Here is a 142,752-nt window from a genome sequence, read left to right on the forward strand (position 1 = left end):
ACCAATCTGGAGTGTTAGGAGCTGGGTGTAACCTCGTTCCGGGGTGAGTTCAAACCTGCTCGCGATTGGCAGGTGTGGACGCACCCGGCGAAGGCCAGGCCAGAAGGCGCGTGACCTTGGGGGGGCGGGAGCTTTGCTGCCGGCTGGTTTGGGCAGGGGTGGGAGAGGGAAGGCAGAACGCAGACCCAACCTGAAGGAGCAGCCGCAAAGCCCGGTGCCCGGCCCCGGAGGAAGCCAGGCCTGGGGTCGGGGTGGGTGGGCTGGAAGAGGGTCCCTGGCGCAGGGAGCAAAGGCAGCTGTTTGCTGCTCCTTGAGCCCGGCCGCATCAGAGCCACAGGCCTTGGTCCTCATTGGAAATAAATGAGGTTGCACCAAATACCCGACTAGCCCCAAGTTCTCCTCCCGACTGGAACTAGCTGCAAAGAGGGGCACCAGGAGCAAGCTTCCCACGAAGGGGGAGCTGAGCCCCCTGGCCCGGGCGCTGACCCGCTGCTCTCCCATGCTGGCATCCTGCCCCCGTCTTCCCCACCCAGCCGCTTCCCACTGGCGGGACCTGTGCGGATCACGCTCCAGATGGCAGCTGGCTGGGAGCTTCCCCCTCCCCCGTGCCAGGCATGTCTTGCTTGTGTCTGCTGGGTTCTGTGCACGGGAGCCAGAGGCAGAGATGGCCGGTTCCCCGGCTGCTGCTCGGGGCGGGGGGGTGGGGAGACAAAATGGGATGCTTGACAGAGCAAAGTCACCACGACACCCCATTCAAGCCACCCGGAGAAGGGGCAGGGGGCAGTGTCGGGCGTGGGGGGAGCGTCCTGCTGCCCCGACCCTATGGACCAGCTCCTGTAATGGGGTGGAGGGGGGACCCTGCTGCCCCCTGCTGGGGGAGTCAGGGATCTCCCACCGCGAGGCACGGGTCTGGACTCTGCTGCGGAACAGGACTTCGGCGTGAGTCTGGGGTCTCAGCCACACCCGGCCCTGGAGCTAGAGGAGTGGGATGCAGCCAGGCACCCACCTTAGCACTCCCCTTCCGTCGCCGCAAGCAGGGGCCGGTGGGACGCCCAGCACGGTGGCCGGGCCTGGGGTGGGTCCTGCTGGATCTAAGTGTTGCATCCCAATCACTGCATGAGGGGGTCCCAGGTTTACCCCCTGCAATTCGTACCGCCTTGGGTTACGATCCTGCTCCGAGCAGGGGCTGGCGGAGCCGGGCGTGGATGCGGGAGCAGCTGATTGGGGCAGACGCTCACCCCGGAGCAGCGCTAGCCGGGGCTGTGATGCCCCTAAAGACGCTGAGATGTAAAAGCCAAGAGGTTACCGGCCAATAAAAATCCCTTGAACCCCGAACCCCGACGGCCTGGTCTAATTCCTTCCCCCTTCCCCTTCTTCAGCTTCAGCAGGAAAGAGGCGTCTTCCTCACTTCCTCTCCTAAACTGCTGTTTGCCTGGGACAGCGTGGCTGCACTCTAGCCCAGAAGTGGCTGCATTCCAGCGTGGGGGGAACGTGATCCCGCCTCAAAGGTTTCAGGCTGAAAAGCAGGACATCAATGTTTATGAAGCTTTAGAAAATCTTAACCCACCACGGGACTGGACACAGCCTTGGGGCATTGGCCCTAGCCACAGCCCCCCCAAGAATCTCCTCTGCAGAGGTCGGGAGGCCAGGGTAGACCGCCACAGAGTGGCTAGTGAAGGGGGAGGGGCATGGTGAGTCCTGGGCCAGCTGGCAACGTGGCACTCAGTGGGAGAACAGCCCTCCCCCGGCAGCGAGCATATGGGGGCCGGAGGGCGCTGGGCTCGCTGAGCCAGGCAGTTCTGCAAGGCCACGCTGCACAGCTCAGCGGAACCCGGCAGCGAAAGCAGAATCTGCGGCTGCTGACAGGCTGGACCAAGGGTTGGGGCAGGAAATCGCCGGCCAGCCTCTGAGGCCAGCTTCCACATCTGGAGCTTGCAACTGTGTAAAGGCAGCAAATGCTCTGGCAGGCAGCGTGGTCTAGTAGGCACGGCCGTGGCCTAGCAGCCAGGACAGCTAGGGTCGGCCTAGCTCAGCTACTGACCTTAAGCACATCAGGGCCCCGCTCTGTGCCTCGGTTTCCCCTCCTACCCGTTAGCTATTTAGCTTGGAAGCTCCTTGAGCATGGCCTGTCTTTCCCTTTGTGTCTGTGCAGCACCTGGCCCAGCGGGGCCCTGAGCTCAGGTTCTTCCTCACGTCCTGTCCCATACTGTGGTGCCGCACAGCTGCGGAACAGCTGCCACGTCACGCCCCAGAGGTGGCTGCATTTCACCGGTCGCTACGGGTCAGATTTCTTTCTAACGCGCTCAGCGCCCCGCCGCTCCCTGCTGGGTGCTGAGCTGCTTTGGAACAGTGGGACGCTTCATTTGGGTCCCTCGGCAGGGGCTTGTTCTGAGCTCAAGGAAGCAAGGGGCTTGTTCCCAGGCGGCTTGGCAGCCAGCGTCAAGGACTTGACAAGCCACGGCCCGTGAGAGTCAGGGATTCTCAGGGCCAGGCATGGCCCCGCTGGGGAGCAGAGCTCGTCTAGCAGGCTGGAAGCTTAACGCATATTTCTGCAGCCAGCACTGGTGATTCATCCCCTGCTGTTTGTTACTGGCTAGGCCAGGAATCTGGGGCGGGCTCCTCCTCCCCCGCCAGGGGTTTCGTGGGTGTAGCCAGTGAAGCCAGGCTGGGGACTGAGCAATGCTTGGAATGTACCTCAAGTCCCTGGGGCATAGGTGTAGTATGCTGGATGGAGTGGGGTCTAGTGGTTAGAGCAGGGAGGCTGGGAATCAGGAATCCTGGGTTCTCGTCTGGCTCGAGGAGGGGACTGGTTTCTAGTGGTTGGCAAAGGTGGGGCTGGGTGTCAGGACGCCTAGGTCCCATTCCCATTTCTGAGCTGGGACGAGGAGTCAGGACTCCTGGATTGTGCTTTCATCTCTTACCCTGGCTGGTTGCATGACCTCGAGCAATTTTCACCTGCCTGTGCCTCAGTTTCCCCCTCTCTAAAATGGGGCTAATGATCCTGCCCCACAGCACAGGGGAATTATGAGGGGCTCATATATTCCTGGGGTAGGTGAGAGCAGAGCCAGGCCCAAGCCACATGCCAGAGGAGGACTGGGGGACTGAATGATTGAGATAACGGCTCCCTGCCTGTCTCTGTAACACCAGAGCTTCTCCCAGTGAATTACACCCAGCCGCCCCACCCCCTCCAGCATGATCGCCGCCTGATAGAAGAGGAAACTGAGAGCAGAAGCTAAAGCTCTAAAAAAAAAAAAAAAAAAAAAAAAAAAAAGCTTTAAAGCGAAACCAAAAAACCCCGTGGGGCTGACATGCTGTTGACTGCTAGCTAGCGTAGTGTTCGCTCTGCTTGTATGCTACACCCCCTCCCCACCCTGCCTGTGGCTGGGCTAAAAGACACCTCTGGCCGCCTATATCCGGCTGGTGCCTCTTGTCTTGTCCTGAGACGGGAAGCTCTTTGGGCCAGGGGGCTGGCTCTTTGCTCTGGGTTTGTACAGCACCTGGCGCAGGGTCCGTGACTCAGGCTCCCAGCCCCGGTGCTAATACAAACCGTAAGATGGAAATCAGCCCGGAAGGCAGCGGCGGAGCTGGGGTTGGAACCCCGGAGTCCTGTGCTGATAGTGACCAGATCTGCACCTTCTGGGCAGGAAGTTTCTGGGACAACCCAGAGAGCTGCCCTGCCTCTTGCTTTGCAATGTGGTTATCGCGGCCCAGAAGCTGACTCAGTGCTCTGGTGTTTATGGGGGTGGGGAGTGGAAAGGGAAAGGGGGGGGCTGCATTCCTTTGCAGCCCGGGGACCCCCTGCGGCTCCCGGGCATTCCAGAGCGAGCCCGTACCTGCCGCTGGCAACAATGGCTGACGCGGGCTGCGGGCCCCCCAGCGAGCTGGGTGCGGGCCAGGACCGGAAGTGTGCGGGCAGACGAGAGCTCGCTCCCAGCTCTGCTCACCCGCCCCCCCCTGCCCATGTGAAATGCGCCAGCTCAGCTAGCGAGTGGCAAAGTACGGTGACCTTCAAACGCAGCAAGGTCTAGCGATGAGAACGGGGGGTGGCGGGAGTGGGACTGGGAGTCAGGACTCCTGGTTTCAGAGTAGCAGCCGTGTTAGTCTGTATCCGCAAAAATAACAGGAGTACTTGTGGCACCTTCTTTTTCCAGCTCAGGGGCGGGAGGGAGGGTGTCTATGGTTACACCAGGAGACTGGCAGTTCGGGACTCCTGGGTTCCCCTTCCGATACCGACTCGCTGCGTGACCTTGGGCAAGTCCTGCCCTCTCTGTGCCTCAGGCTCTCCATGGGATGACTGATCCTGGGGCCGGCCCCCGGGGCGGCTTGTGAGGCTTAATCCCTTCGTGTCAGCAGAGCCGAGTGAGCCCCTCGGGCCGACGTCCCCACCCAGGGGCTGACACAAGCTAGCAATGCCCGTGTGACATGACGCGTGCCGAGGCTACTAAAAATAGCCCGAAGAGAACCCGCTGGGCCATGACAGCTCTTCCTGCCTGCGCATTGGCCTGTGTCCGGCTCCGTGGCTGGGAGACACGCCGGCCGTGTGGCTGCGTGACGTCAGGCCGTGCGGGGCTCCCCCACCTCGCCCCAGCGCCCGGCAGGCTCCATGAGCTGAGCTGGACGCCCCAGCCTCGGCTGTCTTGCGCTACACCGGGGGTCCCCCCCAGCCTGTCCCCCTGGTGTCCTCCCCTCCCCCAGCGCCCCCACCCAATCTCCTTCCCTCGCCTCCCCCTCTCTCTCCCAGCCGCCTCATCTTCAGTCCCACCCCCTCCTAACCCCCACCCCCTTCACCTCTCTCTCTCCACCTCTTCTCCTTCCAATCCTTGCAGCCCCTGCCCCGCCGTCCTCTCAGTCACCCCCCCTGGGACTACCCCAGTGGAACGGCCAGGTCCTGCATCGCCTTGGCCAGCATCTGCCCAGGTTCAGTGCCACAGGGCTCCTAGCAGCACCCAACAGCACTTTGGGGAGATTCTCAGCTCTTGCTCCCTTAGCGTTCGACCGCGTAGGCCTGGACGGAAGATTGGGATCCCGGCGCCCGCGGCCCCCCCCCAAACGCTGGGGAATTTTGCAGCTGGATCGCGACCCGAGTTTTGCAGCTGGGACACGTTTCCCAGCTCCCTGCAAGAGGGGGAATTCGCCTCGCACCTACACCGAGGCGGCAGAATTACCGGTGTCATTTCTTTTCACAACGGATCAGCCCTGACTCTCGCTAACACAAGTGCAACGGCACTTTGCTGGTGCACTTGCACTGGTGTCGCGTCCGTTCGTAGCCGTGCAATGAGTTTGCGTTGGTGTGACTGAGAGGAGAAGTTGGACCCGGGTTAGTAACTGCAATGCCCCAGGATGGAATAATGTCCCGGGTACAGAGAGCTCAGAATTTCCTCTGGACTGTTTGCAACTTGAGCTGGGAGTCGCTTTGCTCTCTGGCTTTGCAAACATCCCCCGCCTAGTGCTTTATGACAGAGCTCTCCCACTCCCTCGGTATTTACCGGGATGGGTGTTGCAGCCTTCCAAAGCATTTGCAGCCATGTGAGACCAAAAGCCCCCTGAGCTTGGTAAAATGCAGCTAGGCTTCTAGGAGAGGCGGGGTTAAAAGGGACCCTGCAGACAGAACTGCTCTGCCCTACGCTTCCCCCTCTCCTCAGCCGTGCAGGGCTAGCCCAGCTCTGGGAGGGGAACCGGGTCTAGTCTGGCTAGTGAGTGGTCCACAGCATCGGTGATTAAGGCCTAGATCTTCAAACGCAGTTTAGGCATCTAACTCCCATTGGAGGTTTGGTGCCTAAATACCTTTGGGGATTTGGGCCTAAGACCCAGCTCCACCCCCATGCCTGGGCTGCACAGGGGTAGTTGAGAGTAGACATTGAAAACCCTGGGGGTCAGAGGGCTGAAGAAAGGGGTGGTGTTTTGCCACCAGCCACATTTAAGTGCAGGCCGGCAGGCGGCGACTGCCTGGCTGTCCATGCCTCAGTATCTCCACTACACAAGAGGGACAATCACACTGGAGTGCGAGGGTTAATTAGCAAACCGTCTGCAAACTGGTTCAGCGGGAAGCCGTGTGCATTGTCACTTGGAAGATTATGGCAACAACAGGGGTTCTCTGGTCCCCAAACGCCCCTACATTCCCAGCACCTAAAGGAGAATCCCCAGGTGCTGTCAGCAGTATAGAGCCTATGGTACACAGTTGAGAAGGTCTCATTGCATCCAATAGAGGGCAGTGCCGTGTGTGTGTGTGTGTGTGTGTGTGTGTGCACGCATGTGCATGTACACACACACACACACTGTAGCCAATTGGTTGCATTATTAGCATGTGGTGCAGGCAGCACCAGGCGGCTGCAAGGATGTTGACTAGAGACGGGGGAGGATAGGGAAGGGCAGTGACTGGCTCAGAGCCCTCCACTGCCCAGGCCCCAGCTGCCCTGCAGCCAGCCTCATGAGGGCTCCTTCCCCACCCTTCCGGCTGGAGTCAGAGAGGGGCGGGGATTGTGGCTGCCTTCCTGGCTGTTGGGTGTAGCTCCCTGACCTCGCCCCAGGCCAGGTTCAGGGGTCAGCTCTCTGCCACGTGTGCGATTGACGTGCATGAGCAAGTGCTCATTGACCAATATCCCCCTTCCCCAACCCCCCCCCCAAGCTGGGTGTACGTGAGGTTTCACACACTCCTTCAATGCACCAAACCCGTCAGGGCCATGAGGGGTCCCAAGCACATGGGGGCAAGCGGGGGTAACATGCACCGTGCATGCTCCCCGCCACACACACACACACACACACACACACCATTTTCCCGCAGTCCTGCAGCCCTGCACACACCCCTCTGCTGCATTCTGCAGCTCCCAGACCTGGGGTCCCACACCACCCCGCCGACGCCCCTCGGTGCTGACTGTCATTCATCCCCCATGGCTATTCCAGCCTGGAGCTCCATGCACGCAGCCCTCCAGTCCTCCTCCCCCACGCTGCTCCTTGCTCCTCCGGTTCAACCCACCCCCCCTGCTATTTCAGCCCTGGGCTCCCCACATACAGCTCGTCTGCTGCCCTCCAAGCCCCTGCCCCTGGCCCTGCTGTTCAGGCCTGACCCTTGTCTGAGCACAGCTGGGGAACTGTCTCTGGGCCAGCGTCTAACAGGAGCTGGACTGAGAACGACCAAAACTCGTGTCACGTGTGACGTAAGCCATGGGGTGACAGGCCTGCAGGGGTGGAGGCCAGTGGAATTAGACAGGCTGAGGCATTCTCTGCTCTCATTGGACCTAGAGCCTGCCGTGAGGGCCATCAGCGAATCACAAATCCTTGTCTGTGCCCCCATTGAGCTCACCCAGCCTGCCCCCAAGCCCCTGATCCCTTCCATGGGGGACCCCGCTGGCTGCAAAGGCGTTCGCTACACCAGGGATCCATTTGGCCCTCCGCCTATTTCCCGCTGACACCACCAGCAGCAGGAGCATTTTAATTCCACGCCGGGCCCGGTTCTGGTGCATCTGGTTACATATAAACAGGCGCTACAAAAGGCCTTTTGTCCGGCCTCCTCCCCCGCCATACAGGCCTCCCTTGTTTCAGTTTCCACTGCTAATTTCAGCCGGGGCAGAACTGCTGTGTCCTTGCACGGAGCTCCGCCCTGCAGCCGCGGCGTCCCCCGCCAATGTTTCCAAGGGCCGCTCCTGTATTTAACGCCCGCTAGGGGAACTGGGGTTAGCAGGATAGAAAGGCAGGGCCGAACGAGTGGCAACGTGGTCTGGCTAGTGGTTAGAGCAGGGGATAAGGACTCAGGACTCCTGGTTTCTATTTGTAGCTTTGCCACTGACTCATGGCATGACTGAGCCTCCCGCCTCGCTTGGTGCCTCGGTTTCCCCAGCTGCAGACTAGAGATAAGTACACCACAGCGAGTGGCGTGGGGCATTTTGAGATCCCCAGCCGACAGGCTGTAGCACTCTTTGGGGGACACAGACTCCTGTTTACCGGAGGAGCCAGAGTGGCTTTGTAAGCGAGTCCCAGCATGACCTAGTGGCTTGAGCATCGGACTGGGAGCCAGGAGCTGTGGTTGCTATTCCCAGCTCTGTCGCTCACCTTGGACAAGGACTTTCCCCTCTCCGTGCCTCAGTTTCCCTTCCCGGTTTAGGTTGCTTAGTGCAGGGACGGTTTCTCTGTGCCCACACAGCAGCTGGGGGTCTGATCTCAGCTGGGCCTCTCGGCGCGACCGTAATAATCAATGCAGCTGAAGCTGCTGCAAAATATTGACCCCTGACAGCAGCTCGATACACAGAGTGCCCCAAGGACGTGACTTTTTACGGCGCTTGTGATTTTTAAGCCTGATCTGCCGTCGCAATGTCTGCGTGAGTGGGGGGCTGGGGCGACTGCTGACGGACAGTGCGAGAGGATGGACGGAGTGTGGGAGCCACGCGGAGGAAAGCGGGAGAGACAGGGCAGCCGGGCGAGAAACAGCCACAGGTGGTCAAATGGCGGCTGATCCCCGGCACCGGCCTCTGGGGGATTTACTCCTGGTTTACACCAGGCTGAGGGGAGAGTCAGGCCCAGGGGAATCTCTCTGCCTAGCAGGGCACAGAGCAGCTCCCCTCCCCCCACGCGATGCAGGAACTGGCTTCCTGGAAGCCAGCTCATGTGATTTCCCCCCCTGATGCTATTACCAGCGCTGTTGCTGGGCAGAGCAAACTGCCTAGTAGGCGTGTGTGTGCGTGTGTGTGTGTGCACAAGCGTGTCTGTGTATGTTCGAAATGGGCCAATCAGAGCGGAAGCAGGCCCGGCCGCTCCCCGGTCGCTGCAGAGCAACACCCTGTGCCTGTGGGATCTTCCCTTTGCACTGGGACTGAGAGGGGAGTGGGGGCTAGTGGTTAGAGCAGGACGGGGGCTGGAAGTCAGGACTCCTGGGTTCTGTCTCTAGTTCTGGGAGGGCAGTGGTATCTAGTGGTTAGCACAGGGGAGGCTGGAAATCAGGACTCCTGGGTTCTGTTCCGAGATCTGAGAGAGGGGGGTAGGGTGACCAGACAGCAAATGTGAAAAAATCGGGACAGGGGGTGGGGGGTAATAGGAGCCTATATAAGAAAAAGCCCCAAATATCGGTACTGTCCCTATAAAATCGGGACATCTGGTCACCCTAGAGGAGGGGGGTCTAGCAGGTTATCTCAGAGGAAACTGGGAGTCAGGACTCCTGGGTCCTCTCCCCAGCTTCGGTTTTCTCCCTGGAAAAAGCACATTGGACGCGCCTGGTTAATCTGGTGCGATGGCCTCTGATGGGTATTGCAGCTAAAGACAGCCTCTGGGGCAACACTTGCATTGATTCAATACACAATGTGATCCTAGCTGGCCCTCATGCGGGATGAACCTCCCAATGGACCGTTCACCAGGACGAGCCCTCAGGGAGAGCCAAACGCCGGTGCCAAGGCATGACCGGGGGAGCGTCGTGTGGCCCAGACGAGCTGCGCTTTTGGCTCAGATGCCCGGGAGCACACAAGTCCGCTAGTGTCAGAGCGTGTGTAGGGGGCGAACGAGAGTGCACAGGGATGTGTGCCTCTTAGTGCCCATGGCCACGTGGGTCCGTATGAGTGCACCGGGATTGTGAGTGCAAGTGTCTGGGCGCACAAGTGAGTGGGAACAGGGTGGGCGTGTCGGGGAGCGTGTTGCTGGGCTGAGCAAACTGCCTAGTAGGCGTGTGCGTGCGTGCGTGTATGTGTGTGTGGGGGGGCGATGCATGCCTGAAATGACATGTGAGGATGTAAGTCTCATCTGAGAGCATGTGGGAGTGCATCTTCACAACTGTGTGTGTGTGTGTGTGTGCACGCACGCGTGTGTGGAAAACTGTACATCAAGTACCCCCTTGGGAAAATATGCTGCTGATTCCTGCAGAAAAGTCCCGAGTCGCCGTGGGAAAGGCGCTAGATACCGCAGGGACTGATGGAATTGCTGCTGTAAATAACCTTTCTAAATATAGCTGGGAGGGAGGTTCTCAGTGCCATATCCCACGATCCCGGGGTAATATATTAATAGCTGAGCATGCCGTGTTGCATTTCGTTATCATTCGATGCCCCCACGGAGGGGGACGAGCCCTTTCACGCATTTTCACCTATCTCGGTTGTGTGATCGCTGGAGGAGCTTCTATAAGCAGCTGGGTGAGCCATCCCTGTGCAGTGGAATGGTGCACTGTATCAGCTGTTCTGCTCCGCCCCAGAGGTGGTTGCATTTCAACGCTGGATGAACAATCCCTGTGCGGTGTCATTGTGCAATGTATCAGCTGCTCTGCTCCATCCCAGAGGGGGTTGCATTTCAGTGACAGGTGAAGTGACTCCTATACGTTGCTTGTAATCACAGCTTCATCAAGGCCAGAAGGGACCATTAGATCCTCAAGTCTGAGCTCCCGGCCCAGAGAATTTCACCCATTTACCGCTGTATTGCATCCAGTATCCTGCAACGGGCAGGGAAAGGGGACTCCTAACACGCTTTATGATGGCAAGTTGCAGCAGGGCCACGCGAGAGATGACGTTGCGTGATGAGTTTCTAAGAAATGGCCCCCCTAGGGTTTCAGAGAACCCGGAATCGGCTCTTGCCTGTGGTCACTTCCTTCTTCCCCAGCTACACATGACTCGCAAGCGCTAGCCGCAGCATTCTCGCTGCCAGTGCTTTCCAGCCCATTTCACACTCATGCAAATGACGGCACAAGAGGTTGGGTAAGGGAGATGCATGTCCCCGGTTTTCAGATGAGGCATAAAGTCAGAGTGTTGGCCACCTAGTCATCGTAAATCCCATGGTATCTTCCACAGCCCGGGTAAATTCCAATCTGGGTAATTACCCTTTAGCCTCCTTAAATTCCCCTCTGCGGTTTCAACTGGCTAAGGTTCATGTCTCTGCCTCCGCTAACCTTTTGTGGGGCGTTGCTGTGAATTGTTAGAAAGCTGCCTGCATTCCGCCCCAGAGGTGGCCGCATTTCCACGTTGGGTGAGCGAGTGCTGTGCGGTGTCGCGGTGCACTGTATCAGCTGCTCTGCTCCCCCCGAGAGTGGCTTCATTTCAACAATATGTTTCTCAACTTGGCTTTGGCATGTTTGGCTACTAATAAATAACCCTTAGCGCTTTTACAGAGCTTTTCATCCATCGGGCTCAACGTGCTTTGCAGAGGCGGGTCAGGGTCATGCCCCTCATTTTGCAGACAGAGGAAACTGAGGCACAAAGAGGGTAGAGGTGACTTGCCCAGGGTTGCACAGCCAGTCAGTGGCAGAGCTGGGAAAAGACCCAGCAGTTCTGACACCCAGCCATTGCCTCGCGAAAAGAAATAATCAACAGTTAATGATGCTGAGATGTTCTCGCTTGCAAAGCCCAGCCAGACATCAAGCCTTTACCAGATGCTCAAAATTAACTTTGCTTGCGGCTGGTGGGACAGTCCCCTGTATAGAAACCTCAGCGAAGCAAAAAGTACCGGGGGAAATACATCTGCAGGAGTCCCGGGCTGCAGAACCACTAGAGGCTGCCTTCGTGTCCTACCGCCTAGCTCTTCGGATACCACCCGTGCAGCTGCCCTTCCAGCCATGGGCTGCTGTTGCCATGGGGACAGACAGCTGCAAGATCCTCTCCCACTGTCCCGGGTGGAAGACCTCAGCTGTCTGGGATTAGCACCCGCAGGACATAAGGGGAAACAGGCCCAAAGTGGTACAAGCCATAGCCCCGGAGGGCTCTCAAATGGCAGCATTGATGCGGCTTAAAGCTGCAATAGGCTCATCGAGACAGGACGGGGGAACTAGAGGGGGATCTCATTTAGGAAGCTATGAGCTGGCAAAACAGGATGGACCATCCCATCTCCAATGGCAGCCAGAGATGGATGCACGACCCACCCACTGACGCTTGCACTGTGCAATACAATGGTACTAGGAGGAATTCCTTCCTGACCCCCCTGCTGGATGTCACCTTATGCCCTGAAGCATGAGGATTACCAGGCCTTCAAATCTCTGTCAGCATTGGTGCCAGTCTTTGCTCAGACCAACATCTAATTTACTAAATAATTCACATTGGTAACAGACACAACCGAAGTTAAACCAACGCGAAGGTCAGCGGCTAAAAACACCAGGGGCCAGGAGGCTGCCGAAAGGCGGGCGTCTCTCAGAGGCAGTTTTGTCTAGTGGTTAGAGGACAAGTAGCTGTCAGGATTCCTGGGTTCTATTCCCAGCTCTGCTTGAACAAAAACAAGTCGCTTTACAGATTTTTTTAGGCCAGAAAGAACCATTCAAGCACCTAGTCTGACCTCCTGTATAACAGGCCAGAGACTTCGCCCAGCATCTCCTGGGTGAAATTGAATCCAATATTTTGTGCTTGGCTGAAATAGAGAGGCCTCCAGTCTGGATTTGAAGACATCAAGACATGGCAAACCCCTTGGCAGTTTGTTCCAATGGTTACTCACCCTCGTTTTTCTTTCCAGTGCGCCGTGATCTGGCTCCAGCGTCTGATGAGTGTAACCCTCGGTGAGCGGAACCGGTCCCACGCAACCTGAGTTCTGAATGAGCCCAGCCTGCCCTGTGCACCCACAGCACAAACTCAGCCGGCGGGTTGTCCTGCAGCTGCCCCAGGAGGAGGAATGAATGGGGCGGCGCTCATTGAAGTGCCTTTCTTTGACACCCCCCCCCCCCCCCGGCAGACACCAGATGGGTGATCTCCCTGCATCACAGGGATGGCACCTCGGATCTGGTGGGGGGGGATTGGGGGTGGAGGGGCTCAGCTCAGCCTCGGGCGTTTTGTACACAGAGGGCTTCAGATAAGTGTGGTATGTGTGAACCAGCTCTGGTAAAACCAGATCTGCCCCAAATCCAACCCAAGCTGTTTTCCAAGCTCAGTCGCTAATGATGCCCTGCCAGCCCCCTTCCCCTGAGCTGGGATCTAAAGAGTGCAGATGGGAGAGGGGCCCTGGGCATCCGCCCAGCTCCGAATCCTAGGGAAGGAGCAGAAAGCCGCTCAATGGGATACTGTTCAGCACTGAAGAGGGGGCGATACAGCAGGGGCTGCAGCTGTGTAAATTCCCCTTTATTCCCAGCTTGTTCAGTGCACGTCAGCCCCGCACTGCAGCTGCCCCGCTGTTCCGTAGCCCGGGATTGCTCTGCTAATGCACCTCACGTCCAACCCCCAGCCCCCCTGGCGAATCCAGTCCCGATCGCTCCACTCACATCTCTGCCCACGGCTTCATCAGGCCTGGGCTTCCCTCAGCCCTGCCAATGCATCTCGGTCCAGGCTTCCAGCGCTCCTTCCCTGCTATGCCAGCCCAGAGCCTCCGCTGCTCCTCAGTCCTCGGCTACAGCACTGCAGGGCCTATGCTGAGCTCCAACTGCTGGGTGTTAGCCCAGGGCCCTGTCACGCATTTATCCCATAGCACCTCTGGGCCTGTCTGCAGCACCCCTTGGGCCAGAGGCACGGACTCTGTGGGTGCTCTGGGGCTCGAGCACCCACGGAAAAAAAATAGGAGGTGCTCAGTAGGCACCAGTCACAGCTGTTGGGTGGGCCGACAATCAGCTGTTCAGCAGCTGGTGGGTGGCGGAAGGGGAGGGGGGTCTGGAGAGGAGCCAGCAGCGGGCTGGGGGAGGGGTAAGAAGAGGCGGAGCGAGGGCAGGGCCTTGGGGGAAGGGGCAGAGTGAGGGCGGGGCCTCAAGGCGGAGTCGGGGTGGAGCACCCACAGGGCAAACCAAAATCAGTGCCTACGCCTCAGGGGACCCTGGGAAAGGGGCTTCCAATCCCATTGGACATTGTGGTGCGTGTGTGAGGCCAATAAACTCCCCCTGTGCATTCAGCTGAGACCCGGCAAACTCGACACAGGCGCTAGAATCTAGCGCCAGGCTGGGGACGCTGACACCCCACAGCGCATTCAGCCCAGGGCCGGAAGTTTGCTCTGACTTGTAAAGAAGGTAGCCATTAGTTCGGATTCAGAGGCCAGTTCCATCAAGCTCCCATGGAACAACTCCAGTAAAAATCTCAGGCACCATCTGGAAGCAGGCACTGTTAGCCTGCGGTTCAGCTCGGATGGTGTTAAAAAAGCAACATTCTTGAGCTCACGTTTCAATAGCACTTTGAAGGCTCCCCCCCCAAAGGGCTTCTCAAGCTGTGTATTCAAACAGTACCAGGGTAATGCACCCACCTCTGGGGTGGAGGGGAGCAGCCAACTAGCACACAGCCGGGGAGAGAGCAGAAATCATGGACAACAGATGGAAAGCACTAGGGAACTTTAATATTGATTTAAATCTGACAGGTCTGCAGCTGCTAAGATTTCTCCGAAAGGGCATCTCTAGAGAGCATGTCCCCACAAAGACAGTACGGTCTAGTCTAGTGGATAGGGCAGGAGACCCTGGGTTAAATGCTGCTGGGTAATCTTGGGTGAGCGCCTGTCCTCTCTTTGTGCCTCCGTTTCCCCATCTTTAAAATGGGTCTAATGATACTGACCTCCTTAGGGATATACTGATGAACGGTGCCATATTAGGGCTAGGTACTGTTGTATGGTGTATTGCCCTGGGAAGATCTGTAGATCTTTGAGCCTACAGAGCCAGGGAGTGTCTGCATCTAAGCCATGGCCTCCACGGTGAAGGGCTCCTCTCTAGTTTCTTTAGTGCGCATTACACTGCAGCCTGGCCCTCCTAACCTAGGCCCATAATAGTGTGAGCCATGTAGCGCCGTGCTCTGTAATCACATCTTCCGGGGTCAACAGCCCAGGAACTGCCGAGCCCAGCGGGGCTCTAAGACCCTTTCTGCTGGCTCGAGCTGAGCAGAGCGTTGTTTTATTCATGGCCCTGCTGTGGTGTCACCGAGGCAGACGGAAACACGCTGAGCTGCCAAGGGGAAAAGCTTAGTCAAGCGCTAAAGAACGCAGGCTGCAGCCCGCCCGGCATGGGGCTCCAGCCTGCGTGGTTTGGGGGTCCCAGGGCCTAACGGAGCTCGTGGGAACAGGTCCGGAATGGGCTCTGCGGCTGGCATGGTCAGCTCCACCGGCCACAAGCAACCCTAGAGAGAGGGGGGCACATTTCTCCAGCTCTATTAAACTGGCTCGCAAGCTTCAGGAGCAGCAGACGGCTCTTGGGGTTAGCAATGGGGCAGAGATTTTGTTTCCCTGGTGGTTGGATCAGAGCGTGGCCCATCTGGCTCTGTAGCCTGCCTCTGAGAGTGGCTGTGTGCCGGCTGCTTGGGCAGGGATGGGGGAGGACACCCCTTAATGGGCAATGCTAGAATTGAATGGCCCCTGGCGAGTGATTGAGAGTCTTACAGCCTATATGTGATTCCTCCAGAGCTGAGGGGGAAGTAGGGTCTAGTGGTTAGAGCAAAAGGCTAGCTAGCCATCAGCTTTGGGCAAGTGGCCTGCTTGCTGTGCCTCAGTTTCCCCATCGACACAAGGGAGCTAATAACCCCTGTCTACAAAGTGGTTTAAGGTCCTCAGGTGCCATAGAAGGGCTGTGTAGAAAGATGGGCTAAGACAGCTGGGGACTCAGACATCTGGGATCTATTCCCATCTCCGCCAGTGACCGTGGGCCAGTCATTTCCCTTTGTTGTGCCTCAGTTTCTCCTCCTTCCCTTTCTCCACCTGTCTCGCACTCCGTGGCTGTGCGATGCCTAGCACAATGGAACCTCTAAGCACGTCCGTGAGAATCGGCGGAGGACGCACACATAGAATCATAGACTTTAAGGTCAGAAGGGACCATTATGATCGTCTAGTCTGACCTCCTGCACAACGCAGGCCACAGAATCTCACCCACCCATCCACTCCTGTATCAAACCCCTAACCTATGTCTGAGCTATTGAAGTCCTCAAATCGTGGTTTAAAGACCTCAAGGTGCAGAGAATTCTCCAGCAAGTGACCCATGCCCCACGCTGCAGAGGAAGGTGAAAAAACTCCCAATGCCTCTGCCAATCTGCCCTGGAGGAAAATTCCTTCCTGACCCGAAATATGGTGATCAGCTAAACCCTGAGCATGTGGGCAAACCTCACCAGCCAGACACCCAGGAAAGAATCTGTAGTAACTCAGATCCCACCCCATCTAACATCCCATCACAGGCCATTGGGCATATTTACTGTTAATAGTCAAAGATCAATTAATTGCCAAAATAAGGCTATCCCATCATACCATCCCCTCCATAAACTTATCAAGCTCAGTCTTGAAGCCAGATATGTCTTTTGCCCCCACTGTTCCCCTTGGAAGGCTATTCCAGAACTTCACTCCTCTGATGGTTAGAAACCTTCATCTAATTTCAAGTCTAAACTTCCTGATGGCCAGTTTATATCCATTTGTTCTTGTGTCTGCATTGGTACTGAGCTTAAATAATTCCTCTCCCTCCCTGGTACGCTGGGGCCATGTGTATAATGGGGCAAAATGTGCTTAATTCTGTCCTTAAAAACCCCTCTGAGCATATGGTTTCCTCTACTCTTTGCCTGGCCACCACTGCCGGTAACAACCAAAATATTTGTGTTCTGTGGAAACTCTTGTTTCTAACCCAGTTTGGCTTAGTCATGGGCCTCGTGAAAAGGTCAGCCTCCCCCGGCCGCCCTGAGGTGAAATACACCCGCTGGCGTTCAACGTTCCATCTGCATGTCAGGGGGCCAGATGACTAACGGGGAAACCAGATGCAAAGCAAAGCCGCTTCCCTAGCGACGGCGGGGAAAATACAGGTCTGGCATACGCTCGGCAAGCCCGCTGATCGGCCCCTTGGCTGCGTAACCCCGAGGAGGCCTGGAAGCTTACGGATGCCACCCAGCAATGCCAGGGGTTTGATTGTGCGTGGGATGAGCCCACCTGCGTCCTCCCCCCAGGGGTTCCCAGCGTCATGCCTCAAAAGGTGAAGCCCAACCCCCAGGAGGTCGCTGGTGAGAAAAGCATTCAAAGCTGGGCATGTGAGAATCAGCTGATCCATCCAAGATGCTTATCTGACTCCACAGGCACCCCCGAGATCCCTGGAAATATCCGTGGGATCACAGGGTGACTCAATGATACCCCCCAAGATATTCATCCAGTTCCATTGGTTCTTTCAAGAGACTCACTCTGCCCCCACGACGCTCATCTGACCCACATCTGATCCCAGCAATAACCCCCAGATGCCCATCATAGAATCATAGAATATCAGGGTTGGAAGGAACCTCAGGAGGTATCTAGTCCAACCCCCTGCTCAAAGCAGGACCAATCCCCAACTAAATCATCCCAGCCAGGGCTTTGTCAAGCCGGGCCTTAAAAACCTTGAAGGAAGAAGATTCCACCACCTCCACCAGCCAGTCTCACCAGTCCCCATCTGAGCCCAGCGTTAACCCTCAACCTTGTGTTAATGTTCAGGAAACTGACCAGTTTCCCCTTGAACCATGGTGACATGGAGCCTGCTGAGGCCTTGCTGGGGCTGAGACTGCCACCCTCCCCCACCCTTTATATTCAGCACCAGGCAGCTTCCATCCAAGGATCCCAAAGCCAGGTCGGTATCACGACCCCCATTTTCCAGAGGGCGAAACTGAGACGCAGAGAGGGGAGCTGACGTGCCTGAGCTCACACGGTGCGGGGAATCCAGGCCTTTTGGTGTGAGCCTTATTCAGAAGACCACTTTCCCTCCCCCCCAGATTAAACTGGGATGGGGGACCAGTAATGTCCAGGCACCCCCATGCTGCAGGAGAGAGCGGCTAGCAGGGAGACTGGCGGGGACGGGGGAATTTTTGGCTCCTATTGAAACAAGCCACATAAGGGATGATCTAGCAGATTTCCTCTTCCCCAAACACCCACCTCAGGAGGAGGACATCCTCCCAGCTCCCATGGATCATGCCCTGGGATGTGTGGAGCCCAGACAGGGGCGGCTCCAGGCACCAGCGCAGCAAGCACGTGCCTGGGGCGGGAAGCCGCGGGGGGCGACCTGCAGGTCGCTGTGAGGCCGGCAGTCAGGCGGCCTTTGGTGGCATGCCTGCGGGAGGTCCGCCGGTCCCATGGTTTCGGCAGCGGCTGCGGGACCGGCAGATCACCCGCAGAAACGCCGCCAAATCCGCGCGACCGTGGACCGCCCGCAGGCACGCCGCCGAAGGCCGCCTGACTGCCGTGCTTGGGGCGGCAAAAAACATAGAGCCGCCCCTGAGCTCAGACCTGGGTTCTTGACGCTTCAAACTGCATGACCCCCGCCCCCCAAGGGAGCAAACCGCACGGGAAATTTCACCGTGTCTACTGCAGATGCATGGAGGGCCGGGAGTCAAACCCGTAACTAAAGAGACCACTGTCCAGCCTGCTGACCAGTAGCGTCTCGTTGCTGCCTTGTGCTTCCCCAGCTGCCTGTCTCCTGTCCTAGGGTATGTCTGCCCTGCACGTGAGCGCAGCGCGTGTACACGCAGCCAAGCTACTGTTCATCTAGCTACTTGGGGTCCCACCTGCAGTAGCTCAGACCTCACCAGGGGCTGGACAAGTCTGTCCGGCACCCGAGCTAGCTAGATTCAAGGCTCCATCTCTCGTGAGGCCTAAGTGACTGCCCCATCCCCTTCCGGCACGCTCCGGGGTCTGCTTCCATTTCCTGCCCCTCCCCTCACCCAGCCGCTGTCACCCACTTCTCCTCCCTGGGCAGGAATAACGCCCTTTGCCCTCCGCAGGGACTCAGCCAGTTTGCAGAAGGCGTGGGAGGGCCCAGCCCTGTGCAGAAGCCCAGCTCAAGGCTGTTAAGCACCCCAGGGTTTCTGGGTGGTGCCCAGGCCTCGCATGGGGGTCTGCAGCTGCCAGCCTGCCCCGCTCCCCCAACCCCGCCACCCTAGCAGCTGCAGGGTGCCTAATGAAAACTGCTCCTCGATACAAGAGCAGCTGCAACAGGGACTCGGAGAGGCAGCTCAGAACAAGGGGCAGCGCATCTTGTCTCTAAGCAACCCAGGGTCCCCCCGTACCCCATGCGGCTTTGATAGCAGGGCGCAGGGTGCGTTTAACTGGGTCAGAAGGCAGGAGAGCCCCAGGACACAGGGGCTGAGGGCCTTGGGCTGGGATTACCCCTGTGATAACTGGCAGCAGGGGCTGCGTCCCAGTGGGAGAATCACAGAGAGATCACTCAGCCATGGAGCTGGGACAAGGGTGTGTTGCTATGAATGGGTGCGGTGTGTTCCGGTCTGTGCCTGTCAAGGGGTGTGTGTGTTTGTGCTGGAAGGAGGTTGTGTGTGCGTGTGAGGGGGGCGTGTTAGGCTTGGGGGGAGGTGCTGTGTGTAGCAGGAAGCTGTGGGGGTGGGGGTTGTGTGCGTGTATGTACAGGGGGGTTGTGTGGGCTGTGTGTAGGGGGCTTGTGTGTGGTATACAGAGGGGGTTGTGTATGCAGAGGGTTGTATGTAGGGAGTTGTGGGGGGGTGGGCTGTGTGGTACACAGAGGGGGTTGTGTGGATTTTGTATGCAGGATGTGTGTGTATAGCGGGTTGTGTGATGTATAGCGGGGGTTGGGTCTGCATGGGGGCTGTGTGTAGGGAGGCTGTGTGTGCGGGAGAGGTTTGTGTGGTATACAGAGGGGGTTGTGTGGATTTTGTATGCAGGGTGTGTGTGTGTAGCGGGTTGTGTGGTATATAGCGGGGGTTGGGTCTGCATGGGGGCTGTGTGTAGGGAGGCTGTGTGTGCGGGAGAGGTTTGTGTGGTATACAGAGGGGGTTGTGTGGATTTTGTATGCAGGGGGTGTGTGTGTAGCGGGTTGTGTGGTATATAGCGGGGGTTGGGTCTGCATGGGGGCTGTGTGTAGGGAGGCTGTGTGTGCGGGAGAGGTTTGTGTGGTATACAGAGGGGGTTGTGTGGATTTTGTATGCAGGGTGTGTGTGTGTAGCGGGTTGTGTGGTGTATAGCGGGGGTTGGGTCTGCATGGGGGCTGTGTGTAGGGAGGCTGTGTGTGCGGGAGGGGTTTGTGTGGTATACAGGGGGGTTGCATGGGTTGTACGTGGGGGAAGAAGCAGTGTGACGGGGGTTGTGTGTGTGTGATTGTGTTTTCAGGGAGCGGGGTGTTCTGTGAGTGTGTGTGTGTGTGTGCAGTGCCTAGCCCATCGGGGCCCCGCTCCTGGTGCGTGTAATCTATATCCAGCTGGGAGAGCCAGACTTCTGTGTCCATGTGCAGCTGAGATGGTGCAGGCTGGATCCCCCAGAGATGGGCTCGGGGGGGGGGGGGGGGACTGACTCCCCCCCAAGCTGCAGGTGGCTCCAGCCGGCTGGGCTCTGGCCCCTTTGCCCACACCCAGCGGGGGGCAGGAGGTGCGATGAGCGGAGAACGTGTGACTCTCTCCTGTCCCTGCAAAGTGCTGAGTGGAGGTGCACGTGGCGCAGGGATGGGGAAAGCAGGAGATCCCATGATGCTGAGCTCACATGCAGAGGGAGCATGCGGCACCCACGGGCTGTGTGTGAGGGGGATTAGCTGCCTCCCAGGTCGAGCCTCACCCTGCGCAAGTGGGGAGGGGGATGGGATCGCTCCACTTGCCGGCCGGACAGCTCAGGATTTCCAGGGCGAAGCAGATTTTCCTTGAGCCCCTGAGTTCTGCAGCTTGGAAGGAACAAGGCGGGATGGGCTAATTCACTTGCTGTCAATTGGCCGGGGAAGTGGGAGCCAGGCTGCCCGTCGCAAAGGGGCAAACAAAAGGGGCAGCTGTCGCCTCCCAGGACGGGTTGCTGCTGTTTGGGAACAGATGGCAGGCCAGGCCTGCAGCACCAGCTGCCACCCAGACGCAGCTGGCTCTCAAGCACTGCATTGTTCTCGGTTCTGTTTGACGTTTACCTGCCGGCCCAGGCCCGAGTTGCTTTCTTGTCCCCTTTGATCTCCTCCCCCAGGCTGTTCATTTGCCAACCCCCTTCTTTTCCCTGTGCGGGGATCAGATGAACCTTCTCAAAGGTGATGGGGCTGGGCTGGGGAGAAAGGGGCTGGAACCGGAAATCGCACCAGGGAGGGGAATTCCAGCCCGAGAGAGCAGGAAGGAAGCCCAGTGAGATCAATTCAGCTCATCCCCTTCCTGGATGCGCTTCCACGGCCGCCTTACCCCATGTGGGCTTTGGGCTCCAGATCCCTGGGTTCTGTCTCTGATCTAGGGCATGTCATTTCTAGTGCTCTGTGCCTCAGTTTCCCCACCTGTAAAACAGGGCTTGGTGCTACTTCCCCTGCGTCGCGAAATACTTTCAGACCAATGGATGAAAAGACCTAGGTTCTGCCAGCCCTTGGGAGGGACAAATGTCCAATTGGAAATCATCGGGGCCTTGCTCCAGCGCTGGCTGTGGCTTTGTTCTGCGCCACGGGGAGCCAAGCCCCTTTGAATGTGAGCTAGTCTCAGCCACTCGCGTCTGACGCACAGTCCTGTCTCTAGCCCACCCCCGCTCTGCTCATGGGGAAGCGATAAGCTGCAGTTTTATCTCTCCTGGTCCTTTGCTGTTCCAGGAAGCGGGCCCTGATCTCTTGTGCATGCTCGTCTTCTGCCCGGGGCCCCAGTTAGCTCTGTGCCCTCTTTCCTTCAGATTTCTTAGTAAAACCGAAACGTCTCACTTTATTCTTAGCAAGAGGCTTCTGAATTCTGAGAAAGCAGGTTCAGCTGGGCGGGCCCCGAGCATGCTTAAAGTGAAACTGACTCAGCTGTAGACACAAGGCGGATGATCAGCTACCTCTGCACCTTCCCCTAGAGGTGGCCACGTTGTACTAGGTCCTGTAGGCACACAGTGAGGGCCAGTCCCCGCCCCAAAGAGCTCACAATCTCGTTACCCCATTTTGCACCTGGGAACTGAGGCCCAGAGAAATTAGCTGATTTACCCACAGTGGCAGAGCCAGGACTAGCACACAAATCTCCTGAGTTCCAGCCCAGTGCCTTACCCACAAGCCCATAGAAATTGCTGGTTCAGCCCCATCGTCCATCGAGCTCAGTATCCTGTCTCTGACCCTGCGTAGCACCAGATGCTTCAGAAGAAGGTGCAAGAAACTTCTCATCAGGCAGATGAGGAATAATCTGCCTCCCAGATTAGGTTTCCTCCTGGTCCCTTTAGTTCGATTGGTTAGACCCTGAAGCATGAGGTTTAATATCTCTACCAAAACGTACTTTAGCATTAACTATTCCAACTCGTTTGTCCTTCCTCGGCAGCTAACCCAGTTCCCTCGGTGAAGCTCCCCTGACACTGACCTAGAGTACCCAGAGCTGCCCAGTTCTCAGCTACGTGGCGAGAAACGGGGTCTGCGTTTGGAGCAGGAGAGATGACCATCCAGCGCTAAAGCCTGGGAATTTGCTGCAGTAGACATATCTGCGGCGTCAGGCCAAGGACAAAACAGTGGAACATCCCCCGGATGGTCCATGGAGCGGACTCAGGGCCCCAAACGTGTTTTCTGGCCTCCGATTTCTCCAAGCCCCTGGGCTTGCTTTTGTTTGTTGACTCAGGCCTGGTCTACACCATGAAGTGAGATCAATCTAACTACATCGGCTGTGAAAAATTTCATGCGATGCACTTAAGCCGTAGATGCTGCCAGATCAACAGCAGAACTCCAGGGAGGTGGGTTAACTACAGCAAGGGAAGAACCCCGCCTGGCACTGCAGTGACTCTCCATGCTACCACCTTATCGCAGCGTTTCTAGTTTCAGGGACCTCCTTGGAACTTCAGGCCACCGCGGGAGGGAGAGGAGGATGTTCTCGGGAATGCATGGGCAGCGCGGGAGGAATGCCTTGTCCGAGCTCGGACTAGAACCCAGATGTCTTGTGTCCTAGTCTGCCACACAACAGGCAGAAGCCATTCAAGCCTCCATACCTTAGCCCTGCCCAGGAGGGGTGAACTAGAACAGGAGCTCTGCGTCCCATTCAACCTGGAGCCTCTCCTCTAAGATCACCAGCCAGGGACCCTGTTGGTATGGTCGTTGCCTAGATTTTGTGACCAGGCCGAGAGCCTTTGGCACATTGCACAGACGTTGTCAAACACCAGCAGCTGGTACCGACTGACCGTGTGGAACCCATGCCTGAAATGATTCAAATGGTTCCTACTGGCCTTTGAGTCTATGAAAGTGACCGGGTGTTATGCTCATACGAAGCACACAGGATCTTTATAGAGGAAGGTAAATACACAGCATTTATTGAGAATACCACAGTTAGAATATGCTTTCAGTCACACACACATAGTCCTGCAGTGATGTTTATAGTTACCAGTCCAGAGTCTGGATCAATCTAGTGGCCAGCCAGATTGGTTGCAGAGGGGAGTGGGGCTCTATCGGTCATGATCCGATGCTCCTGGAGTGTGGCAAGACGAACCCAAAGTCCCATGGCCAATCACCCTGTTCTTATAGGGTTTTTTCTCTGTTGAAGCCTATGGATTTTGCTGTGTCAGTTTGTGACCAGTTACTTCTTAATTGGTGTAAACATTCCAATACACCTCCGAGAGGGTCATCCTGTCCTTTGTTCCGATTTAATCAATTGTCCTTAGGGGTGCCAACCTTTACCTCAGGGTCGTCAATCTGCCCTTCATTATGGATGCGCGTTGATGATTCTTTGATGTCCTTTAAGTCTCTTCACTCCTTCTTCCTTGACTCTGGCTATAACAATGGCCTTCACACCTTATCTTTTCCTGATGCATGCATTCCTCATTCACACAAACAGATTGAGAATACAAACAGTAGTATTTTATATCGAGCAAAAAGGCATTGCAAATTAAACTTTGCTAAGTTTTACAATCAATAACCAAGACAATTTACATTGAGACCCAGGTCTTCAATGTTCCTCTAATCTACTTAACATAGACACAATAGAGAATCCTGTCTCTTACTTTCTAAACCTTAAAACAAAGAAATGTATATTTAACTAGAGGCCTACTTTGTAATACATATAGGAAACCATGGTAGACATTATAACTTATCCTAAAACAAAAGGGTGACCACAATCAGTCAGAAGGATTGTTCTGGTTTGTCATTCCTTTCTGCTATTCAAAAAGGGTGGCTGACAGGATGAAATCAAATCATACATTAATTCTCATAGTACATTATAAAATCCAGCTCCTACACGGGGACTTCTTTTATTGCACCTTGAAGGGCAACCGAAATAGCCACCCTCAGCCAGGCCAGCCTCTCGGCTTGGAGCTCAGATGTATCCAGCCCTCGCCCGTTTGCAAAATGGGGCCAGGCGTGCAATGTGGAATCAGGGGGGCAAGCCCCCAGTGGCATAAATGGGTCTAGCTCCATGGGAGTCAATGGGGCCAGATGCCCAGCGGGTGTAAACTGGGGCAGCTCCATTGACTTTGAGGGAGGTCTATCATTTGGGGGGAGCTGTCCTGGGGCATTTTCAAGGGGAATATGTTGTGTAAAATACTGTCTGTTTGGTAAACAAAATGTGATAGCCAGAGGAACTCAACCTGAAATGCTCAAAGTCACCTCTGCTCCCTGGGGGAAGTAGGAAATGACCCTGGTTTAAAAGCAACCCAGGCTGTTCAGTGCATTAATTACACTCGAGAAAAGAATTAAAATGGGAGCCATCCACATTCCAGCCCTGGCTGGGACCCAGGCATGAATTCATCCTGATGGAATGCCTCCCACGCTCGCTTCTATGTCCATCCTTGAACACTCTGGCCCGAACTCTTTGGCCTTAGACTCTGCACTTGGGGCAGGGATAGGGGTGGAGAGAGAAGGCACCACTTCCTGCATCAGGCAGCCATGCAGGGTACATAGGGTACATCCACACAGCCGCTGGGACGAGTGACGCCCAGCTCGGGTAGATGAGCTTGCACTAGCTGTGCTCAATCTAGCAAAAGCGGTGTAGCTGCTGCAGGAGGCGAACCACCCCAGGACATGCTTCGGGGGTCAGGCGGGGGAGTAGTCAGGTGGCTGGCCCATGCCACGCTGCTGTTTTTAGGCACTAGCTCAAGCTAGCACGTGCATGTCTACCTGAGATAGGAATTACACCTCCCAGCAGCTGTGTGGAAGTATCCATACGCTCTACTCTATTCTATTGGCCACCCAGAAGCACAGAGTAGCCACAGTGCAGCGTGCACTGGCCCGGCGCCCTATGCTGAGGGACTGGGAGCAGGGCTGGTGCAGCGATAGATCAGCTAGGGAGGCCCCCTGCCCTGAGTGGACTCCAGGGGGCTATTTACACCCATTTCAAGGCAGCTTTATGCAGCCAAGGTGGCATGAAACATCCTCAGGGCAACTCACGCCAGTTTTACATCAATGTAACTCCAGGAGTCATGCAAACGTGAACCAGTGCAAACTTGTTGGGGGACAGAATGCCTCCCCCTCATCTCGAGCGATGATTTCTCCTTCTTGGAAGGATTCCCTTTGTTGTTGTTGCAAGGTCCTGGGATCTCTTATTACAGTACGAGCCAAGGCAATGATCTCATCGGAAAGCAATGGTGTTAACAGATGGGCAGCATTCAAGTGTTTGTTCCCAGGATGGAAAGTTAAAAGAGGCGGTGTAACTTAGAGAGGCTCCCTTGCAAAGATCCCATATAAGTCAGCTTTGTCCACTGGACTAGGTGTAAAGCCCTTTGGCAGCGCTGAAGAGCATCCATCGCAGAAGCTTTGCATGAACCCCATTAGTCCTGGGGCAGCTTTCATGGCTTCCTCAATCCTTCCTCTTTCTACTGAGACTTCCAAGAAAGGGAGGTTGCTGGCCAACGTGCCGGGGATTTCTGGGACCCTAGCATCTGCTCACTGGCAAGAGAACAGAGCAAAGGGACTTTCTAAGAACGCGCTTCACAAATGGAGCTTTGAAAGGCGAACAGAATGTCCCGCCTGGAGCCGGCGGGCTGGCAAAAGGCAAAGGGACTTGAAAAACAGATGCCAATCCAACAGTCAGGCCCAAGATATGAAGTGTGAACATTGCGCACAACCAGCTGTTGGGGTGGGTTGGCTCATGACTTTATCTGCTCAGCTAGTGCTAAAGATCTGTAAATGGGGATCACAGGCCTGCCGCACAGGGGTGAGAAGAAATACTTTGAACATTTTTAATTGTTCAGATACTACAGTAATGTGATAAGTATCTAAAATATCCACAGTAGAAGGATGGACAGCAAGCACTTCGATAAAGTACCTTTCCTTTGAGGACCACTTCTGAGAAGAAAACTGATGTGAGTTCGTCTAAGAAAAGACTCAAAGCAGAGCACTTTAGAAGAGGAGGTTGAGGCTGTGCGTGGAGATTCAGGAGATCTGGTTCTCTATAGCCTCGTCTACACTACCACTTACAGTGCTGAAACTTTCTTCGCTTAGGGGTGCGAAAAAAAACACCCCCCTGAGCGATGCAAGTTTCAGCACTGGAAAGTGGCAGTGCAGACAGTGCTACTCCCCCCGCTGGGAGCTATTCCCCCCGCTGGGAGCTATTCCCCTCGCGGAGGTGGTTTTATTACAGCACTGCTCTCCCAGCGCTGGAGCCGCGACTCCACAGGCACGTTCGGCAGCGCTCGAACATCGGCTGTGTAGACATCCCTGTGGTTTGTGATCTCAATCATGTCACTTTCTCCTATCTCTAAAATGGGGATAATACGTCGATACCTGATCGGGAGTTAGGAGACGTTCAGATATTATGGTGATGGATGGGAGCTATTTAATTGAGCCTAACGGGAAGGTGAATATAACCACCTACAAGGACTTGGAGTAGCCTCCCAAGAGAAATAACGGGAGACTTGTTGTTTGGGGCATTTAAAACTGAATAGACTCTAGGAAAGAAACCAGGAAAATGGTGCTGGTGGGGTTCTGGAAATTGCTGGATTAGATCCCATAACAGGTTGTTTCCATCTCGAATTTCTATGAAAGCCCTAGGCTGTCTATTTTTGTCACAGCACCATCCTGCTACCTGCGGAAGCATGCATGCCAAGAGACATTTGCACAACGGTTGCTCTGCAACACCAAAAAATTTCAGGCATGATTTGCACATTGCTCTTTGCACGGTATTTGAGAAAAACTTCTTCAGCTTGCATCCATTAAAGGAAACGGGCCTAGCCTCATGCCACAGGATGAAGTAAGCTCTTTAGCAAGAATGCAAAAAAACACATTGCGGAGTGTTCAGTGTGTTATACTTTGGTACAGTGTAACTTTGGTCTATGGAGCCAAGCTATGGGATTTTAGTTGGGAGCAGCAGTGAATAGCTGGCAAAGACAGTTGACCACTGCAGTCCTCTGTTTATGGCGTCTGTCTGTCACTATAGAAACTATTACATCATGCCCCGAGCATTATAATTGGGAGATTGAAAAGTACATGTGTTAGCTTGAGAACTCGCAATGTTTCGCCCCAAACCAGTAGTACAAAAGCACTGCTAGACAAGGGCCCAATGAGAACACTAAATTAATCCTCCATTCGTGCTGAGGTTTCTATGTTTGCAGTGCCATAAAGTATGTTTCTCGCCATAGCAGGTGGCAAGAGCTTGACCTTTAAACATCACTTCTGATTACCATTTTGCTCCTTTCCCCACTTCAATCCTGACCTGAAAGTTGTAGTCAAGGCCCACCTCCTCAAAAGGTATTCAGACTCCTAACTTCCGAGCCTTAATACCTTTGAGGGCTGGGCCCAGTGGCCTAACAACCATTTGTGACAGAAACTAATTCTTTGTAAAGGTACAACGCAATCCCCTCCCTCCTTGCCCTTCAAAGGGTATGAAGCATTTATGTCTGAGCAACAACTGACATCAGCCTGTGTGTGGTGGATGCAAGATGGTAAGAATGACTTGATTTTAAAAGGTCCAAAGACACAATGCGGGCAGACCTTTTTGGTATTCCAGCCACATACCAACTCCCCATGGTGCACAGTAAATCCCTCTGCCAAGGGTGTTAAATGCAGAGAAATGTCAATGGGGTACAGACTGAAAATAATGGTTACCCCATAGGGATTTGGGGAAGAGTGGGGAAGTTTGGAAGGTGAGTTTTGAACTATCCCCGAAGTGGCAGGCTGCTATTGCAGTAGCAGTTTGAGGACACTGCAGTCACTTTTAATTCTGTTATTAGCATCCGGTGACTATATTCAATAGTCTAGTTTTTGACTGAGTTGCAAAGCTTCCTGAAGGGGGGGAGGGGTTGGACAGCCCGCTGTGATGTCCAAATCCCAGAGCCAGCGTTGAAAATCTCAGCCACAGTTTCTAATAAAAGAAAGTGAGCTGAGATTGGCTGGTGGGCCACAAATGCCATCATTGGTGGGGGAGTAAGGGATTCAAATAGTCCAGGGAATCTTTATTAAAAAGAGAGAGAGAGAAAGGGTTAGGAATGGGGGATGAAAGAGATGTTCAAGATGATAGAGCAGGCATTCATAACATGTTCCTACTATTTTATTTTGTTACCAGGATCTACTTTTCATAGTAGGATATATTGCATAAGCAAGGCCCAAGCTTCTTTTTAAATGAAATATACAAGAAGCCATGCTATATCAATCAGCCCCTCTATAGTGTGCATTAGATAGGTCCGTATGGAACCACAGGGACCTCAATAAGGCCTCTAGGTACCACAAAAATAATGCTACTGCTGCATGTCTTCAGCCTTGGGTTTGATGGACACTCCTGTGTCTTAGTGCTGTGATAACTGAATAGCTAACAGGGCAAGGAGGGCTTCTTAGCTGATCAGTTCAGTTGGTTCCAGGCACTGCTGGATCATTCTCAGAAAGGACAAATGCAGGCACTGACCTCGTTCAAAAATTGGAGGAAACTCTTGTTTAGAACATGAGCCTTTATTAACTAACTGCTTCAGAGAGAGAAAAATAAAGTATGGAGTGTGATTACTGGCACATTTTCTGCTCTCTGAAAGCCCTTATTTGAAAGGGAAAGGAAGTTGCCACCCTTTTACCAAAGCCGAGATAGTCTGTGGTGAATAGATAGCCTTCACAGTATAGACATGGTTACCAGGAAGCAAGACAGCTTTGACGCACTTTACACCCACTACCTAGAAACAGAGCAGCCAAATAGCGAAGGGGAAACCACTCTACAAAGTCCGTATTTGCATATTTCCATAGCAAAGCCCCACCTTTGCATGAAGCCACCGGACTATGGGAAGGGGTTGTATAGAGAACATTCCTAAAAGCAGCTTAAAAGGAAGACACAGCCAAACACTTCCAGACTCACCACCATATACTAAAACTGCCAACTTTCTTCCAGTGGCAGAGGCCCAGATTCTCCAAGGTACTGAGGTCCCTAACTTCCATTGATTCCTATGGAAGTTGGAGCCCAAATACCTTTGAGGATTGGGTCAGAGTGACTAGCTGCTGTTGTAGAAGGTGGCCATCTGCCTCATTGTTACATGAAAGCTGACAGACTGTTCATTCAAAGTGGGGGTGGGGAGAAGGGAGGTGCATGATCTAATTGCACTAAGCATTTTCTAGTTTAATCATGACAAGGTTTGCATTTTTAACAAAGCTGCCAAGAATTCTGCCACCCCTCACCTCCCAAGCAAGGGCTGAAGGCATAGAAGCAGCAGGGAGAAGAAGACCCCATCAGTTAGGATCACGACCATCCCACTCTACACACGATACAGCTTTTGCCTTTTCAGACAGGCCTATGAAACAGCTATTTGCCAGGGTGCCAAGTACCCTGCCTCCCCAATAAGCAATTTGTCATTATCACCAGTATACACAGAGCCAGCCTAAAGCTCTTTTGAGGGTGAGCAAGCATGATTCTTGGGTACACAGCACACTTCACTCATACATACCCTGCACCCCACTCTCCTGTAATCTCATACAGCTGTTTGCATCTTTCAATGCCAGCACTTATACTGAAGAACCCCTCTGCCCCCTATCACTATACCCTTAAAAGCAGTCCTACCTACCACCCTCAGCTTGACTCTGGGTAGGTCAAAAGGTGGCAGCTCTAGCACATATCCCATTGTCGAGAGGAACCTTTGGTAAGGTAACACGTCCGCATGATTGAACGAATTGCTTCTGCAGCAAGATGCATCAGGCCAGTTGCCCTCATGTTGCAATCCCCTCATGGAGGAGAGAAGCTGCCACGGAGAGGTACTTGTTTCGAAAGAAGCTTGTATGGGACAGTCAATCCTGGGCATCTGCTCCAGGCAGGAACAATACTTGAATACCAATTGATGTTTTCTTGCCTTGGGCAAGAAAGTAGGCTATATGTACAGCTAGAACTACACTGTTAGTTTACACAGTGGCTGTAATTAATAGTAAACCCTTACTAGGTTATAAAAAGCATGTGTGATTGAAATACAGATATAAATATATTTGCATGATTTATTTTAGGAGGGAACAGTCTACAGAAAAGCAGGCAGGCATAATTGCAGAATAGTTGGAGTCTAATACACCCTTGAAAAGCTACGCCCGTTTGGTGAAGGCTGTTGCACTTCTGGGGGCTGGGAGGAGGGGGAAGAAAAGGAACAAGTATTTCAGTTGTACACATTGTCTGGACCCTGCCTGAACGTCAGGGCAGGGCTAAAGCGACTAACCCAATCCAAGCTTAAACAAAAACTCTAAAGATTAAAGGCTATTTGTGAAATGTTACTGCAACTGTTGAATTAGCCTCTCCCTGTGTGGTTGAGCCTGAGTGCAGCTGTTAGCACTTTTTATGTAGCCCTGTGTGATGTTTAGCTGAACTCTTGTATGCGACTCTTGAAGAGGTAAATTGAGCTGCTCAGTGAAGAAAGAGTTCCCCCTTCTCCTTTTAAAGATAGTTGTGATTGCTGAACTCGTTGAGATTTAAAGTGGTGGAGATGAATGTGAGTGTTTCCTTACTAACACACAATTCTGGGTCAACATGATCATGGAGCAAGGGTTCTCACAACTTTTGTACTATGGACAGGATGTTAGGGATTTGTCTTGACACCTCCTCATTCACAGCTGGAAACTAGTGCTAAGACAGCTAGAGCAGCTGCTTACAGGGAGTACCAGAAAAGCTATAATGCTTTGTCATCTGTGTGACTTGATGCAACAGCTGGCTGCAAGTAGAAATAGCACTATGGTAATAGGTAGCTCCAAGCCCTGTGCAAGGGCTATGAGCTACCCCAGGCCCATAGAACACTTTGGGCATGTACAGTATATTCATTCATACTATAACTGAAGACTTCTGCTACCACTGTAGCAGTAGGCTGGAAATTACATGCACATTACGGAGAAAGAAGTTCACTACAGTCAAAGCATACACTTGGCCACAAAATACTGTTATGGGGTGCTACTGCCTTAACTTCTAGGCAGAGGAACAGCAGCAAGATTTAATTGTGCAGAAGTGAACAAAAACCACTTTGACAAGAGTAGGATGCTCATTTATTATGTAAACAAGCAAGCCTGACACTAGCACCATGTTTAAAGTCTAGGCTTTGTTTTACATTAGCTTCCACTTCAACCCTAATTCAGTCTGAACAAGATTTTATACAGTGAAGACTAATATACCTAATTTTGCTGAAAACCAAAAATTTAATGTGAAACTATTGTGCATACAGAGAGGGAATCAACTGGCTCATAGTTCAAAAAAATTAATACCAGATTACTCCCTGCAAGCCTGTCCAGAGTGAATGCTTAGAACTAGCTACTGAAGGATTGAATTGAGTATGTCAAATTAATGGATTCACGGTGCTAACTGCAGATTCAATCCAATGTAGCAGTTTTATTTAGTTTGAGAAAATGCTTACATTCAAAATTAGCTTAGTTTTGAATCAAGACTAAAAAAGTAGGTCAAAATAAAACGTGACTAGGAAATAGCCAACAGTGGCTTCCAGAACACTCACCCATCCATTAAAGAGTCAGGAATAACCCAAAGATTAAAACAAAATAATAAAAAAAACTTGCGCTGTTGCCAGCACGTCCTGGGGAACACAGTCAGATGGCTGATCTTTGCCAAAGAAGCCTAGCAGTTTTACTAGAGTACATGAGGAAGAGACACTTTGTGGAAATCGGGTAAAAAGAGAAGCAAAAAATAAAATGCTGTGTGCAATGGGCTGAAGTATAGTATTTCAATAAAGTGATCTGGACTCACTCAAGCCATCTTTCTCAAGAGATCATCTCTGTAAAAATGTACATATTTTACAGTTTTATAGACATTTACAAAGTTCTCTGTACAGCCTCCCCACCCCCTGGGAAGTTTTTACATACTTACAACTGCACTCCCTCTCTTTATAGCTGCATGTGTTCTTTGGGAGTCATAACAGAGGGGGCAAATAATGGTCTAAGGAGCTCTACTGGTAGCCTGTTAAAGTTGACTAGCTACAGTAAGGTCAGGCTTCTCAGCTTTCAAGAGGACTGTACCCCTTTTTACTGCTGATGGAATGTAGGCATATTTCAGCAAAAGTCCCACTCAGCTGGTACATCTGGTTATAGCCAGAATAAACCTTTTTGCACTTCTAACTCAAGACACAAGCCACAAACTTAAGAGACTTAGTGGGTCCACAGGACCCTAGTCCACATTTCCAATGAGCTATGATCACAACTCAGAGCTAAGGAAATGAAACTCATTCCACATACAGCCATCATACCAAAACTAATAAAAGCCTCTAGGTAGTCCGGAGTAAGAGCCGCTGGTGCTTTTGTTGACTTGCAGAATAGGAGCTGTTCCCCTTAGTGACAAGACTGCACTTGAAAACAGTACTTCGCATCCTTTCACAGGGCTCTTCAAGGAAGTAGTATTACTTGCTTCATTTTCTGTTCTCGTTAGCAAAAAAATCCTCTTGTTGGTACTCTCAGTCAGACTGCACCACGCTATCCCTTTCTGGGGGGGAAGTCACTCAAGGAGATTCCCAGATGTTATTCTCTTTGTTCCTGTGAAGTACAGTGTACTAGGTATTCTTTCACAGCAGGAAGTGTGCAGTTCACTAACTCCAGATGCAAAGGAGAGCTAGTCCACCTGGCATTTAGGTCATTTATATCACTCCATGGCTCATCGCATCATGTAAGCCAAGCTTGCTCCCAGTCCAGCAAAGCCTGCAAAAGCCACCAGAACATTCCTGATGCTACCTTCTAGATCCTCTACACGGAAGAATTCAACAAATCCCTCCTGGAAAAAAGAAGTGAATTATTAATGTCTAACAGCCATTTTTTTTTGGGGGGGGGGGGGAGAAGAGGGGCTCACAATGCAGTTTGCCTTTATGAAGTTCTCATAACAGTAGCATCCCTGCACACAAATAGGGACTAATCACTATGACAAACTTGTACCAAATACAGAAGCAATTCAGTACATTCTACCTGATTAAGGGAACCTGTCTAGTGGGTTGAGTGTGGAATTTGGATCTAATTGCAGCACACTCATGGCATGACAGAACAAGTCAATTCACCTTTGCACCTTCCGTTTCCTATCTTTAATTTGGAGATAATGTCCACAGGGCTTTCAGATATATGGATGAAAGTGCTCTAAGTGCAGAGTAACATCATAAAGCACCATATGTCTTTATTACACCAATTAAGTGATTCATAATCTGCTTGCACTGCTCCAACCAGTAGTTTTAACTGGACTGGTAAATCACCCTGTATACCTTAGGCATGTACAAGCATGGCTGACACTTGGTGACACCTAGAGAGAGGTAAATATTATTAGACTGATGGACAACTTCATTAACCACATTCAGTCCCTGCAATCTCTCACTTACCCAGCCTCTTTGGTTAACTAGCCAATCTCGTTTGCCTGTGACAAGCACATCTGTGATGATCCCTGCTAGTGTGTTGATGCAATTCTCCTGGTTTATGCTCTTCAGGTGTTTTGCAACAAAGGCACCAAAAGAGATGAGTGTCACAATTCTACCCCAGTTTGTTACTCCATCACTGAAAACATGGGTTGCAACGGCAGTCACTGACTTCAGATCCTCCTCATTCTTGATGTCTAGCTTCCGAAGCATCCCTGAAGTAAAAGATTAGCAGAAAAACACACTGAGACTACAAAAGTAACTCACTAAGTAACTGCAAACACTATACAATAGGTAGTATAAACACCAACAAAAATATCTTCCTTAAAGTCTAGACAAATACTGTATATCCTTCCTCCCAAGTGGAATAGAGGAAGATGGGAAAGCCATTATCTCCAGGCATGCAGGCATTAAGTTTGGAAGCTTTAGTACACAATTATATTAGCATGAGCGATTTTAGTTTGTTAAATCCTTTTTGAGACAGGAACCTAAAATGAAAGTGCTGTGACACTGCACTTAAGCTTTGGGGAAAACCTCTGTATTAGCCAAATCACAGTACCTCCTCCTCACTGGATAGAGAATGACAGAACACCCAAGAACAACAAAACCAGGTTCTTTTCAGCCTGTCTTTTGGACACTCCTTGAACAGGCTAGGTGAGTTAGAACAATTATGAAACGGTCACTCCTTATTAAAAGGAAGCCCAACCATTCTGACCCCATGGCCCCCTTGATGAATTAACATACATCAGACATCTGAAACTACTTTCTTGTTATAGTTAAAATTTACAGGATTCTCCTCCAATATTTGTTCCCTATTCAGCACCAGGCGCTAAAAGATTAGTTATCCAAAAATACTGTTTATCCCAGCAATATACTCAAACTCATGAAAGAGGTAATTTATTCAGGTGGCTTAATGCCAACTGTAAAGGCTAATGAATTCCATTCCCCAAGGAACTAAACCCATTGAAAGTCCTTATCTTCTTTGATCTAAGTAAAATACTTAAAAAAATAAAAAAAAAGTAAAAAAACATATGGAAAGTCTACGGTACCTCAAATACTTCAGACTCATTAAATTTTAGAAGAGTTATTTGAGGTTTCTCTTCAAAAAAGAAAAAAGTTACAGTATTGCTCAAAGTAGGAGTTTTGGGACTTCATGTTATGGTAACTACTGTAACATTGACACACAAATTTCATGAAAAAGTTTTCAAAGTTTGGCATTTCAAACCTGAAACCAGGGGCTTAATGTAGTACTGAAATTCCCTTTTGCTATTACTCAATCAAGTTTGACACTCTAGAAGAGAACTGAAGAAAATGTGACCTTCAGAGGTTAATAGAAACTGCAGATTGGAATATTACAAGTCAAGAAGATTCAGGACACCCACCTAAGGACATGGACTTTAGCATTCAAGTTTCTGTAGCTATTTTAAGGCTACTGTGCAGCATTAAAGGGTGAAGCTGGTGTAAAAATGCTAAAATAGTGCAATAGAGACAAAAGTCAGAATAAATACTTGCTAGCACTTCTGTTTTACTGCAGCCTAGAAAATGAAGAGGTCTAATCCATAACTGGCTAACCTTTGGACAAGATTTACAATATATTTGCATGTTTACTCACTTCTTGCACCCTGCTATGGTTAATATGTGACCATCTAGTTTTGCAGAAGTTAAAGGGTTTTCCCCACCCTCTCGATAAACAACGTTTAGTTTCGTTTTTGAAGAAGCGAAGGTTATTGTGTCCAAACAGCTTTGTAAAGAATGCCCTCTAACCGGTGCCAGGAGCCCTGCAGCCCCACTCCCAAGCCTGATCTCAGGGCCCGCTCGCCAGTCCCTAGATCAGTACTTGGCAACTTTTTTTCCATTTGCGGACCCCCTTCAAAAAAAGGGTCAAATGGAGGCGCAGACCCCTCTGGAAACCTTGCCTGGCGCCCAGCTTGTTCTAGGGCCGTGCCAACCTGGCGCTGAGCCTTTGGCCAAGAGTCTGCAGCCCTCCAGGGGCGCACAGGCTGGAAACCACCGCCCGGGATCGCGCTGAAAGCCCCCCGGCCCCAGCGTGACTCCACAACCGCCGCCTGCTACCGGCCGCCAGCAGGGTCCCCACCTCCGACCCGACCCCGCTCTCCAGAGGGGGGGCCCACAGCACGTGCACGCCTCTGCCAAGCGCGGCTCCCCTCAACCGGGATCCAGCCAAAAGCCACAGCCCCCCCCCCCCGGGGCCCGGCCCCTCCCTCCACCCCGGAGCCGGGGCCAACTAGGCGCAACCAAGGGCAGGAGGCCTGGAAAGCGCAGGCCGCCCCCCCGGCCGCCATCTTGGAAGGCGAGCTCGCTCCCCCGCAGGACGCCGCGCCGCCCCGCCCCCCATCCCCTCCTGGGTGGCCCGGCCCCTCCCCTCACCTTGGAAGGCGATCTGGTGCTTCTCCATGACGCCGTCGCCGACCCTCCGCAGCGTCTCCAGCGCCTTCTCCAGGGCGGCGGGGCCCGCTCCCCGCGGCCCGCTCAGCAGCCGCTTGAAGAGCTTCTTGCCGCCGGGCGCGCCGAGCTCCGCCGCCTCCCGCAGGTAGCGGCTGATGAGCTCCAGCGAGTCCTGGTACAGCCCGTCCAGCTCGTCGTCGTCCTCCGCGGGCGGGGTGCTGGGCAAGGAGCCGTCGGCGTGGGCGGCGGCCGCCGGCGGGCCCATCCTCTCGGCGTCGGGGTCGCAGCCGTCCAGTTCCTCTTCCGGCCGCCACAGCGGGGCCGGCCGGGGCCCCCCGGCCCCCCGCGCAGGGGGGGTGGCGGGGGAGCCAATCAGCGCCCGGGCCCCCTCAGAATGACCGTTGGAACCCCAAGAGGCTCCGCCAATCAGCGTCGCCGGCCGGACGCCCTCCGCCGGAGGGCCGGGGTCCCGCGCGCCTGGGGCGGGAGGGGTCCCCGCGCCGCTCGGGGAGCCCGGCGGGGAGGGGGGCAGCGTCGGGCCGCCCCCGCAGTACAGGTTGAGGCCGATCACCGCGTTCCGCTTTAACGCCAACATGGCGCCGTCTTCTCCCAGGTCGGACAATCAGGGCAGGCGGGCGGGGGCAGCTGCCTATATAGCGAGCGCGAGCGGATGGGGGCGGGGCTGACGGGCCTGAAAGGGAAGTGATGAATGGGCGACTCAGCGAAGGGCGGGGCCTTAGAGGAAGGGGGGGGGGGGCTGTGAGTGAATGAGTGTGGGGCGGGGGTGACGTGCAGGGGGTGAGAAAGGGGGAGGGGGAGGGGAGAAGGGGGGGGGGGAAGGATCCAGAAAGCGATGGAAAAATCCAGGCTCGCTGGCTTTGCGCCTCCTGCGGGCGGGGGGAAGCTACTTTCTGGATGCCTGTGGGTTTCCCCAGGCTGTATCAGGACAGGGGAAGTATTTTAAAGAGGGGGGGGGAGGCAATTATGGAATTTCCAATTGTTCTCGCCACAGATCGATCAATCCTGAAACTAAAAAAAAAAAAAAAAAAAAAAAAAAAGGGGGTGGGTGGGAGAAACCCAGATCATAAAATGTTCCACTTGTGGGGGTGGGAGGGAAAAACCAGGATGTAGAACCCAAAACCGCACCAAACGGGTAGGCGACGCCTGCGGTCTGGTCAACCGCGTGGCAAGTTTGGTCCCAAACGAGCCCGCTTTACAGGGTGATCTGCAAATGTCCTGCGTAGAGGCCTCGCTTTAAACCATCCCTCAGGGAAGTGCAGCCTCCTCTGGGATTCTAGGGTGACCAGATGTCCCGATTTTATAGGGACGGTCCCAATATTCAGGGCTTTTTCTTATATAGGCGCCTATTACCCCCCACCCCTGTCCCGATTTTTCACATTTGCTGTCTGGTCACCGTATCTGGGATGAATCCTGCAAGCTGCTTAACAGCGCACAGCAACATCATACCCAATTTCAGGACAGGGAGTGAAGGAAAGCATTGTAGCCAATGGAAAATGAAGGAACTATGCAGGATATAAGTGTCAGATTAGGAATATGATGAAAACACCAGGGATAACACACTGAGGATATGTCTACATTACAGTCACTAAAGCAGCACAACTACATACTTATGATGTTAATATGTGTATATTGTGGGTAAGAAATATTCAGTAAGCCAGATGTTTTTTGCACAAAAGCAATTTACTAGGTCACAATACGCCATCAAGTTCTACCAATGGGTCGCGAGCCCAAAAAAGTTGAGAACCACTGCCCTAAGCAAGGGCTTACGATGCAGTATTGCCAAGGTGGACTATACCAAGTAGGGGGAATGAATTGTTTAGCGGTATAATTACGACGAGAGATGTGGTGAAATTGAGCTAGATCTAACAGATGGTGGAATAGCATCCCAAGCGGTGTGCTGGAAATGTCATTGCTTGAGAGTTATAGCTACACTAGACAAAACACTAGAAAAGATGGTGTATGGAATAACATGGCTCTTGCGTGGCTAGATCAGACCAAATACATCTTTTCCAGTTTCTGCAATTTCATGGGAAGGATTATTGTGCGAACCTTATACTGCTTGCTCTTGTCTACACTGGAACATTTCCCCAAACAATTTCCACCATTGCAACCATCATTATTATTAATTACCTCTTTTGCAGTAGCAACTAGCAGCCACAGACCAGGACCCTGTTGTAATAGGTGCTGTGCACAGGACAAAAAGGTGATCACTGACCCAAAGAACTGACAATCTAAGTAATGGTGCATCGCTACTGGTGTGGACTGTACTGTCCTGGATTCTATGTGTGATATGCAAGCTATCACTTAAATCAGCTTCTGTACCAAAGGACTGGAGGAGAGCTAATAGGACACTACTTTTTAAAAAAGTCTCCAGAGGCGATCCTGGCAATTTCAGGCCGGTAAGCCCAACTTCAGTACCAGGCAAATTGGTGGAAACTATAGTAAAGAACAGAATTAGCAAACACATAGATGAACATGATTTGTTGGGGAAGAGTCAACACGACTTCTGTAAAGAGAAATCATACCTCATCAATCTATTAGAATTCTTGGAGGGGGTCAACAAACATGTGGACAAGGTGATCCAGTGGACTGTACCTGGATTTTCAGAAAGCCTTTGACAAGGTCCCTCACTAAAGATTCTTAAGCAAAGTAAGCAGACATGGGATAAGAGGGAAGGTCCTCTCATGGATCAATAACTGGTTAAAAGACAGGAAACAGAGGGTAGAATTAAATGGCCAGTTTTTAGAATGGAAAGAGGTAACTAGTGGTGTCCACCAGGGGTCTGTATTGGGACCAGTACTGTTCAACATGTTCATAAATGATCTGGAAAAAGGGGTAAACAGAGGTAGCAAAATTTAAGATGATACAAATTACTCAAGATAGTTAAGTCCAAAGCAGACTGCGAAGAGTTACAAAGGATCTCACAAAACTGTGTGACTGGGTGACAAAATGGCAGATGAAATTCAGTGTTGATAAATGCAAAATAATGCACACTGGCAAATAACCCAACTATATATGCAAAATAATGGGATCTAAATTAGCTCTCACCACTCAAGAAAGAAATCTTGGAGTCACTGTGGATAGTTCTCTGAAAATAGCCGCTCAATGTGCAACAGCAGTGAAACAGCTAACAATGTTAGGAACCATTAGAAAGGGATAGATAATAAGACAGAAAATATCATAATGCCACTATATAAATCCATGGTATGCCCACACCTTGAATGCTGTGTGAAGTTGTGGTCATCCCATCTCAAAAAAAGAAAAATTAGACTTGGAAAAGGTACAGAGAAGGGCAACAAAAATGATTAAAGGTATGGAATAGCTTCCATCTGAGGAGAGATTAAACAGACTGGGACTTTTCAGTTTGGAAAAGACGGGGATATGATAGAGGTCTATAAAATCATGAATGGTGTGGAGAAAGTGAATAAGGAAGTGTTATTTACTCCTTCACATAACACAAGCTCCAGGGGTCACCCAATGGAATTAATAGGCAGCAGGTTTAAAACTAACAAAAGGAAGTACTTCTTCACACAACACACAGTCAACCCGGGGATGAAGTGAAGGCCAAAACTACAACTGGGTTAAAAAAAGAATAAGGTAAGTTCCTGGAGGATAGGTCCATCAATGGCTATTAGCCAAGATGGTCAGGGTGTCCCTAGCCTCTGACTGCCAGAAACTGGGAGTGGACGACAACAATGGGGATGTGAGGGGGAGATCACTTGGTGATTGTCACATCTGTTCATTCCTTCTGAAGCCTCTGACATTGGCCACTGTCCAAGGAAAGGACACTGAACTGGATGGACCATTGGCCTGACCTAGTGTGGCTGTTCTGATGCTCGTATGTTATTCCCTGGCCTGATACAGTCACTTGGCAGTGGGATATACCCATGGGTGGCGGGTGAACCCCCAATTTGCAGGAGGCTAACCTGCCAGCCCTGCCCCTTCCACCCAAGGCCCCAACCCCTGCATGCCGGGCCCGGGGCCCTGAAACCTGCCACCTGCTAACAGGAGTAGCCCTGAGCCTTCTCCCTCTCCCCCCCCCCACGACCAGAAAAGCCACGGCTCGCCCACCCTAGCCACCACTCCTCCCAGCCCCCCGAGTGCCGGGTCGAGTTGAGTCGCCCAGCGGAGCACTGGGCTGAGCCACTCCCTCCTGCCTGAGCGCCAGGCTGAGCTGCCCCCGCCCTCGTGCCGGGCAGAGCCAGTGCCCCCCCCCTTCTGAGCCAGGGCTTGGCCAAGCCACTTCACTCCCCCGCCAGACCCCCGTGCCCTCTGATTGCTCTCAGTGTCCCTCCTCATTCCCCCACCCCTGAGGAGCAGCGAGAACCTGGGGGGCAGGAGGTGGAGGCAGCTGGCAGCAGCAGCGGGGGGAGGGGCCACCACAGTCGGGGGGGGCAGCTGCGCCAGGGAAGGCTTTTATACCCGCCACCCATGGGTATACCACATAATGAAGCCCACAGATATGAACACCACATCATGGAGACCTACTTGTCCTTGAGTTACACAGATAATATGCAGTCCTGTCTATACTAGCTCCTCACCACAGCAATGGTGAGAAATCCAACATGGGTGCACATTGCCTTTCTGGTCTGGGGTGGGGAAGTGAAATGAGAACAAGCTGTGGGGAGGGGATTTACTCCAGTCTCCAGATGACTGTTTCTCCCCCTACCTTTGCATGGTTGTGAGCATTCAGCAAGGCTTTGAAGTAGGCTTTGAACTTCACACTTGAGATGAGAGGGGTGGGGAAGGTTGCCATTCACACCTCCACAGTTGTTACTTTGGTTACATCTACACCAGAGACCTTGCTGTGGCACAGCTGTGCCTATGGGAAAGAGTTCTCCCATCAACAAAATTAAACCACCCCCAACGAGCGGCCGTTGCTATGTCAGTGGGAGAAGTTCCTAAAAGGCCTTACACATCCCCCAAGCTGGGGGCATTATAAAAGCACCAAGTAAGCAGGAGAGAGGTCCATGTGTGTAAACTAGTGCAGCATTCAGGGCGAGCTCTGACCTTGGGCAAGTCACTCAGGACATGTTTACATGGGAACAGAAAGTGAAGCTAAATCCAGTGTAGCTGGACTGAAGCAAACCCCAGGTGTAGACAAAGGAAGCTGGGAGTGACACTGATGTAGTTCATCCCATCTTGAAACCCCACAGTAAACTGCACTGCTACAAGTCACAGCTTATGTTATGCCCCAATGCATCTAGGCAAGGAGATTTGCCCTGATGGATCGTCAACTGCTGGAAATGGGCCATTTTGATTACCACTACAAAAAGTGTTTTTTGTTTGTTTGTTTGTTTTTTTTCTCTCCTGCTGGTAATAGCTCACCTTAACTGATCACTCTCATTATAGTGTGTACGGTAACACCCATTGTTTCATGTTCTCTGAATGTGTATGTATATATATATATATATCTTCCTACTGTATTTTCCACTGCATGCATCCGATGAAGTGGGTTTTAGCCCATGAAAACTTATGCTCAAGTAAATTTGTTAGTCTCTAAGGTGCCACAAGTACTCCAGTGTCTGTCATTGTGGTAAATCCCAAGCTAAGAGAGTCCTGAGACTCAGGTTCTGGGAGGTGTGCACAATCCAGAGGGAACAGAAGACTAAACACAGGAATGGAACTGGTTGAAGGAAGTGAAGTTGATGTCTGAAGTGAAGAGGATTCATGGGCCATCAGGGAGGTGAGAAAAGGGGAAGCCTGCAGCTGGAAGAAGCCTGCCATGGGGCCAGGGAATGGGCTGTGAACCATGTCACTAATAATAATACATTCATTTGCTTTTCATTTGATAGTCCGAGTACACTTTACAAGGGTAAATATGTATTATTGTCTCCATTTTATGGATGGGAAAACAAGCCCAGAGAGGGGAAGTGACTTGCACATAGATCAGCAAGAACCCAGGCGTCCTGATGCCCAGTCCCTTGCTTTCTCTGACCGCTAGACCACACTGCCTCCAACTAGACAGCCATGTGCAATTTGACATGAGTGAAATAATCGCTTTGTTCTTCCCCCTTAAGCAGACATTAAGATTAAGCTAGGAAAATACTGCTGTGCAATAAACATGCATTGGCTTTGGGCTCCAGCTTTGAGCCTGGAGGATATGATAGGATGCCTGAGTTCTGAAGAAAACAGCGCGTCTCAGATCTGTATCACATTCCTCTGCAAATGGAGGGGGAAATCTCTCACTCACCAAAGGGGGAGGTCATCGCTGGTGAAATCAAACAAAGTAGATTAAGCAGTCAGATTAGGCCCTCTTGGTTTGGCGCAAATCACTTAGTTTGCAAGAATGGCCTAATGGGGGAGCACAGAAGGGTTCAAGACAGCACTTCTGTGAATGAGCAAAATCAATAGGAAGCTACCAACTTTCCTTCGCCCCTCTGTCTCCACCAGTTTGGAGGGAGAGCCCTTCAAAAGCCCTGACTAGAACCAGTACGGGGTGCAGAGCATCAAATCAGCATCCCGTGGATTGACAGATCATCTTGTTTAGTTTGTCCCGGTCTCTGCTCACTTCTGGTCTGTATTTATTATTGGCAGTAAGGATTTGCTTCTTGGAGGCAGCTGTGTGGCACAGCTGTGCCCTGCTGTTTTGGTTGAATGCAGTATTCTTCGCTTCCTGCCCTAAACTCTCGGATGGTGCTGAGGCATGCTCTTAAACAGCTGGTGTATTTTAGGGGTCTGTGATGATTCTTGTCCAATGCTGTCGGAGCAGGATGAATGAAAAGTGCTCTATCGATGCCAGATGTTATTTGATAGCAGAAGAGGCCGGATAATGGAAGCTAAGCCTTGATACCTGGGGATTTTAGCCATCAATGACCAACCACTGGAGTAACTGCAGCCGTGCAAACCTCTGCTGTAGACATGCAAAACTGTTTTCAGCCACAATTCGCAGTGATACAACTCATTCCTGCTTGATACCAGGAGGCAGTTTGTCATCTTATGGCTAGTAAAGTGGCTCAGGACTCCAAAGAGTTGCATTCTATTTCTGACTCTACCAGAGGCCTGCTTGGGGTTGGGCAAGTCATTTCCCCTCTTTGTTCTTCTATTTTCTGTCTCTTTTAGATTCTTCAGGGCAGGGACGGTCTCTCATTATGAGTATAATTATTGCAAAGTGGGGCCCTGATCTCGGTTGGGGCCTTCAGACAGTGCTGTAAAACACATAAATATCAAAGGAAATCATGACTCAGCCAGGCTACATTAGGGGTTTGCACTGCTGCAGCTAGTCCACTGGCTGTAATTGGGGCAAATCCCCACTTTTGACTTTGAGGCAACTGCCTGGTCAAAAGCCTTTGCTTTAGGCCTTGGCTACACTGGCGCTGTACAGCGCTGCAACTTGCTGCGCTCAGGGGTGTGAAAACGCCCCCCCCCCCGAGCCCAGTGCTGTAAAGCGCCAGTGTAATCAGCGCCTGCAGCGCTGCACGCTCGTTCACAGCGCTGCAAGCTATTCCCCTTGGAGAGGTGGAGTACTTGCAGCGCTGCGAGAGAGCTCTTGCAGCGCTGGCAGCGCGACTACACTCGCGCTTCACAGCGCTGCCGCGGCCAAGTGTAGCCAAGGCCGGAAATGACCCAATGCAAGTGAGCCATGTACACACAGGCTGTGTCTGCGATAGCACTTTTCTGAGCAGGGGTAGACAACACAGGGCTAGTGGGTGGCTCCCGAGCCCTGTCTACCATTGCTGCCAGTAGCGAAGCTGCAACAGTCCCAAGATCACAGGAAAGAAGAATGGTTACTGACCCTAAAGTAATGGGGGTTCTTTGACATGTGCTGTCCACACAGATCCTACTCTTGATTTGCACATCCCCCAGCTGCTCCAGATTGCTGGCCAAAGGAATCCAGTGTCCGTGGGGGCCGCACCTGTCGCTTGTGTCCCTTTGTGCCCCCACCTGAGGGCATAAAGAACCCAACTGTCCCCAAGTTCCTTCTCCAGTACAAATCTGGTAGGAGCAGGATGCCATAGTAGGGGGAACAGAGGCAGGTCATAGAATCCATCTAGAAGAATTATAGTCACTGTAGGGCAGTGGTTTTCAACTTGTAGTCCACAAACCCCTGGGGGTGCATAGACTACATTTAAGATTTCCAAAGGGGTCCACACCTCCATTTGAAATTTTTTAGGGGTCTGCAAATGAAAAAAGGTTGAAAACCACTGATGTAGGGTAAGTAACTGTTTTCTTCTTTGAGTGGTTGTCCAAATGGATTCTACTTTTGGTGACTAACAAGCTGCTAATTGCTTGGTGGTGAGTATTCAGTGTCCTACCTAAAAAATGCCTGCAAGACCACCTACCAAAACTGGCATCCAACCTGGAAGGCTCTAGTAAGGAACAGGGCCTTGTAAAGGTGTGACTTGCGCTCCTGTAGCCACCCTATACATTTCAGATGCAGCAATATTCCTCAAACAGGCCACAGAAGCTGCCTGAGCTCTAGGGTGGCGCTACACTGGCTAACTCATAACACGTCCTTATACAGTTGGAGATCCACTTGGATAACCTCTCTAGGTTGCTCCTTAATTCTATGAGCAAAGGCTATACATAGTCCAGTCCGAATGATCTCGTCCTATCCAAATGAAAAGAAAAGGCCGGTCTGCCATTAAGTGAGTGAATTCTAGCTTCCCCCAGGGTTGAGTGAGATTTAAGAAAGAAACCAGGAGGAGAATGGATTGGTTCACACAGAGCTCTGCGGCAACCTGATGTTCCTTCTCTCTTTCCTCTTCCTGTCTCTCATGTAATTATGGCTGAACCAACTGGCATACCTGAGGTGGCTTGATCTGTCTCTGTGGGGAGGGTGATTTAGCCTGAGAGACCAGAGCTAGTCGGAGAACAACAATTCCATTGTGCGACAAACTTTTGAGGTTTCAATATTTGTTTTCATTTCACAATGGACCAAAACCAAATATTTTGACTAGATGGGATTGTGTCCAAATGTCTGTTTTCAGCTCTGAAAGATTAGGTTTTCAATTTGGGTCTCTCTCAGTGAGCATAGAGTTCAGGAATCTTCACATCCAAAATGTCATCAAAGCAGAGACATCTCTGCAAAATGTCTCAGCTTTGATGGAACCGTGTATTTTGACAAAAAACACTGAGTGGGAAGTGTTTCAACCAACCCCACTAGAGACAGCAGAGGAAGCAGGCTTCCTGGAGGAAGGTTAGTCGGCCCAGGGGGTCAAGTAAAGCCAAAGGGTACTGTGGTGAGGGCACTTAGGGGGTATCAGGTGTCTCAGATCCTAGCGAGCACCTCTTCCTGGCCACCCATTAGGATTGCTATGAGAGGAATTCCAGCCACTACCACAATCTCAGAGTCCCTGGGCACACTCTGAAGGCACAGATCTTCTATCTGGAAACCCCCCACCACACACACCTCTCTCCCAGAACTCCATCTCAAAGCTGTGAAAGCTTCTGGTCCCCCCGACACACACTTTGTTCAATCCATCAGATTTATGCTCTTTATATTTAATCATGTAAAGCACATATCGTACAAACCCAAAAAGCATCCTAAACTCAAAGTCCCTCACTAGCTCACTCTTCCCTTGGGAGATAGTTTATGTTCAGGCAGGCAGGGTCCTCCACCCTATTGCCTACCCTGCCCCTGCAGCAGCCTCCTTCATCCAAATCTGGTGCAAGGTGTTTCCCTCTGGAGTTCCACCAAGCCCCTTTATAGAGTCCTACTAAGGTCACTTGCTTCTTTTGTTCTGCCTTTTGGTCATTTTCCATTCATCCCAACCCCACCTTCAGACACAGGGGAGGAACAGGACGTGGCTTCTCCCCCATACAGCATGCCTGTTATCCCAAGCTGTTTCACTTTGAATAGGCCCTTGAGTGCTGATTGTTCACCATTGTTTCTGGCCTGGGGGGGGGAGGGATAGCTCAGTGGTTTGAGCATTGGCCTGCTAAACCCAGGGTTATGAGTTCAATCCTTGAGGGGGCCATTTAGGGATCGGGGGCAAAAATCTGTCTGGGGATTGGTCCTGCTCTGAGCAGGGGGTTAAACTAGATGATCTCCTAAGGTCCCTTCCAACCCTGATCTTCTATAATTCTATGACACAACGCTGCAAACTCACCAGGGATCTACATACATAGAGGCTTTCCATGATGCCGTAATTTCATGATACAATTTCATACTACCATCCAAAATTCAGAAGTGGTCCAGACAGAATCCCCAATTCGTCACACAGGAAGGGTGATCCCTATGACAGGGTTGCAACTACACTGCATACAACAATGTAATGTCAATCGTCATGTGATCAAACTAATGACGTCAGCTGGTGTTGAGTAATCTTCTTGATTACAGTGCCGGTCGATAGGTGGGAAACTACAGAAAGATGATAAAAAGAGCAGGCCAGACGCAACTGAAAGTAAAAATACTTAAACCATTGTGTCATAGAGGACGACATGAAAGTAGCTTTACAACTCTGAGGCAGTGAGATTGCCCGGTCAGGGACTACATGTCCCTGACAGGTGGATGGCCAAGTGACTCTTTGCCTATATATTAATCATTTCCTTTTCATCCTAGCAATACAACTTCAGGCTTGGTGTCTGCAGGAAAGAGGCCGTTCTATAGGGCATATCCCACATACACAATGCTCCACAGAAGCACAAGGAAGAGAAAATGTGAAGGTGAGATCTGTAAAGGAAATGACTCGGAGCCTGATTTTCCTCCGACACCGGGTTTTACATCAGTGTAACTGCATTGAAATCAGTGGAAAACACAGTAATGGTAACCCCGTGTACGTGTGTGCTTCTTCACCATTGCTACCCGCAGTGAAGCCGGACAGCAGGAGATTTGCCTGAGAACACCACAACCACTCAAACTCCATTGAAATCAATGGAATTACCTCAGATTTACATTAATGCCTGAGAGGAGAATCAGCTCCAATGCCTTGAAGTGGGAAGGGCAGGATTTCTGGATAAAAATAGCACAGGCAGAAGAGTGGCCTCTCAAGTGCACGGTCGGAAAAGGGACAGAGAAGGAGATCCTTGGAAAGCAGTAACACTGGGTGTAGCGAGTGGGTAGTAAACTCCCTGTGGTGGAGAGGAGAAAAATGCACGGCCCCTGCAATCGAGCTGCATACACAGCCCTTTGGACCTGATTTTCATATGGATTGAGCACCAGCACATCCCACTGATGTCAACCAGAGTTGCAAGCACTCAGCTTTGCTGAAAATGAGACCTGTAACATCACAGACAGGCTACTGGCCTACACAGTCCTAAGGTCTGATCTTGTCTGGCACTTCCTATGTTCTAGACCTAGCAGGGGATAGCTCCTATTGTGATAGCAGTGGTTTGACTGCATTCAGAATACTGCAGCCCAGCTCAAAAAAAGATTCCCAACCCCTTGGCAGGATGTTGCCAGTTTGGTAAGGAAGGAGAGCACAGCGCCTCCTGCTTTTTCTCAACTGCACTGCAAGGAGAACTTGGCAGGGAAGCAGCATCGGTTCTAGGATCCTGAAGTTGTTGAAGCAACAAGGGTGATAGGTGTCCAATAAAGGTTACATTGCAGAACCAATTACTTGCATCCAGGCTGGTTAAAGGAAGGCCAAGAGGCAATATGATTTGAAGGACATCAGCAACAAGGAGAGAAAAAGCTATTAAAGTAATGAGATAAAACAGAGCCAGAAAAAATGTAGTCTGGAAACCAAGAGCTGGCTACTGCTGAAGCTATGGAAAAATACAGAGGGGAGCAATGGGAATCCTGCTCATTAAGTTCACCATCTTTAAGCTAGACAAAGCACTCTGGAATGTTTTGCAAGGAACAATTCTGTGATAGGCTAGAGCAGAGGATGCACTTAATTCTCTTTGGGGTCTTTTAATCTCTATATTTCTTATTAGGAGTAGAATCATAGAATCATAGAATATCAGGGTTGGAAGGGACCTCAAGAGGTCATCTAGTCCAACTCCCTGCTCAAAGCAGGACCAATTCCCAACTAAATCATCCCAGCCAGGGCTTTGTCAAGCCGGGCCTTAAAAACCTCCAAGGAAGGAGACTCCACCACCTCCCTAGGTAACGCATTCCAGTGCTTCACCACCCTCCTAGTGAAATAGTGTTTCCTAATATCCAACCTGGACCTCCCCCACTGCAACTTGAGACCATTGCTCCTTGTTCTGTCATCTGCCACCACTGAGAACAGCCGAGCTCCATCCTCTTTGGAACCTCCCTTCAGGTAGTTGAAGGCTGCTATCAAATCCCCCCTCATTCTTCTCTTCTGGAGACTAAACAATCCCAGTTCCCTCAGCCTCTCCTCATAAGTCATGTGCTCCAGACCCCTAATCATTTTTGTTGCCCTCCGCTGGACTCTTTCCAATTTTTCCACATCCTTCTTGTAGTGTGGGGCCCAAAATTGGACACAGTATTCCAGATGAGGCCTCACCAATGTCGAATAAAGGGGAACGATCACGTTCCTCGATCTGCTGGCAATGCCCCTACTTATACAGCCCAAAATGCCGTTAGCCTTCTTGGCAACAAGAGCACACTGTTGACTCATATCCAGCTTCTCGTCCACTGTGACCCCTAGGTCCTTTTCTGCAGAACTGCTACCTAGCCATTCGGTCCCTAGTCTGTAGCAGTGCATGGGATTCTTCCGTCCTAAGTGCAGGACTCTGCACTTATCCTTGTTGAACCTCATCAGGTTTTTTTTGGCCCAATCCTCTAATTTGTCTAGGTCCCTCTGTATCCGATCCCTACCCTCTAGTGTATCTACCACGCCTCCTAGTTTAGTGTCATCTGCAAACTTGCTGAGAGTGCAGTCCACACCATCCTCCAGATCATTAATAAAGATATTAAACAAAACCGGCCCCAGGACCGACCCTTGGGGCACTCCGCTTGAAACCGGCTGCCAACTAGACATGGAGCCATTGATCACTACCCGTTGAGCCCGACGATCTAGCCAGCTTTCTATCCACCTTACAGTCCATTCATCCAGCCCATATTTCTTTAACTTGGCGGCAAGAATACTGTGGGAGACTGTATCAAAAGCTTTGCTAAAGTCAAGGAATAACACATCCACTGCTTTCCCCTCATCCACAGAGCCAGTTATCTCATCATAGAAGGCAATTAGGTTAGTCAGGCACGACTTCCCTTTGGTGAATCCATGCTGACTGTTCCTGATCACTTTCCTCTCCTCTAAGTGTTTCATGCCACTACCATCCACTCTATGGGAGCTTCAAGCTTCATTGTCAGAATGAGTCAGTTAGACAACTTGCACCTTGGGAAGGTAACCTTGAGCTGTTCTTTGAGCCACCTAGGCCAGGTGGACAGAGCAAAACGGTGCTTTAGCGGTATAGCTTATTCCTGCTGCCGAGTGAAACAAGTGATACCAGCAAAAGCATAGTTTTTGGCCAACATCAACAAAAACATGAGCCAACAAAATTCTTGACCAACCTCTTCCCCCTACCCCAGACACAGTTGCATTTCTGTGGGGCCAGATGGACTGTGTCTACAGTTGTCTGGGATGAAAGATACTAGACCAGTGTAAAACTAAATATTTTAGTTAAAAATTCGTTGAGGGAGCTGCGTTGGGTTGGCTCCCCTCTGAAGCCAATTGAGTATATAGAACTCTGTTCAGACTGGGGGGTTGTGCCAGCCCAGCTGTGTCGGTCACAAATCACACCCCTGACTGATACAAACTTTTGCTGGCATAGTTGTAACATAGACCTGACCCTAGTCACTGATCTTTTAACTGAGAGACGATGTTCTTCTTGGCCTGGGGGTGGACCAGCAACATGAGGACTCCTCTCCCCCACCCAGGGTAAATGTAAAGAAACACCTACCTTACATAATTCTTCTTGTGCTGATCGAGTTCACCAGCTCCTGTTTACAGTTTACACATGGACAATCTCTACATACAAACTAAAGTTTGGCACTGAACAATGCATTCCAGGCAAGTTATTTTTGATTCAGTTGATCAAAGTGTTTCCTTTTACTGGACCAACAAACAAAGTGTCAGGCCCCCCAACGTTCATTCTTCAGGTCTGAGGACTCTATCCTTGCTGGGTATTGAATTCTTGCCACTAAAACCAATACAGGTTTAAAAAGGCTTAGGAGCTGCTCAGAGGTCATTCAAGCACCACAGGGCAAGACCTAGCACATATTTCCCTTCAAGTGCCGAGCCTTGAGTACACATGCAAACATGGGCAAAGCACATACTTGGCATAAGACACAGAACAGTATGTTCCTGCCCCGGGCACAATACAGAAACTTGCACTAATGGCCTGGCTGAGGAACAGATGAACTTGAGTTTTGAAACATCTAACAAGGATCAAACACATTTTAATAGAAAACTGATCTAAAAAAGTGTCAAGTCCCCTTTATGGGGACTGGACTCGATGACCTCTCGAGGTCCCTTCCAGTCCTAGAATCTATGAATGGCTGTTTGATGGGTCTTTAATTCAGATGCATATATTTCAAAGTGGCTATAAGACCGAGATGTGTTTCAGCATCAATTATAAATGTGGTGGGAAGACAGGCGGAGTTTTCATTCATTTCTCTTTCTAGCAGGAAAGTTAGGTTAGGCCTAACTTTCTCTCAGTGAAATCAATAGGAATTTTGCCAGGATTTTAACGGGAGCAGGATTGGGCCCCATTGTAAGCAACCAGTCTTTAAGTTAAATACACACACACAGACACATAAAGTAAGTGCTGAGCACAGGATCTGTGTTAGGCTTTTCTAAGGTGCCTCTTCCCATGGTATGCTAGTATTACTGCATATTCCCTACAAATGAAATGTAAACCCTTAGAGCTAGTCTGGTTTCAATAAGTGATGTCAGTGAAATGAAATGCTGTGATTTAATAATAGGATCTAACTGCAAGGAGAAAGACAACAGATATTAAACTTTAAAGCAAATCAGAGAGGTATATTTCAAATGCAGGAGCTTATTTTCCAGTCATAACATCAAACTCCATCACCCTTGTATTAAATTGACTTTTCAAAATAAGTTATAAGGTGATCCATGTGTCTAGGTTCAGACGCATAGCACTGCTAAACCACTGGGGATGGCTGCCTAGACTAAGCTCCGGGTTGGAAAAATTTGCATTCCCTAGGATCACAGTTCCAAATCCTGGTGGAAATCAACGCCACGCTCTGCCCTTACACAGCAGATAAAATGAGTTCCCCAGTTTTCTGTTAATAGAAGTCTTTCAAAGGAGACTTTAAATACTGAGTTACTGTTAACCCCACACATACTTTTACAGAACCTAGATTTCATCATGGTAAATAGATGTTGCCCCAGAGTTCTTGACCAACATCTCCCCGCCCCCATCACTGCTGGTTACTGCCCTCACCCAACACACAGCTCCATTTCAGGGGGACCAGATGGACTGTGTCTGGTTTTTGGGGTGATCAGTGTAAAACTAAGTACTTTAGTTAAAACATTGGCTGAGGGAACAGCTTTGTGCTGACTTTAATCAGAACCCAGCTGAGTGTTGATTTCCAAATGCTTGATTAGCATCTGCCACTTAGCTCACTTGATCTCGATTATTGATTGGCTGTTTCCCCCCCCCCCCAATCAGTAAAGTGGGTCAGGAGGGGGCACTCTAATCACTTGCACTAATATTTGCCAAAAGGGTACTCTTATCAGAAAAGTTATATTACAGTTATAGAGATTGGAGAGTCCCATTTGCTTTCAGCTCTGCTTTTGTTTTCTATTTCTATACTCATTTGTCTCAAAGTGCTAAACAAACATAGGATGTAGCCTAAAAAGAGCACAGGTAAAGAAGGCAGGTGTTGGTGGGATCAACACTACCTCACACAGACACCCTGAAACTGGAGATTATTCAACTGAGAGGGAAAGTATTAGCCAGGACACTGGTGTTATCCTCTTGTCTCATTCGGTCTCTTCTCCCTAGACTCAAGCTGGAAAAAGGATCTTACCTCCAAAACAAGAGAGGTAAGGTAGTAGGCTGCAGGTGGGTGCTCCATTAAGTTCTGCTTCAGAACCATTGACGTCAATGGGAGTCTCCAATGGGTTTTGGATCAGACCCTTGTCCATGGTAGTTACATTCCTACAATCTCAGTCTTCATATACAAGGAAGCACAAGGCTCAGCCCACCTTTTTCTCCACGTACCACTGGAAGGGCCACAAAAGAATGAGTGGAGAGAGAAAAAACCATCCTCCAAAGCCCCAATAGTCTAAAATGAGACTGCCTGGCCTCCTGACTCAATCCTGGGTCCCATAGGTATCAACTTGTCCATGGTCCACTGCAAAATCTGAACCTTTGGCCAGATACGGTGCTGGAACACTGCACGCAGATGGAAGATTTAACCACTACATGTCTCAAGTGTGATGGAGAAGGGAGACTGAAGATATTGCCTCAGCTCGCTGTGATCTAATTGTAGCATAGGGGCTCCATATTCTACTGTCCCAGTACACTATGGGAACCCGCACTAATGCAAGGCCCCTTCCTTGCGAGGGCCTTCTAAACTACACTTTGCTAGACTAGGCTGCGGGAGCATACTGTCCTTAGAGCCGGCATTAGGCGTAAGCAAACTAAGCAATTGCTTAGGGCCCTGAGCAGCTCAGGGGGGCCTCCTATTTGCTTATTATTATGTGGTGGTGGTGGTGGGGGGAGAAGGAATATTTCTCCTTAGGGGCTAGCACAACCACTGACCATTCTCCTTAAATGGAACTGCTATACCAGGGGTAGGCAACCTATGGCACGCGTGCCGAAGGCGGCACGCGAGCTGATTTTCAGTGGCACTCATACTGCCCGGGTCCTGGCCACCGGTCCGGGGGGCTCTGCATTTTAATTTAATTTTAAATGAAGCTTCTTAAACATTTTAAAAACCTTATTTACTTTACATACAACAATAGTTTAGTTATATATTATAGACTTATAGAAAGAGACCTTCTAAAAACATTAAAATGTATTACTGGCACGCAAAACTTTAAATTAGAGTGAATAAATGAAGACTCGGCACACCACTTCTGAAAGGTTGCCTACCCCTATGCTATACAGTTATGACCCCGCATCTGCAAGGGGTCATCACTGTTCCCTTGGACCTACCCTAGGCATAAGAGCTCAACTTGCACAGTTCCTTGGGAAACTGCAGCTTAGCCAAAAAGAATACAGAGATGTCATGGGGTTTTATTTTTACAGTGATTTGGTACTGAATGTTCCTTCCTTCCCACCCCAAAAAGGAACAGGTCATTAAGAAATACCATTGCAACAAACAGAAATTTAATAAGGGAAAATGCATCCCCATGAAAAATGCTTTTATACATCAGGTTCTTAAAAATAAACCACCATCAAGGAGTTTCTTTCAGTGCAGTTAATTGTTACAGCGGAAATAGAAAAATAGTTTTGATGGAGAAAAAAAAAAAATCACATGATTTTAGAAGTGTTGTAAGTAAGTTTTGCTTAGAAGGAGAGAAGGGGGGGGAGGGAAGATGTTGGATATTTTTTTTTTTTTTTTTTAAATCGCTAGATAAGTAACAATTTCTTCTGCCCTCTGCTGCTCACAAAAAGGAATGCTATAGCTCCCTTTAAAAGCTAGTGGGCTCAATTCTCCATCAGCCTGTACCTTGTACAATCAATCATTTACCCCAGTTTAAATCGGAAAGATGGTGTTTTGCACCAATGCAAGAGACAAAATCTTCAGGACAAACCTTGCATCCCAGTCCTAAAAAACCTGAAAGATTTAATCATATTGAGACATTAACTAATCTAGTTTGCTCTTGTCTAGTTTGCATTTCCTGCCTGTGCAACAAGATAAAGTACTCCAAAGCAAATGAATGTATTTCAAATATTGAAAATCCCCCACTCCCAGAGAAGTATGAGTGGCTCTGTGGAGCTACCATTTACACATTTCTGCAATGCCTACTCAATCAAACTACAGCACAGCCACTTTGCTCAACAAGCTTTGGTTGAAATCCTACTAACAGTTGCTTTTTAGAGGAGAACTGAAAGTTTCCTTGCAGTTAAAAATCAAGATTTAGAATACGTCTGTTAGCTCAGACACTGATCATCTATCAAAATTTCAACTGGACATAAGCATTGTTTTTTTTCCCCCCAGCTAGTAGAAACAAAAGGCTACTCAGCCATTTTATCTAGGCTTTGTACCATGGCATCAAAATACCTTATTTATCCTCCAATAGTACCATCAGATTCAACCTTTAAGGCAAGCTCAACTTGAGATCCCTTCTATACCGTAGTCCAGCAGTGGATAAATAATGGGCGCGAGTGTTGGTTTTACTATAATTGTGCCTGATCTGGATGCCACCCTCTCTCCAGGAAACACAATTCCCTAGGAGTTGCAGCAAGGAACTGTTGGGGATGAAACGTCAGCTCTTTGTTGGGATCCTGGCATCTGGGTCTAGGAAAAGTATCACTCAGCTTGGCCCATGAAGAAAAAAAACAAATCCAAACATATTAGCTCATTAAACATGCAGAGGCCCTTTACTGTTTTGCGGTCAGGGCTTCTATTTCTAATTATTAATAGTTAGCTTCATCCTTTCACAAGCAAACAAAAGAAGTTTCCACTTACAGTTATTTCCCCAGAAGAGGGAATATATATAAAAAAAATTATAACCATGCTTCAGTTTTTCCCAGAAGTCTGTTTAGACTAAGGAGAAATCATTCCAAGGACAAAATATTTGTATCCTAAAGTTGTATGTAGTGCAACCGTCCAATGAAGATCACTCATTCCATTTCCACATTTAAGGCTGCGCTGCAAATGCCAAACAATGGAGTGGAACTGGAAGGAAGCCACTGTGAAATACACAACGCTCCCTTTTTAGGGTCCCCCTTTCCCCACTGTTTTAGTTTTCATGACTGAACAAAAAATGACTTCAGTATGTGTTTGAGACAAGTTTATTTTTTAAAATAATCATCTCTCCTGATGTTTCTCACTCAGTATTTTGAAGGTAATTTCTTCCTCCTTTCTATATAAATACACTTGGTATTTCCTGAATCCTGGAGGGAGTGGGGGGAATGGTTCGACATGTTCATTCCCCTCTCTGTTCTCCCTGTCAATCAGATTTCACTGAGAACACCACCATGAAGGTTTAGCCAACAGCTGACAGGTACTCAGTAGTGCAAGAGCAGTTTTTTTGTTTTTGTTTTTTTTTTTATAAAGAAAAAAGCATAGAACAATAGAAGATAGAGATGAAGATGATGTAAAAAATTATATATATTTATATATATATGATTCATATCTATTTACAATGTGGCTGGGACAAACAGCAAGACATTTGAGGAGATTATACAAGACACCAGTAGCTTTTCCCCCCAACCTTCTCAGATTGGAACCTGGACATAAGGCATGAAGAGACAGACTAAAGAATGAAATTACACATTTACAAAGAAGGAATTCCCCACTCCCTGCTAAACCCCGTCTCCTTTTCACTCTGGTGAAATTGACTTTTTATTGACCAGTCTCTATGAAAAGAAAAAAAAATATGGTTCTTTACAACCTCAGAAACATGGATGTTGATTTGTACGATATGTCAGGCTTGGCTTTTTACTTTTTTTGAAGCATGACTTTTAGAAATACCCTGATTAGCTAGACGCAATACCACGTTTTCCATTTAGAAGCATCATCAGCAAAACGTGGTCAACTGAAAGAGACCTTTGTATGAATTACTTGGTAATTTTTAGTCCCTAAAGTAAGGCATAGCAGAGACTGTATGTAGACAAAGCTACATCAATTGTGGAGTTTCAAGTGTTACCTTTCATTGGGTTTTCTTGACCTCGAGATGGTATCCTACAGAATGAACTGATTAAACAGATTCCCTCCCCCGTCCCCAAAAAACAAACAAACAAACCCAAATCTTTAAATTCTGGACTTAAAACAGAGATTCATGTTTGCTTTCAGCACAGCAAGCTGCATGATGAAATCTTAAAATTATCGTTCCAGTGAAACACCGTTTAACCCACCACATTGTTGCATCTCTGCTAAAATATTCCTCTAAATGCAGTTAGATCCTGTGTTCCAGGTGAAATGCTGTATTTTCTATGCCACACGAAGACCATATTTGACATGCATTATCAGTTGTGATCTTGCATTCCACAAGCTGCAGCCATTGAATCAACATGGTTTTCAGGCCTGAAACAGACACAGGCAGGGGAAAAAACAAAAAAACAAAACCAAGCTACTAATGTGTTATGCCATTAATGCAAGTTTGTTTTTATGCTTCTTTCCACTCCATCCTCCCAGGTTCTCAGTTTTTTTTTTTTGTTTTTTTTTTTTTTTTTTTTTTTTACAGGCTGGTGATCTTCTATCCTGAAATCCTCTAGCTTCAAAGAGAATTTCCTCTTCCCCACGCATCCTCATGGGTTTAGAAGGGTCATAATTATTGTCCCATTTTTCTGAACTACAATATAATAAGCCATGTTTGCTTTACACTCTTCCTAATCCTTTCCAACAGACTTAAAAATATTTTTTTATCAGTAACAGGCTGCAGTGCAGAGCTAACTATTCTGTAATTTCAGCTATTAGTTTAGGCGCTAGCCTGGGACTTAGACTCATGGAATCTATGAATGAATCTAAGGCCAGAAGGGACGATTGTGATCATCTAGTCTGACCTCCTGTACAAAATATAGGCCATAATACTTCCCAGAGCAGATCCTTTAGAAAAACAACTAATCTCTATTTAAGAATTGTCAGTGATGGAAAATCCACCATAACCTTTGGTAAATTGTTCCAATGGTTAATTACTCTCACCGTTAAAAATTTACACCTTATTTTCAGTCTGAAACTTGGGAGATACAGGTTCAGTTCCTTGCTCGGCCACTTTGCGACCATGTGCAAATCACTTAGTTTCTCTGTGCCTCGGTTCTCCATCTGTAAAAGTGGGATAATAGTACTGCTGTGCTCACAGGGGTGCTATGAGGATCGACACATTAAGGATTGTCAGGTGCTCAGATATTACGGTGATCAGGGCCATATGAGTTCCTGAGACAGAGCGATTTAGTCACAGGTACAAATTCTGATTGAAGGTAAGTAGGTTGTTTTAAATGTTGACAATTAAGAACACTGGATTTTCAAAGAGGAAATCAAAGATTAAAAACCTGCAGATTCCAGGAGGTAGAACTGAAGAGAGAGTCTTCTGTCAAGAGGGCTTACTCTAATTTTGCCAAAGCACATTGGTACCTGTGAGTATGGAATAGTTCCCAATTTGCTCAGCCAAGCAGAATAGCAAATATTGACATTTCTTTAAAAACACATTTTGCCGAATTACTTTCTGTATTCTCGCTAATTTCTTGTTCAAGAGTTCCACTATTCATTTAGCTCAAGCATAATACATATACCCACGGGCCACCTGTTTGTTGGTCATCCTAGTCCTGTCCAATTCTTTCTATACCTCTCAGTACCTTGGACCTAGTAGCTGAACAGCAAGAGGCCCCCAGAGTCCCAAGATCTGCACGCCAAGCTGAGAGCCAATGGCGGGCCAATCCTTTGATGCAGTATTCTGCTTTTATAAGCTTCAGATAGTGAGGTGGCAAAGTTCAAACACTTCTGCTATGACTCCTCTGATACCTGAGGGATTTCAGCTGCACGCAAACTAAGGCAGCAAACTGACTTTGTATGGAAAGGATCCACTCAGCTGAATGATCACCAGTTGTAAAAATCTGCACACACACCCAGGACTATAAACTCATCTCACTTGCTTTCCTTTTGTTTGATTACTGTAAGTATTTGAATGATTACATGAATTCCGATCATCCCAGCCCTATAATACAGTGAAGTTCAATCAGTTTGACACACACACACACAAAATAATAATTAAAAAAAAAAAAATAATAATCAGAAGTGCAGGTTTACCCTGCCAGCTTGCTGGTTACAAGTGATGACTTTCTTGGTGGAAGATCTTGTGGTGTCGGGATATGGTCTCCTGTCACCAGGTTATTGTCAGGCCCGGTGGTTGGCAACTGCTTGTTCTTCATCTTTGCCTTGGCCATATTGTAGTCACCCGAGTCAAAATACTTTTGCTGAAAGAGGGACAGGATTTCAGGTTACTTTGGCAAAGTCTTAAGAAAATATACTGCCCCAAAACTTGTTGGAATATTGCAAACATACAAGACCTATCTAACCATGAATGTTTTCTTGATTTAAGAAGTAGCTTGGTCAACGTACACCATTGTGCCACTGAATTTGCAGACTCTTAGATCAGCCTAGCCTGCACGTAGAAGTTCCAGTATAGCCATAACTATAGCTACCCCAGCAGAACCCTGCTAGTATAGACGGTTATACTAGCAACAGAGGGCTTTTGCTGGTATAGTTCATTCGGGTTCGGTGAGCGAAATAAGCTATCCCAGCAAAAGTGCTTTTGTGCTGCTAGAACTGCATCTACAATAGGGTTTTTGCTGGCACAGCTGTGTCATAAACAAACAAACCCAAGCAAAATAACTCTCACAGCCCTAGCAGGCAAAGCTATGCTGGCAAGATTTATATAGCCCTGGCCTAAGAACAGACACTAAATCCTTACTTTAAAGAAGCAGTTACAGAAGACTGGAAGCCAGACAAGCAGGCTCCTTCCACACAAGGAAATCCACCTTCCCGTTTTATACACATACTTTGAAGTAAGTTTGTAACACAACCAGTCACCCCCAACCAATTTTCGGCCTTTCTGTAATACTTATTTGAAAGGATAACCATGATCATTTACTTCCTTTACCAAGGTGTACTGTAAACAAACACAATTCACCAAGTACAACAGCAGTTGATAAAGCTTTATAACAGGAAATCTCAGGCCGGGTGTACACGAGGGGGAGGGGGGGGGAAAATCAATCTAAGTTACGCAACTTCTGCTACATGAATAACGTAGCTGAAGTCGACGTACTTAGATCTACTTACTGCGGTATCTTCACTGCGGTAAGTTGATGGCTGATGCTCTCCCGTCGACTCTGCCGGCACCTCTTGCCCTGGTGGAGTACCGGAGTCGACGGGCGAGCGCTCAGCGGTCGATTTATCGCGTCTAAACTAGATGCGATAAATCGACCCCTGCTGGATCGATCGCTGCCCCTCGATCCAGCAGGTAATGTAGACAAGCCTTCAGTTGGGTTTACCGAGTTCCTTAAAGTGACTTTTAAGGAACTTGACCTACTTGACCTACTGCCACATGGCTGTACCCCTAATGGGGAAAGACCCCAGGACCCAATTTTCATTTACCCCATTCTGGCAGCATAAAAGAGGCCAGAGCACCATACAGGGGCTTTGGTGTAAATGAGAAAGGCCTGATTTTGCTCTCCCACTGGGGTGAGTTAGGGCCTGATTCTCCTCTAAATATCGGATTTAAAAACAAAAACCCCTATTGCTTCCATGCCAAGACATTAAATAACCATTATTTTTGTGCTTGCTCTGCAGGCTGTTACCTAAAACAATATTACCAGAGTAACATCGACAGCGAGAGATAATGCTGGCACACAATGATGTTTTGGCAGGATGAAAGGCTATAAATAAAAGCTATAAAAGGAAAACAATGATGTTAATTCCCATGAAGCAAAGCAGAGGCAGTGGGCAGAATCCCTGTGGTTCTAAATGGGAAAAACAGCAAAACAGTGGCATTTTCCCCAACTTCTCAGAGGATTGTTAAACAATCTGAAGGGGATAAGAGGCTCATATACTGTACCAGACTGCTTTACAATGGCTTTGTAAAATATTACAGCTATAAACAAGATGCCAGGCTTTGCTTTACTGAATTTCAGTGAGGGCTTTAACTAATTCCTCAGACACAGGAGTCACGAGACCTGATACACCATTGCCTTGAACCTTGGCCAGTCGTACACCAGCACAGAGTGGGTGTAAAATGCTGCCATTCTGCGCTGGTGGCATTTCTACACCCACTTTGCACAGGTCTAAGTGACTGCACAAGGTGCAGAGGAATGGAAAAATCAAGCCCACAGTTTCTAATTTTGCATCATTATTCTTTAAGAGTTCTACTTTGAACCCACATGTGAGATTTGGAACATCTGATCTGCCAGATCACCGGCTGGTGCAGGACCAGCTGCACAGAGTTAAGGTAGATCCCAGGGAGAGGCCCATATGGCACAGGGAGATTAGTGCCTTAGTTTCTAAGTATCAGAGTCCAAATCATGACGGGTCACAAGGTGGAGAACTGGGAAGCCACTAAACAATATTCACATAGCAAAACCCACCACACAAAAGACAGCCCAACACAAGGACAGCCTGGGATGATCTCGATCAGGAGCTTAGGAAACAGGGGAATGTGCCACACAGACATCTACTATGGTGACTTCAGTGGGCTTTAGATGGGGCCAATCGCAAAGAGCTTTAATCAGGTCCTACAGACCTGGCACAAGCTTGCATTATCAATAACATTCATAAGCACAAAGTCACTCAAGGTACAAGTAAACTCATATTCATCCTGGACAGCTACATCAAAATTATGTTTGTTCCTACATTTGAATACTTTTCAAGTGGTCATGCCCGACTTATTTCATGCCTGATATATCCCCAGGCCAGCAACGGTAACGAATAGAAATGTATTAGATACAAATGGCATTACAACATGTTCAGGCCACTGGTCCGGTTTGGTCAATAGACAGAAATATAAGCACCCTATGTACATACTGAATCCAAATCTCTCATTCAATACAGTCTTTACTAACAATGTCTAGACTACTTTAAGTGCTTCTATCTATATCATATACACTTTTCTTTACACCATCTAGTGATGACAACGGTTAGCTTCCAAGACAAGGGTATTTGAGTAGGTAAGTACCCCTTTCTGCAGTCTTTTCATTAGGAAGTCTGACCCTCCTGGCTTCTGTCCTAAATTAGGATATTTGGCCTTTAGTTTTGCTTCTTCTGCTCTCTCAGGGATGACTGCTTCCTTCTCCTGTGTATCCTGAAAAACAAGAAACGGATTAAAGCTATTCAACCCTATGAAACAGGACACTTATTTTACCTCAGAAATCTAGTTATACAATGTTTGTCCTGTAACTACAAGCCTAATGTTTATCACTAATTGAGGTGTGGCCCCTTAAATGCTTAAACATACTTTGAGAACACTGTAAACTCAATTCTAAACCCATAGGGGGAGTGGCTTTCTCAGAAAGCCTGTGGGAAAGCGGACAGATAAATGGGTCAGGTGAGAGATACAGCCATAGATAAGGAGCCATTGGTAAGTTTAACCCAGGCAATGAGGTTCAGCAGGCAGTCATCAGTTTCACATCAACTCCCATCAGTTAAGTGTGGCACCATCTGTAACTCTTCTAACCTTTCCACATTGCAGAAGCCAATTGGCTGAGCCAATATGGGCAGTGGCTAGAAATTCAACCAAGCTTTTATACTCAAGAGCAAGCAACATGCCAGAAACAGCTCACCGGGTGGGTCGCAGAGATCAAGTTCTGCTGCTTCAACATGGAGTAGTTCACATGTATTCAACGCATCAACATTCCACAGTGCCATTTCCTAGCACTGCTTAAAGACAGTTGTTTTAAACAACTGAGCTCTTTGATCACTAAGCATCATTAAAAGGACAAGAGGCAAATCAATGTTTTTAGTGCATATTTCTTCATGAAGGGGAATTCCATAATGCTGAAGACAGCCCAGGAAGCCAGAAGGTCTCTGTATTCACAAAGCACAGATAGCATCAGATACCCTGAGCCACCCCACCCATGTGTGTGCCTCAGCCCTATGCTGAAGAGAACAGTTCCAGAGCAAGATGGTATTTCACCAGCCAAGACTCTTTGTCCTATGGACTGTGTTACACAGAAGGTCAGACTTGCAATCCTTTCTGGCCTTAAGATCTATGAATCTTTGGCCCCTCTGCAGAGATCCCCACCAGCCCCTCACGTGCGATGGTTTTTGCAACATGGACACCTGTCTACTAAGAACGGGACTGAGACTTCGCAACTTGTGTCGTAGAAACCAAACAATGCTGACTCGAGTCAGTTTCGACCAAGGCCAAATTCAAACTGGCAACTCCAATACCATTATCAATCATCTATGCCATCCAGTATCACAGACGCAGCAAGCTCGGCCCCAGCGGCAGAACAGCACATAATATCATATCTCTGGTTGATCAAGAAGTGGCATTGACTTGTTCTGTGGCAAGTTCCTTCTCATGCCCCTGGGCCCAAAGGCTCATGGCCGAAGTACAGAGCAGATTAGGCAAGGTAAAAACAGGGTTGAGATTTCCCATGTCTTTGCTGGAATCAAAGACTAAAAAACTTTGCAGAGGGGGAAAAAACAAACAAACATTTATCTTCAGCTTGGTATGCAGGTGTCAATATGGTCACGCAGAGAGTTGCTAGAGCAAGCTCACAGAGATGTACGAAACAGGATTCTGGTCAATGTCAGTGACAGGACATAACTAGAGGAACCATGAGTTTGATCCAGCCTAGCTATTCCTGTGTTCCAAGTAAACTGAATTGCTAAAAGGGCGGGACACAATCCATCCAACTAGATAATCTACATTTGATTTTAGTAAAGAGAACAGGCAAATTTCTGCCTTAATGGTTCGGATTGGGCATGTTATGGTTGGGTTCAAGACACCTTTGCTCAGAAATATACAGATGGAACTCTGCTGAAACAGACGTGAAACTTTCGAAGTGGAAAAATTAACAAAAAATATAGAAATCAGTATCCTAACCTAGAAAATTAGTTGAGACCTGTAAATATCTGATAATGTGGACTGTTTTTTAAGTGACAGCTTCAGAACTTTTGTAAAGAAGTTGCTGTACAAGAGCAGAAATTGGTGATGGCTTCAAAAATGATACCATCTGCAACTAAATATTTGTCTCAGTCCAGTGGTAGAGGTGGTTTGAGGGCTGCCTGGGATGTATTACTCACTTCCACCCCTCCAATCATGTGAGGAAAGAGGAGTGCTTATCCCAGCCTTATTCTTTAAGTGGAGTTTGCTTAAGTAAAGAGCGTGGATGTCAGCAGAACCACAGAGTGACTACATTTCTCAGTTATTTCAGAATTTTTAAATACAGCTTTGAGAACAGACTCAATAGTATAAAAGTCCTGAGACTATGAATTACCAAATACAGTAAACTCCATTTCCTAGGGCTGTACTGCTTATTACACTCGAGGGTCAATAGTAGCTGGCCAGAAATAGGATGGCACAGTCTGTCCTAAGAAATCTTGCTGCTCTGTTATTCTTGATAAGTCATCTGTTGGAAGGCATTTCAGTGGTCATGAAGTTTTTCAAAGATTTAGAACAGAGGCCACTGGCCTGTTTAAGATCTGGATTTAGATGGTTTTTCCTCTACAGAGAGTAGCCTAATGGGCTGGGTCAGCTGTCAGCCCTCTCTGCCTGCTGCATTCACTAGGCAGTTCTGGAAACCTCCATTCCTGCTAGTCACTATTGCCACCAATTCCAGAAAAGATCTTGCACAGTGGGAACTCAGTTCAATTTAGATGGCCTGTGCAGCATATCTGGGATCCTCAGATTTTCTTTGTTGCTGGCCTGCACCAGCCTGTGACATTTGGTCCATTACCAGGTAAAACACTGGAAGGAGAGGCAAAATATGTCGAGAAGCCACTGCAAATTAACAGACTAGCCAACAAAGTGAAGGCAGGCGTGCCCACATCTCAAAATCCACATCATCATAATTGTTCATTGTTCACTGTCTCAGACTGATTGAGCCATAGACAGACACTGAAATCTCTCAGTCTTGGATCTGGTCCTTCCAGGTAAGGAAAGACGTACAGGAGGAAGTTAGTACTGCTGGTACCACCAATGGTGAATGTGTATTTTGGCAGTTAGAGTCCATCCTGGTCGAGGGGGAGGTAGACTGGTCCTCGTGTCTGATAGTTGAATAGTGGGTTGGAGATGGTGGGTAGAAACGATGTTTCCTACCTGTGTACATATCTTATTCTCCAATCTGTTGAGCATAGTGGGGAAACTGGGATGGAGAGGCTTGGAAGCTAGGAGCGAAGATGTGTGCCTGGCGCAGGACAGACAGGTATACTGGAGGATGCTCTGTGGATGACAGGTGGTGGCTAGCGACTATACGTAGCTCAGCTGGAAACATACAAGCTGGTATCTGGTCTATTAAAGGCAGTTGACAGCTGCTGAGAAGTTGGCTGTGGAACATTAGCCACAAGTGTTCTCGGAGATATTTTCTGCTATAGTATTTATTCCAATGGTGTTAGGGTTAATGGAGATTTATCGCTCTGGCTGTCTTAATGAAGTTCTCTTTTCTAGGAAGAGGATACAGGTAGACAGATGCCACTCAGCCAACTACAACTCAAAGAGACGCTGCCCCACGAAATAAAGGGATTCTTTACTGGCAGAGAATTAAAGAGAGAAGCACAAGTTCCAAAGTGGTGTTTGGTCTCTCAGCAGGAATTCTGGCTGTGTTACCCATAGCCCAGTAGTTCTTACCAGACACTCTCAATCCCACCTCCTCCCCTCAATTATTTATTTCTAAGTCATATCTCCATACATGGCCATAAAGGCCGTTTCCCTCCCATTACTCAGGCCCTTTCCTGTCATCTTGGGTACACTATCTTTAACTGCTGCTCAGGCACATTACAGTCAATGGCTTTGTGCTTTACTCTGCTTATTGGAACAAGATCAGTGGCCAACACCACAGCTGGGAAATTAATACCAGTTAGCATTTTTTTGATAGTAGGGCTATATGTGCAGCACTGCAATGCACCTGAACTAAAGAGACAACAGCACCTTTTCAAACGCATGATGCCACCTGCCTATCAAGATAGATTAACCCACCAGGATTCACATAGGGCATGTTTATGTCCTGCCACTGTATCCAAACAGCCACAGAGCTGATCTTTATGTTTCATCACTGTTCAAACTTAACAGCGACACACGGCTGCCACTTTTCCCAGAGGACCTGTATCACTGAACACATGTGCCCAGATGGCCAGTAGGTTTTAGCTGCATGACTGTTAGCATGTATTCTAATAATACTGTAAGATCAGGAAAGCCTATTGTTCTGACAGATCCCTGTTGTACTGGCGTCACCATTAGTTTGGGCAATAACCGGTTTGGCTGAGAGCTGCCTAAGTGTTTGTATGAGAACACCTGGCCTGTGCTAATCCTGCTCCGGTTCTGAAGTTTGAGATGGCAGCGCCGTGTATAGAAACTCTGAGACAAAACAGGCTTCAAAGTGTTCTTGCAAACTGTTACCCAGAATGCTCTTCCACTTCACAACTATTAGAGGTGGGGTGAGAGCTCCGAGAAGGCATTTAGATGTGAGTGTTATGGGTGCTTAAAATGCTTTTGTGTAGGATTTGTGTGCCAGAGTAGTAGAAAGTTTTTAACCTCCAGGCTGCACACCATATAGCTGTTTGTGATATCACAAGTAAAAGGGTCAAAGATTTCCTGCATCACAGGAACTCAAATCTTGTGGCAGTGATCTAGCAGCGGCCATTAGTAAGCGGTTGGACAGTATCATTGCTGGAGGAAAATGTCTAGCCAGGGGTCACAGTCCATTTACTCAGTATAAAAACTTGTTCTGGACCCTTGCAGGCACAAATGCAGTTCTCTTTTGCAGAGCTTCCCAACTGGTCCTATATAGGGCCCAATCCACAGTCTCCCAATGACTTCAATGGGATTTGGATTATGCTCACACACAAGCTTCAGAAACATATTTAGATTTTTTTAAAATTAAGTCTGATGGTGGAGTGGCGTTTAATATCCAGGGTCCCCTGTGTAAGTCATTAAGAGAAACCCGTGCCTTCGGAGGTCAGGAAGTCACATCCTCTGTTGTACCCATTTCAGCATTTTAAGTTGAAGGACGCTTTAGGAGCAAGTATTTCCCTATGTTAAAAACCAAGAGTGAAAAGAGTTAATATTTAAAATGAAGGTTTCAGATTGGAAACACTTTCTCCCCAGTCCCAACATATATGATTTCTAGGACAGACTATGCCAAGGCATTTTGGAAGAGACTATTTAAGTCAGGTTTCTCCTTTTCCCTAAAGCTACCGTCTCCTCTCTTTGGTTACCATCCACTTAAAGAGAATCAAGAGAAAATAACAATTGGAAAGACAATGCATCTTTGCTAAGACAGTCTTTAAATAAAGTGGGTAAGTCTGAGTAGCTGCTCTGCTCACGACACCGTGGGCAATGCTCTAAGAAAGTCGATGACTCACGGGAGCTGCACACCATGCTGCTAAGCTGCCCTAGACAAAAGGCAAAACAAGAATTTTTGGGCAGAAGGGTTATGTGGGATAATTTTATATTACTCACTACAGTTCAGTCCCGCAGCGTTAATACAAAACCTCCACTACAGCTTCGCCCCCCCAAAGTAATAATGCCACCTCTTCTCATCTACTGCAGCTTCATTTTCGGGCCGCCCCCTGAATTCTGCTTTAGCCTAAGGAACTTTATTACCCTCAAATAAATCAACAGCTTGTGCACAGAACTACAGAATTGTCTACAACAAAGTGATTGCTTTAGTGCAAGCCTGAACTGGTATTTTGAGAGAAACATCCCTCCCCCTTAATACCAAAGGGAAATTCCCCTACTTACTTTGAAGCAGCTGTTATTATATAATCCTAATTTACCTCCACTTCACGCAAACCTGATCTCACCTCTCATCAAAAATTATTGACGGAGAAGTCATGAAACGGAGGTGAACTGACATTCTTTATACGGAAGCCACCAAACCGACCGCTTTTAAAGCAACTCCTGCGCTCTTAATTCTTCCTGTGGCTCTCACTGGGCTGGGCAGGCAGCTTTGTCCTACCATTGGGGTCTTAACAGGTGGGAGAGGGATACAACTTATAAGCCATTTCACATATATGTTTGCAGAGTTGTAGCTGTATTGGTCCCAGGATATGAGACACACATGGGTAGGTGGGATAGTATTTTTCATTGGACCAGCTTCTATTGGTAGAAGATACAAGCTTTCGATGTACAGAGGGCTCTTCTTCAGATGACCTGGTGGGGCAGGTGCGCTGAAGAAGAGCTCTGCGTAGCTCAAAACCTTGTACTTTCCACCCACAGATGCTGGCTGGTCCAATAAAAGATATTTCCTCATCCACCTTGTCTCTCTCCTTTCACATACATGGTTTCATGGAGAGCTGTAACCTTAGCCCTGGTCTACACTTAAAATTTAGATTGACCTAGCCACATCGCTCAGCGGGGTGAAAAATTCCCACCCGAGTGAGTGCCGTAGTTAAGCCAACCAGACCCCCGGTGAAGAATTCAAGCCCCCCAAGCTCCAACCAGCAGCAGAGCCACCCCCATGCTGAAGTCCAAGTCCCAACCCAGCACCCCCAGATCCTCCCTCCACCATAATCCCCTGCCCCTAGTGGAACCACCCCCAAGCCTGGATTCAACCCCCATACCAGGACACCCTCCCCCCCCCACATCACAGTCTCCCCCCACATCCTCCTCTGACCCACCCTGTCCCATCCCACGGCTGCACCCTTGCTCCAGAAGCTTCCACACTCCCCAGCATCCCATCACGATGCTCTGACCCCATCCTGTCCCGCCTCAGAGGCCTCCACACCCCCAGTATCCCACAATCCACCAGCCCAACCCGCCCGGACTCACGCCGCACTCAAGCCCTATCTACCCCACGACCAACAGCCCCCCGGAAGTACCACCCCACCAGGCCTGTAGCCAATGACGAAACACCATTAAGAGGAGCGACGAGTAGGGAAGCCAATCACAGCGCAGCCCGGCGCGAACGGGCAGTCCCAGTGACCAATCGGAACCCAGCGCGATCCCGCCCAGACTCAGCCCCTCACCTGTTTCTCGTCGCCCGTCTGTTCGCACCGGCTGTCGGCGCTGAGCTTCTCCGACATGGTGGGACAGGGAAGGGAAGAGGGACGTGGCTGAGAGAAGGGCCGGCGTTCTACTTCCCACTCTCTCCCCGGCTCCTGTCACTTTCACTCTGTAACCAAAATGGCCGCCGCCGCCCCCCTAACGTTTCTGCCTGGTAACTGACAAGCAGAGCATCCAATAACAAAGCTTCGGAGGCCAGGATGACATCATACCCAACCAGTCATAGCCCACAGGAGGCGGGATGAGGGGGGCGGGATACGGAGACGAGACAGATGGGGCAAAGGGCCAATGAAGAGTGAGGCAGGAGCAGAATGGGCAGGGCAAAACTTGGGAATGACGAAAACTTAGCGGGACCAATAAGAGACGGAGAGGAGGCCGTGGGGCGGGGAACCAAAATAGGGGGCGGGGTGAGGGGGGGAGTCTTGGCTGTGGCGGGGGCAATTTCATTGGCTGCCCTGAGCTCTGTGGCGCCAGGTCCCGCCCCTGAATCGAGCAATGGCCTGGGTGTGAGGGCGGGGACTAGCGTGAGCCGCGCCGGCCAGGCCTGGGGCCCCGCCCCCACATCGCCCCGGGACCCGCCCCCGGAATCCCACCACTGCACCCCCCCGGGACCCGCCCCCCACATCACCCGGGACCCACCCCTGGGACCCACCGCTACCCCCCCGGGACCCACCCCCGGGATCCCACCACTGCCCCTCTGGAAGCCGCCCCCCACATCGCCCCGGGACCCACCCCCGGAATCCCACCGCTGCCCCCCTCGGGACCCACCCCCGGGATCCCACCACTGCACCCCCCCCGGGACCCGCCCCCCACATCACCCGGGACCCACCCCCCGGGATCCCACCACTGCACCCCCCCCGGGACCCGCCCCCCACATCACCCGGGACCCAACCCCGGGATCCCCTGGGACCCACCACTGTCCCTCCGGGACCCGCCCCCACATCACCCGGGACCCACCCCCGGGATCCCACCACTGCACCCCCCCCGGGACCCGCCCCCCACATCACCCGGGACCCACCTCTGGGATCCCACTGCTGCCCCCCCGGGACCCACCCCCGGGATCCCACCACTGCACCCGCCCCGGGACCCGCCCCCCACATCACCCGGGATCCCACCCCCGGGATCACACCACTGCACCCCCCCGGGACCCGCCCCCGGGATCCCACCACTGCACCCCCCCCGGCACCCGCCCCCCACATCACCCGGGATCCCACCCCCGGGATCCCACCGCTACCCCCCCGGGACCCACCACTGCCCCGCCGGAACCCGCCCCCCACATCACCCGGGACCCAACCCCGGGATCACCTGGGACCCAGCACTGCCCCTCCGGGACCCGCCCCCCACATCACCCGGGACCCACCCCAGGGATCCCACCACTGCACCCCCCCCGGGACCCGCCCCCCACATCACCCGGGACCCACCCCCGGGATCCCACCACTGCACCCCCCCGGGACCCGCCCCCCACATCACCCGGGACCCACCCCTGGGATCCCACCGCTGCCCCCCCGGGACCCACCCCCGGGATCCCACCACTGCACCCCCCCCCGGGACTCACCCCCCACATCCCCCGGGACCCAACCCCAGGATCCCCTGGGACCCACCACTGCCCCTCCGGGACCCGCCCCCACATCACCCGGGACCCAACCCCGGGATCCCCTGGGACCCACCACTGTCCCTCCGGGACCCACCCCCGGGATCCCACCACTGCAACCCCCCCGGGACCCGCCCCCCACATCACCCGGGACCCACCCCTGGGATCCCACCGCTGCCCCCCCGGGACCCACCCCCGGGATCCCACCACTGCACCCGCCCCGGGACCCGCCCCCCACATCACCCGGGATCCCACCCCCGGGATCCCACCACTGCACCCCCCCGGGACCCGCCCCCGGGATCCCACCACTGCACCCCCCCCGGCACCCGCCCCCCACATCACCCGGGATCCCACCCCCGGGATCCCACTGCTACCCCCCTGGGACCCACCACTGCCCCGCCGGAACCCGCCCCCCACATCACCCGGGATCCGCCCCCGGGATCCCACCACTGCCCCTCCTGGACCCGCCCCCCACATCGCCCCGGGACCCACCACTGCCCCCCAGGGACCCTCCCCCACATCACCCGGGACCCGCCCCCGGGATCCCACCACTGCCCCTCCGGGACCGACCCCCTACATCCCCCGGGACTCTCTGGGACCTCCCACATCACCCTGGGATCCACCACTGCCCCCCAGGACACGCTCCCCACATCCCCCAGGGACCCATCCCCCAGGAACCTCTGGGACCCACCACTGCCTCCTCCGGGACCCACCCCCCACATCACCCTGGGACCCACCACCACCACCCCGGGATACACCCTCACATCAGCCCAGAACCCAGCCCCTCCATATCACCTTGGGACCTACCGGTGCCACCCCCCAGGAACCTCTGGGACCCGCCCTCCACATCACTCCAGGACCTGCCAGGACCCACCCCACACATCAGGACCTTCCTCTGCCCTCCTGGGACCTGCCCCCAGGGGCCCTCTGGGACCCACCACTGCCCTCACGGTTCCCACAGACCCCCAGGAACCTCTGGGACCCGCCCCCAACATCCCTCCGGGACCTGCCTCTTCCCCCCGGGACCTGCCCTCCAGGACTTTCTGGGACCCACCCCCTCAGAACCGCCCAGTCCCCCATCACCCCAGGGCCTGCTCCCCCACATCATCTCAGGACCTCCCCGCCCTTCCCCCACACATCACTCTGAGTGTCAAACAGTTTGTGTCTTCTGTGGTGACAACGCTGAGTCCTCCTGTCCCTGGGAATTTGGGATGGGTCCAAACTTGGATGAAAATGATGTTTGCATAGTTAATGTGTAACCCTGTTAATGGCTGTCGTTAACATGGTTCTCATCCCAGTTGGGAGTGAGCCTAGCTTGAATATGGTTCTTTAATCCAGCCCCTCTTTATGCCCTTGGGGACAGCTAGAGCCTGAATTTAGGCCCCAAAATGTAGATTTTTGTTTAGATTAAGGGGGAATTTGCCCAATATAATATAGCTAGAAATGGGCTCCTCCAGCTACATTTAGGAACTGAATTTCGTGCAGATGTGGTCGCTCCATCTCAAAAAAGATAGATTGGAATTGGAAAAGGTTCAGAAAAGTGCAACAAAAATGATTAGGGGTATGGAACAGCTTCTGTACGAGGAGAGATTAATAAGATTGGGACTTTTCAACTTGGAAAAGAGACGACTAAGGGGGGATATGATAGAGGTCTATAAAATCATGACTGGTGTGGAGAAAGTAAATCAGGAAGTGTTATTTACTCTCTCTCATAACACAAGCTCCAGGGGTCACCAAATGAAATTAATAGGCAGCAGGTTTAAAACAAACAAAAGGAAGTATTTTTGCACGCAACGCACAGTCGACCTGTGGAACTCCTTGCCAGAGGATGTTGCGAAGGCCAAGACTATAACAGGGTTCAAAAAAGAACTAGATAAATTCTTGGAGGATAGGTCCATCAATGGCTATTTGCCAGGATGGGCAGGGACGGTGTCCCTAGCCTCTGTTTGCCAGAAGCTGGGAATGGGCGACAAGTAATGACTCACTTGAAGATTACCTGTCCTGTTCATTCCCTCTGAAGCACCTGGCATTGGCCACTGTTGGAAGACAGGATACTGGGCTAGATGGACTTTTGGTCTGACCCAGTATGGCCGTTCTTATTTTCTTACAAATGTTCAGGGATGTTTGGATCCAGGTTCTTCAGCTAAAAGCAGGGATGAAATTGAAGGGAAAATGCTATGCTCCCAGGCTCCACCCTCAAACTAAGCCCTGCTCATTTGAAGTGCCACAATGAGGTGCTACTCACAATAAATTGTGCAGCCCTTCCTAATATAGTTTTCTTGTTTTGTGCACTCTGCAGCACAGCGGGAGGAGTTGATCATCATCCATCAACTTTCCTGCATTCTTTGCACAGCAATGAAGTAGTTCACAACATTGCCAGTGAAACAATCACCATTAGGTTTCAGAGTTAACAGTCTACTGTGATTAATTGAGACAAGTGACATCTCTCAGAGGGATTGTTTCAGGCTGGCTGCAGGCTCGGGCAGAAAGCACTGCAGTGGTTTACACTTGGTTCACAGTTTGATGATTCTGTTTGCGACTAGAAGCTTAATTTTGGTTTTTGAACAAAAACGGGTTTGTTGGAGAACAAGGTGATGAAAAAAGCAAGCCAAGCCAGCCCACTTCGATCCTCTTTGTCATCCTTGTAAGAAAAGTCAGTGAAAACAAATGTTTAAGAATCTTGTTCTGCAGGGTTACCCTCTCAACCACAGCCGCCTGGGGCTGACAAGAGGAGGGTTAAACTCAAAGCCTATGAGTGACAGGTTCATCTTTGTGCAGTGCCGAGCACAATGGGGCTCTGGTCCGCAAATGAGGCTCCAAATGCGCCTAGATCATTACTGAGAAAAGGAGAATAGCAGTGTGTTGGGGTTGCTATTTCCCTCCTAGAGATCAGGGCAGCTCCTCCGTGGGCCCCTTGGGTTTGGCTGTCTGGTAATCCTTTCCTGTATTTGGGCCAGGACCAGGGATGTGCGGGGAGGATTCAGGTGGCTTTATGCTGCTTCTGTGCTTCTCCTACTGTGAGGCAGTGCAGCCTTTGGGCTGCTCTAGCTTGCGCTCTGCTCCCCATGGACCCTGGAGAACAGGCACAGGGCAGCGGGCCCCAGCCGTGCTCCCAATCCACCCTCTGTACTGAGGGCTGGGAGCAAGACCAATGCAGAGGCCTTATGCTAGCTCCACCCCAGCCAAGGCACCACCCAGGGAGCTGTTTTCACCCATTTATGCTGCTAAAGTGGCATAAACAAGGCCTAGCACAATAGACTCAAGGCCTGGGCAGTGAATGGTGCAGCAGAAACAATCACAGGGGTGGCTGGTCTTGGTATTTTTCCTGGAGAGGGGTGTGACGAAGTGGGAATTTTGGTAATACTGTATATTTATGAGTCCTGTGTGTGCCTCAGTTTCCCGCTGTGCATTGCCAGGCACAGAGTGTAAAGGGTTAAAAAGCTGTCCTTGGGGCACAGCAGGGGACAAGAGGTGATGTGTCCTGGATAGTCTGTGTCATTAAGGACAGGGCGGAAACTAACTCATATCACTGGAGAGACAACGGGAACACCTCCCACCAGGCCCTTCACACCTAGCAACTACCACCCAAGAGGAAGGAAATTCCCCCCCACCTCCCTGCAGGGAAGCAGGGCAAGGACCCCAGCTAGAGAACAGAGGGGAAAGGTGTCCCTGTGAATACTCCCTGAGAGCCTGGAGCCTGGAAGGGGCCCAGTACAAGGCTCCCACAGGCATCTGGCTGGGCTGGATTTGCTGCAGTGAGAAAGACCGGGAACACTAATGCCGAAGGCCCAGTTTCAGTCTGAAGGCCACAGGCCTGTTGCGGTAGGTCCTGGGGGCCTGGCCCACTAACGGGGTCACTCTCAAGGGATTGGTTACAGGCTGGGACATAGCCTGGACCTTGGGACTCCGGGACAAAGAGGTTTAAAATGCCTTTGGCGTCACGCCTGGGCATGAATTTGGATCACTCCCGCAGCAGCATTCTCCGCCGTTTCAAATGCCCCGCGAGTAACATTCAAGCACTCCCTGTTGCTCCTTTTGACGTCTGCTACCCAGACAGCATTGGGCCTCCACCGGCCCCATTAGCAGAGCTGTGCTGAATGCAAACCAACCAAGAGCTCGCTTAGACACTCGGAGTTCTGCCTCTCTCTAGTGGCCTTGAGTGCGGAGTGTGACATTAAACAGCCGACGCAGGAGCGGCATGAACAAATCAAGCCAGGAAGACGTGTTTAACCATCCCGCTTATACCTGGCACTTGCATCTTCTTTTTAGTAGCGAGGTTCTTGTCTTTAACCAAGGCCGAGTTGTCCAAAGCACGAAGATCATTTAGCTTGTCAATTCTTTGGGGGAAGGGACTGTCTTTTTGTTCGGAGTCAGCACAGCGCCTAGCTGGCCCTGAGTGGAATTCCAGGGTGTTACCGTAACACACGTAATATATAACTAGAGATATCAGAGCTGGGAAACCCCAGTTAAGTCCCAGTTAGTCCTTCCTCTAGTCTCCCGGCCCTTGAACTTCCCCTGGTAATGTGGCTTCCCTAATTCCTCTTCTGCTGCTCGGAAATGCTGCTCCCTGAGGTTCAGCCTAAATTTCCCTTTGCTGAAGGACTCCAGGCATCTGAAGAAGTGGGTTTTTTACCCACGAAAGCTTATGCCCAAATAAATCCGTTCGTCTTTAAGGTGCTACCGGACTCCTCGTTGCCTTTGCTGAAGGGAAGCCACTCTCTGCAAGGCACTTGGCATGACGCACTAGGGCCACTAGATGCCACTCTTGACACATTTTGCAGAGACTTTTACAGGCTTGGCTACTGAGGGTTGCACTGCACCAGGGTCAGCAGCATACATCTTCGCCAGGCATTCTGGGCAAGTGCAGCTACCCAAGTGGCAGATTCCCCAGTGCAGGAGATTGCTGACTGTGGAGGACAATGCTAGTTCTGCTGTGAACTTTAAATCCAGGCTTCTGGCCAGCCAAGCAGCAATAAGACCTCTCCCAGAAGACACGTGCTCTCAAAGTCACCTCCAAGAACAGGGCTGGTGGGAAGATCCAAGCAGAAGGCTTTGAACAGGGAAGCAAGTCAGACTGACTCTTGGCTGGGTTTCTTTTTCAGCAGAAGCTTTATTGGGCCAGGCCAGGCTGATGGGAAGGAGATTAGCGTTCTCACCTTGCTATAAGCATGATGCTGCTTCACCCCACGAAGTGCTTCCCCATGGACTTGCCTGAGTGAGTTTCATTCATTCATTAGTGCCAATCCATGACTGACACCTCCATCCAATCTGTAGTTACTCAAGGCCTCTTTAGCAACCACAGAGCTGGGCAGAGTCGCTGATTTCAGGGGGAGAGGCAATCACACAGTTTTTCCGTTGGCCTTCAGCTCTCACACCACCTTCAAAGGGCCCACACGCTGTCATCTCCTCCTCCAGATCTCATCAGGAAATACCTGCTCACACAGCATGAAGAAAATCAGTGGAACTCCCTGCTGCAGGAGATCAGGACATTAGATATGGTGGCTGGGTTTGAAAAGGAGGTGAACAATTTTATGACCGATGCAGGCTACGCTGAGGGAATCGACTCTCACGTTCCAGGGCAAGAGCTGATTGCCATGAGAGTCCGGCAGGAATTTCTGCCTCCTGCACAGAATGACGCAATAGGCCAGGTGCATTTGGGGAATCTTTTTTAACCTTCAGCCGGGGCCCAATTCATCATTTGTGCTGGCTTTTATACCAGTGCAAAGTGGGTACAAAACTCCCGGTCACTTTGCAATGCTGTAATGAATGCACAAGGTATAGGGCAGCAGAAAATTCTGGCGCAGCTATCAACCACCAGCATTAGGAGTGACGGGCATGATCCTTCCTTCGTCTGTGTGCACGGGACCATGCTCTGATGCCTTTTAGAGGTAGCGGGCTTAGCTTAATGGGCCGTCCCTCTAGTAGGTTCAAATTCTAGCTGAGTTAGCCTGTTGTGGTAGCTAAACGTGAATTCCATGCAGCAGGCGGGGTGAGGGTTTCTCAAAGAAAATTTTAAAAATCCAGGCTCTGCATGGTCCCCTAGCCCTTCTTCTCTAATCCATGGCCAAAATTTCACCCCCGCAAACCCCATTTTTATGCACAGGGCTGTTGGAACATTTCACCAGAATTTCCAAATTCCGTATTTCAATTTAAAAAAAGAAAAAAATAGGGAAAAAAAGCTGACACGTTTTCACAAATTCTCCCTCCACCTTCATTTTGCAACTGACTCTAGAGCTGGGTCAAGATTTGGACAGAAGTTTGACAACAACAACAAAATGCCCCCCAAATTAATTTTCCCCCATTCTACCTGACTGCTTCACTTCACCCCAGACATGGCTGCATTTCTGTGGCACTGTACAGAAAGCAAAGCAGCTTGGGATTATAACAATAGGCCCTGAGCCTGCAAACACACACACGCTTTACTACTGTGAGCAGGCCTGTTGAACTCAACAGTATGTTAATAAGAAGACCTAGCTCTTATGTGGTGCTGTCTTCAGTAGATCTCAAAGCACTTTACAAAGGAGGTCAGTATCATTATCTCGATTGTACAGATGGGGAAACTGAGGCACAGAGAGGAGCAATGACTTGCCCAGGGTCAGCCAGCAGCCCAGTGAGCAAGCCAGGTCTCCTGAGTCCTAAAACAGGGCACTAGCCACTACGACACACTGCTTCCCTACAGTAGAGTATCGTTAAAGAAGTACAGACATCCCTAGTGTGAATGCAGCCATATCGGTATAAAGAGGCTTTTTACTAGTATAGTGATTCCGGTATAAGCTGTACTGTTATAAGGCACTGTTATACTCATGGCTCTGAGTCCACTCTTGCAACAAATAGTTTTACCATAAATCAGACCCCTTAACTGATAGATTGTACAAAATGTGTGTCTAGAACAGGCCTTAGTGCAGTGGTTCCCAAACTGGGGTTCATGAAATGTTACAGGGGGTGCTCGGGAAAAAATTCCCTAATGGGGGACAGAGCTGTCCCTAGTGACCCCGGGCAGCCCGGGGCCAGCAGCCCAGAGCCCCTGGACTTCCAAGAGCTAAGCAGATCAAAGCAAGCATATCTATCACACCGAGGAGATTTAAACTTCAAGACTCCTTATAAGAAATGGAAAGGGAGGTGGATATTTTTTGCTGTTTTTAAAATTAAATAAGCAGCTAGTATTGTTTTTTAAATTATCATGAGAAACAAGTTTAAGCTTTGTTGTAACGTGCGTTGTTTGCCTGGACTGCTCAAGACCTGAATGCTTGTGTAGGAGGAACTCTTTGAGTTGGCTTCTTAAATACCTTCCTGCTGTTTCACATCTGATACTCCTGGATGAAACATAGGAGCCTTGTCTTATAACAGGCTTCTTCAAAGTGATACAAGCTACGAAAGTGAGATCTTGGAAGAGTGTGGCCATTTTCATAATGTAATAAAAAATAATCATTAATAATAAATAGTGTGTAATAAGCGTGTCATAAAAACAAATGTTATATTTCCAAGATCACTGCTTTTATAATTTATACTCAGATAAAGGAGAAAATCCCTGGAAATATTCATTTTTAGGAGGGGGTTCGCGAGACTTGACATTTTAGTGAAAGGCATTCACAGGTCGTTAAAGTTTGGGAAGCACTGCCTTAGTGGAAAAGAGAATTCAGCCTAATTATGAACAGGGACGGCTTCAAATGCACTCAGGGGTCAAGGTATTTGTAAAATACACCCCAAAGGATGGACTCATGACCCTACTTGAAAGCAAATCAACCGAGCATGGAGCTTTTCAATAAAGGACATTTACTTTGTGGGTAACATATCAACACAAACAGGTACAGGCTGAGGTATCCGAGAAAAAACTTTGGTATAAAATGTACGTCTTTAAAATGTTTACAGGCAAAGAGACTTTGGTTAGTTAGCACAGTCAACAAAGAAAGAAGAAACATTCAAGTGAATATATAGCAATGCACTGCTTTTCACACATGGTCACAGCACGCTACCAACGGGAAAGGAAGGAAAGGGCTGGTCGAGTTTGGCGTCACGTATTATTTGTGAGAGGCTCCCGGTGGGGTCATTGCTTGGTTGGGTGTTTTGTGAATCGATGCTGGTAGGCCAAAAAGAGAAAAAGGAATTCAACGACAGAATTCAGATTTAGGTTTGGGGACAGTGGCCGTGTGTTGCAGTGGGATGACGCCGGGCCCAGTTCTGGACAGCGATCAAAAGGAACAGACGCCCCCCAGCAGCAGCGGCACGGATCCAGGAGGCTCCTTAGCAGGACGGCTATGCTCATTCAGGGGGCTAGTCCCATTCCCACCCACCTTAAGGCCCCCCCGTATGTTACCAGTGTGGCACAAAGAGGCCTGCGTGTAACTGAGAATCAGACCCACCGTTCTGTACGAATCCGTGCAGCCGGCCACAGCCAGAATGTGGCATCGGGGGAAGGAAGGAAGGGGCGTCGCAGCAGTTGTTTGCATTGTGCACAGATAGGAACGGATGCTCAGAGCTCCTACTATATTCTTCCCAATTCCCCACTGTGGAGAAGAGGCCAGGCTGGGCTGCAATGAATATAAAGGGGATTCTTGACTGAGGCTGCTGGATCCGGCCAGACCCCGTGGTTCTCTCTGGCTGGCTTCTGCCAGTTCTGCAGCAGAGATGTGCCGGGGCTGGCTGACAGAGGCACCTCTCAGAGCTGGACTGCAGTAGTGGGTGAGAATCTTACCAATACCCGATTCACAAGAGGGCACAGAGAGCTTCCAAAGCCTTTCTCCTTTATCCCCATACTGCCACCAGCAGAGTCCTGTGAAGGGGAAACGATTCCCCTGACCAAGACCAAGAGGCAGGGCATAAAGGTAAAATCAGCAGGTCCCGGGATGATGGTATCTAACATCACAAGTTTAGGGACGGATGGGTTCAGAATCCCAGTTTTGTGCCCTGGGGTGTGTGTGTGTGTGTGTGAATTGTCCAGGTCTTTTCTTTGGCTCTTTGATGTTGCCAATTCCAGTGTGAAACTGGAGGTTAAAAGAGGTGCCCTTTAGCCTCCCAAGTGGCAGACAAGGCCGCTGCTTGAGAGACACCAGTGCAGAGTGGGCGAGGTTCGTGTCCTTAGAATCACCAGCATTTCCCAGCAACTGGGATTACTGGAGAGAGACTGGAATTTCCAGTGGAGTTTCCAGCTCGCACTGCCATTCAATGAGATGCCCCAAAGCTCCTTTGAGAGTCCCAGCCAGAGAGTCAAAGGGCCAGAGGGAAATCGGGGTGCTAAAGAGAGCGGGAACCTGGACCCAAACAGCTCTGATCCTTGGGGATCCCCGTCTTGACCTTCCCGGCTTGTGGTGAAGTAGCTCGAGCAGAATAAGGCCCTGCCTGAAACTCAGTCAAAGTCCCTGAGCAGAACCATTTCAAAGCGCTGGATTGTTTCCTGCTCCCAGGGGATTGTCTGTGTTGGCGGCCGGCTGCTGTCTCACCTGGTTCCACATGGAAGCACCCTCAAAGGGCTTGTGTAACCCAAGCCAACCGGAGCTCCCTGCCCCGCCCCAGAGGCCAGACCGTGTATAGAGTTTCAGCAGCCTGCTGGTCTCTCTGAGCCAATGGATCTGGGGCGAATCCTGGCCCCACGGAAGTCACTGGCAAAACTCCCATTGATTTCACCGCTCATTCTCTAATTCAGGCAGGGGCAGCTCAGGCTTTTAGATCCAGCAGTTCTGCATTCGCTCGTGACCCACCGAGGGACACCAGTGGGCTAGGAAGGCTCCTGAGAAATCTCCCAAAGGGGCCTGGATTTCATTCAGAGGCAGGGCAGAGGGTTTGGGTCTGTCCCAGGACTCTGGGATGCTGATCCGGCCCCAGCTGTCTGAGGTGTGCTCCTTGCTCTTAAGGGAATGTTGAGAGGCTGGCCCCAGGGGAGTCAGTTATTTCCTAGGTTGCAATTGCAAATCTCCCCCCCCCAGATCTAGGAACCAGAAGGAGTTAGCAAAGATCCTAGGTGCTCGTGCAGCCAGGGAAACGTGCGCTGGCTGGAATTACACGGAGGCATGCTATGCAATGGAGACAGCGGAGCCGCCCAGAGCAGGGTTTTTAGCTGGCAGAGGTTTTGTTACCAGGGCTGATTCCCAATTCGAAGTGAACCCAGTTTGATTCTCAGAGCCCAGGAGGAGTTTGCAGCACTGACAGCTTGTGGGGAAACACCTTTGCCCCGAGGACGTTCCTTGCTCAGTTAAAGGTGCGGGGAGGGGGAAACTAGCAGAAAAAATAATCTTTGGATCTTTTTGCAAAGCCTTGTAAACCAATCCGGAGCCATGATAAATACAGATCCGGCTCCACCATCCTGCTTTTACAGAGAGTCACTCCTTAGCAGAACAGCACCGGTCTGTCCCACTGTTACAGGTGTCTCACTAAAGTGCATTATATTGGTAACATCCAGAGAGCAGGGGACCGTGGGGAATGTCACAGAGTCGTCGTCTCGGTTAGGACAGATGACGCATGTAGCTCACGTCACCAGCTCTGTAGGGAGGGAGGCAGCTCCTGGCCCACGCAGGGTGACAGTCCGACACCACAGAGCACTTCAAGAGACAAGCCATGCAAAAAATCTCTCTCTCTAAATATAGCTATCGACACACGCACGCAGGCCCACCTAGGCGCCCACACGGAGACTCCTTGCAAAATCTTTGGTATCTTTGGTGCAAGAGACAAAGTGAGGTAGAAATTTGCCGCGGTTTGACAAAACAATAGAGTCGCACGAGACATATGGGGACAAATTCGGGTGAGGAGCGGCTGGGCAGGCAGCAGGATGCGGACACCTGGGCTGTCTCGCGGTGGGGACGGCTTTCAGACAGCAAAGGGGAGATGGAGCCAGCTAAGTCTCGGCCGGGTCTGATGCGTTCATGCAGAATCCGGGGCAGGGTTTTCTAGGTCAGATCCTTCCTTACGTGTAACTGACTCCAGGAGTTGGGGGTGGATTTCCCAGGGCCCTGGTGTAGCAGATGGATGGGGCAGAGCCAGCTGGGGAAACGAGCGTCGCTCCAAAGAAGCAGAGGCTCTGGCCTGTACTATTTATCCGAACGAGTGCGCACTGCGTGGGGAGCGCTGAGGCCTTTCAGCCCATCCACGTGGTTATTGATTTGCGACTGTGGTCGTCCCAGCTTGGGATCAGCCCCGCTCCACAGGAACGGAAGCCTGGCAGCGCCGCACGGGAGGGGTTAGTGGAGATCATTAAGGACAGGCTGCCTCTTGCTCGCTCCTTTCCACCCAGAAGCTTCAACCGTTTGACAAACCGCTCGGATCTGAGCATCACGGGGCAACCGCAGGTGCGATTTTGAAACCAGTTCACTTACACTGGTGCACCTTCGCGTGTGGACGCTCTTGCCTGGCTTTAAGCCTGACCTGCAGCGGGTTTAGTTTGGCCTGATGTGCCAGCTAAACCAGGTTGAACTGGATAGAATGTGTCCACACGGCGGGTGTGTGTGTGTGAACACACAAGCCCTGAATTCCATCCGCGTTGTGTAGAAGCAGGTGGCATGCCTGCCAAGCAAAGATCTTGGGTGCGGGGGTAGCCGAGGGAAATTGGCCCAGGTTGCAACCCCCTCCTGCAGCCATGCCACCCTGTGGAAAACGGGGCTCCCACCCGTTGGAGGGACCCTGGCAGCTGATCGGCCACAGTGACTCAGGCGCCAGCCGCGTCTTACAACAGCACAACGTGTCCGCCACCAACATAGCGACGCTGGTGCAGAACCATCGCAGGTGAAAGCCGCCCCCAGCGAATTTGGGGATGAACGTCAGCAGTGCCAGGATTTCAGTCCTGCCCCGGGCACGTGCTCTCGACTCCCAGCAAAGGGATCCCGTTCGCCTTAGAAATGGTCTCAGGGCATCACCTCGCCCTGCCACCTGCACAGATACCGCGGCGATGGGCACTTTACGAAGCCTTACTCGGACTCTTATTCTATTCGTTGCTGTATCCCGCTTCCCCTTGAGCGCCGCCGATAGAAAACCAGAGGCTCATGGGTCAGAAGCTTCCTACCTAATCAAGCCCCAGCTGAGAGCCCGGGATGGCCACCTCCAATATTCTTATCCAATCTGCATTCTGGGGCCCAGGTGTGATGAGTTTGCTGGGCCCCAGCCCTGTTCCCACCAGGGTCCCCAGCTCCTTTCATTGCCCACCTCATGGGCCAGCCTGGTAGAGAGCCAAAAGATCGGAGGTGGGGGACCACTGGAGACCAAACTCCCCTCTCCTTGCTCTGAGTGGATCCCATCAGGAAGCACCCGGCAGGGTGGTGTGGGGCCAGCTTCCCTGCCCATGCTGTGGGCACAGCCTCCTCCTTAGCCAGGAAGCCGACGGGGAGCTCAGCTGTGCAGCCCGTTGGGACGCTGGTTGCTAAAAGCTCAGCTCTGATCCCCACCTTTCATCCGCCCTCCAAGCTGCCCGGGTCTCCCTGCCAGGGCCGGCTCCAGGCACCAGCCCACCAAGCTTGTGCTTGGGGCGGCACCTGGAGGGGGGCGGCGCGGCGCTCCGGCCGCCGGGGAGAGCGGGGCCACGGCCGGGCTCGCCGCCCTCCTCCCAAGGCTCCGGCCGCCCTCCCCCCCCCCCCCCCCCGGGCGGCAAAAAAGCCAGAGCCGGCCCTTCGCTCCCCCTCTGCCCTCTGGGGAAGCTGCTCCCGGCTGAGCCGGAGCCCGGCTCAGTCCCTCTCATCCTTAGAGGGGAGAAAGGTCAGGGGCTGCTTCAAAGCCCTCCCCAGCCCTTTGAGTCGCCGCCTCTCCAAACGCAGCCCTGGCAGACAGGGCCTGAGGTCTGGGGGCCGTGTGGGGTGCTGGGTGGGGGGGACAGTTCCATAGAGGGCAGCAAAATCCCACTGCGTCATGCCGAGCTGCTGCATCCGGCGAAGGCTACGCTGGGTCCTGCCCGGCCTGGCTGCGGCTTAGCTCCCCCCCGGGGTGTCTGTCATGCACAGACAGGCGGGGGGCAAATTAAAAGAAAAAGCGTTGCCACCTCCCCGAAGCAGGGGAGCCGCTCCGGCCCCCAGCGAGGCGCCGCTCCGGCCCCCAGCGAGGCGCCGCTCCGGCCCCCAGCGAGGCGCCGCTCCGGCCCCCAGCGAGGCGCAGGGGGAATTTGGCTGGCGACTCCAGTGGGGGCAGGGTGGGGACGCTGGGAGGCGAACCAAGGAGGATTTTGAAAGCACCAGGCCCTAGCTATGAAGTCGAGCTCCAGACCTGAACCCTCCCAAGGCTCCCAGGGGGGTTGGAGCCGGTTTTCTGGTCTGTCCCAACTGCAGCGTGACGCTCCCTTGCTTAGGCCTCAGCCCAGGCGCTAGCAGGGCAGGGAGGAGGGGGTGTCGTTAGCGGCTCCCCCTCTTTGGAACCTCACTCCGGGCCCAGTCCTCTAAGTGCCCCACAAACCCAGAGCCCCCCTTGACTTCCAGGGGTGCTACGGCCCCATTCCTTGGAGGCTCTGCGCCTGGGGAGCTTTCAGGATGGGTTTGGTTCATCTACATGCCCAGGCCTCTCCAACACACCAGTCCCCTCTAGGCCTGGCCCCTCCACCACGCAGAGATTGCCCATGGCTCTTATGGGCCCAGAAAACCCCCCTGGGCCCACACCCCACAGAGGCATCCATGGAAGGGGCACAAGACAGAAGACCCCGTTGATTTTTCCAAGCATCCTGGTTGTGGGGAGGAGGGGTCAAGCCCCTCCCCCTCCCCCCCGGCTGCAGTGCATAGTGAGCAGGAGACCCCCCCACTGTTCTGATTCAGTCGTGCACCGTGAGTGCATCAGCACAATGAGTGTTTCACGCTCACTTTGCACGGGTGGAAGTGACAGCAGAATCAGGACTCGTGATTTCAAAGCGCCAAGGCTCAGATCCTCAAAGGCATTTAGGTGCCTAACTCCCCACGGCAAACCAATGAGAGTTGGGTGCCTATATGCCTCTGAGGATCTGGGCTTTAGATCATAGAGTTTAGCAAGCGGTCAGCTGATGCTATTGGGCTGTCCACATGGGACAGGACCACAGGGGGGCTGGGTACAGAGCACCGGGCTGCCAGCCAGCCCTCCCCCGCAGAAGGGACCGGTCATATTTGCAGGGATTTGCTGTTTTAACTGAAAGGCTCCCTGGGAAAACCTCCACACGCGCCCTGGGGAGAAGCCACCCGCGGAGCCGCACCACGAGGTGTGATTTGTAATCCAACACTCCCCCCCGCCCAGCACTGAGAATCCCCACCTCCCACAGGTGTTAACAGGAGCTGCAGCTGTTCAGCACCACGCACTGGGTCCAAGGCGCCATTTGTACAGCGCCTTGCGCAGTGCCGAGCAGGAGGACAAGGCCGTCCTCTCCGAGCGTAGCAGCGAGTTGAATGCACTTTGCACCTGTGCAAACAGCAGCGCAAGGTGCTGGGCATGGGGGAATCAGGCTCACTCAGAAACAGGCCCACAGTCTGGACACTTAGGCCAGAAGAAGAAGAAGCAGGTTTGTCTACACAGGAAAATTAATCCAGATTAAGGTAGAGCATGAATTTAAAGCAGAATAGATATCCTGGAGTACCTTACCTGTAGATAAACCCTTAATTAAGTTGCCCAAGATCATTTTGATTGATTGATTTTACTGCCAGTCAGTGACACAGAGGGAACCAGGCTGGGGGAATGTCCCATTCGCCTTGGGACTTCTGACCCTGAAACCAATCATATCCCGGAGGCAGGATCTCCAGAGCACCTTTCCTCTCAACACTTGACAGACACTGGCTCATTCAGCGTCCCGGCACCCCAGTGAGATAGGGCAATTGTAAGGGCTCTGACAGGTGGGGAAACTGAGGCACAGGACCGATGTGCCCCAAGGTCACACACCAAGTCAGTGGCAGAGTCAGGAACAGAACTCAGGGCTCCTGACTCATCAGCTTATGGTGACATTGCTAGAAACCTTGTAAGAGCCATGTGTAGAACCCAGGAGTCCTGGCTCCCAGTCAACTGATCTATCAATTAGATTGCATTTCCCCTCCCAGAGCCAAGGACAGAACCCAGGAGTCCTGATTCTAGGCTATTGTTCTAACCGCTAGACATCACTCCCCTCTCAGAGCCAAGAACCAAATCCAGGAGTCCTGGCTCCCAGCCATAGCTCTCCCCGCTTCCCCGCACCACCGCCCCCCTCTCAGGGGCACAAATAGGACCCAGGAGTCCTGGTTCTGCTTCTCACCTCTGGGCAGCACCACCTTCCCCAAAAGGAAACAACCACAGGCTCAATCATCAAGGGCAAACAAATGCTTTTTAAAGAGCCACAACCTCCCCCAGGCGCCCGAATCTTCAGCCAGGTGCTTCCCCTGCCTCCCAGGCAGTTATTGGAATCAAGGGGGGGCCCAGCTCCCCAGCCAGTGCCAATCAGTCTGGCCCCATTTACCCCAGCTGAGGATCTTGCCTGTGATTATTTAAACTCAGCTCCGCAGCTGGGGTAAATCAGCGTTGCTGCATTGGAGTCAACGGGGCCAGATCCCCAGCTGGGGTAAATCAGCAAGGCGCCACTCAGTGCAAAGGAGCTGTTTCATGTTAGCTGAGGATCTGGGCCTGGTGGGTTCTGTTGAAACAGCTGGAAAAAAAAAAAAAACTCGGGCAGGAGAAGGGGAAAGAAACCACCGGAGAGGAGAAATTAAAAACAACCCCCCCCCCGACACCCCATCAAACCCCACCCAATCGACACCAGCCTGGCGCGGTGCCCCCTGTCCGGCGCCCTGGCTTCCCCTCAGGCTTTGGTGCAAGTGACAGCAGAGGAGGCGTGGGTGCCCGAGGTTGGGGGGCGCCCCTCTTCCAGCCACTTGTCCAGGCTGCGGCGCCGTGCATTCATGAAGAAGTTACTGACGGTGGAGAGCTCCAGGCCCAGCTGCTGGGCGATGGTGACCTGCAGGTCCTTGGAAGGCCGCTGGTTCTCATGGAAGATGGCGTGAAGCGTGCGGCGCTGGATGTCCGTGAAGACCAGCCGGTGCCGCTTAGGGACGTGGTTTCTGTCGGCTTTGCTTTGCTCTTGCTCTTTCCTTTTGCAGGCTGCGGCAGAGGGAGAGAAGAGGAGACGCGGTCAGAGAGGCGGGGAGCGGCCACCCAGAGGCGCTGGAGCTGGGCGTGCGGGTGGGTTTAGTGCCAGGGAACCAGCCCAGCCAATAACCCCGGAGACTGGAATCCTCCCGCTACCCCCAGCCCTGACGAGCTTCCCACACGCTGCTTGGAGCCCCCGGCCCCACTCCAGATCCTCAGCCCCAAGCCCAACTTGGGGGGACCTGCCCCGCTGGATTAGCGCAGGGGCTTGCCCAGCTGCTAAGAAACCCTGCAGCAAAGGGCTATCCCGCCCCACGGGAAGTTTCCTCCTGACCCGCATGTGGAGCTTGCCCTGAAGGAGGAGGGTGCCTGCCCCAGCACGGGAGGCCTGATCCCCTGGCAGGGGACGGGAATTTCATCCAGCCCTGATCCAGGATTCCGTAACCACAAGACCAACCTTCTGGGCTCATAGGGACTACCCGTTTGGATCCGAACCAAGGTCTAGCTAGCTGCTATCCTACCTCCCACAGGGGCCAGTACCAGCTGCTTCAGAAGAAGGGGTCAGAACCTGGCAGTGGCAGATGGGGGAATATAGGGGATATAAGGAGACTCACCCCCGGCGTTAGGTCATGTCCCAGTCTCCTTCCTCCCTCCTCCAGGGACGAGTCTCCTTTGCCCTGCACCTTGTGCCGTCATTTATACCAGTGCAAACTTCTATCACACAAGCTCCCAACTGGGCTCAGGTCCCCGGGGTGCCGGGCGCCGCACGGACACCCAGCGAGAACCAGGCCCTGCCCCAACAACCCACACTCTGTTGCCATAGCCGGGCCTACGAGTTTCCCCTAATTGTCAGCTCAGCTGCAGAGAGTGAACGTGAGCTCAGGAGATGTCAGGATGACCCAGAACAACCACCGCGGGTGGGCCAGGGGGCAGAAGTGAGACAGGCAGAGATTGAATTTGTCCCAACAAACAGGTCTCCTGATATAACTCAAGGGCTGAGTTCAGATCACGCCGGTTGAGCCAGAGATGTGTGAGATCGGACCAGAACTGGCGTGAGACATTAGGCCTAACTGGTGGACAAAATAACCCCGGAGACTGGAATCCTGAGGGGAGTTGTTATAACATGGGGCCTAGCAGGCCTACCCCAGTTAGGAGCTCAGCTCCTGAAGAGCAGGTAAAATTAACACACCGGGGGCAGAGCGTTGAAGCTTGCCCGCCCACCGCCCGTGCTCTGTGGATGAACGGAGGCCTTGTGGCTTCGGGGAGGCCAATGCGGTATCCTTCACCAGGGCTGAGATCACTCCATGCTAAAGAAAATTAGAGATGCCCCAGTTAGAGCCCTCGATTCCCTGGGGTAGGCCAGCCCTGCCCGTCTGTCCATCTGCGCCAGTCTGGTGCGTCTTTTGCTCTTGACACAACCTACGCCGATACCACACGGACACAGCTGGACCCGAAGTAATCACATTGACTTGTGCCAGTCCTAGCTACCAAGGCTGCTACTCCGGCTAGCTTCTAAAACACAGAACCCGGTGAGCGCCGCCAGAGGGCCTGCCGACCATTTAAAGGGCTATCACCCTCTCCCGCCACACACCACGTAACCGCAGCCTGACGCAGGTTGTAGCAGCCTCCCCACCCGCTCCGGGTGAGTAACCACCGCCCGGCTTCAGGTAGGGTGTCAATAACCGTTCACAGCTAAGGAAACCAATAATGCACGAGAACCGCCACTTCATTTCGCTAGAGCCGCGTCCAACTGCCCGCCCGCCATTAATATTGCATCAGGCACTTCAGGAGGCGCGTTTGGGATGATGGATGGGCTGGGCCAAGGGAGCCCAGTGATGGAGCAAGAGGCCGGCATGGGCGGGGGGGAGGGAGGGCTGAGATGTTAAATGCTGCTGTATTCAGCCACAGATCCCGGCTGAAAGGCAGGCAGAGCTATTTTGGGAGTCCTCGGTCCAGTGCTTCATGGGCCAGGCTCCTGGATCGATAGGGCCCAGCTAATCATAGAATCATAGAATATCAGGGTTGGAAGGGACTTCAGGAGGTCATCTAGTCCAACCCTGCTCAAAGCAGGACCAATTCCCAACTAAATCATCCCAGCCAGGGCTTTGTCAAGCCGGGCCTTAAAAACCTCTAAGGAAGGAGATTTCACCACCTCCCTAGGGAACCCATTCCAGTGCTTCACCACCCTCCTAGAGAAATAAAGACATGCTGCAACCCAGCGAGGCCAGCTAAGCACTTACGACTCCGTATCGTACAGCTGAGGCTAGGGGACGTCAGGCCAACGTCTGATTGACGCAGAGGGTCACCGGGCAGCTGTCCCTTTTAACTGCTGCGCCGCTTCTTTACCTTGGTATCTGAGTGCCTCGTGATCATTAATGGCTGGATCCTCCCAACCCCTCGGTGAGGCAGGGCAGGGCGATCACCCACATTGTGCAGATGGGGAAACCGAGGCATAGAGCGGCCAAGTGACTTGCCCAAATCTGTAGCAGAGCAGGGAATGGCACAGAGCAGGCCTGGGCCCTAACTACTGGACCAACCTGAAGGTCACTCAACCAACCCTGTTCCAAGGCTGGCTCTGGGAGCTGGGCTCAGCTGTCCTTGGACCAGGTTTAGCTGGGACTGAGAGCCCAGTGGCCAGACGTGCCAGAAGTCTGGGCCTCAGTCAGTCGCTAGAGGATAAAAAGGTGACTCTGTAGTTGCCAGCAGGAGAACTGCAGAGGGAGGCTGCAGCCGGGCTGAAATCAGCTGGCGGGGGTGGCTATGAGGATGACAAAGGCCCGGAAGAGATGCAAATTTCTCTGACAGAATCACCTGACTCGAGGAGCTGGGACTTTACGCACCAAATGGCATGGGAGCTGGCGACGCTGCCCTGCATGCCAAGCACACCCACCCAGAATGCACCTGCTGGTCTAGCCAGTGTAAGCGGGGCCGGCTGAAGGCCCCACGGATTTTCACCTGCTTCTGTTGCTCAGCTTTGACGTTTGTGGAGCTTCAAGGCCTCAGGATCTGGCTGTGGGTTAACGACTGGTGAGGATCCTAAATCCCCTGTTAGTGTGAAACAGCAGGAGAGTGCTGTTCATTGCAAACCTGGCCCTGGCAGCCGCTGGTGTTTGGTTCTGGGGGAGTTAGGGGGTGTCTTCCACACCGGGGTTCTGCCTGAGACAGCCAGCCCTCAACCAGAGCCCTGCACATGCCTCTGTCAGCCCTGGCAGTGTACCATGTGATGCAACACCCCCGTCCGTCCGCCCCCTCTCCCCCCCCACCTCCTGCCCTGTGCACCCACCAGGCCAGCTGTACAGACATGCCTCTCCCCAAGTGGCACCGCTGTACAGCGATGATCTATGGCTCTGTCTTACGGTTGTGAAACATGAGGGCCCTGCCTTCCCCTCCTCCTCCTCCTCCCCCAGTTCCTTCCGTGCCCCCCGCCCCCAACCAGCCCCCACCCCACCCCCGCTCCCCGCCTGGCTCCTCATCTGGGGCTGCACGCTGATAGAAAATATTGATCAGATCCAAGCAGCGCGTCTGCAAACAACAGCCTATTTCGCGTTAACCCTTGCCGGGCCGGGCTTCAAGCGGCCACGGATGGCATTTGCAGGGGTGGGGTGGGGGGGGGTTGGGGTTTGCTCAGCAGCCCTGGGGGAGGTTTGAAAGGAGCATAGTCTCCGTCAGCAGGGGACTGGAGACCCTAGGTACGCTGGTTCAGATTAAGCCCCTGCTCTGCCGGTTAGAACCCAAATCTCCCACTGAGGTTGCAGCGGGTTCCAGAGTTAAGCAGAATGGGGCAGTTCCCACGGCTCACGCCTCCTGGAGCTCTTGTTTCAGGCTGGCTGCAAACTCTGGCAGGCATCAGTCCCATTTCCAAGCTTTTCTTCCTTCCTGCTCCCTTCAAGCGATGGCAGACGCTGGGGCCCATCGCCCCTCTGCCTTAACCCGGCCCGGAGGGTGCTGATTCGAGCCAAAGCAGCTGCTCTAGCCCACGGGGCAGCCGCTACCCTGTCACCATCACACAAAGTCAAAGAGGCCCCGAATAGATCAATAGCTATTTTGTGTGTGTGTGGCGGGGGTAGGGGGATGTCTCCTGTCTTAGTACATAAAGACCCCACCCAAGACACGGTCTGACAAGATGGGTGTCAGCCACAGAAATTCAGATGCAGGCTTTGAACACCCTCAAACTTCAAAGGGGAGGAGTTTGGATCCAGGATGGGCAGGGGGTGATCCTGGTGACAACCCCTAGTTCTAATGAGTAACAACGGGACGATAGGACTTGTCCGCCTGGTCTGGATCGGTCTCCTCCTAGCCAAGCGACCCAGCCTTCCCGCAGCGACCAGCCCCACCGGCTTCAAAGAAAGAGAGTGCCCAGGGGACAAGATTTTGTTTTCAGGACATCTTCCATCAGAAGATCTCAAAGCCCTTTGCAAAGAAACTCCCCCCCCCCCCTTTTGTGTCTTGCTCTTGTTAAGAGCCGATCACAACCCCAGTCTCACTCCCCCCCCTTGCTTGCTCCCCCTCCCCCACCAGTATATTCCCCACCTGCTCTCATAACAGCTCTGCTGGCAATGTCACCATGTGCCCACAGCAGGAAATTCACAAGACGGCTGGATTGGCAGAAAATTAAAGGCCTGATTTTTCCCAGGCGTTGGGCATCTGCAACTCCCCCTGGGTTTGGCAGGAGCTGGGGGGAGACTCCCCTGAACGAGTCACGTCTTCTTTCTGTGCCTCAGTTCCCCAGCCGCTAAAATGAGTATAATAACCCTTCACTTGTCTGTCTAGACTTCAGGACAGGGACGGGGCTGGGCAGGGCCTGGCACGACGGGGCCCTGATCTCGGTTACTGTGTGTCTGGGCAGCGCCCGGCACAACAGGGCCCTGATCTCGGTTACTCTGTGTCTGGGCAGCGCCTGGCATGATAGGTCCCTGATCTCGGTTATTCTGTGTCTGGGCAGCGCCCAGCGCGACAGGGCCCTGATCTCGGTCACTCTGTGTCCGTGCAGCACTCGGCACGTCAGGGCCCCGATCTCAGTTACTCTGTGTCTGGGCAGCGCCCGGCACGACGGGGCCCTGATCTTGGTTACTCTGTGTCTGGGCAGCACGCGGTGCGACGAGATCTCAGTCAGGGCTTTGAGCTCCCCTCCAGTTTCCTTCAAAAAAAAAAAAAAAAAAAAATGGAGATATACCTATCTCATAGAGCTGGAAGGGACCCTGAAAGGTCATTAAGTCCAGCCCCCTACCTCCACCAGCAGGACCATGTACTGATTTTTTTGCCCCAGATCCCTAAGTGGCCCCCTCAAGGATTGAACTCACAACCCTGGGTTTAGCCGGCCAATGCTCAAACGACTGAGCTATTTCTCCCCGCATTTCATGGGTCACTGACTTCCCCATTTCACGGGTGTGACCAAGAGGGGGATTTTGGCCCTAAGATTCCAGGCTGGGATCAAGATGCCTAAATGATTTAGGTGCCCAAATCCTATTGGGTCAGCTCCAGCCACCCTACCGCTGCAATTGGCCTAAAGGACCAGAGCAGCCTGTTCTCTTGGTGCCCCGCATGCCAGAGGGGGGTGGGGGTCCGGCACGTCGTCCCTGCTCTAGTCCTTGTACCCAGGCACCAGGACAGAGGTGCCGGGAGTGGAGCAGGTGACATAAGGGTTAGGACCTGTCGACGGCCCAGACAAACGCAGGCAGTGAGGGAGCGTGGCCGTGAATCACGCTGCCGAGTTAAATCGCCCAGCAGGGGTTGCCATGGCAATGGGGAAGGCCAGGCAGATCGGTAGGATCCTCTCCGGACACAGGAGCCTGGGGGTCACCGGCCCCCATCCACTGGGAAGGGCAAGGGGCTGGGAGAGTCAATGCCCAAGGAAAAGATGAAACCTTTCTCCTTCACGCCTGGGAAGGTTTACACCTGTGCTGGGGGGGGGGGCACACTGCTCCCCAGTCAGCATCCCCCACACACACACTTTGGGGCAGGGCAATGGACACCAGGTCCCAAACCTTCACCCCCAGGAGGGCCAATTCTGCTCTCTGGGGCAGCCCCCTGCACTCAGTGGGGGCTACGGGGGCCCGTGGCTAGGTGGACCATGATCCTACCACGTTTTCTTTGCACCTGCTTCCGCCGTTCCCACATGACCTGCTGTCCTTTAAGGTCACTTCTCCTGCTCTCCCTGCCCACCCCCCCTGAAAACCCCATGACCAATCCTTTCCCAACTGGAGTCAGCCCCCAAGTCTTAAAAGACCCATATCTGGGGGAGCTTCCCCAGCCCTGAAGGGGGACAAACATTGGGAACAGCCAACGGCTCCTTTAAGCATCTCCGCTAGGATAGGAAACCGTACCGAGCTAAAAACCAGCCCCTGGGCAGCGGGGAAGATATGGCTGAGTCCAAAGGGCCTGATCTCTCTCATAGAATCATAGAAGATTAAGGTTGGAAGAGACCTCAGGAGGTATCTAGTCCAACCCCCTGCTCAAAGCAGGACCAACCCCAACTAAATCATCCCAGCCAGGGCTTTGTCAAGCCAGGCCTTAAAAACCTCTAAGGATGGAGATTCCACCCCCAGAGGAAGGCTGGCTGGTCCGACTCCGGCAATATGGCCTCCATCATGGCACCGTGGCTACCAGGCAGCCATGGCCAGGTTGGGTTTTAAGGCGGCTGAGAGGAAGACTCTCTGCTGACGCTGTCTCTCAGCTGGGCCCGGTTCTTATTCACAGCTCCTTTCAGAGTAGAGTAAATACACCCACTCTCAGGCCACTCCCAGAGCCACCCTGTGCAGGAGAAATGACTTCCAGGGACTTGCCTCCACAGAGAATTTTGCCCTCGCTTTGCATAGACGATAAACACAGGCTGGGGGAGGGAAAGGGGGGGATGCAAAAAGCGGGGGCTAATTTTGGCAAATCCAAAATCAATGCTTCCCTGGCAGAAAAGCCCCCCTGGGGAACCGGGCGCAGGGAATTGTGGGCTATTGACTACTAGCTTGTGACTGTCACTGACTGACTGACTGCAAGGAGGAGAGAGAGAAAAAAAATCAATGGCTTCCCTTAAATAAAGCACCCCGGGGGGGTTGGAAACCAGCCAGGAATTCGCTCCTCCTCCCTTCCCCCATGGCAGCCTGGATTGAGTCTGGGTCTCTGCAGTGTGAATGGAGTCTGGCACCTGCCCTGCTCGCCAGTCTGTGTCCCTGCCACGTCCATCTGGTACCCAGCCCGGCCGAAACAACGGACCCAGCGATTGCACCATTACTTCGCGCTTTCCATGGGAATGTCTCCGAGAGCCATGGAGCTTCCCCACCCCGCACTGTGGGGTGTTAGGAGAGATGGGTAAACGGAGGGGGATGCTACTGCCGCGGGCGTGCAGAGACTCAGGGCCAGGAATCAAAACCCCAGGCATCCTGGATCCTAGGCCCAGACGCTAGATCATGCTCCCCTCAGGACCTGGAAACAGAAGACAGGAGTCCCCCAGCCCACGTCTCCTGCTCCAACCACTAGGCACCACGCCCCTCCCGGAGCAGAGACCAGAACCCAGATACCCTGCTCCTTTGCTTTAATGGGGCACTGCGGATCGCCTGGCTGCAGGAGCCGCTCCCCGTTCAGCAGGAAGATTTGACTCATTGGCCCTGTCTGCATCCTCAGCGGACATGGAGTCTGTAAACCCCTCCCGCACTGAAATCTAGCGCCCCCACATCCCCGCTCCAGGGATAGGAGAGTTAGCTGCCTCCAGAGCTGACATGGGCAGAGCCAGCGTTCCCAGAGCTCACTGACCTTCCATCAACAACCCCATGTGAGCAGGCCTCCTCAGGAGACCCTACAATAACAAATCAGCTGGATACAGGAGTCAAGGGGAGCTGATAAGTCCAGGGAGGGTGACCAGACAGCAAGTGTGAAAAATCGGGACAGGGGGTGGGGGCTAATAGGAGCCTATATAAGAAAAAGACCCAAAAATCGGGACTGTCCCTATAAAATCGGGACATCTGGTCCCCCTAAGTCCAGGAGCACTCCGTGGGGTTCTCTCTCTCCATCGGGCTCCCATCACAGCACCTCGCCATCTTTATCCTCCCCATCCCTGGGAGGCGGGGCAGGACTATCCTCCGCATTGTACGGATGGGGAACTAGGCACAGAGAGACTAACGCTCTGCTCCGCAGAGGTCTGGAGGCAGGTAACTCCCCATTGAAACCAATGAGAGTTAGGCATGTAAATACCTTTCAGGAGCTAGATCTAGGTGCGTCTACACTGCATTGTAAAGCTGGGCTCAGACTCAGGTTTGAGCCCCAGCCCCCTATCCATCGCCACACAAATCAGTCTGATGTGGGTCAGCAAGCCCTGGGGACCTGGTCGGATCCTATGGCCCATCTTGGAAGGGTGTCTGAGCCCGAGTCCCTCTGAGACTCCAATCCAAGCCTTGTCATTTTGCAGTGTGGACGCAGCTCAAGCCGCAGACCCGAGCCGGAAGGTTTGCGCAGGGCAGTGTGTACGCTGCGAGACGCGGGTCCAGCCACCGCAAACCCAGGTTTACGACGCAGCATGGACGTGAGTCCACAAGCCCGGGTCCCACAGATGCAGGTTCACAAGGCAGGGGAGACATCCAAGGGGTACCCCCCCCCCAAGCCTGGTTTCAGAACCCGAGCAGGAACGGCCACACAGCAAGTCTGTAGACCCGGGTGCTGAGACTTGTTGCCATGGTTTTTAGAGGATGGTTTTTTTGCAGTGTAGACACACGCTTAGGGTAGAGATCTGGCCCAGGGCTGCAGCCCGGGCTCTGGGACCCTCCCACCGCTCGGGGTCTGAGCCTGAACATCTGCACAACAATTAAATACCCCCTGCACCCGAGCCCAAGTCAGCTGGCCCGGGCCAGCCGCGGGTTTTTCACTGCAGCGCAGAGGTTCTCTCAGTGACTTGCCCGGGGTCAGGAAGTTTGTGGCAGAAGGAACTGAGCCTACCTGGGACATCTCCTAAGTCACAGGCTTGTGGCCTAAGCCCCAGCACCAGCCTTCCTCCCTCTCTCGTCTCTGTCTGCACCCAGCCAACATCCTGACTCGACCTGCCCATGAAACCTAGAACAGCTCCCCTCTCGCTAATTACTCGGCTCCCTGAAGTCGGGCTCATGGCTCACCCAGCAGGAATTTGCACAGATCCCGAAGATGACAAAGCTGCCACAGCATGGAGCATTTTTGCACTGGCAGCCCAGCCAATTCCCAGCGGTCTGACTTCATTCTCCCAAGTGTCGCACCCAGCCCGAGCTTTTTACCCAGTCGTTGGGTCTAGGTTACAGCGCATCAACTAATTAAAGCCCAGGAGAGGAGTCAATTGCTCTGTCTCAGGAACATGAATGCTTCATTTTAATTTTTGACACTAGACTAGGGAGCGTGGATAGTGGTTGGAGCAGGAGGGGACTGGGAGATGGGACACGTGGGGTCTAGTCCCAGCTCCAGGAAAGGGATGTGTTTATAATACCACAAATAGCAGCTCCTTTCCGGTACGACTGTCAAAGTGCCCCACCCACCCACAGGAGGGTCAGTATCTTTTGCCCCGTTTTGCGGATGGGGAAAGTGGAGTTCACAGAAAAGAAGCAACTGGCGCAAGTGGGAACAAAACTCAAGATTCCCAGTCTCCTGTGTGGGTTTCCCATCTCTGCCGCGGACTTCCTGTGTCCCTTCAAGCAAATCCCCTCCCCTCTCTGTGCCTCAGTTTCCCCATCTGTAAAATGGGGGTGCTGACCCTCCCCTCCTGCAAATGACTTCATTAACGGATGCTAGGAAAGTGCTAGGAGACCCTGCGATCACAGGAGCTTGTAGGGCGAAGGATGACAGCTGTTAGACTGTTTGGTCTCTGGGTGGGTTTGACGGCGGCCCAGAAAAGCACAGATCCTAGTGCCATATGATTCCTTCTGACCGACCGTCGGGCAGAATTCAGATGCTCCTCCAGCCCCAAAGAGCTACAGCAGGGAATATTCCTGCGCTTCAAAGTAATGCTGAGCGGCCACTGGATTTTTTGGTGCGGGGGCCAAACCAAAACCTTTCCCCCCAAAAATCCTATTAGTTCCTAACCGAAAACTATTTTTTCCATTGACTCAGAAAACTCAACTTTCATTGGACATTTTGAGTTGCCTTGAAACGAAGATTCCCACTCCCAATTTTTTATTTCAATTCAGCCGTTTCAGGTACTTTGCCCCCCTGCAGGGCATCATCATGGTGCTGGATGTTTTTGTCTCTGATAACAGGGGCTGAGAACCAACAACTCGCTGCACACAAAGCAGCCATCAGAGGGCAACAGCTTTGGGTCACTGACGACCAGGCTGTGGAGCCCAGACCTGGACCCCTGAAGGGGGTTCCACCAGGGCAGGGGTGAGACGCATGGGGAGGAGAGATGTGTGGGGCAGGGGAATTTTGGCCTGAGCCGCATCGGGTTCTGGTTTCCAGGCGGCAGCCGATCCAGAGATCACTCCAAAGAGCGGGGCTGATGGACTGGGCCCAGTTCTGGTCTCTCCCTGGTTTTACACGAGCAAATCTCCATGGTTTTCAGTGGGCTTTGGCTCAGATCCTCAGTGGATCCACACCAGCATTATTAGCACAAGAATCGGGACCCCTGTCTCCATCCGCCAGGCTGCTCCCCTTCAAATCAGGGGCCTGGCTCTAACGGGAGCAGGGGCAACTCAGTTGTTTTCCAGCCGGTTCTGTTCAGCCTCCGTTGCAGCTGCTGCTGCTCGCCCTCCCCGCTGTCGACCCCCAGCCTCGCTCTTCGATTCCTCTGCAGCAGCAAGGCCCCATGTTTTGTCTGTGGCTCACGTACTGGAGCGGATTCTGCAAAGGGGACGCGCTGCGCCTCACTGCGGCGGAGGTGGGGGGAAGCGGGGCTGGTTGGAATGGCCAGCCTGGCTCCCCCGGGGCCTGGATTTCTGCACTGAAACGCACAGGCCTGGAGGCTCTGGTGTGGAAGCCGGAGGAGTGGGTGTGGGGGGGTGTCTATGCCCTTGATGACCTGTGCACCCCCTAATGCAACGCCCCCACAAAGCAGCCACCTCTCCCCATTTCCCAGCAAAGCGGTAACAGCAGAGCATTCATACCACTACAGCTTCATTACACTTACCCCTTGTACCAAAACATTTTTACTCACCAGTCAGAGCTAAGGGATAAGACACTAGACTGGGTCTATTCCTTGCCCTGCCACGGGCCGGTTTGAGTGACTTGGGGAGTGGGGCATTTACACTTTGTGCCTCAGTTTCCCTCCCCCACACACACCTTTCATCTGTCTTGTCTAAGTTCTCTGGGGCAGAGACTGCCTCTCACTCTGTGTCCGTGCCCAATGGGGTCTCTAAGGCTCTAGTCCAATACGAGTAATAATGGCCTGCTACAGAGCTATGGTCTCAAGTTGCAGTGCGGGAGGTCTAGGTTGGATATTAGGAAACACTATTTCACTAGGAGGGTGGTGAAGCACTGGAATGGGTTACCTAGGGAGGTGGTGGAATCTCCTTCCTTAGAGGTTTTTAAGGCCCGGCTTGACAAAGCCCTGGCTGGGATGATTTAGTTGGGGATTGGTCCTGCTTTGAGCAGGGGATTGGACTAGATACCTCCTGAGGTTTCTTCCAACCCTGATCTTCTGTGAGTATCAGGATTCGACTACCCCCTGCAGCACAAAGTACAGTTTGTTAGGTAGCAGCCTCGGGTTTTTAACCGTGCGGGGTCTTCGGCCCGGGAAGCTACGCTTTGCGTGTGGATCCCTGCACCCGCATCGAGCCCGGTTAACGTGAATGGGGTTCTGGGGCGGGGGTTCCTGCACGGACCGGCTTGTGGGACTGACGCCTCGCCAGCGCATTTGTTACAGAGCTAGCCTGGTGTTTTCCCCTCGATACGTCGTATCAGGGGGATTGGTGCTCTCCTGGCCCCCAGCACGCTCTCCAGAACTAGGGCCCAGCCGTCCGAGCCCTGCGCCTTGTGAACTCCCTAGCGCCAGGCGGGGGCAAACGCCACCAAGTCAGGACAATCGCGCTTTGTGCCGTGAAGATGGCCGGGTCAGAGAGACTCAGACCTAGAGGAGGAAATGCCGGTTGATTGAAAGGCTCCTGGGCCAATCCCAGAGTTTGCCCCCAGCTCTGGAAGGGGCCAAGAGGATATATTAATGTCTGTAAAGCACAGTTAAGGTGAAAAATGGTACAGAACTCCTGTGGGAGGTAACTAGGACTCCTGGGTTCCATCCCTAACCTGCTGTCTTGCCCATAGCCTTGCTCTGTGCCTCAGTTTCCCCATCTGTAAAACAGGACTAACGATACTCACCTTCCTGGGAGAGCCACGGATGAGACGTGCTACCCACTATTACGCTTTGGTGTGTTAAAAGTTTTTACTGATTATGAGTTGCCAGCATGTGGCTCCATTTGAAGTCTGGGCGGTATTTGTTTTCAGACGGCTAAGGCCATAAGCAAATTGAAATCCAACTCTTACTTATATGGCTATAGCCTTGGTCTGTATTGTTTATAGAGTCAAAGGCCAGATGGGACCCACGGATCATCCCCCTGACCTCCTGGATAGCCTGGGCCATGAACACTTCCCAGCTGCCCCCACATTCATCCCCATAACCCGGGGTGGGCAAACTACAGCCCGGGGGCTGCATCTGGCCCTTCAGATGTTTTAATCAGGCCCTTGAGCTCCTGCTGGGGAGTGGGGTCCAGGGCTTGCCCCGCTCCGGCACTCCAGCTGAGGAGTGGGGTCAGGGGCTTGCCCGGCGCCGCGCAGCTCCCACAGCTCCCATTGGCTGGCAACCACGGCCAATGGGAGTTGCAGGGGTGGCGCCTGCAGATGGGGCAGCACACGGCGCCTCCTGGCCGCACCTCCGTGTAAGAGCCGGAGGGGGGACATGCCGCTGCTTCTGGGAGCTGCTTGAGGTAAGTGCTGCCCGGAGCCTGCACCCCTGACCCCTTCCCACACCCCAACCCCCTGCCCCAGCCCTGGTCCCCATCCTGCCCTCCAAACCCCTTGGTCCCAGCCTCCTCCTGCACCCCAGAGCCCTCACCCCCACACCTGCACCCTAACCCCCTGCCCCAGCCCAGAGCCCCCTCCCTCACCCTGAACGCCTCATTTCTGGCCTCACCCCCGAGCCCAACCCCCAATTTCATGAGCATTCACGGCCCACCATACAATTTCCATACCCAGATGTGGCCCCCAGGGCGGAGAGTTGACTCAGCGAGCTAAACTAGGACATAGGGTCTGGACACACTTCAAGCCGGTGGCGTGATTCCCAGCTTGATACTGATGCTGGCTGCCATCGAGCCTGCATGATAAAAACAGAGCAGAGGGGCTAGGGGCCCTGAGTATTGCCTCCTATCTCAGACAGGATCACACTGGGGCCGTGTCCAGCCAGGCTTCTCTCCATTGTTAGTACGCTCCAGCTCAAAGGACAGACATAGCCAGAGATGTATTACGGTAGTGTCTACGGTCCCCAATCAAGACTGGGACCCATTTGCTACAGTGAGAGAGAGCGTCCCTACCCCAAAGCACTTACAAGCTAAAGAGACAAGCCAAAGGGTGGGAGGGGAAACTGAGGCACGGAGGGGGCAGCAACTCGCCCAGGATCAGTGGCAGGATCCCTGACCTCCTGAACCCCCCGTTCAGCACCCTGACCGGCTGGACCTCAGCCCCCATGTGCTAGGCGCTGCACACAGATAGGAACAAAAAGACAGTCCGGTCCCAAACCCCAGGTACCAGACCAGTCTGAGTTTCTGGAGGCTCAGGCTAGGCAGGGTACCTGTCCCTTTGACAGCCTCGTCACAACTGCATGTTGTTTGTAAATCCAAAGCACATTTATCTAAGGAAGCTGGAGATAAAAGGTCAAACCGCACATTAAGATCTAGTGTGGGCCGACTTTTTATTATGTATTTTTCAGGCAGAGAAGCGGCCTCTAAGTATTACCATATTTTTCCTAACAACCGCTGTCCTTCTAGGAGCCCTATTTCAGATCACCCTTAGTTTTGGAAAGGGGCTGCTTTAGGCTGAAACAGAGAAAGTCCCGCAAGTTCGTTTTGAAATTTAGCCTAGAAAGGTTTGATCCTGCACTCGTTAGAGTCAATGGCAAAACCCACGTAGACTTTAATGGTGCAGAATTGGGCCCTTAAATTAATAAGATCTCAGCTGATGTCCAGTTGTAATTTTCCCACTGTTTCAGGAAAGCTATTAAATGTATAGGGAGTCAGTATCGCCCACCCCAAGCAATCAAACAACATGAGTTAACGCCCTCTCCCCAAAAAATCACGTGGTTGGATCAAAAGGCGTGGCATTTTAACTAGAATAAATCCTGGGTTGTTTTTATTTGCCATCTCCTCTTCGAGCCTTTAAGCAGTAGTGTAGCTAGGGGGGGAGCAGGGGGAGCGCCTGCTCCCCCGAGCCCAGAATTCCCCAAGTGGTGCCTTTTCCCCTCGTCCGTGATTTTGGCGCCACTCCATCTTTCGGCGCATGCGCAGGGCCGCCGAAATGCCGCCGAAGGACATGCGTCTTTTTTCTCCGCCGCTCCTCCTCGGCAGCAACCCTGGCTACGCCACTGCCTTTAAGGGTCACATTTGCAAACTTCTCTTAACAACTCCAAAGGTTAGAAATAATAATATCAAAATAATAACAAAAATGCAAGATTCTTACATCACCTGACTCCAGGAGCTGGGGCTTTAAGGAAACCCAACAGCATCGCAATAAAATCGCAAAGCGTTGGCAGCACAACAGGTCGAATCCTACAACCTTTGTCCCTGAAAGTAATCGCAGTAGACTCAGCAACGCTACTCTCAGGAGTCCGAGCTGCTGGATCTTGCGACAGCTAGTCACCATCGTAGTCAATAGCACAACGCTCACTGACTTCAGCGAGAGCAGGATTGGACCCTGTGTATCGGCCACGTAGCTGGAAAGGGACTCAGTTTTAAATCAATAGGAATAATCTAGCTATACTAAAGAGAGACGCATTTCAAGTGAAATCAATTTTTTTTTTTGAAAAAACAACCAACCTTCCCTGCCATCCCATAGTATGGTAACAGCTGATTGTACTAAAAGTGACGCATGTAAGGCCGAGAATTTTGCAAAAGGGACTAGCGACTTTGGAAGCCCAACCCGAGACATCTTCCCACCTTCAGAAAACCAGGTCTCAAGACGGGCATCTCAAAACAGGGGCACCTGTTATTGACTATTTGTATTGTGATCGCACCTAGGAGTCCCAGTCAGACCTCAGGAGCCCACGAGGCCAGGTGCTTGTGCCTAAAATCATTCGTCATGTTTTAAAAAGTCCTGGGGACAGGTTCATAAAGGTTTTTAGGCACCTGAACATGCAGGTGGGCACTTTTGAAACTCCCACTAGGCGCCGATCTGCATCTTTCGGCAGCTAAATGTATTTAAACCAGAGGTTCTCAAACTGTGATCCACGGATAGTTCCTTCTAAGGTGCGCACCTGGGCGGCCGCACACGAGAATGAAGGGCCACCCACTGGCTCCACTGATTAGGTGCCTGGACCCTGGAGAACGCACACGAAAGGTGAGGTGGTGGCCTTGGGGGGAACAGGGGGTAGGTAGGAGGGGGCAGTGGTGTGAGAAAAGAGGGTGGGGGGAATTTCGGACGTGCAGGGCTGTGGCGGCCAGAGAAAGAGGCAACTTTCCCTAGCTCCAGGGCTGTGGCTGCCAGGGAGAGACACCCCCCCTCCTTCCCAGCCTCAGCTCTGTGGCTGCTGTGGTGGGGGAGAGACACCCCTCCTTCCCAGCCCCAGCTCGGGGGCTGCCGTGGCAGGGGAGAGAGGGCACCTCCATCGCATTCGAAAGGTAAGACTCCTGATATTAAAATAGGAGTTGTGTGCTTTTAATTGTAGACCAAAAAACGTTAATTATTATTAAATTTTTTATATAGCGCTTTTATCCAAAGCGCTTTACAATAGTTAGCTAACGGTACAAACAACATTTGGAAAGATCATTAAATGGTCCACCGAGACCCTCAGCAATTTTCAAGTGGTCCGCGGAAAAAAAAAGTTTGAGACCCACTGATGTAAATAATCGCTCTCTCTTTTTCTGTATAAATACATGCCTGCTATTGGTTTTATGTGGAAGGTGCTCGGATGTCACGGTGACGGGCAACAGTATAAAACCCTAAGATAAGATAAATACACCCCCCCCCCCCCAATTGACTTTCATCACGGATGCTCTGCAAAAGTAGCTTTACGAGCCAGTGTCATTTTCTGGCTCTCAGGCCCTGGCTCCGTGCTGCTGTATTGATACAGCACTGGAAAGTTTATATTAAAAAGTGGGTGGGGGGGGGTGGGGGGAAACCAACCTGTTTTCCCATTAAGTTTTTGTTTGGTTTTAAAATTTCATCAAAACATTTCTATTCCGCCAAGGTGAAGTTCACCCTGTCTCAGAGGCGTGGCACAAAACCTGTGCTCCATTTTCATCCTGGGGCCTTAAAACGCTTTACGGACGTTGATCAGCCTTCACAACCCCTCCGTGTGAGTGATCATCTGGAGAGGAGGGGAAAGCAGAAGCCCAGAGGGGTGAAAGGACCCACCCCAGGGGGCCCCACATGCTGGGGGAGGGACAGAACCCAGGAGTCCTGCCCCACTTTATTACAGGGAGCAGCGCCTGCTGACAAGGGCTGTTTTTCTGGGGAATGTGTCACTGCGTGCGGTGCAATCGGATCTGTGCAAAGCTCCCGATTTACGTTGCACGACAATCCCTGTGCAAAACCCGATACCTCGGCACGGAGGGCCCCCTTTCACAAGTCAATATTTCGCCATGAACCCCGGCGAGCCTGGCTTCTCTTGGCAAAAAGTCTTTCCCGCCTGGCCAAAATACTTGATGCTCAGTTTCCTCCCCTGCCCCATCGAACTGCAGTCTCCCCCAACCGGAGATTTGGAGTCTAGCCTCCTCCTGAAATAGGGATTGCCTCCATATCCCAATCCTGATCCCCCTGAATGCCTCCCTGCAGCTCGCTTCCCACCAGTAACGGCGCGAGTGCTCCACGCGGGATTGATGGGCGCGGGATGGTGGCACGTGAGCACAGCTGCTGGTGGGCAGCAGGCAGAGGGACGCATGAGGGCGCAATCCTGCCAGGCCCCATGCCGGGCACCACTTCAAAGTCAGCAGCAGAGGAAGGCGCCCAGGTCCTTTCTGTCTCCCACATTCTCTGGGCCAGCTCAGAGCCCAGAGCACAAGGACTGATCTCATGGGTGGCTCTTACTCAGTGGAAGCAACAAGATTGGATTGGGGGCCGGGTCCCGCTCTTTGTACAGCACCGGGCACCGTGGGGGCCTGGCCCATGACTACGGCTCCGAGGCGCTAGGGCATAATCAAAAATAATAACATAACAAATCACCAGCATGCGGCCACCTCTGGGGTGGAAACAACCATCTAGCCTGCAGGATGCTGAACAGTAGTGGAGGGATCAACTGCACTCGCAGACATGAGGCCATAGCTAGGGAACGGGGGGCTGAAGGCAGCGACTGAAAAAGGATTTAAGGATCATAGGAGACAGACATGAGCTCCCAGTTTGATGCTGTGGCAAAAAGGGCTAATGTCGTGCTTGGACGTAAACACGGGGAAGTGGTGAGTAGGGATGGGATTCCCCTGCTATGGGAATACTGCAGCCAGTTCTGGCAACCACCGCTTATAAAGGACACTTCGAGAAGGGGCAGAGAAGAGCCACAAAAATTATTTGAGGCCTGGAGAAAATGCCTTATGGGGAGAGACCCAGGGTAAGTCTACACTGCAAACCAAACCCCGCAACAGTGATTCTCAGAGCCCACGGCATCTGATTCGGGCTTGCGCTACGGGGCTAAAAATGGTAGTGTAGACATTCCTGCTCGGGGTCTGAAACTCCTGTCAATTTTAGTTGGTACTGACTTGGCTGGTGCTTTTTATGTAGCCTGTTGTAAAACTAGGCAAAGGAGTTGAGTACCCCCTGGGAGATCTCTGCTACCCCCAGAGGTACGTGCAATCCCAGGTTGAGAACCACTGTCTAGTGGGAAAATGCAGCATGAGAACCAAATGGCCTGAAGCTGAAGCCAGACAAATCCAAGCTCAGAAAAGGCTCCCATTATTAACAGTGCGGGTGACTAACCATTGGACCGGACGGCCAAGGCAAGTGGTGCATTCTCCATCTCTTGATAGCTTCAGATCACGACTGGCTGCTTGCCTGGAAGAGATGCTAGAGCTCAGCTGTGCTCCGGGAGGTCAGACTGGATGATCTAACGGAACCCTTCTGGCCTTAAAATCTGGGAGGGCAACTCCCCTTCTCTGGGTGGGTTTTCTCATCCACGCAGAACAGACCTGGGTTTCTCCGGGGCTCATCCAAAGGGCGACAGGCCGCGTGGAGCTCAGTGTCTCTCTCCCAGAAGGGTGGAGATGAGCCAACTCTACTGGGGTTCAAACTTGCAAGTCCAGGGAGCATAGGAATTGCAAACTAGAGGTTTACAGCCCCAAGCCAACCCCTCCAGCCGACGGGGCGGGAAGCCGAACACTTCTCTTAGCCCAGCCAAACCAGCATTGCTAACACAGGGCTGCAGCTAACTCCCTGGTGCCCACCAACTCTATCCTAGCGACGGTGGCTGCCTGCATGCAGACCAGGGTCGCTGTCGGCAGGCCAGATCACGCAACACAAGGCCACAGGAATGCAGTCACAACCAACGGTACTGAGAGACATTCTCAGTTAACCCGGGGGCTGGTGTGCAATGGGGCCTTCTATACCCTTCTCTGCCTCCCACCCCGCTTGGACAGCTTCATTCCCGGCTGCCCACCCTTCCACAGCAGAGGGGACCCAATCGAAGACAGCCGCTGCTGCCCAATGTTAAGCAGCCATGAGGCTGCTCCGACAGTTCCGGGGACACCGGCTTGCATGGTTCAGGAGTTGGAGCCGGACAACACAACCACCCCTGTGCCACGCTTTGGGCATCACAGGATCTGGCCCTCGGCCTTCACGGTGCTAACCTCGGGGCCTGGGCATTGTGACAAGAACCCCCCGCCAATGGCTTTCTTAGTCGATGCTAGAAATCAGAGGTGAGGAAAGGCCTAATGCAGCTAGTGCAGCCCCCCCCCCCCCGAGCTGTCCCCAGCCCTAGGAATAGTGCTTGTGGGGGATACCAGGGAGTGGAACCACACCCCAGAGAAGCCCTCTGCTTTCCCATGAGCCCTGGCAGGAATAAACGCGGTCAACGTCTCGTGCCACGATCAAGGTAAAAGGAGAGGAGCCGGAAGACGGAAAACACAGTGGGCAACTGGAGAGAGAGGTGCCTTTGAAAATCACTAAACGCCGGATCTAAAGCTCACGGCAGCCACCGGGGGATTTGACACTATAGCTCAGTCCCTGAGTTACTGCTGTTTTCTGTTGCCAGGCCGGCTCCTTCTCCTGCTAAGAAATGTCAATAAAACTCGGGGGTTGGGGGAGTCCTCAGGGGTCTAAATATCATTCCCACCAGCCACAAACACCCCCATTTTGTTTCCCCTTTCCCAATGGCCCCATCAGCCTCCCGACAGCATCATTAGCAGCTAACGAGCAAAGAGACGCTGTGATCGCAGGGCCCTGCTGTGTCATATGATGGGGCCAGGACCGTTGTCACATGGCAATTAATAGACATACGCACAAAACCACCGCTAACTGGCTCACCGGGAGGAAACTCAGAGAGATCGGGACCAGGCCAAGAGCCTGAAACACGGCCAATGCCCCCGCCCCCACCTTCGCTTTTCAAACGCACCAGCCCTTCTGAAGATGATGGGGGAGCCTCGCAAGCATGAAGGAGAAAGGAAAAATAAAAGAAGCAGAATCATTCCGAGCGGCCATGCAAACTCCTTGAACCACAGTGATGATATGAAGCGTCACCAGCCACCAAGATTCTTCAAAACGAAGGATGAAAGTTAGGCTCCTAGCTCCATACGGAGGCCACTAAATAAGCAGTCTCGTTTTCGGAAGCGCTAAACACTCACCAGCTCCCAGTGGTAAGGCCTGGTGGCGGGGGGGGGGGGGAATCAGGCCAATTATTTAGGAGCCTAAATAGGGATTTAGGAGCCTCCCTTTGGATAAGGGTCAAATCCGCAACCGGCCTCGATTCAGCAAAGTCCCTCCCTACAAAAGGGTATTAGTTGCATTGATTTTAATGGGACTTAAGTACACGCTTAACGATAATTGCATGCTTAAGAGTCTCCTGCTTCAGGACTTAAGTCCTGCTCTAGACTACTGGGGGGAGAAGCCCCTATGCCAGGTTTTCACATCACTGCAGGGTTTCTTACACCTCCCTCTGAAGAAGCTGGTGCTGGCCCCAGTCGGGTACTAGGTTAGATGGACCCTGGGATTGATCCAGCCTGGCTTGCCTAATTGCCTGGCGTAAATCAGGATTGCGCCACTGAAGCCAATGGGAGTCACACTGGTTTAGACCAGCTGAAATGCCGGCCCGCACTTTAGGAAAGCCTGGGGGGTTTGGCCAATGAAAAAGGCCGTCCTCTCCCATCTGTTGCAAGGGGGCAGCACTGTCAATCCTCCATCTGGGGAGTTTCTCCCCTACAGCTTCCTCACACTAACCCTACAATAACAACATCAGCACAGAAACATCGCTCTCTTCAGGGTTATTTGGACCCCATCCAAAGCTCACTGAAAGCAGTGGAGACTCCCATCAGCTTTGGCTCAGGCTTCCACGCCACGGGCTATGGCCCACAACCACTGAGAACGAGGTCTCCATCTTGACCGTGAGGCTGAGATGTTCAATTACACCCTGGCGGCACGAGGAGCAGCCATAGGCTACGGGGTGAGGTGACGAAATGGCTTTACCAGCATAAAGGACAGGAGGCAGGCGGAGAAAAAAAGATGGAGCCTCTTGTGCGTATGTTGAAACCACCCCGAAACAATACAGGGGAATGCAGGAGAGAGAAGGCATCCGGAGATTCCTTTGCAACCCACTCACCCCCACCCCCCATAATGTGGGTGTGTACATTGCAAGTTCTAATCAATAGCTATGATTTGTATTACCAAGCAATAAAGGCTCGGGGTGTAATTATTCAGGCATTGCGGCTTCATTCGGGCCTTCCAGTTTGCAAAGAGATTAGCAGAGTCACAGAGCAGGTGACCTTTGCTCGCTCTCTGAAATCAAGAGGCAGCGCCATATATCCCTGTATTGTTCCAGGCTCAGTTCCTGATCATGCTCATAAAAAATATCTTACCTTCTAACCTTAAAGCTGCCATTCTCTGAAACTCCGGCTCCTGCAGCCAGCGCCACATCCTTTTGAAAGTCTCCCTCCCGGACTTGAGTTTGCTCCAGGGTTTAGGGTTCCTGAGGAGGTCTGACAAGGTGCCTTGAGACCGGCACAACACCCTCTCGGCAAAGATGGCCTGCGGGATGCTGTATCTCTTGAGCTCAGCGATGATCCGCTGGGCCACTTCTTTGGTGTTGATCTCCTCCAGCTGGCTGGAGAGGATGGTGGTTTGGGTGGAGATGGGCTGGTTGGGTCTGGAATTCATGTCCGGCCTGGCATGACCATAGGGGTGCTGGCCCATGCTGTTGGGGGATCCCATGGTGGAGTTCTGGGAGGGGGAAAGCTCCCTGGAAAAGTGCTGGTCGATCCTGCCAAACATGGCAGGGTGGGCTTCGAAGTTATTGGCCGCCACCATCTTCTCGTTGCCCAAGTGTCCGGCAGAGTGGCCATAGCTATGCATGGGGGTCAGGTTAGGGCTGGGCAGGGACGACAGACTCTGCCCCATGCCAAGATCCTTGTGGTAAGGGCTGTAAAAGTTACCGCCGGAACCCAGGCCCCTTTCTTCCCTCATCAGGGTGAAGCTCCCAATCACGTTGCCCACCGGCAAGCACTGGTGGTGATGGTGCTGGTGGTGGAATTTCTCATGCAGCGGCTGCAGGGGGGTCAAGGTGGTGTAGCTGTTGGGAGCCCCAGTGGGCGAATCCCCACCAAAGCCAAGCCCCGGGTGCAAAGAGGTAGCCAGGTGGTGCTCGGCTCGGTGATACTCACTGCTGTCCAGCACCGAGGCCACCAGAGAAGGTCTGGAGAGAGCAGAGTGTAAGGCTCTGCCTTGGCCGTGCATGAGCTCCTGCTCCTGGCTGGACATGTCCCCGGTGTTCTCCAAACCCAGCTGGACATTCATGGCTACAGGCTAGTGCCTCCTCTCTTTATCTACTGTGCAACTCATTAATCTTTCGTTGCTTGAGTGTAGGGAAGGGCTTGCCAGATTTCAAGGGGGTCTGAGGAAACCTCTCTGCCTTTATCAGTGGGGATGGGAGCAGGGGCAAAGCGGGAAGTCCCCTATGTATTCAGCGACCAGATCTTGTCTCCAGTGGGAAAAATCTAACATCCACTAGTCTCGGTTGCAGCCCCAGGAAGACAAGGGCGCATCATTCCTCCCCAGCCCACAAACAAGCCCCCTTCAAACTGATCAGAAACTAGACACATTCTAACCCAATGCTAGATGGATTTGGGGGAAGGAATGGGGGGGGGGAGAGGAGGGAGGCTGGAGGATTCCCCCCACCCCCTCCCTTTAAACCCCAATCAAAGTGAGAAAGTTCATGAAGAACCTGGCTTACCTAGTGCCGGCTGCTGCTTTTTCTAGGCATTTGTTGGGGGAGGGGGAGGAGAGGGATGTAAAAATATAAATAAATAAAATAAAAACAACCAACAACCAATAAATAATAATAATAATGAAATGAAAATCAGCAGCAGGGGTTCAGATCCCCCCCCCCTTCCTGGAGCTTTCAGCAGAGGGGCTTCTGTCTCTGAGAATTTGGAGAGGAAAGGTCTTCTCTTCCCTGATCAGTCAGCCCTTTTAGGATAGTCCAGGAGATCTCCAGCAAAGTGCTTGCAAAGCAGCAGCAGGCTCCAGCAATTAGCTACTGTCTGTGTTTTGGTGGGGGGGAAGGATTAGATCTCTCTCTCTCTCTATCTCTCTCTGTTTTTAATAGGTGCAGCTCAAAACAGTCCCATCCTCTTTGTGTCTGCTACACACTCACACACACACACTGATCTCTCTCTCTCTCTCTCTCTCCAGAGAATACTGCCCTACTCCAGCCCATAGCTACTCTCATCGATTTCACTAGGAAACACTCCGCTTTCCTGCTTCTCACACGTCACCAAGCCTAAAATCTGACAGATGTGCAATCAGCTACCAACCTGACTTAACCCGATCGGGCCCGGCTCCGAATTCGGACGACAGAGCGAAAAGGGGCGTGTGGCGGCGGGGGGAGGGGGATCTAGATTATATTGACTTTGCAGTTTGTTGCAATACTTTGTGGCTCAGGGTTAAAATGTATATTTAATACTCCCCCCAAAAAAAACAATTATATGTATCTTATATCTATCCACCTGAATAAATACACCATATCTGTCTAGTTATACACCGCTGCCCATCACGGTGGTATCTGAGCGCCTTCCACGTCGAACCAATAGTGCAGTCCCTAGTGGATTTCAGGAAATCTCTGTCTCTCCTCTGTATAATACCTGTATTTTTGTAATGCCTCTCTTATGTACGAGATCACAAATAATCTATATAGAGTCTGTGTATAAATATAGATTAATCTATACAAACCCACCTACAGAATCTGTGTGGAAGCCTGAGTTATACATCTGTAGAAAGCCACACACCTGTATACATTCTTATGTTTTGGTGATTTACCTATCTTATGTAGGCGATCATAAAAAAAAAAATCTATGTACATCTAAATAGTACAGAAATTGCAAATGCATGTTCCTATATTTTTGTGATTTCTCTCTTATACAGAACTCACAAAAATCTATATAGAATATATACAAATCTAAATATATAAATCACACACATATTCACCTCTCTGCCTTTTTTATATGTTAGATGAGAAAAATGTATAACTATCCAAGCTATGAGAATGTCATAACCTTTCACACTTGATAAGGGGGACACTTAATTAGCAGCAGAGCTGAAAGGTGGTTTAAACTGGACGTATCCGTTTTAAAATCATTCCTGTCCGACCAATAATGATCCCAAGAAGCCAATAACGTGAGATTTTTTAAAAATAAGCTTTGTGCACAATATTAATAGCTTCTAAATATTCTTAACCCTCTGTAGCTATGTTCTGGAAAATGCAGATGTTGCAACCAAATCCCCTCTCCTTATATTCACAATGATTTCAACGGAAACAATTACAAAAATAAATACCGGCGGCCCTTGGACAAAGGAAAAACTCTCCAATAGTCCCCCGGTAAATAGATTAATTGGGGGGAACTTTTTAGCCCTTTTTGTGAATGGATCTCACACGTAGGGAAATTGAAACAGATTTAAGTAAGTGTATTCAAATAGGCATCTTAATAATAAATAAAATAAAAAATAATAATAATCAGAGGCGAGCAAAGGGGAGTCCGGGCTACAAACACAGGGACCCAGAGAAATCGGTTCATGGTTGCCAATTTTCTCAAAGGATCTTAAAAGCTGCAGTTGCAAAGGAGGGTTGGGGATTTCCATTATGATCAGTAGCTGCTGTGTCCTTCTCTCCAGCTGGAGAACTCCAAGTATTAAGTTCCGTGGAACATTTCTGACTATTTACCCTCTTTTCCTCAAAGAGACATCATGAAAGTAATCAGTGCAGTGTGCAGTAATCTAACAAACCAGCGTAAAAAGAGAGAGATAGATTAACTAGAGAGAGAGAGAGATTGGGGAGACTGGTTGTTTAATGAAGAGTGGGGAGGAATTTAGGATTTGGTGGGCGGGGTGGGGTGGACACACTCCACAAATATGTGTGTGTGTCGTCCCCCCCCCCGCCCGAAATCTCACCAGGTGCGCTCTGGGGAAGTGGATAATCTGCAGGGAGGGGGAGAGGTTTAAGGGCTGCTACTTTCCTAACCCTGCTGATCGAGGTCAAGAGGAGGGGCTCACAGCCCTAGTCAGGCTCACTAGATCGCCTGGGTTCCTTCCAGCTGGTAACCTGAACTCAGGCCCCCCTGACTTTCCCAGCTCCCAGGGCAACGCACACGCTACCCACACACTACACATTCCAGCCTAGTGCACAACGCGTCACAAAAATGCTCCAACGACCCCCCCCCCTCCAAAAAAACCCCACCAGCTGATCCAGAGAGGCAATGCCCCGCTCCCCCCCCCCCATATCCTCTCTCCTCTGTGGTTAATGGTTTTATTGCGATGGGTTGGGAGTCTGGGGGATTTTCCCCCCCCGCTCCAGTTGCACTTTGTGTGTCTAGCTGCAAAACAAACCAGGCCCCGTGGAGGCCAATCGATGCGCAGCTACTGCCAGATTTTCCGGAGAGATCAGTTCGCGTTTAGACAGAGACGGCTCCTTGGCTGGGGTCTGAGCCCGGGTGGTGGTATTTCTCCCCCCCTCCCCCCGTGTTGAGCTGAGAAAGTTTTTGTAGGCTGCCCTCTGGTTAAAGTGACGGACACTGTCTTTACAAATCTGCCCCGTAAAGGCGAAAGGGCTCTCGGAGGAGCTGTCCAAACCCTAGGTGCTGAAGGGGCTTGGTGCGGATGAACTGGTGTCGGGGCGGGGGTGGGGGGAGAGAGATTTACAGCATATCCAAAAATCAAAGTCACCCCATAGATCCAAAAGGGCTCGGATGGAAACAGCAAATACAGGGGCTTTCTCTTTAAAAAAAATCATTTCGCTAAACCAAAGCTTCCAGACAGGAACGCAAAATCTATTTTTGTGGTGTCTACATTGAAATAAAGCGGAGTTAAGAAGCGCGTGCACTCCAGGCACACTCACACACAAACCGTGCACCTCTCCGACTGAAAATGAAATAACTGCAGGTTTGGGGGAGTTTTTAAAATGATTTGGGGACGCAGGCAAGAGAGAGAGAGAGTTTATACTTAGAAATATCTGGTCTCCCTGGTTTTAGAAGAAGGTGCACTCTTTTATTTATTCAGAGGGAGAAGCAGTTTAGATTTCAGCTTGCAACAATTTGTATCAGGGTCATGTTTAATCTCCGACTCCAAAAGCAAAGAAATAGCAGAAAAAGCTGCAAGTCATCTCTCAGAAATCCACATTTAGCAGGGGCATCTCTTAGCCACCGGAATTCCCCCCCTCTCTCGACAGACTTTCATCTAATGATAAAATGGCCCCAAAAAGAGGTTTTGTTGTGAATGCCAACACGAGGTTACTAACTTTATTCCTGGTCAGAACTGTGCAAAAAGAGACATATTAGACTTCCAGATCACATTTATTGTAATCATTTGACATGGCATTTCTTAGTGTATAACAAGAATGAAACACCCTCCCCCATAGTCCAACACACATCGCTATTTAAAAGTCTATCACTATATTCTTTATTTTTTTTAAAAAGGGTAAATCAAACTTTAAATGACCGGGACACTTAAAATATACTGACATACTGAGACTGGAAATTTATGGTGCCTCCCAAATGACTTCAAAGATACCAATCAATTGTCTTTAGCGTGGAGATAAATGTTGCCATATCTATATTCCAGTTGAACATAATTATGAAATAATATCATACTCCCGAGTTTCCCAACACCTCCTGTGAAACTGTATATGGCGCCTTCACAAATACTTAAAGGCACTAGCCTCATCAGTTTGGTTTTTAGCTCTCCTGAACAGAGTTTAAAACACCATTTAGTTGATTAATTGCTTTTTATTGATCAATTTGCTGTTTGGCAGGAACATTGGCCCTTCCACTGAATATATTGAAATACTTTCCCTAGCCCATTAAAAGACACAAAATACTTTGTTTTATAATTTGGTTGGCTCCCTCCCCCCCCCCCCCCACCACCAATGTCTAAGCAGAAAATACAGGGCTATCTCAGTTATCATTCACTTCGAGGAAATGAAGTTGTGTTTAATGCAATTTAGCCCCCTTAAAAATGAAAATTGCATTACAGAAATTTAATATTTCTCCTCTTTAGGGCTTTTCAGAAATAATAACTTTAACATTGTTAATGAAATGTCAGCCAACTTTCTTCTGTTGTTCGTCAGATCTAGCCTCCTCAGAGGATGGATGGTGTCAAGAGCCCTAATGTATTTAGGGAATTTATTTCAAATTGTTTTAAAAAATAACTATGCTCAAAGCTAAAATAATATGAAAAAAAAATCATCCTAGACACAAGAAAAGATTTTTAAAGGAATTAAAAGGCACCGTTTCGGGGGCAAATAATCACCAACAATATTTTTTAAATGCTCAAAATCATCAGGAGTGTACCGTTTTAGATGCAAAGGAAGAAAGGTGTCAGAACTCGGCATGTCCTTGTTATAACAATGAGGATCCGAGATTTGTTTCGTGTAAGTGTGTTTATTATTTAAAATGCTCAGTGCATATGAGAGAGGCGTTTATTCAGAGGTCTACTACGTACATCCAGATCAGCTGAATGGATGTTTAACCAGGAACACTTCAAATTTTCCAACTGGCAGTGATCTAAGAAGATAAAACATCCTCTGATAATTGGATTGTGCCTATGTGATATCTATATCTATCTACACACACACACACACACACCATCTATACACACACCACACACACACACACAAACGCACCTATATGGATGCCCATGCACCTACACATCAAATTTCACGCCCACACAGGGACATTGGAATTATGTCTTATGTCAATTTCAAGAGGGGGGAAAAATCATTTCACTGTCTCTCAAATAATATTCACTTTTCCAAGCTCGCTGAGTTGTTTGTATTTACTCATTTTAAGTAATCTTCCAACAAATGCCAACTCTTTGGGAATTATGTCGAAGCCTTTAAAAATACTTTTCCCTTAACTCTGCCCCAGTCAATAAACAGATCCAACCTGACACAATGAAACCACTTGGCAAGTTGGTAATTAATTGATAGGAGGGCTACGGGTTTACAAGGAGAAATTTAAAAATAAAAAGTTTATCAATAAAAAAAAATAAAAGTTCTGCAGGATATTGCGAGACAGCCCCCCAAAATACAAATAAACATTAAATAGCTACCCAGTGTAAGACTCAGAAATTCACTCTCACCTGGTAAACAAATGTTAACATGACTCAATATTTACGGCAGGCCATGGGGGGTAGTTTCTGATCCCATTCACACCACACTGTGAGCCCGTTTCAGGAAAGTCAGTGGAGTTACATCTGTGTGAACGAGATCAGAATCCGTCCAGCCCATTTTGTAGTGAGACATCACAGCAGCTACAGAAGATGAAATATAGAATTAAAGTAGCAGACAAGAACAATCTGAAACACCATCTGATTATCAGTGGCTACTGGTATTATCAGTTTGAAAAATGTAAAGTGGTTGTAATTACACATATATTCTGTGGATCTGATTCAATAGAGATCTGAAAAATTATATATAATATATATAATTACACACATTGATTATTCAGCTCTTTATAGAATCAAGCTATACAGAATATTCTATATATAATGAAGACAGATACACATTGAATATTTTAAATAATAAAAAATAAAAATGATAAATGATACTATTTGAGAGGAGAAAAATATTAACTTGACATAAACAGGCTTTTAAATAAGCCAAGAAAAGATCTATCAGTACAAAGAGGGGAAAGTGACTCCTGGTCATTCAGACCTAATGTAACTATAACACGACACATCCACAAATAAATAAATAAAAAAGAAATAAAGAGAGAAAATTAGTACAGCTCCTTTCCTCTCCATTTCAAGTCCCTAATAAAAAGCAGAGTGAATTATCTGGAAGTCAGGGAAATTTTTTTACAAATATGATAAGCTGTTAACCTTTAGAGGGCTATAAAAGTGGCTGTAAGTAAAAAAAGGAGAATTTAACTTGATTTAATGTAATCAACATTATTTAAACTATTCCCTGGACTATTCCCCAATGTAGTTTACCTTACAGATAAAGGAAATAGCAGGGGAAGGAAATTGAATTACATTCCTATATTTGCCATGCTATGGATCAAGTTCCTGACAGTAAGGAGGTGAAGTCTCTGCCCCAGCTATGAATCATTTTGCATTTACAGTATTTTATGTTTCTTAATAAATACTACTTCTATTGGGTTAAGCTTTAATTTGGACGCTATTACAGTGCAGCCCATGGGTCTTCAGTGCTGTTTAAATCTGATCAATAGAATATTGTAATAAAGTATCCCTTAATGAGAGTGAAATTAACAAGGGCCGAGAGATGACAAAACGTCTGCGTTCATTGGGAAGTTTGCTTCTTGGTTTAACCAAAGATCTTTAGTATTGTCCAAACTTTTTATTCAATAATTTGTTGGGAGCCCCCCCCCCTTTGCTTTAAAACTGCAGGGAAGAGAGTTAATGGTTTTTAAATCAACTTGGTGCAAACTTTCTCCTCTTTGAAATATCAGGGCTGCATTAAAGGGATCAATAGGGATTTTGTGTTGTTGTCTTCACTAGATCCTTCAGAAAGACTATTTATTTGGCTGCTAAACAGAGGTGATGCCTTTTGCTTGTGGCGTGGGGAGGGGGGCTAAAAGGGGATTATGCTTCAGCTGTGAGTTGAAGGCAGGGGAAGCTAAAGGTTACAGGAGACCTTACCAAAACCTCGCAGTAGGGTTCGGTGTTCTGTTCATTACAGCGAACCCCTATATCAGGGGCTTGTGTACTGATCATTGTAGGGAACTGCAGAGAGTAGATCTGAGTCAGGGAGTGGGCTGCTTTTATTCTTTTTCATTTCTAACCGGTTAGTGAGAGCCCTTTGGCTCCCCCCCCCCCCCGCCTCTCCACATTGATTTCCATCCTGTCTATTGATCTGCAACACAATATTGCACCGCATACACTTTTTAAAAAACGCTCGGTCATTTCCATCTTTAACAGTGGGAGCCAATTTATTGTTTTCTCTAAGCCACTTAAAAAGAAACAAAACTAGGAAACTTTAATGGATCAGTTTAGATCCTTGGCTCCCCGCCCACCCCCTTTCATCTTTTATGCGTAAGGTAAGAAATGTATTTTAAAGTAAGGTTGTTTCTCCTCTCCCACCAATCACTAAAATGTTTGCTAAAAGCACGGGTTTTGTGATCGCGCGAATCTACCAGTTGAATCAGAAAAATAAAATAAAATGCAGATTTTGTAGGAATCGCGGAGATTTTATTCGGCGCAAGGCATCAAACATATTGTCCCCGAATGAACTACACATTTGTTTTGTTTCTCTTATTGATCATTCTGTGGTTAATTTCTCTAACGTTGTGTATGCAAGACAGTTCCCTAGGTTTGGGTGCACGGATGGAAACCAGATATTCGGCTAAATTAAGATCTCTTTAGATCTATTCCACATTCCACCCTCCCCCGCCCCCAAAATTACAGTTTGGTCCATCAAAACGCTGCTCGATCTTTTTTACAGGTGACTGTAACAGAGTCTGTGCTCAGATCAGGAAAGATTCTGTCGTGATCATAACAATAAAATCGAAGAGCTTCCGTCACCAGTGCTAAATGCAAAGCTGGCGGAGACAGAAGAGGTTGGAATTTTAACCCCAAGAGGTACTGCGTGATATTAACACGACCATTCTGTTTCGTGGGAGAGGGGTGTTAATTGCATAGAGGGTCATGCTAAAAGAAACACAAGGAGGGGGGGGGACCCCTGAGATTTTACAGTACAGCTTCCTTCAAGGAAAATACACGTCACCATTAAATTCAGCCACCGGTGCATATTGACCGGTCTGCTCTGAGTCCCAGTTGTGTGTGTGATTGTGTGTGTGTAGTTTTTTAAAGGGGGTGTTTTCTACAAGAATCAGATTTCCAACTCCTTGCAGAAGAGCGAGCTCAGGAGTTGCACCAATTGTGGGATTTCTTTTACCCCCCACCTCGGAAGGGATTTTTTTTAACAAACCCTTTCCCTGTGAAGGTAAGGACGAAGCAAGGTGGAGTGGGATCAACCTTCCTCTATTCCTTGCCTTTGTCCTATCAAAGTAGCAAAACCGGGTTTCTAGAGAGCAGCAGGAATAAAAACACAGGCTAATTGCTGGAGTATGTACTTTGCAGAGGAGGGAAAGGGGGGGATGCGGGGGGGGAGAGCCAGACGCTTGCTACGTGTGATGTGCAAGCAGTGAAACACTCCGCTCTCCATCCACACCTTTTACCTGATCCCCAGCTCTCTGATTAATCCCCTCCGCCCCGCCCCCCAATTAGAGACCGGAGCCTTTCATTTTCAAGTCCACTCACAGCTACTGCCTACCATCCCTGGTGGAATTCAGACCTGTGCCTGCCTGGCAGCCCCACATCTTCCCCAAAGACGAACCCACAAGTCCGAGCTGTCTCCCAAAGTTTCCACCGCCTCCCACTTGGCTTTGCTCGAATAAACTGGGGAAGGGGCGAGAATCTCCATCAAACGCTGAATTTGTGGCTCGGGTCCTGCTGCTTCAGTCTGGGACCCGCCCCCTTTCTCCCCCAGTGGTTCATAGGAAGCCAGAAATCTGCAGCTGTCTCCTTGCTACATACTCGTCAGAAATTCCCACGATCTCACCTCCCTGTGATTCTTCTCCTATGGACACGCTGGGTCGCCTGTCTCCTGCTTTCTGAAGGGACCCAGGAATTCCTGCTCATGGGATATTCTGTCTCGGCCCTCCTCCTGCAGCTTTTTCTTGCCAGTAAAATAAAATGAATCCACCTTTTGCTTCCAAAGCTTTCCTTCTCTTCTGTGGATCTCTCCCCCACACCCGCCCAGTTCCTGGCTAATCAAGATGTTAATGAACAGAGATTCCAATCAATAGATTCAATCAGAAAAGCAGAAATGATCATACTTTCACTTCCCAAAGCTCTCCCTCCCCCCAGCACACACAGCTCCTATCAGCTAATGAAAACAAATAATCATTAGAGGATAATTTGACAATCCAATTTAATTATTCCTAAACCAGATATGAGCATTTCCAGCGGGCGAGCTGGAACTAGAAAGATTTTTCTTTGATAGTATTTTGCGGGGGGGGGGGGGAGGGATTTTCTCAGAGCTGAGTTTGAAGGATCTAGTCAGTTTCATAGCACCTTCTTGAAAGCCACAGAGCATGTGGAAAAATCCGGATTTAGTCTTTGCTAGCTCATCCTAACACATTTCCAGATGTATGTGCGTGCATCCTTACAAATGGCGTGTGAAACCCACATCGCATTAAGTTTCTGATTAACCCTATTTGATTTTTTTTTTATGAGTTTGCTAGGCAGAGTTTACTCGCCTTGTCCCTAGATGGAAAAGGTCACATGGAAAATGTTGATTTTTCTAATAAAATAATTATGAAATATTGGCTGATAAAAAAAAATAAAACCCACAAGCAAACACGGAGACAAGCAAACCCATGCAGTGATGGTTAGATGAACTACAATGGGAGAGCATCAACTCTGGGTTATTTATTACTAGTTCCTGCTAAGAAGGAACCATCCATTCCACCCTGTTAGGATCTGGCGCTTTAAGGGGGTTATGGACGGTTAGTCAGATACACAAGGAAAGTTAAATAAATTCTAGATTGTGAGATCTCTGAGGCAGGGACCATCTGTGTCACATTTCAATAGGCCCTAGTACAGTGCTACCACCACACAAATGATCAATAAGAATAAATCCTCGTGCGACTTTCTTTATGTTTGTTTCCCCAAGAAAAACTGGATGGAAAAAAATACGTTGGGAGGATGAATTGCACTCTTTCATGGGGTATAATAATTGGATAAAGCTCTGGATGAAAAATAAACCCCAGTGAAATGACCATAAACCACAGGGGGAGAGAGCTTTTATGCCTTAATAGGGAAGAAAATAAGAGAATGGGTGTTAATGCTTAAACTAAAGATAAGGTATCAATTCCCACTTAGGTAGCATTACCTTGTCCATTGGATACCTGTGTGTATCAAAGGGCCATTTGTTGTGTATAACACGCTGGCACATTATTTTCTGGGCTACATCTTTTCTATGAGACATTGCAACCAAGGGCAAATTACTTCACTGTCCAGTTATAAAACCCAGGAATTAGGGATTTCTAATGGGAACAACGCGTGGGGCTAGCCTGTTAGAGAAGGCAGTGAACGGTGGATTAAGCACTGACCTGTGATTCAGGGCAGCTGGGTTTTATTCCTGCTGTGACTTAAGCCATTTTGCCTCTGTTTCCCCTCCCACCATTTACCTGTCTTCTCGACCTAGTTTGGGGCAAGAACTGTCTCTTATTAGAAATTTGTACAGCACCTGGCACGATGGGGTCCTGATCTCAACGGGTGCTTATCAGGGCTACTGTAGTACAAGTAAATAGTAATATAAAGCACACATAGCTAGTGGGTGTTATGTCTCTCATCTACCTCATTCTTTTGGGATCTGAATGCTAACAGCAAAGAAGTTAGTTCAAAGAGATGTTTGCCAGATACACTGGTCTAGGCCCAATATTCAGGTCGGGGATTTTTTGTTAACTGTCCAGATTAACAACAGAAATAATTAAAAAACCCAGCAAAAAGTGTTTTGTTTAAATTATTAGTTAAAGACGCCTCTGCCTTGCTGGACCCCACAGCTATCTATTTATCTAGCCCCTCTATTTTTTCCCCAGCACCGACCTGTCACAGAAGGAAAGCATCTAAACAGCATTGTGCTAAATGGCCCATTGAAGTCAATGGGAACTGGCCCATTGATTTCAATGGGCTTTGGAAGCAGTCCCATGAGAACCAGAAAGTGAAACAGACTAGAATCAGGGACTTGAAATCCATCCTAGCTGAGCGAAATACAAACAGTGTAGATGGGGAAAAGTCAATGGGAATGTTAAATTGGTTTTAAGAATCCAAGGCACTGAAAGTAACCTAAGTAAGGATTTCCCGCCTCCCGTTATACAGGACTGAGGCCTGATTTCTGTTAATTGAGACAGTCACAGGGAATCCCCAGTGTGAGAACTGCTAATCAGGTGGAAGCTACTGCTCAAGGAGTGAGAGAGACTGTCAGGAAAGGGGCAGCAGCCTGGATTAGACCTGATTGTCCTTTTCATATAGTCTCAAATCACAACCAAGGAGAGGGGAAGTTTGCCAGAAAAAAAACGCAGGATGCTATTGGGAAAACCAAAGCTAATTAAGAGCATGTTCAAACGACAATATTGCAAATATATGAGATCCGATTCATTGCTCTTTACCCAGGCAGGCCCTGATTCAGCAAAGCACTTAAATGTAAGGTATATTATTCACATCAATGGGATTTAAGCCTGTGTTTAAAGTTAAGCACCTGTTTAAGAGCTTTGCTGAATCAGGACTTCATTCCTTACTCCCAGGGATGTTCATGGAAGTTTTGCCTGAATAATAATAATCTCTAGCTCTTATCATCTGTAGACCTCCAAGGGCTTTACAAAGGAGGTGAGTCTCATGATCCCCATTTTACAGCTGGGGAAACTGAGGCACAGAAAGGGGGAAATGATTTGACTGCGGTCACCCAGCAGCAGAGGTCTCCAGAGCGCTAGGCCAATGTTCGATCCACTAGAACTCGCAGTAAGACTCAACTTCAGGATTTAAGCTGATCTCTAACAATTAGAGACCAGGATGAGAGACCTTCACTGGGGGTGGGGTGGGGGGAGAGGGGAGGTATGGATTATCTCACATCTGCCTGCTATCGGGTTCTGGCACCGTCCTCTGACACATCACGGTCAGAGACAGGACACTGGGCTAGATGGATGCTGGCCCTGATCTGCAATGTCCACTCTGCTGTTTTTCACGCACTAGCTAGAGGTGAGCTAGTGCAAGTTTGTCTGCCTGGGCTGGGAGGCTCAGGGTATGCCCACATTGCACGCTGAGCCTTAGCGCTGACTCAGGGCTGAGCCAACCCCCCGCTTCCGTCCACACACAAATCAGTCTGACTTAGGTCAGCAAGGACTCAGAACCCACTTCGTAAGACGCTGCTGGGGGAAGGGAGGGGTCAGAGCCTAAGTCCTGCTGAGATTTGGGTTCAAGCCCTGTCATGGTGCAGTGTGGACGCAGGGCAAGCCACAGACCTGAGTCAGGAGGTCTGGTTAGTGCAGTGTGGACACGGAGGCACAGCTGTGAGATCCAGGTCCAGCTATTGTAATCCAGATTTACAATGCAGTGTGGACGCTCACACACGGACTAGGAAACACCAAGTCCACAAGCCTGGGTCCCGCAAACCGGGGATTAGTGTGCAGTGTAGACACACCCATCAGCTCCAAGCCTGCAAACACATTCTCTGAGAGTCCCATTGAAACCGGTCGGATTCCTTGGGTGAGGAGCACTGGATCCTTAATTATCTCCAGGCTGGGCTGTTTGCTTGATTAAAGGATCATTGATAGGTTGCCTCTTTGATAGCTTTTAAAACCCCTTTGCACTCGCAGTCAGAAATAAAACTCAGGGTCTAACCCACAGTAGCGGGAGCTGGTGACTTCTGGTCCCATGTATGCTTGCGGTTACTGAACCATCAGCAGGGATCTTTGTAAAGGCCTCTGTCATTTCCACTGCATGTTTGTGTTATTGGAAGGCAGGTCTAGGCTGCATTCCCCCTCCAAGAGTTTTGCTAGGGCTGTTCCGCTCCCTTAATACAGTCACTTGAAGGTACCACAGACACGCTTTGTTCTTAATACATTGGTTTCCAAACAACCTAAAGGCAGGGCCTGGAAACGGCTAATATGCACCTAAATGCCATATCTGGCACCTCTCTGAAGCTACTATCTTGTTCTCCAGCATTTTGCCTTTAAATTTTAACAGACAGAGTAAGTTCCTAGGTACTACAGTTGCAAAGATGTGATGTCTACAGTCCCAGGAGATCCGTTCCCCCGGTCTACTCCAGGCAGGTGTGCGTCTAGTGTATGGAGCGGCCTGGTTGGCTGGGCAGTTGCACACAAGGAGAGCTGCTAGCTGTGCTCCCCAAACTGGGCAATCAGGAAAAGGCATTTCAAAAATACGCAGGGTGTTGGAAGTGGGGAGGGGTGTTTCTGGTCTCCATGACCCCTGGGCAGTGGAGTTCACAATTGTGACCAGTGCAGCAGGGAATAGGGCTTTGTGGGACAGCTGCTGGAGGACTTTTAGGGTCGACATAGGTCACGCAGTGTCTACGCTCGCACTGCGTCGATCTCAGTAGGTCAACCATGGCTCAGGGCCGTTCGGGGAGGTGGTTTTACTGTGTTGCCGTCGACCAATCTGAGTGTAGACACCCGCACAAATAGGTTAATGCAAGAGAGCCTGGGACAATAGCACCAGGAGGTGTGAACTGCCCTGTCCCTTGCACTGAGGGGTTAACTCAGATGCCCAGTTATAAGAATTGTGAACTATTTCACTCCTCGTGTAAGAACGGAGGTGGGGCGTGCGTGTGACAGAGCTGCACAATTTACTGAGAGTGATGTCTCTTTTCGATACCATAATAACAACCACCCCCCCCAGCTCTTTTCATCCAGAGATCTCAAGGGAGCCCAAAAAATGGACTTCAGACATCAGGAATGGTAACATACAAAAGCCAATAGGAGAACACTTCAATCTCCCTCCAACCTCAATAACAGATTTAAAAGTAACCATCTGTCAACAAAAAAAACTTCAAAAACAGACTTCAAAGAGAAACTGCAGAACTAAAAATTCAATTGCAAACTTAACACCAGCAATTTGGGCTTGTATAGGGACTGTGGGTGGCTGGCTCACTACAAAAGCAATTTTCCCTCTCTTGGGATTGACGCCTCCTCATCAATTATTGGAAGTGGACCACATCCACCCTGACTGAATTGGCCTCCAACATTGGTTCTCCACTTCTCCTTCTCTTCATGTGCCAATATATATTTATGCCTGTATCTGTAATTTTCACTCCATGCATCTGAAGAAGTGTTTTTTTTACCCACGAAAACGTATGCCCAAATAAATCTGTTAGTCTTTAAGGTGCCACCAGACTCCTCGTTGTTTTTGTGGACACAGACTAACACGGCTACCCCTCTGATAAAAGGAGCCCAGAAGCACTATCCCAACTTTAACAAATTGGGAAACTGAGGCACAAAGCAGGGATATAACTTGTCTAAAGTCAGCCAGCAAACAGAGCCAGGACTAAACCCCCAATCTCCCGGCACCTAGCATAGTACCTTACCAACTAAGCCACACCGGTAGGTAGTATAGAATCTACACCACCACTTTTGCTTCAGTCCAGGAGGATCCCAGTTCAAGGACCCTACCAGAGGTCTCCTACAGGAAGCTAAGCTCTAACCACCCAATGGTGCTCATGCAGCATATTTTAAATCTCTGCACAATCTATTCGGAGCAGCAGATCACGTGGGCGGAGCTTGGACAAATCCCACCACCTTTCCCCCGCAAGCTGACCCCTGCCTGGATGCCGGACGACTGTGAAAATAAAATACATTGTGCTGGGGTTATTCCTGTCCAGATTCCTGAGCTGGGACTTTGTAAAACTTGGAGACCAAGCCCTTGAGAATCTATCCCAGGCTTTACACTTAGCCTGCTGCAAACAGGCCCTGGGAGGGGAGTTTAGGGCCTGATCCTAAATCCATTGAAGTCAATGTGAAACTTTCCCTTTGCCAGTACGGAGCGAATACTCTTCCAGGGGAAATTCACCTGAATAAACCTGAGCCCGATCGTCTGCACAGGGCAGAATTTTGCCCCAGTGCAGTTCAGCTCTACTTCACTCTGCAGTCACAGTGCCTGACCAGTAGCTGACCAATACCAGGAGGCAATCCAGTCTGGGACGGGAAATGAAGAACCCAACCCCTTTCTCCAGTTGAACCTGCCCTGGGAATTTAGCAAGGAAGGAGGTAAGTCCCCAAGGGGCCTTTAATTAGAACGTGGGGCGCGTGGGGTTCTTTAATGACCATCGGCGGCTGGAAGGTGGTCTCTTCAACAGCCCAGCAAGCCACACCAAGGCCTGGTCGACACCTAAAATGTAGCTTGATCTAGCTACATTGCTCAGGGCTGTGAAAAATGTCACCCCCTGTGTGGTACAGTCAGGCAGAGCAGTACCGCTGTAGACACAGCTAGGTTGACAGACGAACTCTTCCATTGATCTTCCTGCTGCCTCTTGAGGGGGTGGAAGCGCTAAAGTGACCGAAAAAAAACCCCTAAGTCGCTGTAGTACGTGTCTATGCTACAGTGGTACACCTGTGGTGCTTTTAGCATAGAGATACACCAAGACATTAGATCAGTAGTGACTTAGGAAGCGGACATCATCCATGTTCCTTAGAGGTCTCCCATGCAACCAGTGTCCCAGGCTAACACTGTATAGTTTCAGAGCATTAGCAGAGTCACAGCACACACACACACATTGAAACCTAGAGGCTCAAAAGCCAGGCGGTAAATAGAAACAACCCAACTTCATAAAGTTGTTAAAAAAGTTTGGAGTTGCTTATACTGTATCTACTTATCTATAGCAGCATCTTCTTTCCACCTGTCGGGGTCACTCAGCCTCGCCACTGGAGATCCCAGGTTCCTGGGGTTTACGCCCTGGCTGGAAATGAATTGCGCTGGGTCGACACTTTGCGTTGAAGATCTCTAGCTCAGGATGGAATTGTGCATGAGTGGGGCATAACACTTAGCGTTTAAACAGCCCTCCCCCTCCAGAGGGCTCACGGCACTGTTAAGTATCATGACGCCCCTTTTTATGTGTGGGCAACTGACGGCCAGGGACCTGCTTCACATCATGCAATAAGTTGGTGGCAAGTTTGGGAAATAGAACCCAGGTGTCCTGAGACCGAGGTCGGTCCCCTGCCTTACTGGGGAAACACACACATGCACACGCGCTCTCTGTTGGGGGTGGCTATAGAATGCATCCAGGTGAATGGGGCACTTTTGGACATACATCGCTGGCTGTAACCCAATTTTGAAGCCTGGTGCTGCGGAACAGGAAGGGGTGCAAAGCAGCCGGGGTTTCAGGGGCACCTAACCACAACTCCCATCTCTCCCCCGAGCTAGAGCCAATGCTCTGAGAGTTGACTTTCTCGGTCGCTTATTAATCCTAACGTAGACTGGGGCCTTTGGGTGCTAAGGAGGATAAATTGAGAGCCCCAGGTCTAGCTGAATTGCTTCATTAGCAGCACTGGGAGGCCAGGCTGGGCTGGGAATATGCCCCCCACTGCCCCCACCTCCCTCCTGCCCTCCTGGGGCAGTATCTGCCCTTGGCTCTGATGACAGGCCAGTCTGACCCCCCCATGCCCCTTAATACCACCTCACGGAGCCCACAGAGCCCTCCTCCCTCACCCCCTCTCCGACCCCCAGCTCTAGTGACCTCTGCCCTCCCAGCTGCCTGCCCAACACACTAGCCCCCATCTTCGATGCTGCAGTCTCCTAGCAACCGTATCTGACCCGGCGTCTCCAAGAAGTGGCCTATTGATTGTGTAGATAATAAATGGACAGCAGCGATGCGCCATCCCCAATCCATTTTTACTCTTCCTTGTGGTTCCTTGATAGATTCTTGCTCTGAACCTCGGCTGGAGGGATAAGTGGGTTAACTCTTTAGGAACCGGGCCTTGAGGAGGGCTCCCTGGCTTCTGTCAGGTCACCCACTCCCTCCGAGGGTGTCTTTTCACCTTGTTCGCCACGCTGCCAGGCCCAGATGCTCCTCAGTGCAAACCAGTGTCGCTCAATCGGCTCCAGTTTACACCTGCTGAGGATCTGGTCCTAGGCGACGTTGTTTCTGCGGTTTGCAGGCAACTCGTGTATGTTTATTCAGGGAGATGGGGAGATCTTTGGGTCATCAACCCCCTCTCCTCCTTCGCGCGCTCTCTTTTTCATAAATTCATAGATTCGAAGGCCCAGCAATCCTTTAGTCACATACCGCGGGCCGGCCCGGAGACCTTCCCTGAAATAATTCATGTTTAGACCAAGACACATCTTTTGGAAAGACAGCCAACCTTGCTTTAAAGATTCCCACCACGAGCCTGGGGAAGTGGCGCCAAAGGTTAATTTCCCTGGCCGTTAAGAATTTCCGCCGTATTTCCAGTCCGAATTTGTCTCGCTTGGTGGCGAGAACACAGGTGAGAGCGCCTAACCGATGCACACTGAGGAATGCATGAGGAAGATCAGAATCCCCGTGACGCTAGAGGGCAAAGGAGGGACTCCGGATTTATACAGAGGTTGCTCAGAGCAGAACCCTGCTGTCTGAGGGGAGACATAAGCAGAAGGGGGGTCAGGTGACACGGTGGCCGAGGCCCAGATTTTCAAAAGGGCTCAGCACTCAAAATTGGGGGCAGCTTGTCAGAAGAGCTGGCAGAGGTTCAGAAAAGCTCTCACGTTGGGCGGCTAAACTCTGGCCTGCTGGGGGCTGAGCACACAGGGAAATCTGGCCATTATTTAGGTGCCTAAAGGGAGCAGAGCTGGAAAAACTGGTCCTAAAAGTGCAGTTCACAGACTTTAAAGCCAGAAGGGGCCGTTACGCCCGTGTAATCTGACCTACCGTATAGCACCAGCTGCAGAGCATCACCAATAATTTCCACATCAAGCCCATCACTTCGGGCTGAACTAAAAATCGATCTTTAAGGGAAGCAGCTAGTCTTGAGTTAAAGTCTGCGGGGGATGGAGGACCCGCCCGACCCTAGGTAAGTTGTTCCGACGGCCTGTTACCGTCCATGTTAAAATTCGGTGCTTTAGTTCTGATGTGAGTACATCTAACTTCAATTTCCAACCTTGGAAGCTCATTGGGCCTTGGCCGGCTAGATTAAAGAGCCATCTAGGGTCAGGAAGCCCTTCCCCGGCTGTGTAACTTTAAAAGGTTGGTCTCTTGAACCAGGCAAAAAATAAGAGCCAGGGTGTATACAGCACCCAGACCCCCTGGGACCCATCTGGCTCATATTTCCAGATTGTCCTGAATAGGTAAACTCAGAGCAGCACAAAAACTGTCCACTTTTCACTCCAGGATCATTTCAAAATTCACTGATTTGATCAAAGATGAGACTTGCAGGTAACATTTAAAAAAACCCTACAACCCTACGTTACTTAGGAGCTCAAGGTTAAATGTTCAAAAGCACCTAAGTGATTTAGGAGACTCACACTCATTTTCAAAAGCCACTTAGGACCAGAATGTTGCCGGTATTAGGGGACTTAGGCGCCTATTTGCATCTTAATAGGATTTTAAAAAGTGCTTAAGCAAGTTAGATGCCTAGCTCGCTGCGATACGTTCCCCAGCACACGACCCCGAACACGGCCTGGTCCCCGGCGCATGGTTACTCTCTTCTTGTCTATCCACAAAGCTAGGCCTAACCCTTACTCAATGCTGCCCTCTGACACAGACTTTGATGGCTCTGAGATCGACCTACCATCACTGCTGAGTTCAGGACGGTCAAGAGAATGTTCCATCCCCCTGGGGAGTCAGGGGTGAGGGCCTCTTCACCTCTGCCAGCTCTTCCACCCCCATTGGCTGGGAGAGAATGGAAATATTAATCAGGGCATGGGTGTATCCAGCCGCTAGGGCTGCCAGCCCCTCACTCTGCTGTCTATGTGATACCCCACACGCTCTGCCTCCATGATGTTTGATTCCACCTAACACCACCAAGCTTGCGGACAATTTTCAAAAGCAGCAGCAGGACCAGGGGCCGGTTGTTGGGTTCCTGCAGTGAGCTGGTCAGAACAGGCCATGGGCAGAGGGCAAACGAACCGCTGCCTTTCCGATGGGTATTAGTCTGTGTATTGTAGTAATGCCTACAGGCCCCAGCTGAGGTCAGGGGCTTATTGCATCAGGCTCTGCACAGAGAGTGAGAGACAGTCGCTGCCCCAAAGAGCTCACGCGCTGAATAGACAAAAGGTTGGAGGGGAAACTGAGGCACAGAGCAGGGGCGTGACTTGCCCATGGTCACACAGCAGCTCAGTGGCAGAGCCAGGAAGAGAATCTAGGTGTCCTGACTCCCAGTGCCTTACCCACTGGACCATGGTGGCTGTCAATAAAATACAGAGCCAAGGTCCTCACCCACCTGAGATCACTACACATCCCAGGAGGTTGGAAATAACCCTAGAGCCAAGCGAGCTGGGGTATTGCCCATTTGCTCTGCCGCCTCTGTGCCTGCTGGCTAGAGCCAGGGCAGGGACAGGAGCTGAGAACACTCCACCAGAGAAGCTGTTTGCAGGGGATTTTCCTGCAGCAAGTGCCAGGAATCAGGCGAGTCGAAAATCCGATGGGGTGACATTTCCAGATTTAGGTCCCAATCCAGCAAACTGCTCTGTGTCAGCAGATCCCCTGCTGCCCTTTGGAAGATTGAAGCTGGGGTCTTCAAAGGAGGTTTGGGGAACGAGGGGAAATTTGAGCATCTTGCTCCCTTAGGCTTCTTTCCCTGAAGCAGTAACGTGTGCAACAAATCCAAAGGCACTGAAGCAAATTTTAGCACCTAAAGCCCATAGGATGGCTCATGTGCTTCAACTCAGGCATGTGCTTAAGTGCCTTGCTGAATCGGGGCCTAAGTGGAAAGCTTACCACGGCCTTAGCGATGGAGTTGGTAGCTGTGCCTCATTAGTACACACACACTGCAGAGTATGAAACAGCAGGTAAAAAAGGGTTAAGAGCCAGGCATTTAAAAAAAAAACACATTTTAGGGAGGCAAGAAGGGGCTGTGCAACCTTTCAGAAGTGGTGTGCCGAGTCTTCATTTATTCACTCTAATTTAAGGTTTCGCGTGCCAGTCATACATTTTAACATTTTTAGAAGGTCTCTTTCTATAAGTCTATAATATAACACTAAACTATTGTTGTATGTAAAGTAAATAAGGTTTTTAAAATGTTTAAGAAGCTTCATTTAAAATTAAATTAAAATGCAGAGCCCCCCGGACCGGTGGCCATGACCCGGGCAGTGTGAGTGCCACTGAAAATCAGCTTGCATGCCGCCTTTGGCACGCGTGCCATAGGTTGCCTACCCCTGCCTTAGCCAAATGATCCCAAATTTGCACCATTTACTCTACCCCAACCCTTGATGTGGCAAACAAATTTTCAAGGCAATTTGCCCATCCATGTGCCTTTTACAGCATGTTGAAAAAAATCAGCTCTTAAAAAGAAACTGCTACAACCCTAAATGTGTGATAACTCCATAGTTCAGTTCATACATTCACTCTGCACACACAGTTGTGCCCTCACACTCACTGCATATATGCGGATATACAAACACACACACACACAGTCTTAATCTTACACACACATTCACTGCATACTCACACACACGATCTCACAGACCCACATACCACATACACACATATGTATGATCTCTCACACACACACACTCACTACATATACACACGTATGATCTCACACACATGTATGATCTCTCACACACATGATCTGTCACACACACTACATACACACACGTATGATCACACACATGTATGATCTCTCTCACACACGTATGATCTCTCACAAACAAACACACGTATGATCTCTGACACACACGTATGATCTCTCACACACATTCTGCATATATAAACGCACGTACAAACAACTCTTTCCTGGCGACGTCACTGAAGCACACACACACAGGCAAAGGCTCCTAGCCAGAGCTGTCGCCCAGGTCTCTACGGCGCGGCTCGCACCTGATGAAAGGGGTGGCTGCGCTGCTGGCGAGATCCATTACGGACCTGCTGTTAAGCACTTAAGCGCTGGCCTGGGTCACTGATGGAGCTCGCCGGGCCAGCCATTTGAGCCCAGCCGCGCTCGCGGTCGGCAGGGAAGAGCACATCATTAGGAGCGAATCGGCAGAGTTCAGTCTAGTAACGCTGCTATCGAGATTAAAGAGAGGGCCCCGGTTAGCTGGGCTAATGGCCACTCCGGCTCCAGCGCTGCGCAGAGCGGGGTTTGGAGGGCTTCTGCTAAAAGGCACAGAGATGACACAGATCCGCCTCTGAGGGCACTTCAGAAACACTCCAGCCTTCGCCGGGGAGAGATGGGCAGGCGAGGAAGAAACAGGAGCAGCACAAGATGCTTTTCACTCAGGAATCGACGCCCTCTTTGCTGAAGTGCCTTTCGCAGACAACGGCAGCCAGGCCTGCCGGCCTCTCGCTCCGTCTCAAAGCTGTCTCTCTCGGCTCCCAGCCTGGGGCCTGATCCTTCCAGCCTCCACCAACTCCCATTGAGACCCCCACCCCTTGCAGGATTCGTCGGGTCCCAGGCCAGACCACTGTGATCACCTCACCTGTCCCCCCCGCATGGCACAGACCAGAGACCTGCCCCCAGATCATTCCTGGAGCAGATCTTTTAGAAAAACCATCCAATCTTGATTTGAAAACGGTCAATGACGGAGACTCCACCGCGACCCTTAGTAAGTTGTTCCAATGGTTAGGGCCCCTTGTTGTTAAAAAGTTACTCCTTATTTCCTTATTTGTCCAGCTTCAACTTCCATGCCATTGGTTCACGTTAGATCTTTCTCTGCTGGATCAAAGAGCCCGTTATTAAATATTTGTTCCCCACGTAAGGTACTTATAGACTGTGATCAAATCATCCCTTTACCTTCGCTTTGTTAAGCTAAATAGAGTTAGCTCCTTGAGTCTCTCACTATAAGGCAGATTTTCTAGTCCTTTAAATCTTTCTCGTGACTCTTCTTTGACCCCTCCCCAATTTATCAACCTCCTTCTTGAACTGTGGACACCAGAACTGGATGCAGGATCCTAGCAGCGGCTGCACCAGTGTCCAATACAGCGGTAAAATAACCTCTCTGCTCCTACTCAAGATTCCCCTGTTTACACATCCCAGATTGCATTAGTCCTTTGGCCACAGAGTTGCACTGGGAGCTCATGTTCAGCTGATTATCCCCCACAACACCCTAATCTTTTGGAGAGTCACTGCTTCCCAGGATAGAATCCCCCATCGTATAAGCATGGCTGCATTCTTTGTTCCTCGATGTATACATTTACATTTAGCGATATTAAAATGTACGTTTGCTTGTACACAGCTCACCAAGAGATCCAAATCGCTCTGTATCGGTGAGCTGTTCTCTTCGTTATTTCTCTTCACTCGCCCAATTTTTCATCTGCAAACTTTAGCAGTGATGATTTCGTGTTTTCTTCCAGGCCATTAATCAAAATGTGAAACAGCGTAGGGCCAAGAACTGATCCCTGTGGGACCCCCCTCGAATTGCACCCAGTCAATAATGATTCCCTGTTTACAATTTCATTCTGAGACCTATCAGTTAGCCAGCTTTTAATTCATTTAATGTGTGCCATGTTCATTTGATATCATTTTTTTAAATCAAAATGTCATGTAGTACAAGTCAAATGTCTAAGTCTATGACATGAACATTATTACCTTCATCACTCAAACTTGTATCCTCACCAAAAAATTGGCATTAATTATATTACCCTCCTTATTATTAATCAAGTTCCACCTCAGCAACTCCATTATCTTGCCCTGGAACAATGTCACCCTGACAGGCCTATAATTATCTGAGTCATCCTGTTTACCCTTTTTAAATATTGGCACATCATTAGCTTTCTTCCCGGCTTCTGGAAATTTCCTCATGTCCCAAGACTTATTGAAAATCAACATTAACAGTCCAGCAAGCCCCTCAGCCAGCTCTTTTCAAACTCTTGGATGCAAATTATCCAGACTTGCTGATTTCAAAATGTCTAACTTTAGTAGCCGCTGTTTAACATCCTCCTGAGACCCTAGTGAAACAACAATGGGAACCCTCCCTAGACATTCCCTTGCTGTTGCTACTCCACACCTGGGAACGTGGGGGCATCGGGGCAGAGGGATTAGAACTAGGGTGACCAGACAGCAAATGTGAAAAATCGGGATGGGGGTGGGGGGTAATAGGAGCTTATATAAGAAAAAGACCCCAAAATCGGGACTGTCCCTATAAAATTGGGACATCTGGTCACCCTAATTAGAACTCAGATTTTCCTGCTCCCAAAGCCCAAGCCCTGAAGCTAGAGAAGAGTCTCTGTGAGCAGGAGAGGACCAATGACACATAGTGGAAGATCTCCGATTTCCTCCAGCAGAGGGCAGTGGTGCAACCACACGTCTAGCTAGTAAAAATTCATTACAAAACTCAGCCTTCTCTAGGAACTTTTCAGCCAAGGATCTCAATGCACTGTATAGATACTTGTTAATTAAGAAACAAAGATAAGCGCTATTAATCCTCTTTTGTGGCCGGGAAGAAGCTATGGAGTGGAGAAGTGACTTGACAAAGGTCACACAGCAAAGTCAGGAATGGAAGAATCCAGGAGTCCTGGCCTTAACCAGTAGAGAACATGCTCTCCCAGAGCCAGGAGTAGAACCCAGGCGTCCTGCCTCCCAGTCTCCTCTGAGTGCTTGATATTATCCTTCTCCAAAGCAGCTGTTGAATGCTGTCGAGCTCTTTTGAAAAAAAAAAAACAGGCCCCAGGTGATTTGTCCAACCCGAACAGCTGCGACCATCGCTGCTGTGCTGGGCGTTTAAACCCACCAGTGGCTGCAGATCAGGGCTGTGTTTACAAGCCGAACGGCTGGACAAAAGGGACTTGATGAGAGCCGCTAAACAAAAACAGCCTTGAACGAGACAGGTCAGCTTGCCCGTCACCCAGCGTCCCCTTCCTACCTCAGAGCCGCCGCGGCTGCCTCAGAGGCCCAAGACTGTGAACTGTCAGATGCATGCACCCGTGCGTGCATCCTCCTTGTATTCCCGACAATCCCTTTGATGGAGGCCTCACCAGTGGGCACAACCCCCTGCTAACCAGGCAGAACTAAGGGTGATAATACAACACACAACACAACACTGGGTGGGGTTGTGCCATTGCTGCTGCTGAACGGGGACCGGGCCTCTTTAAGGAGCCCCCCAAAGTGCTAGCCCTTGAATCAATTTGCAGCCGGGGCCAGTGACCTCTGTCAAACCACAGGGGTTAAAGGTCAACAATCCCTTCTGCTCCCCTCCAGGCCAAAGGAGGAGGCTGCCTGGGCTTGTGTGGGTGAGACGGGGAAACCATAGAGGAGAATGGGGAGGGAGAGTTGAGGATGAGGGGGGAATGGGACTGTAGGGAATACAATGAACACACACACACACACACACGGACCTTAGAGATGCTCTCCTAGAGTAGAGATACCATGTGCGTGCGCTTGAATGTCACTTGCCCGTCCTGTTATTGGTGGGGGCGGGGGGAGGTCAGCGCTGATGGGCATCCCTGGGCATCTGGCCCCGGCTGTGGGTGTTGGAAATCTGGCCCAGGGGGACATCAGAAGCGCTTAGGCAAGGCTGGTCTGAACAAGAAGCGTGCAGCGTTAGGATCACGTTTGCTATAATTCCTGGCCCCGTGGCAAAACTCCCATGGACTGCGATGGAGCCAGGATATCACCCCAGGTGAATTCAGTCACTGCCAGTCTTGCCTGTGTCACCCGATGTCACCATTTCCCATACGCTGTCTCGGCACAGATTATTATTCTGGGGTGTATTACGGTAGCACCTTGTCCCCGCGCCCGAGATCAGGGTGCCACTGGGCCAGGCACTGCACAGGCGCAGAGACATTCCCTGCCCTGAAGATGTCGTGGTCCAAATAGACACGACAGCAACTTGTGCGCAGGGGACAGCTCATGGCAACAAAACCAGGTCTGTTCTCAGGACTGCAGGCTGGGAACCTGCCGTTGTATTTAACTGCATCACAACAGAGGGGAGGGTGGGGTCGTGGGGGCGAAGACTCCCATTCATTAAGCAGGAAGTAAGGGAGGGGCGGAGCATGGCTCAGAGTAACCCGTAATACTCTGAGTAACCCGGTTACTCAGACCACTTTACTACAGCACCACTTTGCCTCTTCTAGCTGAGCATCCCGATTGGCTAAAGCTTCAACGGCCCCCTGCCCAGGCAGTACAATATCATCATTGCCCTGCTACAGATGGGGAAGCCGGGGGGGGGGGGCGGGCGCAGAGAGTGGGAGGGACCGGCTCAGGTCACCCAGGGAGCTGGGAATAGCTCCCAGGAATCCTGCTCACCTATTCCCTATCTCCTCTGCGTTTCTGAGGAGCTTTAGGGGATCTGTGAACTTCAGGAGGAATTGTCTGGCTTGTACAGGGCCGGATTTCCAAGTGGCACAGTATTCCAGGGGCGCCGTACCTCTCTAAAAGTGTGTGCAACATGAAGGTCATCTGTAGGCGGGGATGGGGGGGTTTGAAGATGCTGGGCATAGGGGCGCGGAAGACAACTGTCTTTATATGCCAGTACGAGCTAGAGTCTCCAAAAGGAGATCAGGGGCCCTATTGTGCTAGTGCTGCACAGATGCAAAGTGAGCGAGAGACCCTACGCTGCGGGGCTCACAATCTATAGCGTGGGAAGGGAAACTGAGGCACGGAGAGGGAAGTGACTTGCCCAAAGTCATCTAACAGGCTGGTGGCAGAGCAGGGAACAGAAACCAAGTCTCCTGGCTCCTATCCCAGTGCTTTAGTCACTAGACTGCACTTCCTTTCTATTTTAGGTTCACGCAGTGCTGTTTTTAAAAGGGCCTGGCAAAGGGACGGCTACTAGCCAGTCCCTTCTGGCTCCTCCGGACCTGTCCCCTTCCACACTGACGTTCTTTAGACATCAGGCCTATGGGTCGTATTGACTGAGCAAGGGGGCTCGCGACCCGGCGCTCACGTCCGACCCAGAGCTGCCGTTCGTTACTAAATCAAATGAGCGGGGGGGGGGGGGCAGGAAGGTGACAAGGGGTAAATAAGCAGCACCGATATTTCCTTCCAATCCGTCTGCTGAAAGGGGAGGACAGAGACGAATCCAGGAACACTCAGTCCCTCCTAGACAAGGGGGAGGGATGGAGGCTGAGGAGGTGGAAGACAGAGCAGACGGGCACCTATATCGTGCTAACTCACATATCGTTCTTGGCTTAAATGAATGACCTTCTGTCCCACTGCGAGGGGTCAGGACCCTGGAGCCATCCTTGTGTGACCCCAAAAATGGAGGTCACTTTCAGAGCTCCCATTCCCCCGGAGGAGTCAAGGCATGTTGCAGATGGGCTGTAGCAGCCATGTGGTTTGCTAAGCGCCAGTCCTTTCCATCCTCGAAGATCTGCACTGGGAGGTGACAAAGATGTAACGCAACGCGTTTAGTGGTTTGACTTCTCCACCGGACTCTGCCAGGGATGCGCGGTGTTTCTGGCAAACTTGTTGCAAACTCTCCAGAGAAAGTCACGGGGCGGGGAAGCCTTGCACAAGCGTAAGAGTGTGACGCGGGGGCCGGCACGCCCCTTTGTGGCTGAGTGAGGCGTAGCAGGCTTTGCTCCTGGGGCGCTCCCAGCTAACAGCTGCGCCGACCCTGCGGTCGTCTGCTTCTTGCATCTCAGCCCTATGGCTGGATCGCACAAGGTCTCAGCCCCTCCAGGGTCATCCAGCAAACAATAGTCCGTTGACCTCACATTGGGCCCGTGGTCTGACTCCAGACTCCCTCAGCCCTGATACCAATAGGGGATTCAATATTCGTGACCACTTGTCAGGAGGTTTCCACCTTCCTCAGTGGCCAGTAGGGGAACCCAGGTCCCCCCTCTCCTCTGGGTTTCGCTCCAGGGTCCCTGGCTCTGCAGACCCCCTGCTGCCTCCCTGGACCGCTTCGGGCCTTGCCCTGTCCGGGGCCCCTTCCCAGCCATGGCGTGCTGTCAGTCTCTGCAAGGCATGCCCAGCCGGCTGAGCGCTGTCCAACTGGTAGCCCACGAGCCAGATCCAGCCCGCAGGACCATTCCATCCGGCCTCCCACAGCGGGCGCCACTGAGTAGAACAAAACAGCCTCCTCCGCACAGCGTGGGACTGCCTGAGGCATGCAGGTGACTTGTTACGTGCCTCCCCAAACCGTCACGGCACCGCGCGGCTTCCCAAGCTTGCCGTGCCTCAGTTTCCCTCTCTCGACGGCTCTGCCCTGCTCACTCTCCCCCGGCGGGATCTGCTGCAGGAGTTTGCACCACTCCCCGGACAGGGCAGTCGCTGACCCAGCAGGACCCTTCCTGCTCCCTGAAAACCCAGCCGCCTCCCTTGGGCTTCCTCTTGCAGGCTCGCTGGCTCCAGCTCACAGCTGTCTCTCCCCATCTGAGCCTGGTTCAGCCCTTTTAAACCCTCCCTCCAGCACCACACCTACTGCAGGTGTAGCAGGGCAGGGCTTATTGCACTCCCAGGCTCTCATTAACTGCTTCCGGCCCATCATGGGCTCAGACCGGCCTTAATGCAACCACCTGCCCTAGGCAGGATGGCATGAAACCTGGGAAAAGGGAGCCTACGGTGGTCATGGGCCTTCTACCCTGGGGTCAACTGTAGCATCGCAACATGGGAACTGCCATCCCCGATCAGCGCAATGGTCTAGCCAGTCCAGATCCTGCCTCTGACAGTGGCCGGCGCTGGGTGTAATGGAAAACGATGGAGTGACCTGCCTATTGGAGATGTTTCTGCCTTAATCCCAGACAGTTACTTCTCGTCAAGACAGGGGCGTTAAACTCCCCCCCCCCGAAACGTAAAATGGGCTCAAAGTCAACACTTCTTTCTAGGCTCTTACCCTGCCTGTGAAACCAGGATCACAATCCTTTGGAAAAAGCGCTTTGGAAAAATCTGGTCCATACTGTGCAAAAGCCGCTGCAAAAGGCACGCACAACCAAAGGGACAGCTCAGTGGTTTGAGCATTGGCCTGCTAAACTCAGTGTTGTGAGTTTAATCCTTAAGGGGGCCATTTAGGGATTGGGGGCAAAAATCTGTCTGGGGATTGGTCCTGCTTTGAGTAAGGGGTTGGACTAGATGACCTCCTGAGGTCCCTTCCACCCCTGATATTCTGTGATCAAGGGCATTTCCTGTCTCCCCCCGCCATGTGCATGCTACACAGACGTCAAGCCAGACCGAGCACCTGCTCAGCACATCCCGGCAGGGATATGGGACTGGATGATCTAACAGGTGTTTCCCAGCGCTGGCTCCTGTGGTTTAGATGCATCATTGCGGGTGACAGCTGTGCAGTAACATCCAACACATGGCTCTGCACCCATAGATTGTGTGTCTTTGATTCCTTGCCCCTGCCTGTGCCTGCTATCACAGCCCCGCTTTTCACATCGCAAATCTCTCAGCAGCTTCCGGAGCAGCCGTTTAAAAAGTCTCCTGCCAGAAAAAAATATTGCCCTTTTCCTGCAAAAATGTGGAAATTCTCCTCAAAAAGAGCCTGGCTGTGGACGGGTCAGATTCTAACCTATGTGAGGCATTGCACTGAAATAGGAGTGTTATAGCATAGGGAAAGGTCCATTTCCCAGTGGAAGCGCCAACGGGCCCAGCGATATTTGACTCATGGTGCTCAAGAAACTTGGGTTTTACAGCTGCAAAGATGAGGAAAAAAATAGTGCTGAGAGCCACTTAAAAATAAATAAATCTCTAACCGCCTTTCTGTAAAATCCGTGGCAAATCCATGATGGCAGATTAAAAATGTTATCAGAGTGGACTCAGGATTGTAATGGTCTGTTTACATCAGTATATTATTCAGTCACTAGATGGCTCCATGTGCTGTGTAGAGTGTAGTTCCTGGTAAACAAAGGAAACAGAGCTGGAACGCAAGCTGGGTAGAAACCTGAATTTTTATGTTTTTTGTGTGTGCATGCGCCTGTCCTTTGTAGGTCTTTTCTTTAATAAGCGCCTCCTGTTAAGGAGATCTGGGATTCTACGAATCACAACACAGGGTGATGTGAATAAAACACCTGCGTCTTTGCCACTCGTGAGTAAAGCACATATCACGGGCCCCAGGAGAAGAAACCTGTATGCTCTCCCATCCCATCGTGTATCTTCTGCCTACCCCGTCTCTCTCCATCACCTGCCTGCGCTTCATTAGAAATACACAGCCCTGATAACCAACAAACGTTTCTTAAAGATTGGCTGATTTCCCCCCCTTCCTCTCCTGCCCACGTGTTTCCATGGTTACTCCTGATGTATTGGGCTATTGATCAGACAAGCCAACATATTCTGTCCACTCAGGGTTCTGCTGTGCTGGCACATTCTTCTTTCTAACCATAGGCCTAAATCAATATCAGACACTGTTTATTCTGGATGACTATTCTTCCCCCACTGGCCCCCTCCCCACTGCTGCTTTTCTCCTGCATTGGCTACACCAAAGGTAAAGTTCAAGTGACTAGTTGGATCCCAGCTGCCTTGTCTCATTGCTCGTATGGGAAATCTGCATTGTCTAGAAGCCATTGTGCAAGGGGGGAAGGTGATAAAGACCAGGATGTGTTATGACCTAATTGTGTTGAACCTCATTACCAATAGGATGGGAGTGGTTCCATAGCCGAGGCGAGGAATAAAGAGGAACAAAGCTTCCACGTGTTAGAACTACTCAAACATTGCGTATGCAGAGATCACTTTGCCCACTGCAGGGATGCGGCCACCTCTGGCGTGGAACTTCACAGTGGACAGCAATGTGAAACAGGGAGCATTTGCCCAGCCCTGAAATGCAGCCACCTCTGGGATGAAATGCAGCAGCTGTTGTACAGGGCACAGCAATGCCACACGGGAAAGTTGCCCCAGCCCTGAAATGCAGCCACCTCTGGGATGGAACGCAACAGCTGCTTCACAGCCACACAGCAAGAACCGTTTAAGCAGAATACCACAGGCAATTGATACAGCCCGGGGAATTAGGGGGATGCAGAATGTAATGAACCCCCCACCCCCCAACTGGGCTCAAATCCCCTTTCCTACAAGAGGCAGGACAGGGGTTATAATCAGCACAAGCAATTCAGTCTCCTCTGACCAAGGACGCTTCCGGCAGCACAGCGCCCCCTTGCACCATGCAGGGCGATAGGTCCAGGTGCCATCTCAGAGCAAAGAGCACCCTCTACCGAACTAACCAACACAGCTCCCTGCAGCACATGGGCCCAGCAGCTGGCCTGGCCCTGATGAAGCTGTTTTTATGTGGGAAATCTGAATGTCAAATCTCAGGGTGCTCTCCTTTGTGTATAGTGGTCCTTGCTCCCCCGCCCCCATCAGACTACCTCCCCTCCCTCCCCCATGCACCCCGCTTGCCCTCCAAAATAACTCACTCACCGTATTGCTAGGAGTCCAGTTCCTTGCTGCCTGCTGGCCTGGCTGATGATGGGACAATGACATGCAGATGACTGAGCCAGAGAACAATATTGCTTGGCGGGATATAAACAGGATATCCCCAAGCAGAAGCAGCCTTTTAATCTCGGCTCACGGAAGCCCACACCTAGCACAGCCCCCACCCCCACACCCCCGCCACACCCCCCCGCCAAATTAAAATAGCTCCTGTGTGTGACCCAGAGAAACAAGTGTCATTGATTTCCCCCCCCAACCCCCACCCCCACCCCTACCCCTCTTCTTCCTACGGATCAATGCAGCCCCAATCAATACTCATTGTGGGAGATTCACCCATCTGGCGTGTGCGCGCACACACACAAAACACAAACTAGCCCATGCAGCTCTGGAGTGCCGGGGTAGGAGCAAGCCGACTTCGGTTATGTCGCATGTACTGGGGGAAAGCGACACCCAGGCAGCGCCCCTGGATGAAGTGCAGCTGCTAATTTTACATCGGGGGCTAATACCTCGCTCTTCTACATCGTCTGCTTTTCATCGGTAGATCTCAAAACGCTTTACAAACCGGGTCAGTAGCATTATCCCCATTTCACAGCTGGGGAAACTGAGGCACAGGAAGGGGAAGTGACTTGCCCAAGATCACCCAGCAGACCACTGGCAGAGCCAGGAACAGAAGTCAGGTCTGCTGAGTCCAAGCCAATGCTTTATCCCCTGGGCTGCGCTGCCTCTATGGGTGACCAGACAGCAAATGTGAAAAATTGGGACGGGGGTAGGGGGTAATAGGAGCCTATATAAGAAAAAGACCCAAAAATTGGGACTGTCCCTATAAAATCGGGACATCTGGTTACCCTAGCTGCCTCCCAGACAGCGAGCTCTGGCAGCTGTACAGGAGAAAAACCCTTGCGCCTCAAAGACTTTAAAACTGGGTGCCAATGACTTCCTTGCACGGTTGCTACCCAAAAGTAGGATCTCACACTAGTGGCATGAGCTACATTGCTCAGCATGGCTGCAGACAGGCACTTCCCCTCTCCTCCTCCTCCCAGGGAGCTGAGTGGGGCCCAATCCTGGTCTCCTTCCCCTCCCCGAGGGCCTGATCCTGCCCCATCAGAAGTCCCAGAACAGCCCCTTTCCTTTGTAACGAATTATAGCTGCTCCACACTTTTCAGGATCAGGTCTGGTTTATCTAAGGTACTTCTGGGGGCCCCCGTCACACACATGGCCGCTCCGTTACACCCCCTTCTGGTGTAACATGGCACTGCAGTCACTCCCTGCCTCAGTTTCCTCCCTCTCAGCTTTCCCCACACAGCTTGATGTGACTACTTAGCCCTGCGGCCAAGCCACTCAATAAACGTAACCATTTCCAGGGTAACGAGCATCCGGACAAACAGCAGGTTCTTCTGTCCCTCTGGGGATACTCTTCACCCCCTGCCCCCCGAGGTACCTTCAGTCTTTCCCTGCTCTGTTACAGAGCGCTGACCCCCGGCTGCTTTCCCTGGAGTCCCTCTCACAGACACCCAGGCTGTTCCCTCCAGCTGGCTGCCTCAGCCCTTTTATAGCCCAGGTGTTCCTCAGGCGGCATCTGACCCCATTAGTCCCACCCCCGCAGGCTGGGAGGCTGCTAATTATGGCTAATTGAACAGGCTCGGGCCGCCCAATGACACTCCCATGACTACGATATCTCAGTGCTAGATACTTCGGTTCCTAATTCCCACCAAACTCAATGGAAGCTAGGCTCCTAAACCCCTTTGAGAGCCTGGGCCTGAGCAACTCGCAGCCTGGAATGTCTCTGGCCCCGCTCCTCTTTAGAACTGAACCTCGAGAGAAGGGAGTCAGCAAAAGCCACGGCTCGTTTGAAATTAAATCAGGTTGATTTTTATTTAAAAAGCCACTTTGAGCCGGCTCCACCACCCAAACTCTCTCCCGGTCAGCTCCCGATGCCCACGGAGACGCTTTTCCATTTGTAGTCAGCCGTCCCCAGCCGTGCGCTCCATTCACAAGCAGTCCATTGAAATTATTTGTATGGATACAAGTGACTAGGTGTATTACGGTATCGCCTAGGAGCGCCGGCCAGTCATTGCACTGGGACACCCCTGGGTGCTCGGCGGTGTACAAACACAGAACAAAGAGATAGTCCTTGCCCACATACAGCCTTCTTTTGCTGTCAGTTCTTGGGGGGGGGGGCCTCCATTTTGGGGAATCCGACTTCAGGTGCCTTAAAAAGGGTCTTGATTTCCAGAGGGCAGCTGGAAATCAGAGCCCGAGTTGGGCTCCCACCCCCCACCGCCTACAAAAAGCAAATTCACCCCAAATCACTTGGGAAACATTTGGGCCCCAAACCTTCATTTAAATGACCCCCCCCCCGCCCCCAACATCCCCAAAGCCGTCAATCGAACCGATCGCCAAAGGGTTATTTGTCTTTGCTCCGGATCTCCCTCTCTCTCCTTCTCACTACCCCCCGAAATCCAGCCAGCAAGTTGTAGCAACTGAGAAGTTAGGAGCCATCTAGCAACCGCTCTTAATTCCTGTCTTCCCAGTTGCCATGGCTACAAAGCAATTCCTGTTGTATTGACGTCCTCATTGATCCGCGCTTTGGTGCAGTGCCTGCCTGGACATGAAGCACGGCCATTGTTCTTCAGTACTTGACAGACACCAATCAATACCAGGCTGGATTTTCTGCCTTCCCCCTGCATGGGTAATGGGAGATGCTTTGCTTTGGGGCTTCTTACATTTTCTGTTCCTTACATAATTTCTCCTCGCTATTTTTCTCCACCTCCTCCTGTTTTCTTTCTTTTCCTCGCCATCTGCCTACATTGGGGACGGGTGAGCCGGAGGATAGCTGGCATGGGTGGGTGGAAATCTACGAATTCTACCCCACCCTGCCCAGGAGATCTGAAAATAAAGGTTCCCTAAAGAGAAGAAGGGGGATGTTTAACCCCATGGCTGCTGGTTCCTGATGCACAATCCGGCAGCGGCCTTTTGGCTGCCCCAGTGTCTGGTTCACATGCCCGGAGCAGCACTGGAAGGCGTATATTGCCCCAATTCCCTCAGCATTGACACAGTTCGAAAGTTATGGACTAATTGCCAGCCATGACCTAGTTGAGGGACATGGATCAATGAAACATTGTCCAAAGAAGCTGATTTTATTTTACAAGTTAAAAGAAAAGAAAAAACCATAAAACAAAAAGGACCAGATGTTTATGTAGCACCTTTCATGTGACAAGAGCCCGGCTAGGAAAAATGGCCATGGGGGGAGGCCCTGGGCTAAGAGACAGGAAACCAGGGGTCAGTTCCTTGTTCTGCTACAGAGCTCTTGTATGAGCCGGGGAGAGTCACTTCATCTCTCTGGTTTTCAGTTTCCCATCAGTAAAATGATGATAAAATCTGTGTTAACTAGTCAGCTTGTGAGCTCACTGGGGCAGAGACCGGCTCTGTGCAGCACCTGGTCTTGTCTGGCCCCAATCTCAGTTATTCTGTGCACGTGCAGCGCCCGGCACCATGTCTCAGTTACTCTGTGCACGTGCAGCGCCCGGCACCATGTCTCAGTTACTCTGTGCACGTGCAGCGCCCGGCACCATGTCTCAGTTACTCTGTGTCCGTGCAGCGCCCGGCACCATGTCTCAGTTACTCTGTGTCCGTGCAGCGCCCAGCATGATGGAGCCCTGATCTTGGCTGGCGCCAACGGGGCTGCTGTACTACAAAAGAATAAAGTCCTTTATAGAGACAGATCCTCAGCAGCTGGAAGGCAGTGTAAATGCTTTACTCCAGCTGGGAATCTAGCACTCAGTGTGTCATGCCCTCTTGCGAGCATTCGTTTGGACTTTTGCAGTTACGGCTTTTGTTTTAAAACCGAGCCAACGTAGCCCTGATCCAAACCATCACGGCAGGGAAAACAGGGGTGTTTTTTCTTTAGTTTATGGATTTTTGCAGCCTCGACCCCCATCAACCCTTCCCCCCCCCCCATTGCTCTAAGCCAAGCACATGATTTACTACAGGGTCATTTATGGCTGAGCATTCGGGGACGGATTGCTAGGGTGACCAGATGTCCCGATTTTATAGGGACAGTCCTGATTTTTGGGTCTTGATCTTATCTAGGCTCCTATTACCCCCCCACCCCCGTCCCGATTTTTCACCCTTGCTGTCTGGTCACCCTACGGTTTGCGCTGCCTTGTTACTCCAGATTTACACCGGTGGAAGTCCATCGGGCCTAGTTTTCCTCCCATTCAAACCAGTTTCACAGCCAGTTTTACGCTGCCACTGGTGTCAAGCAGCCTTCATGTAAATGAGAATCGGGCCTGAGGATTTGCACAGAGTCACTGTGGATTTCCACTGAGCCCTGCTAGGCCCTACACACTGCATCATTTTGGGCTCAGTGCCACACCCCTGAGTCACAGCTGATGGACTGGACCATTATTTCCTAACCAGGGCAACACTTTACACATGGACGGGCCCTTCCCCTGCAGTTTAGGCTGGGAATTTCCTAGGGGAGTTAAGTGCTCAAATCCCAGGTGCATAATTCCCATAGGTCCTGTTGCAGTTTTTGGGGGGGGGGCATGCAGTGAAATCCTGTCATTTCCACACTGGAACGGCTGCTTTGTTCTCCTTCTACGTCAGCACAGGGAGGAGTAGCTAAGGGAGGAATTTTGTCGGTGTAAGACGTAGCTGTTATACAGGCCGCTTTTCCTCCCCGGATCTCAAAGAGCCTGGGGAAACTGAGGCACGGAGCGGTGACCTGGCTTTGCAAAGGTCACGCAGCCAGTGGATGGCAGAGTCAGGGACAGAAATGGTCCAGTGGAGACTGAACTGGGACTCAGGAGCCCTGGGTTCCAGTCCTGGCTCTGTGTGACCAAGTCCCTTTCCCTTGTGCCTCAGTTTCCTCTTCCTCTTTGTCCGTTTAGACCGTGAGCTCGGCGGGGCAGGGAGCATCTCCTACCCAGTCTGTGCAGCGCCTGGCACA

At 51.0% G+C, this 142,752-nt stretch overlaps 3 protein-coding genes across 3 annotated transcripts; all 3 read right to left on the minus strand.

Moving 5' to 3' along the window:
• Nucleotides 1–31,070: 31,070 nt before the first annotated feature.
• On the minus strand, nucleotides 31,071–36,456 carry MCL1 (MCL1 apoptosis regulator, BCL2 family member). The gene is made up of 3 exons (XM_065419816.1): nucleotides 35,821–36,456; nucleotides 33,400–33,647; nucleotides 31,071–32,810 (listed from the first exon to the last, which is right to left on the minus strand). Exons 1-3 carry the CDS (start codon nucleotides 36,431–36,433, stop codon nucleotides 32,694–32,696), a joined length of 978 nt encoding a protein of 325 aa, XP_065275888.1. The 5' UTR covers nucleotides 36,434–36,456; the 3' UTR covers nucleotides 31,071–32,693.
• Nucleotides 36,457–53,002: 16,546 nt separating this feature from the next.
• On the minus strand, nucleotides 53,003–67,646 carry ENSA (endosulfine alpha). The gene is made up of 4 exons (XM_065420070.1): nucleotides 67,484–67,646; nucleotides 60,528–60,653; nucleotides 57,608–57,774; nucleotides 53,003–55,888 (listed from the first exon to the last, which is right to left on the minus strand). Exons 1-4 carry the CDS (start codon nucleotides 67,538–67,540, stop codon nucleotides 55,831–55,833), a joined length of 408 nt encoding a protein of 135 aa, XP_065276142.1. The 5' UTR covers nucleotides 67,541–67,646; the 3' UTR covers nucleotides 53,003–55,830.
• A 17,147-nt stretch (nucleotides 67,647–84,793) lies between these two features.
• Nucleotides 84,794–107,142, minus strand: LOC135892626 (hepatocyte nuclear factor 6-like). Its single transcript, XM_065420424.1, has 2 exons — nucleotides 106,209–107,142; nucleotides 84,794–85,092 (listed from the first exon to the last, which is right to left on the minus strand). The coding sequence occupies exons 1-2, from the start codon at nucleotides 107,140–107,142 to the stop codon at nucleotides 84,794–84,796; spliced, it is 1,233 nt and encodes a 410-aa protein (XP_065276496.1).
• Nucleotides 107,143–142,752: the final 35,610 nt, after the last annotated feature.

The sequence above is a fragment of the Emys orbicularis genome, chromosome 20 (genome assembly GCF_028017835.1).
Source record: "Emys orbicularis isolate rEmyOrb1 chromosome 20, rEmyOrb1.hap1, whole genome shotgun sequence".
NCBI classification, from domain to species: domain Eukaryota; kingdom Metazoa; phylum Chordata; order Testudines; family Emydidae; genus Emys; species Emys orbicularis.

Excerpts from the sequence above, each read along its gene's own strand:
- MCL1 (XM_065419816.1), bottom strand. The coding sequence starts at position 36,433 with ATGTTGGCGTTAAAGCGGAACGCGGTGATCGGCCTCAACCTGTACTGC. Across the intron at positions 33,648-35,820 it reads GCACCAGATCGCCTTCCAAG|GGATGCTTCGGAAGCTAGAC; the intron begins GTGAGGGGAGGG and ends CTTTTACTTCAG. Across the intron at positions 32,811-33,399 it reads TAGTTAACCAAAGAGGCTGG|GAGGGATTTGTTGAATTCTT; the intron begins GTAAGTGAGAGA and ends TCTTTTTTCCAG.
- ENSA (XM_065420070.1), bottom strand. The coding sequence starts at position 67,540 with ATGTCGGAGAAGCTCAGCGCCGACAGCCGGTGCGAACAGACGGGCGAC. Across the intron at positions 57,775-60,527 it reads TGAAAAGACTGCAGAAAGGG|CAAAAGTATTTTGACTCGGG; the intron begins GTACTTACCTAC and ends TCCCTCTTTCAG. Across the intron at positions 55,889-57,607 it reads GTAACCAGCAAGCTGGCAGG|GCCTGAAAACCATGTTGATT; the intron begins GTAAACCTGCAC and ends TGTCTGTTTCAG.
- LOC135892626 (XM_065420424.1), bottom strand. The coding sequence starts at position 107,142 with ATGAATGTCCAGCTGGGTTTGGAGAACACCGGGGACATGTCCAGCCAG. Across the intron at positions 85,093-106,208 it reads GGCAGCTTTAAGGTTAGAAG|CCTGCAAAAGGAAAGAGCAA; the intron begins GTAAGATATTTT and ends CCTCTGCCGCAG.